At 44.9% G+C, this 144,179-nt stretch overlaps 2 protein-coding genes across 2 annotated transcripts; both read right to left on the bottom strand.

Annotated features, from left to right (window-relative positions):
• Positions 1-2,410: 2,410 nt before the first annotated feature.
• On the bottom strand, positions 2,411-51,026 carry LOC310772699 (NLR family CARD domain-containing protein 3-like; the record flags this gene model as incomplete). The annotated part of the gene is made up of 6 exons (XM_083632573.1): positions 49,432-51,026; positions 49,147-49,320; positions 34,720-34,872; positions 34,475-34,524; positions 28,370-28,513; positions 2,411-2,463 (listed from the first exon to the last, which is right to left on the bottom strand). Exons 1-6 carry the CDS (start codon positions 50,934-50,936, stop codon positions 2,411-2,413), a joined length of 2,079 nt encoding a protein of 692 aa, XP_083488699.1. The 5' UTR covers positions 50,937-51,026.
• Positions 51,027-56,009: 4,983 nt separating this feature from the next.
• LOC310772693 (uncharacterized protein) lies at positions 56,010-138,945 on the bottom strand (the record flags this gene model as incomplete). The annotated part of the gene is made up of 10 exons (XM_083632559.1): positions 138,934-138,945; positions 130,645-130,748; positions 127,102-127,215; positions 109,417-109,580; positions 109,127-109,238; positions 97,652-97,815; positions 97,355-97,466; positions 63,139-63,252; positions 60,620-60,733; positions 56,010-56,127 (listed from the first exon to the last, which is right to left on the bottom strand). Exons 2-10 carry the CDS (start codon positions 130,743-130,745, stop codon positions 56,010-56,012), a joined length of 1,113 nt encoding a protein of 370 aa, XP_083488685.1. The 5' UTR covers positions 130,746-130,748; positions 138,934-138,945.
• Between the last annotated feature and the right edge of the window lie 5,234 nt (positions 138,946-144,179).

Raw genomic sequence — 144,179 nt, 5'->3', positions numbered from 1 at the left:
TGATTTATGAATATTTGTATTGCACCTTGTATTAATTGGGCTTCATATAAAAACAGATGTTACTGAATTACCTGTGTTTTGTTTTGGCAATCCCTCATCCAGGCTTTGGGGACAGAGAAACGCTGATCAAATTGTATCTTGCCCTGACAGATTCCTCTTTGTTGACATTTTCTTTGATACTTGTAATTTTCACTTTGCTACTTTCAAACCTACATTGCAAGGAAGGACTGAGACATGCCTTATGGATTCAAATGTGTTTATTAGTGTGTCTAAAGTTGGATTTCAAATGTAGGAACACTTAAAATATGAGGAAAACAGACAATCTCATGTTGATGAAAATGCAGTGTATGAACAGTACAATGATTTGATATATCAGCTGGTTAGTAATGGTGTGTATAGTGTACATTTCACCTGCTGTTTGTACTTGGCCTATTTTCCCCAATCTGCCCTTGTTGCTGCTCCACCCTCTGCCCATCTAAGGAGAGCCGATAGCACCTGAACACACCATGTAGTGTCTGTATGCTGTAGACAGCATTTCTGTTTGAAAATGCTTTGTCACGTTGTCACGTCGTAGTATAGCGTTATATTTTACATGTGCGCTAAACTGCGACCATATTTGTTTTTGCGGAAATATCAGACTGCTCTCTCTGCTCTCAGAGAGCCCAGCTGCTGCTGGCCTGCTGCGCGCGCCCGCGGAGCTTGGGGCTCGTCCATGTTACAGTACGACTCTCTCCCGCCTGCCTCTGGGCTGGAGACAGTGCTTGCAACTCGGACTGATAATATAAACATCATCATTCGAGCTTATCCAGGTAAGATATCAATAAAGTAATGACACATTCAGCAGGAAACTAACTATAATTAAGACATGTGCCAACTTTGACGACGTTTGGTTCAGTATTTTAAGAGCAAACTTCAATAGAAATAGGCTTGGAGTTCTGAGGAGCCGAAAGGGTACAGGGGGGGTAGGGGAGTAATTATCTTGAAATCCCATAGTCTTTGGGGGCACTGTGACGTCAGTGTGCCCCTAATCTCCCATTCATTTGAGAAAAAAAAAAAAGCAGTGTTGGACCCTTAGAGGGCGCTTATGCCAGGTATGCTGCTGAAAAATGATACAAATGGTAAAATGGCAACAGTTTGGTGTCAAATGTGGAAATTCTGACCAGAATTCTTCACACATCACCCCCAAAGTCATATATATTGGTTAAAAGCTGAAAAAAAGTGTTTTGGAGGTAAGTCCTCCTTTAAGTATATGTCACCTATTGAAACTATAAAATCTCCTGGACTTCAAAGAATCACAACAACCAGTGTAGTTACGGTACAAAAATATACAATGTTTTATTCAACAGTTAAAATACAAAAATAAATCTATCGCAGCCATTTATAAAATCACATGGGCACTTGCAGTTTCAAATATCTAGGTTAGCTTTCCTGGTCGATTTAGGCCCTCTGAGGACGTGCGTCATGAACAGATCTAACACAGCACAGCACACAGATTCCCAGCAACAGGAATTAACATTGCACACTCCACTGCAAAGACAGACATTTCATCTGAATACCACTGCACACCAATATATTACGGCAGACACACTGCATAAGAATATTATTTCACCCTGTTATATTATGGCAGGCAACTGCAAAAGACCACTTCAAACAGCACAGCAAACGGGACACAACGTTTAACAGGGGGGGTGATCTTAGGACGGGCAATCCCATAGATATTGAGTTGCAGTGTCACGTGACCTACAATGAGCGCGAGCTACATTAGTAGTGTTAAGCATAAGGAGAAAATAAAACGAACAACAAAAAGAGAAAAGGATTTAAAATGTCCGTCCCAACTCACATTAGACGTTCACCCTGTTCCTTCGGTGAGTTGGGATAATATAAGTGGTAAGAGTACTTATCAGAGCATAGTAGGCAGGCTGGGTATAGCCCCCAACAATGGATCCCAGCTCAGCAGGCTGGAGCGACGGCGGGCAGACGAGCAGGCCCGGGCGCGATGGCGGCGGGGGTCGAGGCGGCGAACGTCCACACGGCCACAGGTAACAGGCGGGCGGAGAACAACAAGCAGGCAGCGGGCAGACGAGCAGGCCCGGGCGCGATGGTGGCGGGGGTCGAGGCGGAGAACGTCCACACGGCCACAGGTAACAGGCGGGCGGAGAACAACAAGCAGGCAGCGGGCAGACGGAGGACAGCAAGCAGGCAGGGTTCCGGCACTCTGGCGGGGGACCGTCGGCGACACCAGCGTAGATCAGAGTCACTTTAAAAACACAGAGCAGGAACACTCAGCAACAAGTTGCGCCCATGACACGCCACACACTCACTGAGGTATAGGTCAGACCGTCCCTTTGTGGCGGGATTAGCGAGCGTTGTGTGTGGGTGTCTGGTCGTCCTGTCGAACAGCCCAGCAGTCTCAGCACAGCAGTAGATCGGCGTCGATCTGGTCCGGCCGGCTCCTCACGTTCACTTAAGAGACACAGAAGCAGGAATACTCAATGACATAGTCGCGTCCAAGACACGCCACACACTCACTGAGTGAGAATAGGTCAGACCGTCCCTTTGTGGCGGGCTTAGCGAGCGTTGTGTGTGGGTTTCGTCCCGATGCGGCCAGCTCCTCCAGTCTGCTCTCCCCGTCGTCTCCCTCCTCCTGGGTTTTGTCTTGTCCCGTGGACGGTCGGCGTCCTCCTTATAAGGGCAGGCTGATCACTCGCTTCCCGGGGCAGAGGGCGGATCACCTGAGAATCAAGTCAGTGAGAGAATACAGTGCCCCCCTGGACAATAATATACACCACACACCAAAAAATGTTTCTGGCTGCAGGAGCCCAATCTCAAAGTCATAAGCCACAGTTCCACTCGCGACATATACTTACACAGTATACAGTATACTTACACTTAAGTGTACTTATACTTTAGTATACTTGGCTGTGACCGGTGAAGTGACAGTAGATAGAACAAGACCAACCACAGCATGGCAGATGGTGAGACGAGCCAGCCTAGGCCCAGGTTGGAAGCAGAGGGGAGCTAGCTGCTCCACCCTCTGCCCATCTAAGGCAGGGGCGGTTCTAGGCCTTTTTTGGGTGGGCTTTAGCCCACCCAAAAATAGTCTCAGCCCACCCAAAAAAAAAAAAAAAAAAAAAAAAAAAATTTTTTTTTTTTTCTCTCTCTCCAAATCCATGGTGGTCATCATTAGTAGCAGTTTCTGTTAAAATTATCTTTATTTATTATTTATTTTTGCTTTAAAACAATTTTTTAATTTTCTGCTTAACTCATTGAGTGCCAGCCACTTTTGGAGAACAGACGCTCCAAGTTTCAGAGTTTCAGAGCGTTTTCAGTGATTTCTCGAGGCCCACAGAATATTGTGTGATATTACTATGTAAACACCGAACACGCACTCTATTGTATCATCAGCAAAAAAAAGTTTATTGATACCATTTTCCGTTCTTTAGTTATGAGCCGGAGAAGATAGGTTGTTTTCAGCAAAAACAGGCGTTTCAAATTAGAAGCTGAGATATTCAGCCTTTTGTGAAATGAAGCATTTCAAGCACATTCACTGACTCTGAAGCGAATATTTTCTGACCTGAAACATCTGAACAGCACCCACACACCCCTCAACTCCAAACTCCTCCTCTGTGGGAGTGTCTCTGGTGGCTCTGCTCGCTCTGCTGGCTGCTGCGTGTGTCAGGCGAGTCTCTGCTGCCTGCTATGGGAGGCTCTGCTGCCTTACGGATCCACGTTCGGATGGCGGCCGCTCGTCAGGGGAGTCTGGATCGGGCTCGCGTTCGTCTGCGTTTCTGGGGTTTCGGTTGTGAGCTGGGATGAAGCTGCGTCCGATTATAGGCTTTCTGCTGCGCGTTTCAAAGTGCGCTGCACCCAGTCTATTTTCGGAGCGCTCAGCCTTGTGCGCCGGCTCCCAGCGCGACACTGAAAAGCCAAACCATTCTCATGAGAATGGTTTGGCTTTGGTTTTATTTTCTGGCGGCTAATCGTGTGGAGAAACTATGCAGCAGAGACAGAGGGGCTCATTTGTGGGAGCGGATTGACTGCTGTTCGCAGCTAACGTTGGCTCCAGGCAGCCAGAGCAATCTGTGCCGCTCTGGCTCATGCATCGGTTTCTCTTTCATCACGGGGCTTTTTCTGCTTTTTTTCCTCAACTTTCTCTAATCTGGAGAGCACTGTCGCCACCTAATGGGTCCATAAAATAGGTTATACACCTTCAATAGCTACAATATTTTTACAGGAGATGCACGAGGCTTTGATCCACGTCCCACCGTCAAAAAACGCAATTGACGACTTTAGTCGTCTTTGGCACTCTACGTTACTATTCGAATTGACGACTATACTCGTCCTTGGCACTCAATGAGTTAAAGTTCATGAAAAAAAGTGGCATTCTTGTTTTTCCCCACAATAATTTCATAATACCATTTGTAATGCCACCGTTGTAGTGCTGTTGTTCAAAATTAAAGTACATTTTCTCAGATTTATTGGTGTCTTTCTAGTCACACAATTTAATAGTCAGTGTTTCCCATACACTGATCTATTTGTGGTGGTACACCCTATATAGATTTTGACCCCCACAAATACTGCCACATATTAATTTCAACTAGTTGACTGCAAACTCCTGCTTTAGTGCTTACAGTATATTATTATCTTGTCGGAATTTTATTCCAGCCAATAAGTTAGGAAGTTCCCTTTTGATTTAATTTTACTTTTGTTTTGCCTACAAAGCAAAATGTTACTTTACTTGAAACTCCCCTGAAGTGATTTTGGTATTATGTATGCAAGCATAATTCTACCATAAGTAACCTGTATGCAGAATATATATAGTATATATAGGGAAACAATTATTTTTTCATTGCTGTAAAACCACAGAACGGTAAAGAAGATATTGATGTGTGTAGTTCTTCATAGATCTAGTCTCTTCATTTTGATCTCAAAGTGCACCAGCTTGATCCATTTTTACTTGAAACTGTACAAAATTTTCTTCCGGGGGGGCATGCCCCCGGACCCCCCTAGGGGTTCAGCGGTCCATGACCTTTGGGTGGGCTGAGCCCACCCAAAGGTCTGATGCTAAAACCGCCCCTGATCTAAGGAGAGCCGATAGCACCTGAACACACCATGTAGTGTCTGTATGCTGTAGACAGCATTTCTGTTTGAACATAGAGAGCCAAAGTGGAACGTCACTTCCTGCTTCAGCACTGTACCAGGGATTTTCATCCGCCATCCCATAGACATTTCTTAAAATGCTTATAAAAATAGTTTTACTTGTTCAAACCAAACTGTATTTTTTGTGGTCTGAGTGAAATGTTCTGTGGTCTCTCCCGATTCTAAATATAGCTGAAGCGTTGGGTTTGACCAAGTAAAACTATTTTTATAAGCATTTTACGAAATGTCTATGGGAAAATAAATTGTGGAAGAAAATCTCTGGTACCGTGCTGAAGCAGGAAGTGATGCATGTTATTAACACATTCACTGCCAACAGTTTATCCAATCAGTAGGTAGCTTCTGCCAAGGGTTTTTTTGAGGATTCTGGCTCATCTTTCAAGAGCCTAGTCCTAGCCTTTCTGCTAGGACTTTGTGAACACAAAATATCTCAAAAGAACTAATAGAATGTGTGCTTTCTCTGTCTAAAAGAGTTAGTTTTTATCATGTTCTGTTATGTAGGCATTAGCAGTTGAATACAGCATGGTTTCAGAGTCTGAGAAGGAAAAGCTGAGAAAAATGGATTTTTAGACACACCACCTCACGTGCCTGTGATTATGGGTGCCCTTGGGCAAGTGTGTATACTGTATTGTGTTTGTGTGTGTGTGTGTGTGTGTGTGTGTGTGTGTGTGTGTGTGTCTGCGCACTGCAGAGCTGAGCGAAGGAGACAGAGGGAAAGAGAGAGAGAAAGAGAGAGAGAGAGAGAGAGAAAGAAAGAGAGAGAGAAAGAAAGAGAGAGAGAGAGAGAGAGAGAGAGAGAGAGACTAAACTACCATAATAGTTTAGTCCAATATAACAGCACCTCCACCCCCCTCTCCTGCAAACTCCTCCTCTCCGTGGGTGTATGTCTCTGGGGCTCTGCAGGCAGAGTGTATGACAGGTGAGTCTCTGCCGCCTGGATGGCGTTTCTGGGGTTTTGGTTGCGAGCTGGGATGTGAGCTGGGATGTGAGCTGGGATGAAGCTGCGTGCGATTCTGGGCTTTTGGGCTTTCTGCTGCGTGTGTTGCACCCAGACTCTATTTTAGGAATCCCCCACGTTGTGCGCCAGCTCCAGCGCGAAAGCGTTTTCGCCAAACCATTCTCATGAGAATGGTTTCCTCACACTTTTTTCTGCTGTTTTTGCTCGGCTTTCTCTAGTCTGGAGAGCACTGTCGCCACTTAGTGGGTCGGTGGAATGGGTTGTACACGTTCGGTGGCTCCCATATTTTTATAGGAGACGTAGGGGGCTTTGATCTACGTCCCACCGTCAATTTTTTTTTTTTTTTTTTTTGACGAGTTAACTCGTCCACGGCAGTCAACCGTTGGTTTCTGCTTGATGAGTTAACTCGTCCACGGCAGTGAACGTGTTAAGTGCTACACAGATTCTAAGGATTTTGTTCATTTTGTCGGCCAGGTTGATGGGAACAGTCTGTGAGATGATTTTGAACACCTTCAGTCGTCTGATGACTCCCTCAACATGTATACGCACATAGAGAGCTCCAGGGATGACGTATTTTTGTAGGCTGAATGCGGAAGTCCCAAACTTCCTGGTTCTTCACTGTTTCTGTCTATGGGATTTTTGAATGGGTTTTTGGCGCGATGCTTCAAATAATGTCTGTGGGCAACGCAAGTTTAATCAAACGCGAACCAAGGTTCAGCGGGATAATCTTCACACATGAGGACCACTTTCATGAGTTTTGTAGCGTAAATGCGAGCCCTAGAAGTAAAATGCTCGAGCTAAGCTAATCCAGAACTACATACTGTCGCATAGGCTTTCACGTCACGTCAGCACTCAACCTGGACTGTTGTTGATGTGTGCACTGATTACCTCGGGCTGAACGGGGCTGAACCAGGTGAGGGAAAGATAATTTCCGTGTTCGCCCTTTGAAGTGGTGACGTTATTGACGTATATATCCTCATCGACTCAAAAGTGTAGTCTCATTTAGCCGTTTGCTAGCTAGCCGTCCTTTTAACGGCACGTAAAAGCTTCAAAACTCGTAAAAGTGGTCCTCGTGTGTGAAGATGATATTACTAAACACTGGTTCGCGTTTGATTAAGCCAGCGTTGCTCAGAGAGATTATTAGAAGCATCGCGCCAAAAACCCATTCAAAACTCCCATAGGCGAAAACTGTGAAGAACCAGGGCTGTTAGCATCGATGATTTCCGGACTCGTTACTGGAGCTCTCTATTGGCTATCCTTCTAGTGCTTGTGACATCCTCGTCAGACAGCTGGCCTCCTTTCCGAGTTAAAGCTGCTATTGCCAGGCTTACCTTTCTCTCATACAGCAGATCTCGGATAGTGAAGCCCCTGTCTGCCATAACTTCATCTCGAGGCCTAAGGTAATCCAGGAAGCCAGAGTCTTCGGTCATGAACTTGTCACTGCATCTGCCTCCATATGCAGGAGAGAAACATAACAAGTCCACATGGAGCAATGGCAACCAAGTACTTCAGAGTATTGTTGGATTTGTAGTGGCTGTATGACTCTCCTCTGGAATCTTTCTGCAGAGTAGTTTCAGCACAGTCGATGATACAGGTGGTGTTGGGGTACTTCTCCTTAAAACACTGAGGCATTGTGGCCCGGATTGTCTCCCTTGGCAGCCAGGGAATGTAGATCCGCATGTGTTCTTCCATAGTGTCAATCCAGTAGGAAAGGATTTTACTCACTACTCCCTGCGTACAAAAGGTGCTGTAATGTTTAGTTATTTTAGTTCAGTTATTGTGTACTTTATCATTTTAATAGCAAAGCCCCCATGGCGAACTCTACTGGCGCAACCCGGTACTGCAGCTTCTGTATAATTATATAAAGGCTTCATCTGCGTGCCTTGTTTTATGTGAAGCCACGGACTTCCAGAGGTGCGCGATTGAAGGCTCGCTGTTTCACCTTGATTGACTTGCCTTTGTGTGCGTTCATGAAAGGAAATGTAAGTGATTTCACATTGTGTTCATTGTTGTTTTTGACTGGAGCCATTCTTTCTGTTTTGTAGATATCCTGAGTTAGTAGTTTTCCACCGTCATGGCACCTTAATTGAATAATTGACAGTTGGCCATGTGCTCCATCCATTGAAGTCGTGAATATAATTCTGATACAGTTTTGTTTGGTTATGATGTCATGATTGTAATGTTTGTTTGTAGTGATGTTTATTAGCCTACTACTGAATAGAGAAGACTCATGTAATAGTTATAATAATATATAATAATATAGGCTATAATTCACCACCTACAGTATTGTGTTACTATGGTAACCAGTAGCCTAATTTCTCTCCATGCATGTAGGTTTGGTTTGAACCCTTAAGTGGGAAATATGTTTGTTAGTTTCTGGATACTCATTTTATAATGCAGTTTATTTTTGTTGTTTATTTCAGACCACACACACACACCCCCAAATATCCCCATGCCATCAACACCCTACCTACAGCCTGCTAATAAACCCAGTTACATCCATCAACGCTTCATTATTCCAGTTCTAACCGAAACTCCGAGGGGGATGCAATAAACCGGAACCAGCCCTAGCCTAAGTTTACCTTGACCCATTTGACACCCTGTGACACAGCAAAGCGCACAGCTAGCTCACCTTGCAACAGATTCAGATTCAGCTTCAGCTTCATCAGTGTGAGCAAGATTTGATCTGCAACAGGGATTTTAAAGCTGGCCGTGTAGAACTGCTGTAAATATGCCACATGATCAAAAAACACACTCCGAGGAAGGCCAGTGTACAACACTGAGCAGCTGTCATTCTTAAGGATGGTGTGGGCAACTGGATCGGCACTGTCATGTGCTTGTTTGTTGCAGGTTGGCTGGTTAAGTGGTAGCTGTGACGAGTAGCTGTGATCAGTGAGTGCTGGAACCTCCCACTGTGTTGCAGCATCTTTATGTGTTGGTAGAGTTGCACACAGATCCAATTCTGTATCGGCATCATTGTCTTCAGCATCATTGTCCTCTGTGAGACAATAAGTTAAAAAAAATGATACTGGTCATGTTGGGGTACACAGGAAGATAAGACAATTTAAATATCCTTTTATCAATTAGACATTTCATGAGCATCAGTGGCTTGTCAGATGTCAGAACAGCAGTGATGGGGATAATAATGGCATGGGAAGGGACCAAAATTAATGTTAAAGTCCCTGGAAACCAAAAATAATTAATCAAAATTTAGCATTTTGAGTTCATCACACCACCGCAGGAACCTATGTTAATAAGCCACCAGCCACATTTGAATGATGATGAACGACGTTGCAAAGTATATACATTTAGGTTTGACAGTCAAGAGAAAAGTCATGAGAATCCATTCTAATTTCTCACCCTACATCTGCTGCGGATGGTGTGGGCGTGTCCCCAATACTCAAGCCGAGAGGAGGAGGGGAGGGGGCGAGGGGGTGGTGGGGGCCAGAGAGGATGAGGGGAGGGGGCGAGGGGGTGGTGGGGGCCAGAGAGGAGGAGGGGAGGGGGCGAGGAGGTGGTGGGGGCCAGAGAGGAGGAGGGGAGGGGGCGAGGGGGTGGTGGGGGCCAGAGAGGAGGAGGGGAGGGGGCGAGGGGGTGGTGGGGGCCAGAGAGGAGGAGGGGAGGGGGCGAGGGGGTGGTGGGGGCCAGAGAGGAGGAGGGGAGGGGGCGAGGGGGTGGTGGGGGCCAGAGAGGAGGAGGGGAGGGGGTGAGGGGGTGGTGGGGGCCAGAGAGGAGGAGGGGAGGGGGCGAGGGGGTGGTGGGGGCCAGAGAGGAGGAGGGGAGGGGGCGAGGGGATGGTGGGGGCCAGAGAGGAGGGGGCGAGGGGGTGGTGGGGGCCAGAGAGGAGGAGGGGAGGGGCGAGGGGGTGGTGGGGGCCAGAGAGGAGGAGGGGAGGGGGCGAGGGGGTGGTGGGGGCCAGAGAGGAGGAGGGGAGGGGGTGGTGGGGGCCAGAGAGGAGGAGGGGAGGGGGCGAGGGGGTGATGGGGGCCAGAGAGTAACTATGACTTGCAAGTAATGGATGGTGGAGCGGCTAAGTGCTTATTTTCATCAGAATCTTTCAGTTGATGATACAAGCGTGAAAACTGGCATGAGCAGTCTCCATGGGTCACTTGACAAGAAAATTGCCCGAGCCAATTGAAATTTCAAGATTGCGGGCATTTTTTTAAGATGGCCAACACCTTAGTGGAGCAGTTAAGTGATATAATGGTTTATTTGGTGGTAGAAGCATGAGAATTGGCATGAGCAGTCTCTGTGGGTCACTTGACAAGAAGCCACCCACAGCCACTTGAAATTTCAAGATGACAGCCATTTTCCAAGATGGCCGCCACCTTAATGGAGCAGTTAGGCCTAAGTAATCATTTAGTTGGTGATACAAACATGAAAATTGCCATGAGCCATCTCAAAGGGTCACTTCACAAGAAAATTCTCCCAGGACATTTGACATTTCAAGATAGAGGCCATTTTCCGGGATGCTACCACCCGCCATGTGGATCTTTAAATGATACATTTTCTCATAGAAATGTATTGGGTTCCTCGAAAGGCTCTGTCAAGAGAGGTTGTTTGACTGTGTTTTGTCTGACTCCTCGCCCACGACCTGTCCAGTTTGGTAAAACCTGTCAGGAGTTGTCTCCCACTGGCATAGCTCTCAGGGTTCACTGAGGTACACAAGCTCCCTTACCACGACAAGGTAACAGTCACAAGGGAGTTTTTTTTGTTATTGTTGTTTTTTTGTTGTTGTTGTTGTTGTTGTTTTTTTGTTTTGTTTTTACTAACAGCCATTAAATTTGTCAAATAAATACTAAGGGGTGGGGGAACAAAAATATATAACTGGATTTGTGCCGTCACTTGTGGTCTTTATGTCCGTGATGTAGATGACAAGTTCTGAAAAAATAGAGGGATGCCAGTTATGGCTAGCTGAGCTTTTAAGGCTCTGCTCATGCTTGAGGGCATTGAGATGGTCTCGCTCTCTGTTGTACAGTCCAACGAGACAGGCAGGATGGTATTTAAATTCCTGTGCAACAACATCACCAGCAATAAGCTTTGCAAGGAGCTTCATGTCACTTAGATTCCTGGCACATTCATTAACCCTTTCATTAAGTTGAATTGTCATTGCTTCTCTTAAGGGGGCCATTGCACTCTCATCTTCACAGATAAAGCACAAAGCTTTCGAGGGCTGGGGTCTTCTTCGCCTCTTGACATTGATATCTTTGGTATCGTCGGTGTCTTCAGCAGCAGTAGAAGATGCTCTCTTTTGGGCCCTTTCGAGCTTTGTGTTGTTGAACATAAGTTTACAGCTTAAATGATATTTTGCTCTGTTTCTTGTCAATGTACTTTCTATACCATCACCTTCATCTAATCGGATTGGACTAAGTAAGATAGGCAGAGCATTAATCTTGTGAAATAATGGAACATTTCTTGCAATGGTACCATAACCAGTTTGATCGTGCTCTATATTGACGAAACTCGGCTGAGTGAGCTTTTCCTTGGTTTCCTGCTGACAAATGAAACATCTGTCCCAGTTGGTTTTCTCAACTGATATGATGGCTTCTGCCATGTCTGCAGCAATTGCATAGAGGCCGAGGGTTTATCCTTTTACCACATTTAAGCACTTTGATGTATGGGATACAACTAAGTTCATGCCTTAGCCCTACACTTAGTCCGATCGTTCATCCAATGTCATTTATATCCCGTGCGATCTGTACACCATCCGGTTAACTAAAACCCCATTACCTTGGCTCGGCTCTCCCGCGCTGGCACAACCTGTCAATTCAGGTGCGGCTATCTAACTGTTTTGAGGTAAATTAGACAGCATTTGGGATACTAACTTTCAATTAGCTGACATTGAACCCCATTCTGAGTTTAACAGCAGTGATATATCACCAGTGTGCCCTGGTAGTGCAGATATTCACTCTTGTCTAATCTATCTATCTATCTATGATCAACACAACTGTATTTTGATGCGTTAAAAATTGTATTTAGCATAATCTAAATCATATAAAATAAAATTACACCAATTCGTCCTTGAAAAAATCCCAATACATTTCTATGAGATAATTGATCTTTTGAGGATCCAGGGGGCGGCCATCTTGAAAATTGAAATTTCAAGTGGCTGAGAGTGTTTTCTTGTCAAGCAACCTTTAGAGACTGCTCATACCAATTTGCATGCTTGTGTCACTAACTAAACAATCATATTGCTTAACTGCTCCATTTAGATGGTGGTAATCTTGAAAAATGGCCGCCATCTTGAAATTTCAAGTGGCTGTGGGCGGTTTCTTGTAAAATTACCCTTTGAGATGGCTCATGGCAATTTTCATGCTTGTATCACCAACTAAATGATTACTTAGGCCTAACTGCTCCACTAAGGTGGTGGCCCTCTTGAAAAATAGCCGCCATCTTGAAATTTCAAGTGGCTGTGGGTGGCTTCTTGTCAAGTGACCCACAGAGACTGCTCATGCCAATTTTCATGCTTGTATCACCAAATAAACCATTATATCACTTAACTGCTCCAATAAGGTGTCGGCCATCTTGAAAAATGCCCGCCATCTTGAAATTTCAATTGGCTCGGGCAATTTTCTTGTCAAGTGACCCATGGAGACTGCTCATGCCAATTTTCACGCTTGTATCACAAATTTAAAGATTATAGCACTTAGCCGCTCCACTAAATGGGTGTTGTCCAACCTTACTTGTTTGAGCCACCAGAGCCCACATGTAATCCAGATGAAGAGGACAGAGCCTCGTTCCTCTCAACCTGCGACTGGGCTGTCACATTTGTGCTACTTGTGCAGTAGTCACAGGCCCCAATTGTGTGTTGCTTAATTTTACACAGCAGAGTGAGACAAAGAGGAGGAGGAGCGGAGCGCACAGATGCTCACACACACACACACACACACACACACACACACACACACACACACACACACACACACACACACACACACACACACACACACACACACCATGATGTCTTAGTCTGCCACTCCACATCTCTCTCTCTCTCTCTCGACATGTCTGGATTTTGATAGGCTACGGTAGCGTACGCGTGTGTGAGGGGAGCGTACCTATGTAACCCGGGTTCTATGTTCCCCGGGTTCTATGTTCCCCGCTCCTGCTAAAAAGGGTTCTATGTTCCCCACTCCCAAAAAAGGGTCCTATGTTCCCCAGGTCCTATGTTCCCCGCTGGTATGCGTAAAGTCGGCGAGTGCAAACCGCAATATTTCGAGGTTGTGAGACTTCATTGACAGACTGCATGAGGGAAAGCTCAAGTCTATTCACCTTATTCTTTGCCCACACATGGACGCTTCCGCATTACGTCATTTCGTTATAGTATTTCCGTTTTGACTTGCCAAAAACCCTGCAGGCAAGATGGCCGCCCACACTCCCCTCCTAAACAGGCATAATTACTCCGCCATAAACTAACATATCTTGGCCAATACGTATGTAACATACAAAATAAAACAACCCGTAATATCTTAATTTTATGTAGAATGCAGAGGACATGTAACTGTTTAGTTAAACTTGCATTCCAGGAATATTGAGCTCTAAAGATGACGTTACTTTTTCATCCTGAAACCCACATAGGCCAGGCCGAAATAACGCATCCGAGATATAAAACATTATGAATAGCCACGTTATAAACAACAAACTAACGCTGGTGATCCGTATGGAAACTGTTACTCGAAATGGTTGAAAGTTATATCAATTTGGTCATTCAGTGGCATTTTACTGCCATATAACATAACTAACTAGCGGCTAATATTAGCCACAGTAAACAACTAGCGCTGAACCGGAAGAACAAATATGTTTGCGTTGAACGCGGAAGAGAGAAAAAGTGGGCGTGGTGAATAAGGTGAATAGGCTCATCCAGTCTATGTGATGCCAACAATCTTTGCTACCTGCTGTTCTGCACCAAATGTCCTCGAGTGCCCACCGCCCGGGTGGGGTCGTCAAAAGGGCCTTTCTGTGTGGAGTTTCTCTGGGGGTTTCCTTCATATACCCCTCACCAAAACATGCAATATCCTGGTCACTGAAGTGGTGCCTCCTCTGGTCGTTCGGGGTGCCTATTCGGAGGGAGGGGAACTCGTTGGAATAGCGTGATCCTCCCACGTGCTATGTCCTACCGGTGAAGCTTCCCCTGTCAGGTGAAAAGAAGTGGCTGGCTACACTGCTCATGTCTCAGAGGAAGCATGGAGCGAGTTTCAGCTCTCCCCAGATTGGCAGAGGGTGGAGCAGCAACCAGGATAAATAAATAAAAAATTAGCACTAATGGGGGATAAAACATTTGACAAAAAAAAGAAGAAAAAAAATAGACTGTTTATTATTATATTTGTGATAGTGGTGTTCTGTTCAAATAAAGTGACAATATTGTCTCTTTGTTTGGATCAACATTTGGTGTCATTGAGGGTTAACTGTGACTAAGATACCACTTGGGAAGGTTTATCAAGTTGAAATATCATCTAAAGGTACAGACCTTTTCAAAATACAAAACTAGGATTTGCCACCGTGGGTGGTACCAATTAGTGAAAATTCTGGCCCGGGCCCATCTTCTACTTTAAGACCCACAATCAGCCTTCATGGTGGGATAATATGGGAAGATTATACATTTCCTCAATTGTTACAGTCCTGTGAGTATTTCAGGTTTTGTTATTTGTGTCAGTGATGTTCCTACATGTCACAATGCTCAAATAAAGACTATAGTTTAGGTGAAAATTGTGGGGCAATGAATGTTGATACTTTGAAGACCTCTACATTTATTAGACAGACTCACAACTGGGCTTAAATGAAAGCTATGAGTCTACACTTAAAAAATAGACCAAACATGCCTTCATAAACCATGAGTAAAGGTCCTGACAATGAGCCTAAAGTAGGATATGCACCAGTGCCTAGATACCAATTTATTGTAGGGGGTGGTTAACTTCATGTGCTGATAACACATGAAGCTAGCACTTAGCAAAAGTTATCATACCAAAATATCATCTATGGACATGTACCTTTTCAAAAAATTTGACTGGAATTTGCCACCTTGAGTGATACCAATAAGTGAAATTTTGGGCTTGGCCCATGGATTATATATACGGCTCCCTATCTGCATTCAAGGTGTGTACGGCAAGCTGCAGGTACCACCTGCTACATTATAATCATATAGAAAAATCTCTGGGAATTATGTTTTCCATCCCGAGAGGCTATTAGCCTACCGGAGTGTCTCCTGGCCAATCCAGGAGGCTTGGCCAGCTATTTGGACCGCTTGTTGCTGGGTTAAATAAAACTATTATACTTCCTAGCTATACAGTCATAGCTCAGTTACAAGAACACAGTTAATTGATGTTACTTTCCAGTTATAGGGACATAGCCCTTGAGTTATACAGTCTTCTGTCTTATTGGAAAAAAGGAAGATGTATTGATATGTGGTTCTATATGATGCCTATGGAGGGCGCTCTAGACTGTGTACTTAAGAATGTGTTCCAGGAAGTAAAGTTGCTTTGAATGAATCGTCTGGTGTGTGCAGTCACTTCAAAACACCGATAATAACTAACATTTCATCAACATTTCATTTTCACATGTTTGAAAAGGGGATTGATGCTCTACTACTAATGACTGCCATGAATTTTGCATTTTCTTTCTTTCTTTTTTTCTCTCTCAAAAAATGCAACTGCCCCCTCAGTTTCAATGGACATGACACTTCTGACCTTAACTATTGTATCAGTGAAATTACTGAGTTTTGTTAAAACAGGTAACATTTGTGTTGTATCAACTGTAAATGCTATTTTAGGGCAAAACACTACACTTTACCAAAATGAGGAAAGGAAACTATTTCCACACAATTGTATGCATTTGAATATGTAACATGGCCTCATGAAGCCAGAACATACATGAAGACTATTTTTATGGTAGTGTTTTAATTGATCACACCAGTGTGTAGTTGATGCTGTGTAACACATCAACATATCATAGCTGTGTGTTTTGTTTTGGTGGAAATAATCTGTTTAGAGAAGAGAGAACATGGTTTTGAGTGTTGTGTCACTTTATAAGAGATTTGTGGAGTTTTGACAAACTTTTCAGTTTAGAGTTTTGACAAACTGAGCCACAGTTATTGGAAATGTGTTTAAACGTTTGGAGAAAAACTGTAAAGACACAACACATGTAGACATTTTCAACACTTTTAATTCCTCAATGTAGCAGTAAAATAAATTGAAACTGAGTGAACAAAGTAGTAATTTTAAATTCAAAAAATATATGATAAAGAACGTAGAATACAGTAAAAATAATTTCCATGTATTTACATCCAATGAATAAAACAACAGTTTGTACATAAGAAAGACATGAGTTTATGGTGCCTCAGCATCCTGTCTGTGCTCTGACTCAGACCAGAGATTCTGCTCAACATCACAGCAGCAACAACAAGCCTCCTCCATGGCCTCTCTCTCTCTCTCTCTCTCTCTCTCTCTCTCTCTCTCTCTCTCTCTCTCTCTCTCTCTCTCTCTCTCTCTCTCTCTCTCTCTCTCTCTCTCTCTCTCTCTCTCTCTCTCTCTCTCTCTCTCTCTCTCTCTCTCTCTCTCTCTCTCTCTCTCTCTCTCTGTGTGTGTGTGTGTCTCTCTCAAATTCAAATTTTTAAAATTCAAATAGCTTTATTGCCATGAATGGCATAACAACAATATTGCCAAAGCATCAAGAAACAATCACATTCAACATTACCATCACTCCTCATGAATAATACAATAATACAGTAAAAATAATACATACAATGCAATAATAATAATAATAATCATAATACAGATTAATTATAAAACAGATTGATACACATCAGTGTGTGTAGGTCACTCACTGTCCCTCAGGTTGAGACATATTGGACAGACAGATGAGCCCTGTCTCCTTCTCTTAGGACTACTTTTAATTTGGAGCTCATTCAGTTCTTTGAAGTCTGGAATTACAGAGTTGAATTTATTGAAGTAAATATTCCTTGTTTCTTCAAAGGTTTTACATTGTAGGAGGAAGTGCATCTCTGTTGACCTCACCTGTCAAACACGCGTGATTTCTAACCCCACATAGGATAAGCAATAACCACGCCCTGTGGCGCCGGGATTGGCCAGGAGCAACACTGGAGGGCACGCAGCCCAGCGATTTCATGAACCAACTGAATAGCTCTTGAGAACGGACAGCGATTTCGAGAGCGGACATTGAAATGAATTATGGTCTCCTACCTTCCTTAGCATAGTAATAATAATAATAAGCATAATAATTGTAATCTACACAATGTACACAATCTACAAAAACATGCAATAATATAAATGGTGTTGTGTTCACGTTCATAGCTCATATAATATAATGTATAATATCGTTAATTTCAAGCTCAATTCTTACCCAGAGAAAAGGTACAGCACTGAAAATGTAACAAGCAATAGCTTTTTAAACATCTTTATTTTAAAAGATGAAAAACCCCAGGTGCTTTAGTCCCAAACTTCAATGCTCCTGGCCAATCCCGGCGCCACAGGGCGTGGTTATTGCTTATCCTATGTGGGGTTAGAAATCACGCGTCAAACACTGACCACATGTTCTCTCTATCACTCTGTGTGTCTCTATCTCTCTGTCTGTCTATCTGTCTATCTATCTATAGGTTAGCATAAGGTGCAGCCAGTGACATGTGAAGGGAGTTTTTAGACACACACACACAAACCTGCATGTGTGCGTTCACGTTCGCCACTGGAGTCAATGCAGGGAGCTGAGAATTGAGGCTTTGTGTTCAGATTAGTTTGTGTCAGAATTCTAGAGGCAGCTGTTCACTTCTGTCATGTGATCTAAACATATGGACGAGCTTTTCTATGTCTTGACTTGTGTGTGTGTGTGTGTGTGTGTGTGTGTGTGTGTGTGTGTGTGTGTGTGTGTGTGTGTGTGTGTGTGTGTGTGTGTGTGTGTGTGATCCTGTACAGAGTGAAGCATCATCTCAGCAGCTGTGTTTGGTCTCAGTGTTTCTCTCTCTCTCCTCTATCTGACAGTTTCTCTCTCTCTCCTCTATCTGACAGTTTCTCTCTCCCTCCTCTATCTGACAGTTTCTCTCTCCCTCCTCTATCTGACAGTTTCTCTCTCCCTCCTCTATCTGACAGTTTCTCTCTCCCTCCTCTATCTGACAGTTTCTCTCTCCCTCCTCTATCTGACAGTTTATCTCTCTCTCCTCTATACAGTTTCTCTCTCCCTCCACTATCTGACAGTTTCTCTCTCTCTCCTCTATCTGACAGTTTATCTCTCTCTCCTCTATCTGACAGTTTCTCTCTCTCTCCTCTATCTGACAGTTTCTCTCTCCCTCCTCTATCTGACAGTTTATCTCTCCCTCCTCTATCTGACAGTTTCTCTCTCTCTCCTCTATCTGACAGTTTCTCTCTCTCTCCTATATCTGACAGTTTCTCTCCCTCCTCTATCTGACAGTTTCTCTCTCCCTCCTCTATCTGACAGTTTATCTCTCCCTCCTCTATCTGACAGTTTATCTCTCTCTCCTCTATCTGACAGTTTATCTCTCCCTCCTCTATCTGACAGTTTCTCTCTCCCTCCTCTATCTGACAGTTTCTCTCTCTCTCCTCTATCTGACAGTTTCTCTCTCCCTCCTCTATCTGAAAGTTTCTCTCTCTCTCCTCTATCTGACAGTTTCTCTCTCCCTCCTCTATCTGACAGTTTCTCTCTCTCTCCTCTATCTGACAGTTTCTCTCTCCCTCCTCTATCTGACAGTTTCTCTCTCTCTCCTCTATCTGACAGTTTCTCTCTCTCTCCTCTATCTGACAGTTTCTCTCTCCCTCCTCTATCTGACAGTTTCTCTCTCCCTCCTCTATCTGACAGTTTCTCTCTCTCTCCTCTATCTGACAGTTTCTCTCTCTCTCCTCTATCTGACAGTTTCTCTCTCCCTCCTCTATCTGACAGTTTCTCTCTCCCTCCTCTATCTGACAGTTTATCTCTCCCTCCTCTATCTGTCAGTTTCTCTCTCTCTCCTCTATCTGACAGTTTATCTCTCCCTCCTCTATCTGACAGTTTATCTCTCTCTCCTCTATCTGACAGTTTCTCTCTCTCTCCTCTATCTGACAGTTTCTCTCTCTCTCCTCTATCTGACAGTTTCTCTCTCCCTCCTCTATCTGACAGTTTCTCTCTCTCTCCTCTATCTGACAGTTTCTCTCTCCCTCCTCTATCTGACAGTTTCTCTCTCTCTCCTCTATCTGACAGTTTCTCTCTCTCCTCTATCTGACAGTTTCTCTCTCCCTCCTCTATCTGACAGTTTATCTCCTCTATCTGACAGTTTCTCTCTCCCTCCTCTATCTGACAGTTTCTCTCTCCCTCCTCTATCTGACAGTTTCTCTCTCTCTTCTCTATCTGACAGTTTCTCTCTCCCTCCTCTATCTGACAGTTTCTCTCTCTCTCCTCTATCTAACAGTTTCTCTCTCTCTCCTCTATCTGACAGTTTCTCTCTCTCTCCTCTATCTTTTTTTTTTTTTGATCAAATTTTTATTTTATTTCCATACTAGGACACATTCAGTTAGACAAGACAAGATCACCAGTTGTTACATCCATTATGCATGATCCACCACAGGAGCATGAGTCATTTCAACACAAGCATACAAAGAATGCAACACTCCTTCTCCTGCCCAACAAAGGTGGTCCTGTCCAGTCCACCAGTCCCAAAGGTTCCCCTCCTCCCTACCCCGGATGGTACAGTACATGACATACATACACACACACAAAAAGAAAAATCTATAAAAACAAAATGGGTACATTCATGTGAATGAGCGCATGCACATACACACACACACACACACACGATGTACATACACACAAGCACATACACACAACCATACAAAAAATAAAGAAATACATATTTTTTTTCCTTCTCTTTTCTCTTCCTCTTCCCCTTTTTTTCCTTACTACAAGAAAAATGAATGGACCTAATCATAAAACTTGGGTGTACATCAGTATACAATCACAAAAGATGAAATTTTATAATCTTTGAGTTATATATGAAGATTTTACTTTTTCTAGTGCTTTTGACAAAATGTCTATAGTGCTTCCCTTCGCACCATTTGTTCGTGCTATAGAGAGTTCCAAAGAAATAATATCTAATAAGGAAAGAATCCAATGTGAAATCTGAAGTTTGTGAGGAGGCTTCCACCTTAGTATTAATATCTTTTTGGCAGCTGTCAGCCCTAAAAGTAAAAGTGTTCTCTGAGACTTAGAAGGATTAATTAAAGAGTCGTCATTTAAAAGTAAAACATTAGGTAGCATAGGAATACAAATTTCAGTTACATCAGATAACACATGTGCAACTCTAGACCAGAAATGTTTCACATCTGGACAGTCCCACATCATATGTAAATAAGTTCCTAATTCGTTCTTATTACATAGTGTGCAAATTGGTGTGGGACAAAGCTGGAATTGGAAGCGTTTCCTGGGAGTCAAATAAAATCTATGTATAAATTTGAAATGAATGATTTGGTGATTAAAGTTCCGGGATGAAAGGGTTACATTTTCCCAGACTCTCTTCCAATTAATCGACTCCTGACGGTTCTTTAAATCTACATTCCAGACTTTGGTCACACTCATTGGAGGACATGTCAGTTCTTGTAACTTCTTGTACATGAAAGATACAAAGCCCTTACACATAGAATTAGAAATTATAAAATTGAGTAATGGATCATGCATTGGAAGGGCATTGTTACAGGGAATTCCAAGAGTTTGAATAATGGACCTCAGTTGTAAGTAAAAATAAAAGGAAGTGGATGGTAAATTATATGTTTTTCTAAGATCCTCAAATGATCTTAGACCTTCTTTATTGATAACTTGGGAAAGGTTATGGATGCCACCTTTAGACCATGTGGGAAAGATCAATGGTTTGCCACCTGAGCAAAGTAACTTATTTCGGAAGATTGGTGTGTGTATATGCCATTTCACATCCCAGTTTCCCAGTTTCTCTCTCTCTCCTCTATCTGACAGTTTCTCTCTCTCTCCTCTATCTGACAGTTTCTCTCTCTCTCCTCTATCTGACAGTTTCTCTCTCCCTCCTCTATCTGACAGTTTCTCTCTCCCTCCTCTATCTGACAGTTTCTCTCTCCCTCCTCTATCTGACAGTTTCTCTCTCCCTCCTCTATCTGACAGTTTCTCTCTCTCTCCTCTATCTGACAGTTTCTCTCTCTCTCCTCTATCTGACAGTTTCTCTCTCACTCCTCTATCTGACAGTTTCTCTCTCCCTCCTCTATCTGACAGTTTCTCTCTCTCTCCTCTATCTGACAGTTTATCTCTCTCTCCTCTATCTGACAGTGTCTCTCTCTCTCCTCTATCTCAGTGTTTCCCATCCGGGGGTAGGACCCCTAGGGGTACGCGAGCACATTGCAGGGGGTCCGCAAAAAGTTTTCAGGTAAAAAAAAAAAAAAAAAATGCTACATGTTACCCCCCCATGTTGCCCCGGCGGCTCCCCGGAAGGTGTTAACTGTGACACCTCTACTCTGTGAAAAACAAAAGAAGTCGTTCACGCTGGCTGCAGGTCAAATAATAGCTATCAATATGCGTAAGTGGCTCAAACGCCCGGCTGATCCGGGTTTCGGTGAGGAACCCTTTCACTGTGAGTGAAAGCAGCAGCAGCCTCCCTGCAAGATTGCAGGAAGATCTGGTGGACATGTCCTCTGATCGTGGGCTGAAGATGGCACATGCTGAAAAGTCATTGACAGAGTTTTGGTGTGATGTTGAAAAGGAATATCCTGAGCTGGGGAAATGTGCACTGAATGAACTTTTGCCTTTTGGATCTACTTATATGTGTGAGGTGACCTTCTCAGCTCTGACCCACATCAAAAACAAGCAGAGGAACAGACTGAATGTGGAGAACAGTCTGGTAACAGCTGTTGCCACACTGCCCCCAGAACTATCAAAGCTTATGAAAGACAAACAAGCTCAGGTGTCTCATTAAAGCTGCCAAATAACTGAATCATAAGAGTTTTGTCATTCAAGCTGTACTTCCATGCTCTCTAGTAGCTCCGTTTTAAATTGTATTTTAATCGGATTTTAGCTCTACTTTATATCCTTGTTTTTAGCCACTTATTGAGTTTTATTCTTGGCTTCCTACCGGACTAATCATCCTCGCAATCGGACGTGCGGATTTGCAGATTTGACGATTTCCAACCATCTAACCACCTCTGCTACGACACCAAACCTCCGCAGTGGGCCCAGTCTTGGGCCCGCGCCGGTACGTTTTTAACCCTCTGAAGCCTCCCTTCCATGCAATAAATACCACTACTCCTGATCACCGCACTGGGCTCCTTCCGAGCCCTTGTGTGTAAGTGGCTTTCTGTGGTAGCTACTTGATATAAAGCTGTCTACCACCCTACCAGCGGCTAATTACATACATCATCAACAACATTAGTCCTGTGTACTGGCAGCTACTTCTCTCTCCACAGCATGCCTCCACTGGACTCACCTGAAGCAGCGTTATCCAGTGTAAGAAGAGAACTCCAGACCATCGAGTCCCTTCTCCATGACGTCCTCCAGCGGCAAATCTTCCTTTCCTCCCGGCTGGCAGATCTACAAAAGGTCGCGATTTCCTCCAGCCATGGTCACCCGGCAGCTGATTCCGCTCCTGATCCATCCTGGGCATCGGTCACCAGAAGAGGGTCAAGGCTATCTCTACCTCGGTTCTCTCCGGGCGACGAAGCCGGCCCCGTCCTGCTATTCAACTCCTTCAGCCCACTCGAAGATCAAATATTCCCAACAACTGCTAACTCGCCGTCGGCCCAGCAGCAGCAGTCCACCCTGCCCCGGCTTCACTCCAAGGCATCAAGGAAGCGCCGTAACGTTGTCTCTTCACCAGCATCCCCAGTATCTCATGGAAAACGTCCCTGGTTCTCTCCCCCCTTGCCTGCTCGAAACTCTAGCCCCAGCATCCAGTCATCACACCCCCGGTCTAACAGTTCACTGCCTCCCCGGTCTGTACCTCCCAATTCCCCCAGTCCCCCCAATGCTACTAAGCCTAGCCTGGCTAATGCTAGTAGCCTAGCCGACAGAGCTAGCTTAGCTAACACGGCTGGGCTAGCTACCAGCTGTAACGTAGCACCTGAACCCCTCAGCATCTTTCCGCCCCCCAAATTTATTCTTATTGGCGATTCCACCATCAGACACGTTGCCATCAATAAATGCATCACCTACTCATTCTCTGGAGCTAAAGTTCTTGACCTAGTCGAATATATTCCATCCATCATTGAACGCTATCCATCTGCCAATACCGTGATTGTCCACGTGGGCATTAACGACACCAGATGTCGGCAATCAATAAAACTCCAGGCCGACTACGAAACATTAGCCGTGACGATCGAGAGCCTCGGAAAATTGTGCATCCTCTCAGGTATCATTCCCCCCCTCCAACGTCAGAGCTATGAAACTTTCAGTCGCGTCTATGGCAGCAATCACTGGCTAAGCAATTACTGCTTGGCTTGCGGATTTGATTTTATCGATCATTTCGATACGTTCTGGAAACGGCCCCATCTGTACAAACATGACGGTCTTCATCCAAATAAAAAGGGAACCACTGCCCTAGCCTTAAATATTTCTCGCCGTCTACCAAATTCTAGTCACGCATGACAGCCAACTTCTCTGGTCCCCACTGTCCACCTCTCGCCTCCCCCTCCCCACCTGGGCACTTCCGGTCATCAAATCGGATCACCCTCCTGTACATCATTGCTCAGCGGCTCCCCCAAGCGGTCGGGAAGACGTACTACCACAACATCTGCCCATAATCAAAGCCACTCTCCCCGTTTTATCCCAGTGTTCACTACTTACAGAGGGGACTCCCACACTCGTCCCCACACTAGGTCTAACATTAATAACAATACCATCTTGGTCACCCCAGGTCACCAGTCTACCCACACCAACCTCATCACCATCACCCCTAATAACCCCCACTCAATTACATCTGTCCCTTCCCCCCACCCATCCTTCACCTTTGGACTATGGAACTGTCAATCCGCTGGAAATAAAACAGAATTCATCCATTCCCTTACCTCTCTGTTAGATATTCAGGTGCTGGCCCTCACTGAAACCTGGATTCCCCCTGAAAACACTGTCACCCCTGCTGCACTCTCAGTTGACTCTGCCTTCTCACATACACCTCGGTCGACTGGCCGTGGAGGAGACACAGGTCTACTCATTTCACAAGACTGGAAATTCACCAAACTGACCCCACTGAACAATATTTGCTCCTTTGAATTTCATGTCATTTCAGTCTCCTTTCCAACCTGCCTATATATTATTGTAATGTATCGCCCACCTGGGCGTCAATTGAAGGAATTTATTGACGACCTAGACATTCTACTTTCTGCCATCCCCGACAACGACACCCCTCTGCTTGTCATGGGTGACATGAATATTCATATAGACAAACCCTATGCCACCGACTTCCTTTCTCTTCTGTCCTCATTCAATCTCACCCTGACCCCCACTCCTCCCACACACATAGCTGGTAACACTCTGGACCTCATCCTAACACGGAACTGCGCCAGCAGCGAATTAACTGTCACGCCACTACATCTGTCAGATCACTTTTTTATTAAATTCAACATCTCCCTACCGGCACGCCCACCCCCCTCACCCCAGCTGGTATCTGTCCGACGGGGCCTCCGCTCACTCACTCCGTCCCAGCTTTCCAGTGCCGTCACTGCCATCATACCCCCTCACAATGTCTTCTGCTCACTCCCACTCAATGACGCCATAGCCACACTCTGTTCCTCACTTGCCTCTTCCTTTAACAATCTCTGCCCTGCAACCTCCAAACAAGCTCGCAACAACCCCCCCAGTCCATGGCTCACGGAGGCCATCCGTGCCCAAAGGGCGGGGCTTCGAGCAGCCGAGAGACGCTGGCAAAAAAGCAAAGACCCCTCAGACCTCAGTAATTACCACTCTCTCCTTTCATCTTTTTCCTCCAGCATAGTCACAGCCAAGACCATCTTCTACCAGAACAAGATCCATAGCACCACGGACAGTCGAAAAATGTTCTCTGTCTTCAACTCACTCCTGAACCCCCCTCCCCCCCCGCCTACCTCCTCGATTACCTCTGACATGTTCGCCTCCTTTTTCACCAATAAAATCACAGCCATTAGCAGCCAATTCTCAGAACCTACTCAAACTCACCCATCTCTGCCAATCACCAGCCCCACACTCTCTTCATTCTCCCCCCTTACCGAAGAAGACTTATCCAAACTCATATCAAACTCCCGCCCCACGACCTGCCCACTCGACCCCATACCTTCCACCCTCCTACAGTCCATCTCCCCCACCATTACTCCTTCTGTCACCCATATTATCAATTCCTCACTCACAACTGGTGTTTTCCCTTCTGCTTTCAAGCTAGCTCACGTCATCCCCTTGCTAAAAAAACCCACCCTCAACCCCGACCTAGTCGACAACTACAGACCTATTTCACTCCTGCCCTTCCTGTCCAAACTTCTCGAACGCGCTGTCTTCAATCAACTCTCCACTTTCCTTTCCGTCAACAACCTACACGACATACACCAATCTGGATTCAAAACAGGACACTCCACCGAAACAGCTCTACTATCAGTAACTGAATCACTTAGACTGGCGCGAGCTGCAGGTCGCTCCTCAGTTCTCCTACTACTCGACCTGTCAGCCGCTTTCGACACCGTTAACCACCAAATCCTCATCTCATCACTCACCACACTTGGAATCTCCGGAACTGCACTCAAATGGCTTTCATCATATCTCTCAGGGCGCACATTTCGAGTATCCTGGAGAGGAGAACTTTCCAAGATGCACAACCTCGCTACAGGCGTGCCCCAAGGCTCAGTCCTAGGCCCCATCCTCTTCTCAATTTACATCACTTTACTCGGTTCCATCATTCACGCCCACGGTTTTTCATATCACTGCTACGCTGACGATACACAACTGTTTCTGTCCTTCCATCCCAACGACCCCACAGTTTCATCTCGCATCTCTTCCTGTCTGTCAGATATCTCATCTTGGATGAAAGCTCGTCACCTTCAACTCAATCTCTCCAAAACTGAGTTCCTGATCATCCCAGCCAACACCCCCATACCACACCAGATTAATATCAACCTCGGTTCATCACAACTCATCCCAGCTCAGTCCGCCCGTAACCTTGGAGTCATTCACGACAATCTTCTATCCTTCAAAACACACGTCGCTGCCATAGCCCGGTCATGCAGATTCACTCTATACAACATCAAGAAAATCAGACCCTATCTAACCGTACACACAGCACAGCTTCTAGTCCAGGCCCTCATTCTATCTCGCATTGATTACTGTAATTCCTTACTGGCTGGCCTTCCTGCATCCACATTCAAACCTCTCCAAATGATTCAGAACGCAGCAGCACGTATCATCTTCAACCAGCCAAACAGAACCCACGTCACACCCCTCCTCATCTCCCTCCACTGGCTCCCAGTGGCCGCCAGAATCCAGTTCAAGGCCCTAACCCTTGCATACAAAACCCTGACAAATACAGCCCCAACCTACCTAAACTCCCTCATCCAACCCTATGCCCCGTTCCGTCCACTACGTTCCGCTACTGAAAGATTCCTTTCACTTCCACCACCCAATTCACTCACCAGGCTCTTCTCCTCTGTTGTTCCCCGGTGGTGGAATGAACTACCTAACCCTGTCCGTACCGCTGACTCCCTTACTACATTCAAAAAAAGACTAAAGACTCACTTATTTCAGGTCCACTTCCGTACTGACGCACTTGCACAAATTCATCTCACTGGCACTTTTTCAATGCACTGATTGCACGTCCAATAGCACTTTATATTTTACTATGTTTTAGATTATTCTGGTACTGTGCATACTGTATATTGCTTGTATTGTTTCTTTTTTATCTTTGTTGTACGTCGCTTTGGATAAAAGCGTCTGCCAAGTGAAATAAAGTAAAGTAAAGTAAAGTAAATGATTTTAGTTTAATATTCAGTTGTCTTCATTCTTGGCAGTGTTTTGCTGTGAGGTTGAAAGGGAATATCCTGAACTGGGAAATGTGCACTGGACTTTTGCCTTTTGGATCTAATATGTGTGCTATTTTTGTGTGCTATTTTGGTGTGATGTGCACTGATTTGAACTTTTGCTTTTTGGATCTACTTATCTTATGTGTGATATTTTGCCTGGTAACAGCTGTCCCCGTCAAAGCTTATGAAAGACAAACTAGCTCAGGTGTCTTTTTAAAGGTGCCAAGTGACTAAATAAAAATAGTTGAAACTGTTACTGTGTGAGTCTGAATATATCTATCTCTATATAGGCTATATATAATATTTTGTTCATTCTCAATAAGTGTATAGCTATTTGTATTAAAGGGGAGTCATTCAAAACGATTTTAATTTTATATTGTTTTAATTTAATAATCAGTTGTGTTGGATAGTAAAAGTTGAATGAGATTAATGGAACAAATTTGGGAGAATCATCAACACGCTGTCAGGGGGTACACTTGGCATGGCAAAACAGCTCAAGGGGTACACGGCACAAAAAAGGTTGGGAACCACTGCTCTATCTGACAGTTTCTCTCTCTCTCTATCTGACAGTTTCTCTCTCTCTCCTCTATCTGACAGTTTCTCTCTCCTCTATCTGACAGTTTCTCTCTCCTCTATCTGACAGTTTCTCTATCCCTCCTCTATCTGACAGTTTCTCTCTCTCTCCTCTATCTGACAGTTTCTCTCTCCCTCCTCTATCTGACAGTTTCTCTCTCCCTCCTCTATCTGACAATTTCTCTCTCTCTCCTCTATCTGACAGTTTCTCTCTCCTCTATCTGACAGTTTCTCTCTCCCTCCTCTATCTGACAGTTTCTCTCTCTCCTCTATCTGACAGTTTCTCTCTCCCTCTATCTGACAGTTTCTCTCTCCTCTATCTAACACAGAGACACTGAGTGACCGTACTCATACAGACAGAACCCAGGGTAGAGTTTTTCAGTGAAGGTTGAGTAGAAGGTGTGGAGGTGAGTCAGTGTGTCAGAGGAAACTGTGTAGAAGGACAGAGAGCCAGCAGGCCAGTCAAGATACACTGCGACTCTGTTAGAGCGAGAGGAGGGGAGAGGTATGTCTGTGTAGCTGTTATTGTGACAGGCAGTGTAATGATCATCAGAGAAGTACAGACTCCAGGACTTTTCATTCCCTCCAAGCCTGCTGTCACCACCCTCTCCTCTCCTGCTGATTCCTCTGTAAGTCACTCCTATATAAACCCTTCCTTTCCTCTCCACCTCCCAATAACAGCAACCAGTGAGACCATCTCTACACAGCAGCTGAGACGAGTAGGTAAATCTCTCTGGGTGATCAGGATATGGCTGCTTCTCTTCCACCATCGTCACCTTTCTGTTGTCTTCAGACAGGAGGAGGCGTCTGCCTGCTGTGTTTGTGTCCAGTGTGAGTTCACAGGCATCTGATGAGACAACAAGACTCAATACAGCAGCAGATTCTCATCTAAAACACCTGGGCTGTGTTTCCCAATAACAATCATTCTTAGTGGTTATGAAGATATTTTACAAGTGATTTTAAGAAATGGTTGATTGTAGGTTTTTACCACATTCATGTTCACATAAATAAACCTTTTGTCAAAACCTTAAAAACAGACCAAATAAAGTGTTGTGCTGCAGGAAACTCTGACAGGTTCCATTTAAAAACTAAAGACAATGAGACACAGAGAAACACAACAGATGAACATTGTTTGATGTGAAACACAATATTGAGCCAGCATGGGACACACACACACACACACACACACACACACACACACACACACACACACACACACACACACACACACACACACACACACACAGCGCGCGCGGGGTTCACAGCTGATTAGGAGATGCACAGCAGGTGCGCAGGGAGCCGAGAGAGACGCCGCACGCGACACGAGACAACGGAGCTGCAGCCACACGAGCACGAGCCACGACAGAGGAAAGACGCCAGCGTGGGAGGAGCTTACTGCCATCTGCAGACTCACACGAGCTGACTGAGAGAGAGAGAGAGAGAGAGAGAGAGGAGAGAGAGAGAGAGAGAGGAGGGAGAGAGAGAGAGAGAGAGAGAGAGAGGAGGGAGAGAGAGAGGGACGTAGAGAAAGAGAGAGAGGGGGGAGGGAAAGAGAGGGAGAGAAAGAGGTAGATAGAGAAAGAAATAGAGGGAGAGAGAGAGAGACAGAGAGAATAAGAGAGAGGGAAACAAAGAGTGAGGGGAGAAAGAGAGAGAGAGAGAGAGAGGGGGGGGGGAGAGAGGGAGAGAAAAAGAGAGGAAGGCAGAGAGGGAAACAAAGAGAGTGAGGGGAGAAAGAGAGCGGGAAAGAACGAGGGAGAGAGAGAGAGAGAGAGAGAGGGAAACAAAGAGTGAGGGGAGAAGGAGAGAGAGAGAGAAAAAGAGACATGGTGGGAGAGTGGAGGAGTGGCTTCACCTCCTTCAGTGAAGTCTAACCTCGCGTCACCAGGCTCTTCTCGGCGAGAAAGAGCCTGGCTCCCGCCCACAATTGATTTTGTCACCCTACTGGTTCCCGCCTAGAGCCCGCCCTAGACCGGATGGCAGCGTTTCTAGCTCGTCAACTTTCACGTTAACTTGACAATTTGACCCAAGTATCAGAATCCTCTTTCACCGTTTTGACCGGTGTGTCAGGCGGTGGTGGCGGAGATGCCATATTGCATAAACGTTTTGTTTTATGTAACGCTAGCTTTGTTTTGATCAGACTCTAGTTTAGGTAACATCACCGCGTCAAGCTAACGGCAACAAAGACGTTGTTAGGCGCATTGCCATCCGGTGTTAATTCTGGGTCCGGGGTTTACGCCCCCATGACAAAAAGCGGGGTGGAAGGTGCCCAGACTAAGTGAAGTCTAGATTCATGTTGATTCATCAGTGTGTGTGTGGCTCCATGAGGAGGTGATACAGGTCCACATAACGAGCCACAGTAGAGCTAACTCCAAAACCTGGCATCAGGACAACAGACTGGAGCTGAAGGGAAGAGGCTAACTCCAAAACCTGGCATCAGAACAACAGACTGGAGCTGAAGGGAAGAGGCTAACTCCAAAACCTGGCATCAGGACAACAGACTGGAGCTGAAGAGAAGAGGCTAACTCCAAAACCTGGCATCAGGACAACAGACTGGAGCTGAAGGGAAGAGGCTAACTCTAAAACCTGGCATCAGGACAACAGACTGGAGCCGAAGGGAAGAGGCTAACTCCAAAACCTGGCATCAGGACAACAGACTGGAGCTGAAGAGAAGAGGCTAACTCCAAAACCTGGCATCAGGACAACAGACTGGAGCTGAAGGGAAGAGGCTAACTCCAAAACCTGGCATCAGGACAACAGACTGGAGCTGAAGAGAAGAGGCTAACTCCAAAACCTGGCATCAGGACAACAGACTGGAGCTGAAGAGAAGAGGCTAACTCTAAAACCTGGCATCAGGACAACAGACTGGAGCTGAAGGGAAGAGGCTAACTCTAAAACCTGGCATCAGGACAACAGACTGGAGCTGAAGGGAAGAGCCCTTAAAGTGGAACTGAACCTGTTCGTCACGTGCATAATGAGTCCGTTTCAGACTGAAAACATAGTTTGTCTAAGATGACAGGTTGAGAGGCGGGTCATAGTATCATGTCGATGATTTTATTTGACAATTCTGGGGACTGGATTGGGCTTTGGCCAATCATGGCGTGTTCCACCCCCAAATCGAGTGGGATTCAGCGTGTTGTCGTGCTACGCGAGTGGGATCCGCGGAGTACCAGGCAGCCAGCTGCTTCGTGCGGAGGGAGCGGACAATCCAATGAATGGGTGCTGCCCGCCCGCCTGGAATCTCCGAGGGCAGACCCCTGACAACCACGCTCTTAAACGGTCTCAAGCGCGCGCCTTTTAACGCTATTTCTGTAAATACGATATCCCTGGAATGCGCGTTTTAACGAGCCAGTTACATTTCTTTGCATTCTTAGAGATTATAGTTTTTGTTTGTTGTTCATGTTTCTAACAATTGGTCAAGTTAGTAGTTAGTTTATGGGATAGGAATTATGCCAGATGACAGGCACTAGGCACCATTTTCTACATCATTTGGAAGAGAAAATTATCCAGAAATGAAGATTTGATTGACAGCTGCATGTCGTGATATGATTGGTTGAAATGGGGTAGAAATTTGATAGTACTAGGTGATGTCAGCAAACTGTAAATTAATGTTATCAATGAAATCTGTGAAAAAGTGTGAAAAACGAAAGAAATTAGATTGTTGTGATATGTTTTGCATACATTATTAAATAGGTGCACTGCATACCCAGGTATTTGAACTAAAAGAAAAGAAAAGTCATTATTGGGTTCAGCTCGACTTTAATGACTGTTGATTCTTTCATTTGGCTTTTTGCTTTATTTGCATCCTGTTGGTTTGATTTAGGTTGCAATGCATTTATATAATGAATTTAATTTGGCTCCTCCCTAAATCAGTGTTACATTTAGCTGGTTATTCTACCCTACTCCATATGAACTCCATACACTGAGAAAGCAAGACATTAAAGTCTGTTCTGTAATGCACTTCTTTGCCACTTGGAGGCGCCAGGAGGCAGCAAGACAGCCTGCTGTTGGAGACAAAACAGTCACTACTCTTGGCTGCAGTGGACACTGGACATTAAACTCTTATGGACGCTGGACTCTTTTAATTAGGCACGTTTTTAACTTGTATTTTAGTAGTTGTGGAGCATGGAGGCCAGCAGAATTAGATTTATTCTAGGGGCTACTTATGATGTGCTGCCATCTCCCCAGAACTTAAATCAGTGGTTGGGCGAGGATGGTGCCTGCCCGTTGTGTTCTAGTGTATGTACACTGAGGCATATACTGTCAGGGTGTAAGGTCAGTCTCTCCCAGGGGCGATACACCTGGCGTCACAACCAGGTGTTGAAATGTTTGGCAGCTGCAGTTGAGGAAAAGCGGCTAGAAGTAAATTCTCTAGTTGCTAGCAAAGAGACTAGACAGATCAAATTTGTACGTGAGGGAGAAAAGATTAGACCAATTAAGGTCAGGCACAAGTTAGGGCAGCTAAGTGTAGGTGGAGCCTGGGAAATGAGGGTTGACTTGAATGAACAGCTAGTCATCCCAGCATATATAGTTAGCACCCGGCTACGTCCGGACTTGTTACTGTGGTCTGAGGTAGAGAAGAGAGTTTATTTTATCGAACTCACAGTCCCGTGGGAAGATCGAGTTGAGGAGGCTTATGAGCGCAAGAAAGCTAGGTATGCTGAAATGGCAGCAGAGGCAGAGCAGCGAGGTTGGAGGGCTCGAGTGCGGCCTGTAGAGGTGGGCTGCCGTGGTTTTGTGGCAAAGTCTGTTATTGCCTTACTAACTGAGTTGGGCATTCGGGGACGGAGCCTGAAACTTGCGGTTAGCAACATGTCTCGGGCAGCAGAACGAGCAAGTGAATGGCTGTGGATAAGGAGGAAACATGCTAGCTGGGGAGCTCGCTAAGGTCAGATTGATTGTTTGTTGTTGGTCATGATTAACGGTCCGCATCAACAGGGCTGAATCATTGACAGTGGTGGTGTAGTTAGGGATTGTTTGTTGTTGGTCATGATTGACGGTCCGCATCAACAGGGCTGAATCATTGACAGTGGTGGTGTAGTCAGGAATGTCATACCGAACCGACCTGGATAGCTAGGCTTAGATAGTGAGGTAATATGCAGTTGTGCGGTGGTAGCATGGAGGGGGGTGTTTCCAGGACGCTGGATTACACCGTTAAGCCTTCTTGAGGTGTCGTGGGCCTAACTTAACGAAACGTCGGTGAAGGAAGGTGCCCACTTGAAAACCCCAATGACATGCTTCATACTGCTGTTGGCTAGGGTAGGTAACTGGTGATTTGTGTCTCGTTTATTAGTTTGTTAGCCTGTTAGCTTGTTTTATTCTGGATTGGGCTTCTAAATGTGTTTTTCCTCGGGTTTTGGCACAAGGGATAGTAACATCTTGTCCTGTGTATTAATTAATAATTAGTAATAAATCCCTTTGTTTTTTAACTTGTACTGTTGTTTGGGCCAGCACCACTCCCCTGTAGAAAACTAGTGTATTTTATTCTTAAAGTCACACTCCACACCGTTGAGACACATTTTAATTACCTTTATTTGTGTTCACATTTAGACAAAAAAAATCCTTGAACACAAACAATGGGAGATTTCAGAATGACAAATGTATTTGAAATTACAACCTCAATTCAGAAAAAGTTGGGACGCTGTGTAGAACTTAAATAAAAACAGAATGTGATAATTTGCAAATCATTTTCCACCTATATTCAATTGAATACAGTAGAAATATATTGAATGTTTTACCTGATCAACTTCCAGTCCAGCCTGGCTCAATATTGTGTTTCACATCATACAATGTTCATATTCTGAATTTGATGCCAGCAACACCTTTCACAAAAGTTGGAACAGAGGCAACAAAAGACTGGGAAAGTCGAGGAATGCTCAAAAACACCTGTTTGGAACATTCCACAGGTAAACAGGTTACTAGAGAGGCAAAGTGACAGCCTACTTCCTGCTTCAGCGCTGTACCAGAGATTTTTATCCACCATTTATTTTCCCATAGACATTTCGTAAAATGCTTTTAAAAATAGTTTAACTTCATCAAACCAAACGGTTCAGCTATATTTAGAATCGGGAGAGACCATAGAACATTTAACTCTGACCAGAACTTTAAAAAACTACACAGAAAAAATATTTTCTTTAAATCCGCATTTTATTTTTACGTTTTGGTCCAAGTGAAATGTTATGTGGTCTCTCCTGTTTGTAAATATATCTGAACCGTTTGGTTTGACAAAGTCAAACTATTTTTATAAGCATTTTATGAAATGTCTATGGGAAAATAAATGGCAGATGAAAATCTCTGGTACAGTGCTGAAGCAGGAAGTAGGAGGTCAGGTCAGAATCTGGAGAAATCTCTGCACATAAGGGGCAAGGCTGAAACCAACATTGAATGCCCGTGGCCTTTGATCCCTCAGGCGACACTGAAACACTAAAAACCAACATCATTCTGTCATGGATATTCCCACATGGTCTCTGGAACACTTGGGAAAAGCAGTCAGTTAACACAGTTCCTCGCTGCATCTTAATGTAAGTTAAGACTCTACCATGCAAAGTGAAGCCATATATCAACCACATCCAGAAACGTGCACAAGCTCATCTGAGATGGACTGGTCAGACCACAGCACACTTTGCCTCACTCATTTCACCTCCTTTTCAAATATGTTGATTAAAGGCATGATGTCAGCCATCATCACCCTGATTCACAGTAGGATCAGAATGAATGGACGTCACAGACTGTGCCATAGATGGACTTTCTATCTCAGTAGTTGAATGTGTTGCTTTGTTTTCATGAATCAAACTAAATACACACTTACATTTCCTCAGACCTCCTGGTTTCAGCCACTGCACTCCACCATGGTCCACACTGGAGGAATAAACAAAGTCAGATCAGCAGATCCTCTTTGATGATGGAAACAACATGGAGATTTATCAATAACCTTCATTATGAAGGATTTCCTCTCATATCCTCCATTGAACTGTATTCCTGCATGAGCTTTGCAGTGTGACAGAGAACATGTGTGTGACTCTCAGCCTTCTAGCAGACGTTGCCTCTCCATACCTGAGTCTCCACTGTCCAGCAGAAAGCAGATTCTCTCCTGAGGCTCCTGGATGATTGTAGCTCAGGTCCAGCTCTCTCAGATGGGAGGGGTTGGAGCTCAGAGCTGAGGCCAGAGAAGCACAGCCTTCCTCTGTGAGCAGACAGCCTGACAGCCTGCACGCACGCACACACACACACACACACAGTTGCATTTATAGTTTATATTGTTTTCCTCGTCTTTGCTGTCATGACGATTGACGTCAACATTTCATCACTTCCTCCACTGTAGTTTTACTTTGATTCAGTTACTGAAAACAGGGGCGTTGCTTTCCAATACACACACACACACACACACACACACACACACACACACACACACACGCACGCACGCATGCAAGCACGCACACACACACACACACACACACACACGCACGTGCGCACACACACACACACACACACACACACACACACACACTCACTCCAACAAATAGTTGTGAGACACACACACACACACTCCAACAGATAGTTGTGAGACACACACGCACACACGCACACGCCAACAAATAGTGGTGACACACACACACACACACACACACACACACACACACACACACACACACACACACACACACACACTCCAACAGATAGTTGTGACACACACACACACACACACACACACACATACACACACACACACACACACACACACACACACACTCCAACAGATAGTTGTGACTTGTGACTGAACAATTTTCATCTTGACATTTCCGTTATTTGATGCTTTTTGAACGTTGCTCGCTGTTTACTTGCTATAGCCCCGGTTCACCACTAGATGGCTCTACTGTACTGTTCATGACCCGGACCTCTTGCTGAGTTTCTGTCTCTGCACTGCAGTCCACTCATTGCTGTGCTGCTGGTTTCTGCTGCGTTTGTGCATTAAGGTCATATTTAGAAGGAGGAGTATGGGCTGATTTATGTGCCACCTCAAATTGAATTGCTCAACTTGAATTCGAAATTTTCAAGTTTGAATTTGAATTGCTCTTTTTGAATTAGAAATTTTTCATTTTGAAATTGAATTGCTCTATTTGAATTCGAATTTTTTCATTTTGAAATTGAATTGCTCTATTTGAATTTGAATTGCTCTATTTGAATTCGAATTTTTTCATTTTGAAATTGAATTGCTGTATTTTATTTTGAATTTTTTATTTTTTTATGTGAGTTGAAAAACTGAATCTGAATAGCATAATTTTAAACTGAATTTATTTGCTTTGAAATTATTCAGTTTCCACATTCCTATTTCAAAATTCAATTCAAAATTTTCAGAATCTTGTGTTCAAAAATTTCAACATGTGTGTGCGCCATCCGGGTCCTCAAGGAGGAAGAGGAGGAAGGAGGAAGAGCAATCGAGCGCTGATTGACCTAACTCCTTTTTGGCCCGAGGCACCACACACCCACTCCCGCTAGAACTATTTGGTCTTGTTGTATTCAGGTTCGCTACAATCATAGAAGACCACTTTGAGTTGAACAGGGATGTTTATACAGTATATATCATTGGCAGTACATGACAGCGAATCTCGTGAACCCGGAACTGATCCTCGGCAGTGGGCGTGTTTGTCACACGCCAGTTCTCTTCAAGCTAACTGAAGCTAGGTCAGACTGCTAGCAAGCTAGCTAACAGGCTACATCCACTTCTGTTGTCCTTGCTCCAGTCGGGCCTGTGAGGTGAAGAGTCGTCGTTCCACATTCACGTTACGTTGAGGTAGGCTAAATTAACACGAAACTACAATAAAAGTTTAACCAAAGATTTATCTGATATTGATATTATCGCTATTATAATGTACTAAGCATATAGTGGGCAATTGCAGAATTATGGCCAGATATTAGCTAGTGAAACAATATTAACGTGATTGTGAATCAATGTATAACCACCCCATTATGTCACTTTTTCACGTCATTCCCTGAAGCATACATTGTATTTTTTTTTTACCCCTACAGCAGCGTTTATCTTGGGTGAGTGTGGCATTGTGGCGTGCTGCAAGGTCTTGTGGATCTCCTTCAAGTGGACTGGTCTTCTGTCTCTCGTCTAGCAGCTGCAGATGTCATCATCATTATCCACGTTATTGATGATTATTTATAAAAAAAAATCTCATTGTGTAAATATTTTGTGAACGCACCAATAGTTAGAGAAGGAAACCTCTCTTTGCATTTTATTTTGTTTTGTGTTTTAATAAAAGTACTTGTGATATCTCACGTGGCTTTGATTTATCATTGCAAATTTAGCTCGCTGAAATGCGAGTGCATTAACGTTAATATTTCTAGCTAGGTCAAACACACCTTAACGTTATGAGTGTGGCCGTTTTTGATTAACATTAAGTCCACGATCAAGTCTAGCATTTCGGTATATTCCTACCTCTTAACATCTAGCTAGCTAGGTTGGATCTGGAATATGATATCAAGGCTTGATACATTTTATTGTACTCATACAGCAGTGTGGAGCTTATCTAGCTAGGTTGCATCTGGAATATGATATCAAGCCAGTAATGTCAGGTCTCAGTCGCATTCACGCTAACCTCTTAACGTCTAGCTATAGCTAGGTTACATCTGGATTATGTATAATATTGTAACGGATCGTGTATCCGCCAAGGAACGGAGAGTTGTAGTTGGTACAGGTTCTTTATTCACAGGCTCATTCAGCTCCTAGCACCTAGCTTCTCAGCTAGCTCCACACACGACACCCGCTCTAGCTCGCTCACAGAACTAGACTGACATCCGGCACGCGGCCGCTGGTCCCATATACCCCCTTTCCCCTAGGAACACACCCACACACATTAGTTCCTAGGTAACACGGCAACACCCACAATACTAGCGATTACCTGATTCGCTACATACTCCCCGCCCAACAATAGGTCAACGCCCACGTTGACACCCACAACCCACACATATTCCCCTGTACCAAAACACAACATTTTTCCATCACCAACACTTTTTGTATTCCCCCAATTTGTCTCTTCTCATTTCACCACTTCTTAATTTTCGTTCCACCATCATTATTTGCATCTCTTTCCATTCCTTTCCTCTTTTCCCATTCCTTTAAATTCAACCCACATTTCAGTTCACGTTCCCATTCCAATAGCCCTTTTCTTTAACACCACTTAATTTTGCATTCACTCCCACCATCATTTAGTTACTTCCCATTAGCACCCTTTTCACCAACATTTTCAATTAACACAAGCCCCAACATTTACATTCCCTCTTTTCTCTTTACACACATTTCAATTCACCAATAACCCCCACATTTACCTTATTTCGTTTTCCCTCGTTTCTTTACATTCATCTTCAATTTAACTCAACCCCATCATTTACCTTATTCACATTATCACGTTTCACTTCGACCACCATTTCCATCCCCCCTTTCAAAGCTTCTGTCCCACCTGAAGCACTCTAATCCCGCTCAACCCCCAGTGGGATTAGTCCTCTGCAGTGTATCTCAGCACGGTCCCTTTTCTGTGCTCTACAGCCCTCACACTCCCTGCAGTATCTCTGCACGTCCTCCTTTTGTTTGCCCAAGTAGTAATGTTCACGAACACAGCGGAGTGTCTCTTCAACCCCCCAATGATCGGGACCGTTTCCGAGGACCCTGTGGGCCCACAGTAGCACCAACTCCCGTAGGCAGCCGGGTACCACCCACCCATTTTTCCCGTTCACCTTTCTCTCCAAACGCCCATCTTCATCCAGACGCAGGTCGGCAAACATGTTCCACAGTCCCTTCGTGGCACCAGAACATGTGTGAATCTCCTCCACAGGGGGCCGGCGTCCGGCCGCTACCCACGCATACACCGGACCGATATCCACGTCCTCCGCCTGTCGGCGTCTCCACTCACGCCCGTCGACCAGGACCTCCCAGATGGCCATGACGTTCTCCGTCAGGTCCACAGCTTGCACTTGCTCGTTTTCCCGTCCCGCTCCCCCAGGGGGCGGTGCGTTCAGGACAGCAGGGCGAACACCACCGGCGCCGATCTCCACCTCGGCTTTCTGCAGTGCAGCCGTGGGGGGTGTGTAGCGGCTTGGTTGGGCCGGCTCCTCCGGCGTTGGCCCCTCTCGCTCACCCGGGGACACGAGTGCCGCTCCCCCGACTGTAACAGCTCTGCAGATGACGTCTCTCTCTTCCCTCAGGCTGTTCAAAACGATCCCCGCTCTCCTGATGGTCTCGTCGCTGATGATGATGTCGCCCTCTACCGGCTGGTATGCAGAGCAGCTAGCCTTCTCCGGCGTTTGTTGCTCAGGCTGTTCCTCTGCCTGTTGCTCCGGCTGCTCCCCCGGCTGTGTGTCTCTTCCAGCGTTCACACTCTCAGTGCAGTCTCTGGCTAAATGCTGAGGCGAATGGCACGTCCAACAAAGTCTCACCTGTCCACCGCCTGCACGTCTCTCCTCTCCCGCTGTTCTCCAGTCCCCGACAGCTTCTTGACACTCTCTGGCTATGTGTCCCAACGCACCACATGCCCAGCAGGCTCCCCGCTGTCCCCAGTACCTTTGCTCCGCATACCCGGTCCGTCTCCCGGGACCGCTTCGGCACCACCTCGCCACGTGGCCCGGTTCTCCACAGGTCCAACACTCTCTTTGCGGCTCCTCCGTCCGCTTCTCTCCGTGCTGCGCGACCTCCCGTAGCAGCTCCATAAGCCCCTCTGCCCAGGCCGGCGTCGCCTCCAACAGCCGTCTGATCTCCTGCATCAAGCGGGCCTCCACGCCGGCAAGCACCACGCTGAGCTCCTTTTCTCCCCCGTCCACCGACAGGCGTTCTTCTATCCGCACCATCACACGTGGCGCCCCTAGCAGCTAGCACCCGCAGCTAGCCTGCTACCGCTAGGTCGCTCGAGCCGTCTGATCTCCAACTTTTCCTCCGCCGTTCCTCCTCACTCTCTCCCCTCTCGACCGAATCAGAGGCGCTACCGCTTCACTTGCTGACACCAATGTAACGGATCGTGTATCCGCCAAGGAACGGAGAGTTGTAGTTGGTACAGGTTCTTTATTCACAGGCTCATTCAGCTCCTAGCAGCTAGCTCCACACACGACACCCGCTCTAGCTCGCTCACAGAACTAGACTGACATCCGGCACGCGGCCGCTGGTCCCATATACCCCCTTTCCCCTAGGAACACACCCACACACATTAGTTCCTAGGTAGCACGGCAACACCACAATACTAGCGATTACCTGATTCGCTACATAATACAGTATAATACTATGCTCACTAGGTCATGACATTCACATTAACGCCTCCAAAAATCTACTGTAGCTAGCTAACGTTAAATAGGTTTATCTGTAACCACGCTGAAATGTGAGGGCATTAACGTTAATATTTCAATTAGGTCAAACACACCTTACCGTTATGACTGCAGCCGTTTTTGATTAACATTAGCGTTAAGTCCATGATCAAATCTAGCATTTCGGTATATTAAGTGTGTGTGTGTGAAAAGGATGTTAGCATGCTAGCATTATTAGCACAGAATGTATACAGTCCATGGTACAACGTTAGCAGTGACCACCGAAAAAGTGGAAACCACCTTTCTTTGAGGTACGGTTAATACAACCAACTGCATCGCAAGAAAACATATTTACTGTATAATATTGACAAAAATACCTCAACACCACAAACGTGACCACCATGTCAGACAATTAGCCTATTGTTAGCCACAGTAGCCTACCCTTCCTTAACTCATTCTCTGCCAGGGTCATTTCGGTCTGTGTGCTCCCAGTGCCAGGATTTTGAGCATATTTCCTGATCTTCCAGGACCCACAGAATATTCTGTGCTAGGAATAAAATTACACAACATATCTCACAATAAAGCAGAGACTCTCTTCTTACCCCTTGTAAAAAACTGAAACTCGACCATGTTTCCTTGTTTAGTTACAAGCAGTGGAAGTTAGCTTGTTTTCACGAAAAATGCCCTCCTTGGGACATAAATGGGAGAAAAATAGGTTTTTAGTGAAGGGCACCGTTTCAAGCAGAACTCTCTTTTGAGCCTTTTATTTTTTGCCTCAGTGACACATCACAGTATTTGTTTTCCCAAATAAATAAATAAAAAATAAAAAATAAGAGAATGTATTTGAGGGAGCTGTGTCGGTCTTAGCTTGATAAAAGCATAAACAAATGGAACGAACCCTTATGTGGTCACACTCACACACTCTCTCTCTCTCTCTCTCACACTCTCACTCACACACACACACACACACACACACACACACACACACACACACAGGAATAACGAGTGCTGTAACGTTACCTGCTGTCACGTTACCTCTCATAACTAACGTTAGCACAGAAGATCACACAATAGCTACGTTAGTGCTGTAAACTTTGAAATGTTTATGTGACACATGTTTCGCCTTGGTTGCTGGGGACGGGTGTGTGACGCGGTTTGATGCGTTTGACGTATCCATGTGATTCCCCCTCCCTTGAGTGTGACAGAGAGCTCCCCTTGAGAGGGAGATCTGGCAAGAGGAAACGTGAAGCGAGTCATGCCGGCGGTGTGATATATCGTTAGGTTTCAATAATCACACAGGAGGTTCTCAGAACACGTCTTTACTGTTCAACACACAGAGCAGGACAGGCTATATAGTTTCATGTGTTAGGCTAGCAGGAACACATCCGGGTTACAGAATCACAACTGCATTTATATTTATCACCGCAAGGCGGCATCAAAACCACTCTATTACATTCCTCCCCTTTTAGATTTATAGCCATTTATTTCCATAACCAATAGCCTAAATAAAATAAGTGTAGTTTGGTCTCAACAAAATAAACACATTTTTTTTTCTCTCTGCCTCTGAAATGAATTTCTTTGAATAATTTGAACATTCTTTTTTTTCTTTTCTTTTTTTTACAGATACTTGACAGTGCAGATGTTCATATAGCTACTGACGATACTTAATATTTTTTTTTTATAGATTCAGTCTCTGTGGGCACATCCGGTGCCTTTCTGGGTACCGGCGTTTTACCGGAGTGCTTTTACTGGCTGTGGGTGTTTTAGGCGTTTGCGGCCTCTCGACAGACAGTTCAGGTGGTTCAATGAGAACCGGGGGTGATGTCAGGCTCACTGGTGTACTGGGTGGAACATGTGGAACAACACAGTCCATAGCTGCTGATGGCACATTCTCGGCCACGGGTGGAAAAAGCCTAGCTGGGGGTCTCCCAACAGTCTCTCGCCATGGCAACATGTGGTCGACATGCACTGTGCGCTGTCTCAGTCCATCTTGAATCATGTAAGTGACATTTCCCAGTCTCTGAAGAACAGTTGCCTGAAACCATTTCTCCACTCCCCCCCTGAAATTTCGGATGCGGACTGTCTCTCCTTCCAGGAAAGAACGAACGGGGGAGACTCCATGGTCATGATGGTGTTTCTGTGCGGCTTGTTTCTCTTCAACCCGACTGGCAAGGTCAGGCTTTAGCAAACTGAAACGGGTTCGGATCTGGCGTTTCAAGAACAACTCAGCTGGCGTCCGACCAGTCACAGTGTGGGGTGTACTGCGATACATCAGAAGGAAATTTGCCAGACGGTGAGTGAGTGGTAAAGGAGTCTTACCATCCGCTTCCAGCACATTTTTCATCAGAGCCCGTTTTAGGATTTGCACTGATCTCTCTGCTGCCCCATTTGATGCGGGGTGGTATGACGGTACAGCAGTGTGTTTGATTCCATTCCTCTCCAGGAACTGAGTGAACTCCTTAGACACCAGCTGAGGACCATTATCTGATACCAGCTCCTCTGGTAATCCATACGATCCAAACAGGCCCCGCAGCACTTCAATGGTGTTGTGAGAGGTGATAGAGGACATGGGGAACACTTCTAACCATTTTGAATGGCTATCGATCAGCACTAGAAAATATTGCTTATCCTTTTCAGCAAAATCAATATGTATTCTTTGCCACACTCTTTCAGGCCATTTCCAAGGGTGTAGTGGTGCCACACCTGGCATTTTCTGTACAGCTTGGCAGACCGGGCAACCTTGCACCAGCTCTTGTATTGCACCATCACAGCCTGGCCACCAGAGGTAGCTGCGGGCGAGCGCCTTCATACGACAGATACCTGGATGCTCATGATGAAGATCTTCCAGCAATCTCTGTCGATAAGCTGGGGGTATGATGACTCGCTGTCCCCAGAGAAGGCAGCCTTGTTCTGCTGACAACTCATGTCTGCGTATAAAGTATGGCTTCAGCGCTTCGTTCTGCACATAGCCAGGCCATCCATTCATAGTGTAGCTCCAAACCTTGCTTAGTAATGGATCTTTCAAAGTAGCTTTCTCAATGTCTTTTGCACACACACACTGGTAGATCCTCCACATGTGAGAAGTAAAAAATACTCCCCTCTTCTGCTGTGTTGTCCGCCGAGACTCGGGGGAGGCGTGACAAAGCATCAGCGTTTGCATGATCAGCACCCTTCTTGTATTCAATCTCATAAGTGTAAGCCATGAGAATGAGGGCCCAGCGTTGCATTCTTTGTGCTGCTAGTGTTGGAATTGCTGATTTTGGTCCCAGTATGGCTAGCAGTGGCTTGTGATCCGTGAGGAGTGTGAACTTTCTCCCGTACAGATACTTGTGGAATTTCTTGACTCCGAAGATGATGGCAAGTGCCTCTTTTTCAATTTGGGCATACTTCTTTTCAGCGTCTGTTAGTGTCCTAGACGCAAAAGCCACTGGGTGTTCCTCTCCATTCTCCATGACATGAGAAATGACCGCACCCACGCCATAGGGTGATGCGTCGCACGCAATCTTCAATGGCAGGCGTGTGTCATAGTGTGTCAACACCTTATTCTGTAGCAGTAGCTGCTTTGCATCTTCAAATGCCTTTTGACATTCAGTTGTCCAAACCCATGTTGTGTCATTCATTTCTCAGCAGGTTGTGCAGAGGTTGGAGAAGGGTGGATGGGTTTTCCAGGAAACGACTGTAGTAGCTTAGAAGGCCTAAAAACGACTTCAGTTCCGTGACGTTTGTTGGCTCAGGGGCTTTTGTTATGGCTTCCACTTTTTCATCGGTAGGGTGGAGGCCCTCCTTGTCGATGCGGTGTCCCAAATACTGCACACTGTCCTGGAGAAACTTGCATTTTGATAGCTTCACTCTGACGCCATGTTTCTCAAGGCGTGTGAGCACCTCCTCCAGCCTTTTGAAGTGCTCCTCCTCAGAGGATGCAGTGATGAGGATATCATCCAGGAAACATGTCACACGGTCCAGCCCTTGAAGAATCTGATCCATAACAGACTGGAAAATAGCAGGAGCACTCGAAACCCCATAGCTGAGTCTGTGATATTGGTACAGTCCCTTGTGAGTGTTTATAGTCAAATACTTCTTTGACTTTTCATCCAGCTGCAGCTGCTGGTAGGCATGAGAGAGGTCAAGTTTGCTGAACGATGTTCCTCCTGCTAAGGTAGCAAACAAATCTTCAGCATTTGGCAATGGGTATGTCTCCTCTTCTACACACTGATTTACACTGACTTTGTAGTCACCGCATATCCTGAGTGTTTTGTCGGCTTTTGGCACAGTCACTATAGGAGATGCCCATTCGCTTTTCTCAATCTTTGAGATCACTTTTGCCTTCTCCAGCCTATCCAGCTCCTTCTCTACAGCTTCCTTGAGTGCATAAGGAACTGGTCGAGCTTTGCAGAAGATTGGTGTGGTATCTTTTTTTGTGATGATTTTGGCTGTATAGCCCTTTATGCAGCCTTGTTCCTCCGAGAACACTGCCTGGTGGCGCTGTAGCACCTGTTTGACTCCTGGGTCCCACTGTGCCTGTGTTAGCACTCTGTGTACTGTGAAAATCTGTTTCCAGTTTAGCTGTAGCTTCTTCAGCCAGTTTCGGCCAACCAGAGCAGGTCTGTCTCCCTCAACAATGACCAATGGCAAAGTGATTTGCTGTGCCTCATACTGCACTGGAATCATTACGTACCCTCGAACGGGAATCCTTTGGCCTGAATATGATTTTAGCTTTAGCTTGGAAGCTGATTTCAAAGGGAAATGGGTGAGGTTTGACTGGTAATAATCATCAGATACCACTGACACTGCTGACCCTGTATTCAGTAGCATTGTTGTGCTTTTGTCTCCCAGTGTCACATCAACTGTATATCCTTTATCACAGTTGGAGGTAGAGTACACTGTATATATTCCAAAAAGCTCAGCTTCATCCTCGTCATCATCTCTTCTGGGCTCATTTCCCTCTTTCTCCACATACTGTGTTTGAGATGTGACTTTACCTTTTCTGCAAGCACGAGCAATGTGCCCAATTTTGGAGCAAACGTGACACTTTTCATTTTTAAAACGACAGTCCCGTGCTGAGTGTCTTCCGTTACATCTGTAACATGGTTGCTGCCCCCCAGTGTCTCTTTTAAAACCTCTCGGGCTTCTCGCTTTGTTATTATTTTCCTGTCTGTATTGCCCTTTCCTCCCCTTGTCAGAAAAAGCTTGAGAACTTGACAGGGCATTTACCTGTTGAGATCCGCTGTGTCCTGAAAACTCCATTGTATTTCTGGACGCAAGCTCCATTGACACGGCGATCTCACATGCCCTCGGAAAAGTCAGATCCTTCTCCGACAGTAGCCTGCGCTGCACGGCATCCGAACGCAGCCCACTCACAAAGCGATCCCTCAGGGCTTCATCCAAGTACTGTCCAAAGGTGCACGTAGCTGACAGCTGCCTCAAAGCCACCACATAATCAGAAACAGTCTCTCCTTCTTTTTGGTTACGTTTCTGAAAACGGAAGCGTTCAGCTATCACTATCGGTGCGGGCTTGTAATGCGCACTCAACGCTCTCGTTAGCACATCATACTGCAACGTACTTGGCATATGCGGAGACACCAAGTTCTTCAGCAGCTTGTAAGTGTCCGCCCCAATCACAGAAAGAAAAACACATACTTTCTTGTCATCGTCGACTTCATTCGCCAACATCCACTGCTCAAGACGCTCCAAATATGAATCAAAATCCTCCTTTGACTCCATATATTCATCCACGCGACCCACTTGCCACGCCATGTTAGCTCATCCGATGCTAACTGTTAGCTTGACACGTCCCTGGTTCCTTCACAAAACGCTGTGTTTTGTCTTCTTACGACCAGTGAACTGTCTTTTATTGCCGGCGGCCTTTGTCACGCTGTGGAATTCTTTTTAAATCCTCGTCGCCATTTGTGATATATCGTTAGGTTTCAATAATCACACAGGAGGTTCTCAGAACACGTCTTTACTGTTCAACACACAGAGCAGGACAGGCTATATAGTTTCATGTGTTAGGCTAGCAGGAACACATCCGGGTTACAGAATCACAACTGCATTTATATTTATCACCGCAAGGCGGCATCAAAACCACTCTATTACAGGCGGCATAAGTTATAAACAATGCGTGACAATTATACTCGAATGTTGTGTGTGTGATCATTTCATCTCAAACGCGATACAAAAAATAGGCTACTTTTTACCATCGTCATTGCTCTCTCCAAGTGGCACGGCACCCATTTCTCCTCCTCCGATTCATCTGTGTCACAGAACACTGTGAAGGGGAGCCTTCGTCGCCATGGCGCTCCGTCGTGGAGCAATAACAAAAACGCTGGCGTCTTCCTCGCCATCGTCGCCAGCCGAGAACTCTGGATCTGACTCTGTTTCGACCACAGGCTCCACCCATAAATACTAAACTAGCGGGTTCCTTTTATCAATTTGACCTGAAACAATGTCACAGGCTGGGAAAGTGTCTGATGTAATGTAAACAGACAAAACATGAAAGTACGTCCGAGTACGTCCTTGGCACAGAACGCCATTGTAAAAAGTACGTCCGAGTACGTCTTTGGCAGAGAATGAGTTAAAAATCTCCAAATAGACATCGGCCATCTGGTACAGATTGATGTCACGACCAGCTGTGCCCAGAACACTTTGTTTCAAATCCCTCGGACCCGTACTGTAATTATCAACGTTGGTGGTTCGGGTCAGCAGTCCACATAACTTGCGGTGCAGCCTGGAAGTCGCTGATGATGTCACGGAGTTGGGGGAGGATCAGTTCCGGGTTCACGAGATTCGCTGTCATGTACTGTTCAATGATATATACTGTATAAACATCCTTGTTCAACTCAAAGTGGTCTTCTATGATTGTAGCGAACCTGAATACAACAAGACCAAATAGTTCTAGCGGGAGTGGGTGTGTGGTGCCTCGGGCCAAAAATCAGTTAGGTCAATCAGCGCTCGATTGCTCTTCCTCCTTCCTCCTCTTCCTCCTTGAGGACCCGGATGGCGCACACACATGTTGACATTTTTGAACACAAGATTCTGAAAATTTTGAATTGAATTTTGAAATAGGAATGTGGAAACTGAATAATTTCAAAGCAAATAAATTCAGTTTAAAATTATGCTATTCAGATTCAGTTTTTCAACTCACATTAAAAAATAAAAAATTCAAAATAAAAAACAGCAATTCAATTTCAAAATGAAAAAATTCGAATTCAAATAGAGCAATTCAATTTCAAAATGAAAAAATTCAAATTCAAAAAGAGCAATTCAAATTCAAAATTCAAAATTTCGAATTCAAGTTGAGCAATTCGAATTCTATTTGAGGTGGCACATAAATCAGCCCATAGAGGAGAAGCAGCTTTCACTGCTTTGTTTTGTTATTCTTATTCAAAGATCATATAAGGCTACAGAGCAAAAACAAAACAAAGAGAGACTGAAAAACTATTTAACTCCTGCTTGTTTGTTTGATTTATTTTTACCTCCACTAAGGGAATTGGACGGGGTTTTGTTTTCACCCTGTCCGTCTGTTTGTCTGTTAGCAGGATAACTCCAAAAGGTGCGCCCTGTTCACATTCACACACACACACACACACACACACACACACACACACACACACACACACACACACACACACACACAGACACACACACACACACACACACTCACACACACATTCACACCTGGAAGCTGACCAGTACAACCTCCAAATTCAGAGAGTTGGTGGAATTCTGAGCTCTACTGAGGAACATCTAGTGTTTTTACTTTTATTCTAGCAATAAAGACGTGTTTTAAATACAAGTTTACTGATATATTTAAACTTATATTCAGGATAAACATTAACCCTTTAAAACATTTGACAGAATGGTGATTTTACATACACTTATACTGTGATAAAATTATATATGATCATATGAAAAGTGTATAACATATCACCCAGCAATAATCATTTATTGATTGTTTATTATTGAGTGTTGTGAGCTTTTGCACAGGTTTTGTGAAAGAGAGATCCCAACTCTCAATGAAAACTCACTACAGTGGAATCCACTTATAGTGATCACGGTTATAGTGATCAACTGATTATATTGATCATAAAGCTTGGTCCTGAATCATTCCTATACACATGCTGTTTAAATGGTTTACTTATAGTGATCAATACTCTGCTTACAGTGATCATTTTGCGCCTTGTCACAACCGAGAACAATGGGAAAAAAAATTTAAAACAGTAATTTTATTTTTTGCTTACAAACTGCCAGAAATAGCAGCAATATGGTGCATGTGTTAGAGCGGTCCGTAAAATCAACGCGCATTCACTTGTTCTCAATGTCACAATACGTCCTTTTATTTGGACAGCAAAACATCACAGTTATCCAACTTAAAACATAAGGATCTCGTAGGCTATAAACAAATGCGGTTGAAAATTGTTTGCCCTTCCACTCTAGTGAGCAGCACCTGTCCGCTTGCTCTAATCAGTGTGCACAGGTTGCATCCACCCCCTAATAGGTGACGCTCCTATTCAGCATCAAATCATCATACTCATCACAATACTAGCAACAATCAACCAAACAACAAAACCTCAGCACGAGACAGTGCAAACATGATTGGCATAATAAACAGAAAATGCATGATGTCTCAACACAACATGAATTATGAATCAATAAGAGAAATATGCAAAATGGCGTCAACAGCATGTCTGTCTGTATATGGAGAGATTGTGGTGTGTGTCTGTCTGTTTGTCAGTCTGTCTGTCTATGTGTAACCGCTTGAAAGAGCTGGAGGCCTAAGTATCTACATAATAAAGTGATCATTTTGGGCCTTGTCACACCTGAGAACAATGGGGAAAAAGTTTAAAACTAAGGTAATTTTATTTTTTTGCTTACAAACTGCCAAAAATGAGCCAACAACTTACAGCAGTCATACCTGGTGCATATATATGTCTGTATATGGAGAGATTGCAGTGTCTGTCTGTCTGTCTGTCTGTCTGTCTGCCTGCCTGCCTGTCTGTCTGCCTGCCTGCCTGCCTGTTTGTCTGTCTGTCTGTCTGTCTGTCTGTCTGTCTATGTGAAACCACTTGAAACAGCTGGAGGCTTACTGTATGGATTTTTAAAGTCAATAACATTCACACGTATTTTCACTGACATTAATGTGCATATAGCCTAATGCAGATTTTAATGTGTCTGTTGAACAGTTATCCTGACCTGAGAGTTTCCAGTCTGCAGTGTGGACTCTTCAGTCCAGCAGAGAGAAGCTTCACACCTGGATCATGCAAGTCGTTGTTACTCAGGTCCAGCTCTTTCAGACTAGAGGACTGGGAGCTGAGAACTGAGGCCAGAGCTTCACAGCTTCTCTCTGACAGCTGACAGCCACTCAGCCTGAAGAGGAATTAGTGATGAAGACACAAAATAACATTAAAATATTTATTTTTCTATCCTGTTTTAAAGATCACATCATATAGTGAATCTATCAGTTTGCTATGCACTTACACAGATTTATTTGCGGCTTTGACAACTGGCAGCAGCCTCAGAAGAGCCTCCTCTGAAGCAGAGTATTTCTTCAGGTCAAACACCTCCAGGTCTTTTTCTGATGACAGTAAGATGAAGACCAGAGCCGACCACTGAGCAGGGGAAAGTTTCTTTCTGGAGAGACTTCCTGATCTCAGGTACTGTTGGATCTCCTCCACTAGAGAATGGTCATTCAGCTCATTCAGGCAGTGGAACAGATTGATGCTTCTCTCTGCAGAAGGAATGTCCCTGATCTTCTCCTTGATGTACTGCACTGTTTCCTGATTGGTCTGTGAGCTACGTGCTGTCTGTGTCAGCAGGCCTTGCAGGAGTCTCTGATTCGTCTGCAGTGAAAGACCCAGGAGGAAGCGGAGGAACAAGTCCAGGTGTCCATTTGGGCTCTGTAAGGCCTTGTCCACAGCACTCTGGCAGAGGGTAATTACCTGAGATTTGTCTCTGGAGGTTGATTGTGGTTCTGACAGCAGATTGACGCCAGAGTCGATGAATGAGACCATGACATAAAGCGCAGCCAGAAACTCCTGAATGCTCAGATGGACAAAGCAGAAGACCTGGTCCTGGTACAACCCACACTCCTCTTTAAAGATCTGTGTGAACACTCCGGAGTACACTGAAGCTGCTGTGATATCAATGCCACACTCTGTCAGGTCGGCTTCATAGAAGATCAGGTTGCCTTTCTCCAGCTGCTCAAAAGCCAGTTTTCCCAGAGAGAGAATCATCTCCCTGCTCTCTGTCGTCCAGTGTGGAGCTGCCTCAGTTCCCCCATGATACTTGACGTTCTGTAGTTTGGACTGAACAACCAGGAAGTGGATGTACATCTCAGTCAGGGTCTTGGGCAGGTCTTCTCTCTTACTGGTTTCCAACAAAGACTCCAGAACATTAGCAGAGATCCAGCAGAAGACTGGGATGTGGCACATGATGTGGAGGCTTCGTGAATTCTTGATGTGGGAGATGATTCTGCTGGCTTGCTTCTCATCTCTGAATCTTTTATTGAAGTACTCTTCCTTCTGTGGGTCAGTGAACCCTCTCACCTCTGTCACCATGTCAACGCACTCAGCAGGGATCTGATTGGCTGCTGCAGGTCGTGTCGTCATCCATAGGCGAGCTTTGGGGAGCAGTTTCCCCCTGATGAGGTTTGTCAGCAGCACCTCCACTGAGGCTGACTCTGTAACATCAGTCAGGATCTCGTAGTTCTTGAAGTCTAGACAAAGTCGACACTCATCCAGGCCGTCAAAGATGAACACAACCTGGTACTTGTCAAACCTGCAAATTCTTGCTTTTTTGGTCTCAGGGAAGAAGCGATGAAGAAGTTCCACCAAGCTGTACTTTTTCCCTTTCAGCAGATTCAGCTCTCGGAAAGTGAATGGAAATGTGAACTGTATATCCTGGTTGGCTTTGTCTTCAGCCCAGTCCAGAGTGAACTTTTGTGTTAAGACTGTTTTCCCAATGCCAGCCACTCCCTTTGTCATCAATGTTCTGGTTGGTTTGTCTCTTCCAGGTAAGGGTTTAAAGATGTCTTCACATTTGATTGGTGTTTCTGGTCTCGCTGGTTTCCTGGAAGCTGCTTCAATCTGTCTGACCTCATGTTCATCATTGACCGCTCCACTCCCTCCCTCTGTGAGGTAATGCTCTGTGTACATCTGATTCAGAGGAGTTGGGTTTCCTGCTTTAGCAATCCCTTCAAACACACGCTGAAACCTCTCCTTCAGATTACATTTGAGTTGGCAGATAGGAGAAAGAGTTTCTGAAAGAACAAATGACAAATAACATCAAAGAGTGAACATTTCCTGGTAAATGTATATCTTCAAAAAATGAATAAAAACAGCTCGCACACTGCAGGGCTCCGTTGACAGTGATTTATTAGCAGCAAAAGATTAAAGTCAAGTGACATGTCGAGCATCAAGCTCTTCATCAGACTGATGAGGAGCTTGCGTCTATGGCAGAGAATGAGTTAATGTTGAACTGATTTGGTCTCGTTTGACAAATATTTAGATGTATATATTTAAATCAACCTGCTCTCACTCCCAGTACATCAAGATGTGCTGATTTGTCACGGCCCCTTGGTGTCGTTATTGTGAATGAGAAAGAGTACCTTCACATCATAATATGCAGAAGAAGAACCACCGGACCGTCTGGAGGTCACCTCATGACCACCCCCAGTGGTCTTGAATGTAATAACAGTCTGAGGGTCAAAGTCACGCTATAGGGAGAAGTGCTGGGAGAGAGGAACCTGTAAGTGTTTCCAGCTTGTAACTTTCTCATCATGAGAGACCTGTTTCAAATCCTGAGCTGAACTATAACTCCAAGCAAGTTGTTTTTGTTGCCTAAACTTAAGGTTGTTTTACTTCCCTAAACCCAACCAAGTTGTTGTGCTTGCCTAAATTTACCCTGGATTCGAGCCGTGGCTCCCGTTAAATGTTGCCGGGCCACAGTAGCCACAGTAGCCACAGTAGCCAGTAGCCACAGTAGCCGGTAGCTGTGTCCAGTGGCAGCCAGTCGCGGCCGACCTCCTCGACCAAATAACCAGGAAGAGAGTCAGGGCTTGACTCTCTTCCTGGTTATTTTGCTGAGCAGGGCGATAAAGAAACAAGGAGAGCTGGTATCTGTGCTGGAGGAACGTACGCACCCAAATATGACGTTAAAGGTAATATTTCACCTCGGCAATAATGACATTGAAGGGCGCGTGTGACAAATCAACGTATTTTGACCAGTGTTTGGAATAACGCCGTTTAAAAGTTAGGTAACGCCGTTATTTTTTCAGTAACGGGGTAATCTAACTAATTACTGTTTCCGTCGTTACAACGGCGTTATCGTTACTGAACGCTAAATGCGGTGCGTTACTATGAAATGATTGAGTAAACTACCCGTAGCCTACACTAGTGTTGTCAAGTGAGGAGACCGGGTGGGTTAACATAACGAGATAAACGATTATGATTGGCTAAGGCAGAGTCATGTGTTTCATGGTAGCCAATCGGAGCCAGTATTACACACGAGCCAGGAGTCAGGACACGGGCGACACACACACACACACACACACACACACACACACACACACAGACACACCAAACAGATTCGAGGAAGCAGCAGAAATGGCGAGTCTGGAGTAGAGAGCTGCTCTCTCTATCTCCCTTCGGGAGCTGTCTACAGCTACTAACGTCACGTGAGGGTCTGTGTGTGGCTGGGGGAGTGTCTGTGCACTCCTCCTCTTTGTCTGACTGTGCTCCGCTGTGTAAAATCAAGCGAGTACGCTAATACAACATTATTTAATTGAATTATTGAAACGGCCCGACCCCGGACCTATTAATTGAAAATAAATAAAAAACAAGCCCGGCCTCGGCCCGTTTTGGTCGGCCCGAGGGGCCCGTGAGGGTACACTCAGGTTTGCAGCAATCCATGAAAATTTGGCATTTTCAAGGTGGAGATAACGCAAATAGTTACTTTCCCTGGTAACTAGTTACTTTTATTATAGAGTAATTCAGTTACTTTTTGGAACAAGTAGTGAGTAACTATAACTAATTACTTTTTTAAAGTAACGTTCCCAACACTGATTTTGACGCACTGGTAATGAGAACCTGTTGATTTAAATCTATCTCTCATTTTCCACCATGTCCCATCTCCATCATGTTAAAGCTGTTGAAAGCCTCTTACTGCGCTGCAGAGAGTCAGCCAGCTCCTCCTGCTTCATGCTCCTCAGGAAGAGCAGTGTGATGTTTAGAAAATCCTCTCTGCTGCTCCTCCTCTGCTCTTCCTCCTCACCGTCCACCTCCTCCTCATCCTCCCTCTGACTCTCTGAGCATTCTGGCTCATCTGGACTCAGAACCCTCTGGAACCTTCTCAGCTCCTTCTTCACAAAGGTGATGATGTTCCCCTCAAGCAGCTGGAACAGAATCATATGAATTAAACATTATTAAACGAACATCATATCCATTATAGACTGAAAGCCTGCTGGGCTAAAGAGTGCAGCATGGAGACATCTTGGTTTTGTATTCGACTCGTTGATGAAGTTAAATGTGTTTTTGTTCATTTCCACACCATAAATATGGAGTCCAGGTCTGGTTGAGGCTCCTGGGCAGACTGACCACTGGGAACCTCTGACCTCTCCTGGTAAACTCTGGGGGGACAAAACATCATATAGTAGGTCATACCATCATATCATGTCTCTCTCTCTAACACACACGCACACACACACACACACACACACACACACACACACACACACACACACACACACAAACACACACACACACACACACACACACACACACACACACACACACACACACACACACACACGTGACAATGATGTCATAGGCACTTTCGGACTGGAGGAACTTCTTCATTGTTCTAAAAACAGTTGGAGGAACTCCGCCCTTTTGATTGTGTCACACAGAAAGAACTGGGAACGATGGTAATTCTTAGAAAGCCATTTTAAGGGGCTTTTTTTGCTCCTACTTCAGGGTAGGGAGGCTACTTTCCCAGCACCAGAGGAACCATTAGGTAGGAAGGTAGGTAGGTAGGTAGGTAGGTACAGTCAAGTCCAATATTCACCTCATTATCTCCTAGATTTACCAACTCATGAAGCTGTGGTCACTTTACAGAGATTCCTGCTGCCTTCAGGTGCTCCTCCCATCGTTTGACAGGTAAGTACGTCATGTATTCAAATACTTTTTAGACATACTGTACATAACAAAATGGACTCTGAAGAAACCATGTGGTAAAAAGCTACTTTGAGTCAGATGACAACAAACACATCTGCTTTCACCAGTTTTGAGTTTGTACCTTTTATCAGTAGAGTGGTGTCCATGTTTGAAGTCAAAAGGATGATCCATAGACCAGTCACTCCCCATGGACACACAGCTTTGGACAGAGGAGTCTGCTCTGTCCTGCTGGATCCTGATAGAAACACAGGATGGACAAAGCAGAGCTGATGTAGGAACAAGGTTAGACAGACAGACATGTAGACATGTAGACAGACAGACAGGCAGGCAGGCATACTGGACAGCTCTCAGTGTGACACAGTAACAGACTGGTTATACTGGACAGCTCTCAGTGTGTCACAGTAACAGACTGGTTATACTGGACAGCTCTCAGTGTGTCACAGTAACAGACTGGTTATACTGGACAGCTCTCAGTGTGACATAGTAACAGACTGGTTATACTGGACAGCTCTCAGTGTGACACAGTAACAGACTGGTTATACTGGACAGCTCTCAGTGTGTCACAGTAACAGACTGGTTATACTGGACAGCTCTCAGTGTGACACAGTAACAGACTGGTTATACTGGACAGCTCTCACTGTGTCACAGTAACATACTGGTTATACTGGACAGCTCTCAGTGTGTGAAGAAGAGTCATGCTGAAAAAGAACATGTTCAGCAGACCTTCTCTGCATGAGTCATAGAGTGCATTTACATGCACACCAATAAACTGTTTATTAGCGGATTTCTGAGTTACCTGATTATTCAAGTGGTCATGTAAACAGCATAAACCAATAAGCTTTATCCGTTTATGGTCATAAACGGGTTATGAATAAACCGATAAACACACCTAGGTTTCTGGCCAATAATCGGTCTTCTCTCTGCATGTATACAGCATAACCAGCTTTCTTTCGGGTTTATACATCTGCGCATGTACACGTTGCGGGAGAGAGAGGCAGCTGGAGACGCGCGCTTCTCACTCACTCACTCACTGGCCCCTTTCTGCTTCTTCTCCCCGGCCATGGCGCACCACAGCCGGCTTGATGAGATGAAGGTGAGCAGCACGGAGCTCCTGCAACAGGCGTTTCCCGACCTGCTGCCTCCCCGTTGCTGCACTGCTATGTTGTAATGTGGATACAGGAGATGACGAATATTTGTCTCGAATTGCGAATAGAACGACGCATTAATAAAACGCATTGGACTCAGTGTGCAAGCCGTGATCTGTGTGTGACGGGTTTTTTCAGATGACGGATTAAAAAGATTTATACGAACAAAACGTACTCAGCTGTTCAAAACACAAGTTATCCGCCACTAAATACCTTAATTATCTCAGTTTTCTGGCAGCTATTTAAATTCAGTTGGGTCAAGATCTGTACCGTTCATGTTATTTGACGTGCTTCAGTCGCCTGCCTGTCTCTGTGCGCTATGCTTGGTAAAGTTGGAAATACAGATTCACACTTCCAAAGTGACGCCTCCCGACAACAAGATACAAACTCATTTTCACCTAAACCATCCTCCGAGCCGGACAAGAAGTAGGCCTAATGAAAATGTGATTTTGCATTTTGCAACTTCTTTTGTTGTTTTATTGCAGAATTACCGCTGCCTTCTGGAGAGAAATCCGACTAATTGACTGAATCATGTAAACCCGGATTTTTCATTCATTCCCGGTTTATTCATAACCCGATAACGGCCATAAACGGATAAAGCTTATCGGTTTATGCTGTTTACATGACCATTTGAATAATCAGGTAACTCCAGAAATCCACTAATAAACTGTTCATTGTCTGCATGTAAACGCACTCAGTGTTAAAACATGAGACAGTAAGATTGTAACAATGTAACAACTTACTTCTCTTCAGAAGAATGGTGTCCATCTTTAAAATTAAACAATCCCTGCTTTGAGCAGTCACTCTTCAGAGACACACAGCTGGGTTGAGGAGAGTCGGGTCTCTTCTTCTGGATCCTGAGTGCAATAAACCCCCCAAGGCAGATTAGACATACTAATGCAATAAACCCCCAAAGGCAGATTAGACATACTAGTGCAATAAACCCCCCAAGGCAGATTAGACATACTAGTGCAATAAACCCCCCAAGGCAGATTAGACATACTAGTGCAACAAACCCCCCAAGGCAGATTAGACATACTAGTGCAACAAACCCCCCAAGGCAGATTAGACACACTAGTGCAATAAACCCCCCAAGGCAGATTAGACATACTAGTGCAATAAACCCCCCAAGGCAGATTAGACATACTAGTGCAACAAACCCCCCAAGGCATATTAGACATACTAGTGCAACAAACCCCCCAAGGCAGATTAGACACACTAGTGCAATAAACCCCCCAAGGCAGATTAGACATACTAGTGCAACAAACCCCCCAAGGCAGATTAGACACACTGGTGCAACAAACCCCCCAAGGCAGATTAGACATACTAGTGCAATAAACCCCCCAAAGCAGATTAGACATACTGGTGCAACAAACCCCCCAAGGCAGATTAGACATACTAGTGCAATAAACCCCCCAAGGCAGATTAGACACTAGTGCAATAAACCCCCCAAGGCAGATTAGACATACTAGTGCAATAACCTCCCCAACGCAGATTAGACATACTAGTGCAATAAACCCCCCAAGGCAGATTAGACATACTAGTGCAATAAACCCCCCAAGGCAGATTAGACATAGTAGTGCAATAACCCCCCCAACGCAGATTAGACATACTAGTGCAATAACCCCCCCAACGCAGATTAGACATACTAGTGCAATAAACCCCCAAGGCAGATTAGACATACTAGTGCAACAAACCCACCCACAGCAGATTAGACATACTGTACTAGTGCAATAAACCCCCCAAGGCAGATTAGACATACTAGTGTAATAACCCCCCCAACGCAGATTAGACATACTAGTGCAATAAACCCCCCAAGGCAGATTAGACGTACTAGGCAGAAAAGACGCACTTATTTAAGCAGGCGTTTGAGCAGTCTTAGGCCGTTCATCACGTCACTGTCCTCTTGCACTTGGTTTCATGTTTGTATATTGTTTTTAAGTTTTTATTCTATTTTCCTGTCATGCTATGCTTGGTTATTATTATGCCTTAGTGCCATATAGGCCTAAATGTTTTGACTGCTATATTTTGTACAGCACTCTGTGCATTCGTGCTGGGAGGGGTGCTTTAGAAATAAACTTTTACTTACTTACTTACTTACTAGTGCAATAAACCCCCCAACACAGATTAGACATACTAGTCCAATAAACCCCCCAAGGCAGATTAGACATACTAGTGCAACAACCCCCCCACAGCAGATTAGACATACTAGTGCAATAAACCCCCCAAGGCAGATTAGACATACTAGTGTAATAACCCCTCCGACGCAGATTAGACATACTAGTGCAATAAACCCCCCAAGGCAGATTAGACATACTAGTGCAACAACCCCCCCACAGCAGATTAGACATACTAGTGCAATAAACCCCCCAAGGCAGAATAGACATACTAGTGTAATAACCCCTCCAACGCAGATTAGACATACTAGTGCAATAAACCCCCCAAGGCATATTAGACATACTAGTGCAATAAACCCCCCAAAGCAGATTAGACATACTAGTGCAATAACCCCCCCAACGCAGATTAGACATACTAGTGCAACAAACCCCCCCAACGCACATTAGACATACTAGTGCAATAAACCCCCCCAAGGTAGATTAGACATACTATGCAACAAGCTACTTAGCAGCCAACGCCCAGTTCAGGTCATATCACAGTGCACGCAACAACATAATTTATAGTTCAAGTCTTCATACACACAGAGGGGCGAGTGGAGGACAGATGACTTTACTCTGACCAAAATCCAACTGAAAAAAGCTGTCATATAGAACAGGCCTATAGTATCTTGGAACTGTCTGCCAAGTAATATTTGTTCCATCAAAGGAAAGGCATGTTTTAAAAGGATACTCAGATATCTCTCTCTCTCTCTCTCTCTCTCTCTCTCTCACACACACACACACAGACGCACACACACACACACACACACACACACACACACACACACACACACACACACACACACACACACACACACACACACACACACACACACACACACACACACACATAGTCCTGGGAAAGGGAATGTTACCATTTTACAATTTTGCCTCAGAAATTGTAAAATGGCAACGTTTTTGTCAATGGGAGTTTATACAGGGATTCCAGAGATTTTAGGTTTAGGGTGAGGGTCTGGGGAGAGGTTAGGTTTAGGGTTAGGGTCTGGGGGAGGTTAGGTTTAGGCATGGGGGGTGGGAGAGGTTAGGTTTAGGGTTAGGGTCTGGGGGAGGTTAGGTTTAGGCGTGGGGGGTGGGAGAGGATAGGTTTAGGGTTAGGGTCTGGGAGAGGTTAGCTCCTCCCCCCAGACCCTAATGGGGGAGCAGTTGACTAATGGGGGAGCAGTTGCCATGAGCGTCAAAGATGACTTCCATGGGTTTACATTGTGTTTAGTCGGAAAGCCCAAGTCATTTCATGGGTCGCTCAAGGGTACCGTGTTAGTAACAAGCGACGCACAAGGGACGTCACTGGCGCCGGAACAAGGGGGACATGGGGACATTTTGTCCCCCTTAAAATTTGGTCCCCCTAAAAAAAAAAAAAAAAAAATTTAATCTGAGGGGGCAACTGCCCCTGACGCTTAGAGCCCACTTTACACTGTTTACACAGCCTGTGATGCTTGTTAAAGCCGTGATCGCTGTGGGATTATTACACCTGAGACGGACAGACCCAGGGATCAAGTTACAGAGAGCCCACTTTACACTGTTTACACAGCCTGTGACACTTGTTAAAGCCGTGATCATTGTGGGATTATTAACACCTGAGAGACAGACAGACCTGGACTCTGTACTGCACTCACTGTCATTAGCTGCTGCTATAATCGTATACGGTTATTGTTATTTTATTTTTGTGTTGAGATGACAAGTTTTGCACTGTGTTTCGAAGTGATAATAATAATAATAATAATAAATTCAGTGTTTCTGCCTGTGTTGCTGTCTGTTGTAGTGTAATTATAAAATGACCTAAAGGGAGAGAGCAGGTCACCAAGTGAGTGAGAAAAGGAAAAATACTGAATAATTACATCACTACAGTATAATCCTAATGTTAATTTAAAATGAGATATTCATCTAAATATGGCTAAAAATCATCCAAACGTCCATAAAAACGTAAATTTTTCGTCGGCGCCCTTATGGGCGCCGAAAGAAAACATTAAAAAAAAAATAAAAAAAAAAATAAAATAATAATTGTCCCCCTTATTGCAAACTCATTCCGGCGCCACTGAGGGACGTGACAAAGCCTCAATATGCTACGCGCTCGGAGTGAGAATGGGTTGTGTGAGCACATGAGAGCTGAGAGGTTTGGATGGACTTGGGTCAACAGCAGCAGTGCAGAATGATCAGCAGATAGCTGACACATTACAGACACAAGTAGGCCTACAAGTAAAAGTACTAGTGCAGGAAATGACTAAAGTAAGAGTAAAAAAGTAGCCTATTTAAAAGCTCTCAAGAGGCGTTTTCTGGACCTCTCTCTCTATGGCTCTGTTCACTAGACTCTGTTCATGTGGAATAGCTCTCTCTATATGGCTCTGGTCACTAGACTGTGTTCATGTGGAATAGCCTCTCTCTCTATGCTCTGGCCACTAGACTCTGTTCATGTGGAATAGCCTCTCTCTCTCTCTCTCTCGCTCTCTCTCTCTCTCTCTCTCTCTCTCTCTATGGCTCTGGCCCCTAGAATCTGTTGATGTGGAATAGCCTCTCTCTCTCTTGCTCTCTCTCTATGGCTCTGTTCACTAGACTCCATTCATGTGGAATAGCCTCGCTCTCACTACTGCATAGACTCTATCGGCACAGCAGTAGAAGTCACGTAAATGTAGTCGGCGCATTAGCTGTTTGAGCAACTTTCATTGTAGTGAATAAGCCCCCATCTTGCCACACTGTTTCCAGTTTGTTTTATAGCTCCTTATACAACAGTTAGTTCTGACTGAGCAATTTCATTGGACAAGAGGGATCCTGGCCGTGCTGATATTTTAGTATAACATCACGGGCGCTTCACTGTGTTCATATCACTCCACTTCAAAGCTGTGTTCAAACAGCGCTCACACCCAGGGACAGCAATATAGATTCAACCCCATTTAATCCCACCAGGCACAATAGTGACCGTGAAACTATTTCAGTTATAAGACTCTAAAGATGTTACTGAATGATGTATCAATGCATTTCCAGCAAGTATTGAAATAATAAAGGGTCTCAATGAAATATGTGCAGTGTCACATGGTTAGTGTAAATTGTCACATGACCATGATGCTTGGCTGCATCAAAGCTCCAAACAAAAGGTTATTAGGTATGTGAACAAAAGAGACGATTACTCTCGTGAGATTGCAGCAAACCTTCTCTGCATGAGTCAGTTAAAACAACTTACTTCTCTTCAGAAGAATGGTGTCCATCTTTAAAATTAAACCATCCACCCTTTGATTGGTGGCTCTTCAGAGACACACAGCTGGGTTGAGGAGAGTCTGGTCTCTCCTGTTGGATCCTGAACACAACAAACCCCCATAGGGCACAGCAGACATATCATTTAATAACATGGAACCATCCTAAAACAAAGATAATTCAGAGATATCTGCAGAAGCATCCTGTGAGCACATGAGAGCTGAGAGGTTTGGATGGACTTGGGTCAACAGCAGCAGTGCAGAATGATCAGCAGATAGCTGGCACATTACAAACACAAGTAGGCCTACAAGTAAAAGTACTAGTGCAGGAAATTACTCAAGTAAGAGTAAAAAGTAGCCTATTTAAAAGCTCTCAAGAGGCGTTTTCTGGACCTCTCTCTCTATGGCTCTGGCCACTAGACTCTGTTCATGTGGAATAGCCTCTCTCTCTCTCTCTCTCTCTCTCTATGGCTCTGTTCAATAGACTTTGTTCATGTGGAATAGCATCTCTCTCTCTGGCTCTGGCAACAAGACTGTGTTCTTGTGGAATAGCCTCTCTCTCTATGGCTCTGTTCACTAGACTTTGTTCATGTGGAATAGCATCTCTCTCTCTGGCTCTGGCAACAAGACTGTGTTCTTGTGGAATAGCCTCTCTCTCTATGGCGCTGTTCACTAGACTCTGTTCATGTGGAATAGCCTCTCTCTCTATGGCGCTGTTCACTAGACTCTGTTCATGTGGAATAGCCTCTCTCTATGGCTCTGGCCACTAGACTCTGTTCATGTGGAATAGCCTCTCTCTCTATATGGCTCTGGCCACTAGACTCTGTTCATGTGGAATAGCCACTCTCTCTATGGCGCTGTTCACTAGACTCTGTTCATGTGGAATAGCCTCTCTCTCTATGGCTCTGGCCACTAGACTCTGTTCATGTGGAATAGCCTCTCTCTCTATGCTCTGGCCACTAGACTCTGTTCATGTGGAATAGCCTCTCTCTATGCTCTGGCCACTAGACTCTGTTCATGTGGAATAGCCACTCTCTCTATGCTCTGGCCACTAGACTCTGTTCATGTGGAATAGCCTCTCTCTCTATGGCTCTGGCCACTAGACTCTGTTCATGTGGAATAGCCTCTCTCTCTATGGCTCTGGCCACTAGACTCTGTTCATGTGGAATAGCCTCTCTCTCTATGGCTCTGGCAACAAGACTGTGTTCATGTGGAATAGCCTCTCTCTCTATGGCGCTGTTCACTAGACTCTGTTCATGTGGAATAGCATCTCTCGCTATGGCTCTGGCCACTAGACTCTGTTCATGTGGAATAACATATCTATGCTCTGGTCACTAGACTCTTTTCATGTGGAATAGCCTCTCTCTCTATGGCTCTGTTCACTAGACTCTGTTCATGTGGAATAGCCTCTCTCTCTATGGCTCTGTTCACTAGACTCTGTTCATGTGGAATAGGCTGTCTTTATGCTCTGGCCACTAGACTCTGTTCATGTGGAATAGACTCTTTCGTTGATTTACAATATTACTGTCTGCGTAGAGTAACTTGTTACTTATTACACTACTTTTGCATTACTTTAACCAAAATAACTGCAGTAACAGAATGACATTGCTGCCCCAGAACCATCCTGAAAAATAATTTAAACCGTCTTGAAGTCAGTGTAAATCATCCAAAATTCTAAAGTTATCCTTTTAATTTGTTATTGTCATTTATAGTGGTTATTTGCATAAAAACACACCATTTGATTAGGAAATGATTGTATCTTTATTTAAATATGTGATTTGATTAAAAAATGTAACTCAATTTGTAACTTGTGTTACTTGACAAAGTAACTGGTATAATATTACTGAAATCCTATTGTTAATAAGTTATATTACTCAGTTACTGCTAAAAGTAATATATAACATGTAATATATTACTTCTATATATTACTATCGGCATAGCAGTAGAAGTCATATAAACTTATTTGGCACATGCGCTGGTTGAGCAACTTTCATTGGAATGAATGGGCCCCCATCTTGCCACACTGTTTCCAGTTTGTTTTATACCTCCTTATACAACAGTTAGTTCTGACTGAGCAATTTCATTGGACAAGAAGGATCCTGGCCGTACTGATATTTTAGTATAACATCACGGGTGCTTCACTGTGTTCATATCACTCCGCTTCAAAGCTGTGTTCAAACAGCGCTCACACTCAGGGACAGCAATATGGATTCAACCCCATTTAATCCCACCAGGCACAATAGTGACCATGAAACTATTTCAGTTATAAGACTCTAAAGATGTTACTGAATGATGTATCAATGCATTTCCAGCAAGTATTGAAATAATAAAGGGTCTCAATGAAATATGTGTAGTGTCACATGGTTAGTGTAAATTGTCACATGACCATGATGCTTGGCTGCATCAAAGCACCAAACAAAAGGTTATTAAGTATGTGAACATAAAGAGACGATTACTCTCGTGAGATTGCAGCAAACCTTCTCTGCATGAGTCAGTTAAAACAACTTACTTCTCTTCAGAAGAATGGTGTCCATCTTTAAAATTAAACCATCCACCCTTTGATTGGTGGCTCTTCAGAGACACACAGCTGGGTTGAGGAGAGTCTGGTCTCTCCTGTTGGATCCTGAACACAACAAACCCCCATAGGGCACAGCAGACATATATCATTTAATAACATGGAACCATCATAAAACAGAGAGAATTCAGAGATATCTGCAGAAGTATCCTGTGAGCACATAAGAGCTGAGAGGTTTGGATGGACTTGGGTCAACAGCAGCAGTGCAGAATGATCAGCAGATAGCTGGCACATTACAAACACAAGTAGGCCTACAAGTAAAAGTACTAGTGCAGGAAATTACTCAAGTAAGAGTAAAAAGTAGCCTATTTAAAAGCTCTCAAGAGGCGTTTTCTGGACCTCTCTCTCTATGCTCTGTTCACTAGACTCTGTTCATGTGGAATAGCCTCTCTCTCTATGGCTCTGTTCACTAGACTCTGTTCATGTGGAATAGCCTCTCTCTCTATGGCTCTGTTCACTAGACTCTGTTCATGTGGAATAGCCTCTCTCTCTATGGCTCTGGCCACTAGACTCTGTTCATGTGGAATAGCCACTCTCTCTATGCTCTGGCCACTAGACTCTGTTCATGTGGAATAGCCACTCTCTCTATGGCTCTGGCCACTAGACTCTGTTCATGTGGAATAGCCACTCTCTCTATATGGCTCTGGCCACTAGACTCTGTTCATGTGGAATAGCCTCTCTCTCTATGGCTCTGGCCCAAGACTCTGTTCATGTGGAATAGCCACTCTCTCTATGCTCTGGCCACTAGACTCTGTTCATGTGGAATAGCCTCTCTCTCTATGGCTCTGTTCACTAGACTCTGTTCATGTGGAATAGCCTCTCTCTCGATGCTCTCGCCACTAGACTCTGTTCATGTGGAATAGCATCTCTCGCTATGGCTCTGGCCACTAGACTCTGTTCATGTGGAATAGCATCTCTCGCTATGGCTCTGGCCACTAGACTCTGTTCATGTGGAATAGCCTCTCTCTCTATGGCTCTGTTCACTAGACTCTGTTCATGTGGAATAGCCTCTCTCTCTATGGCTCTGTTCACTAGACTCTGTTCATGTGGAATAGCCTCTCTCTCTATGGCTCTGTTCACTAGACTCTGTTCATGTGGAATAGCCTCTCTCTCGATGCCCTGGCCACTAGACTCTGTTCATGTGGAATAGCATCTCTCACTATGGCTCTGGCCACTAGACTCTGTTCATGTGGAATAGCATCTCTCGCTATGGCTCTGGCCACTAGACTCTGTTCATGTGGAATAGCATCTCTATGCTCTGGCCACTAGACTCTGTTCATGTGGAATAGCCTCTCTCTCTATGGCTCTGTTCACTAGACTCTGTTCATGTGGAATAGCCTCTCTCTCTATGGCTCTGGCCACTAGACTCTGTTCATGTGGAATAAGCTCTCTCTCTCTCTCTCTCTCTCTCTCCCTCTCTCTCTCTCTCTCTCTCTATGAGAGATCTGGAGACTGAAATAGTGGAGCTGCAACTTTCTGCAGGGTCCACAGGAAATCGAGGTTGTTTTGATATTCTCAATACTAAAAAAGCCATACTGGCAGACTTGTTGGGCACTAAAGCGCAGGGGGCGCTGGTTCGGTCCAGATTTCAGAGCGCTGCTCTGATGGATTCTCCATCAAAGTACTTTTTCAGTCTGGAGAAAAAAAATGGACAAAGTAGGTTCATTCATGCTATGCGCTCGGCCACAGGACAGCTGTTGACTGAGGCCAATGAGATCCGGCAGAGAGCTGTGGACTTTTATTCTCACATGTTTGAAAGTGAGTATGATGAGAACGAAGAGGTTTTTGACTCCTTCTGCAGTGGGCTGCCCAGAGTCTCAGAAGAGACCAACAAAGAGCTGGAGGCTCCTCTAACTGCAGAGGAAGTGGATGTGTCTTTGCAGAGCATGCAGGGGGGAAAGGCCCCTGGGATCGATGGACTCCCACCAGAGTTTTATAGAGCTTTCTGGACTGAGTGAAAGGGCGATGTCTTGGACGTCTTCAATGAAAGCTTGAAAGACTCGTTTCTGCCTCAGAGCTGCAGGAGAGCAGTTCTGACTCTGTTGCCAAAAAAAGGTGATCTTCAGGAAATAAAAAACTGGCGCCCAGTATCTCTGCTGTGTTCGGATTACAAACTGTTGTCCTGGCCAATAGACTGAGAAAGGTGATGGACCAGGTCGTCCACAGAACTCAAACGTACTGTGTGCCCGGCAGGTCAATTGTTGACAATGTGTCAATCATTCGCGACCTTTTGGAAGTCTCTGGCTCATTAGGGATAAATGCTGGTCTGGTTTCTTTGGACCAAGAGAAGGCGTTTGACTGGGTTGGGCACCGTTACCTGTGGAAGGTCTTAGAGAGGTTCGGCCTCAGCCCTGGTTTCATCGCCAAGATTATGGTTTTGTATGAGGACATTGAGAGTGTGCTGAAAATTAATGGTGGATTGTGTAGACCTTTTAAAACAACTCGGGGTATAAGACAGGGCTGTTCGATGTCTGGCATGCTCTACGCACTTTCTATTGAACCAATGTTGCATAATGTTCGTTCATGTATTGATGGGTTGTTTTTACCTGATTTTAACATACGCTTTAATTTGTCTGCATATGCAGATGATATTATTGTCATTGTTAAGAGTCAGGAAGATGTAAATAGGTTAGACAGCATTGTTGAAACTTTTGGTAGAATCTCAGCTGCAAAAGTAAATTGGGCAAAGAGTGAAGCCTTGGCAGTTGGGAGTTGGTCTGTTGGTCTCCCTCAGCTGCCAGGAGGCTTAAGGTGGAAGAGGGGAGGTCTAAAATACATGGGGGTGTATCTAGGAGATGATCAGACAGAAGAACTGGGAGGGAGTGGTGGAGAAGGTGGAGGGGAGGTTGGCCAAGTGGCGGTGGCTGTTACCTCATAATAGAGGAAGAGTCTTGATCATAAATAACTTGGTGGCATCAACCCTTTGGCACAAATTAAAATGTGTGGAGCCCCCTGCTGGACTATTACCGAAATTACAGTCCATCATGGTTAATTTCTTCTGGGATAATATGCATTGGGTTCCACAGAGTGTACTCTACCTGCCAAAAGAGGAGGGAGGGCAGGGGTTGATTCACTTGGGGAGCAGAACAGCGGCTTTCAGGTTGCAATTTATTCAGCGCTATATTACAGGGAGTGATGATGTGGTCTGGAAACCGGTTATGAGCACCATTTTAACACGTTCACTGCCAATGACGTGTTTTTACGTCAAACTAAATCCAATGTTTTTTTGACGGTGGGACGTTGATCTAACCCTTTTACGTCTCCTATACCAGAATTGGAGGTATTGAATGTGTATAATCTATTTTACCGACCCACTGAGTGGCGACATGTCTCTCCACAGTAGGAGAGGCGAGCCAAAACTGGAGGGAAAAGCGCGAGGAAGCCGTTCTCATACAGTAAAATGGATGGCGAAAACGCTTTCACTTTCGCGCTGATGCACAGCGGTGGCAACGGTGTGGGGTTCCAAGAATAGATTGGATGCACACTTTGAAACACGCACCATAAATAAGCCCAGAATCGCAAGAGCTTCATCAGAGCTCTCAACCGGACCGCCAAGAAACCAGCGAAACCCATCCAGCGAGCCCCATGCAGACTGCCAGGCAGCAGCAGCAAAGCAGCAACTCGTTTGTCACAGACCCGCTGCACAGCCAAGGAAGGCGGAGGAGAACGCCCACGGAGGGAGGAGTTGGAAGCAGAGGGGGGTTTCCTGCTGTTATGGAGGAAATTACTGTTCAAAACTATTGTTTAGATGTCTGACGCCAAAAATGAATGGTTAAAGTGACTGTTCTATCGAATTTCACAAAAAGCCGTTTATCTCAGAATAATTTTTCTGACGCTGAAACCATGCTGTATTCAACTGCTAATGCTTACATAACTACTAACTCTACAAACTAACTCTTTTAGACAGAGAAAGCACACATTATATTAGCTGTTTTGAGATATTGTGTGTTCACAAAATCTTAGCAGAAAAGAATCCTCGGGTCTTGAAAGATGAGCCAGAATCCTCAAAAAAACCCTCTGGCACCTACCTACAGTAAAAAAAAAATGGCTGGCAGTGAATGTGTTAAGGGGAATAGAAGGTTTGAAATTGGATGTGTCTTTGTTCTTATTGGATTGTAAATGTGTACGTTTGTGTGATTTAACTCCTTTCTATCAGGGAGTATTTAAAACATGGACTATTTTTAAATGGAGCACATTGGAACCCACAGCATCATTGTTTTGGCTCCTGCAGGAGCCTCTAGTATGGGGCCCGACTGGACATTCAGAACGAAAGCAGACTTGGTCTCACCCAGCGTTTAGTTTCAGCCGGGATAGTAAAGCTGAAACATGTAGTGGATGCAGCAGGCCCAGGTCTTCAGAACACAGAGGCTCTGTCCTCTCTGATGGGTCTGAGGTCGGGTCGGCAGACCAGGAACTTGTTGAACGCATGGACTGAAAGACTGAGTAATCAGGAGTGGGAAATGTTACAGGACTATCTAAATGGAACGGACAGTCCTAATGATGGGGATCCGTTTCCTGAACTGGATCCTCAAATAGACCAAACTGGACTGATGGGACCTTTGTTGGCTTAAAAAAACGTTGAATCTACAGACCTGTACATGTTGAATGGGAAGGCAATGTATAAATACTGTGTGCAAGCTTTAAACAAAAATATGCTGAGTGGGAGAACAGACACTGTGTGGAGAGAGAGACTGAATGTGCAGGATGACTGTAAACCAGTGTGGAGGGTGTTTTATAAAGCACCATTAAACAAGAGGTCAGGTGACCTGCAGTGGCGAATATTGAAGGGAGCAGTGGCAGTTAATAGTTTTGTCTCCAAGTTAAATCCAACAGTGTCTAACAACTGTCCTTTTTGTCAAGAACCAGAGTCTGTTTTTCATTGCTTTTTGGAGTGTAAAAGACTTGAAGTACTGTTTGGAATTGTAGAATATGTGTTTGTCAAATGTGGGGAGAGTTGGAGTGAAACTGCTTTTATTTTTGGTGCTGGTTATAAAAGAACAAATGCAATGAAGTGGGAGCTGTTGAACTTTGTAGTGGGACAGGCTAAACTGTCAATTTACAAAAGCCGGAAAAATCAAATGTTGCAGGTGGAGAGTTGCTGCCATTGTTTAAAGCTTTGGTACGAGCTCGAATCACAGTGGATTTTAGGTTTTATTCACTCATGAATGATTTTGCTGTTTTTTTGTCTCGTTGGTGCTTCACTGATGCTTTGTGTTCGTCTGTTGACGGGCAGCTCTGTTTTAACCCTGTGTTTCTGTGAGAATCTCAATACTGTCTATGTGTCAATATGTTTAATTGCATGATTTAGTCAGGTACTTTATGCTAAAAATGTCCTTTATTCATGGAAAATAAAGGTGCTTAAAAATCAAAAAATCTCTCTCTCTCTCTCTCTCTCTATGGCTCTGGCCACTAGACTCTGTTCATGTGGAATAAGCTCTCTCTCTCTCTCTCTCTCTCTCTCTCTCGTCTCTCTCTCTCCCTCTCTCTCTCTCTCTCTCTCTCTATGGCTCTGGCCACTAGACTCTGTCCATGTGGAATAATCTCTCTCTCTCTCTCTCTCTCTCTCTCTCTCTCTCTCTCTCTCTATGGCTCTGGCCAATAGACTCTGTTCATGTGGAATAGCATCACTCTCTGGCTCTGGCCTAGACTCTGTTCAGGTGGAATAAGCTCTCTCTCTCTCTCTCTCTCTCTCTCTCCCTCTCTCTCTCTCTCTCTCTTTCTCTCCTGGGAGGTGGGTGCGTGCAAGTGTGCGGAGTTCCTTTCTCGGCTTCTGGCCTTTTTCCTCACTTTTTCCCTTTCTCGTTTGTTTCCCCCTTTTTTCTCTTCGGTGCTGGACTGCGGTGAAGCCAGCCTACTCTCGCTGTTGCCTCGTCAAGCCAGCCGCTCCTACATTTCAAGGGCGCCCTTATTGCAGACCTTACGGTAAATACACCGCGTGTTGACCAACTTCAGGGTTTCAAAATAAAATGTCAGGTTTTTGAAAGGCAATAACAGAGATGTGTCGAATTGTCGATGATTTTACCAGCCAGCCAGTGTATTCTACACTGATTTTGAGTCATTAGGTCACATGACCTGGAAGGTATTCAGCCGAAAATGCTTATTTTTCGATAAAGAAAATAATATGAAATATATGGAGTATTAAACTCCAATAAAAATAGGTGTGTCCTAACCAGGCTGTGCAGTAATGCCATTCTACATTGATTTTGAGTCATTAGGTCATATGACCTGGGAGTTATTGAGCCGAAAATGCTAATTTTTCCATAAAAAAATCCATATAAAATATAGGAAGTATTAAACTCCAATAAAAATAGCTGTGTCCTAACCAGGCAGTGTAGTTATGTCATTCTACATTGACTTTGAGTCATTAGGTCATATGACCTGGGAGTTATTGAGCCGAAAAGCCACATTTTTCCATAAAAAAATGAATTATGAAATTTGGGGAGTATTAAACTCCAATAAAAAAAGGTGTGTCCTAACCAGGCAGTCTAGTAATATGATTCTACATTGATTTTGAGTCATTCGGTCACATGACCTGGGAGTTATTGAGCCGAAAAGGCGAATTTTTCAGAAAATGCATGTTTCCATGAAGAAATTAATCATGAAATTTGGGGAGTATTAAACTCCAATAAAAAAAGGTGTGTCCTAACAAGGCAGTCTAGTAATATGATTCTACATTGATTTTGAGTCATTCGGTCACATGACCTGGGAGTTATTGAGCCGAAAAGCCACATTTTTCCATAAAAAAATGAATTATGAAATTTGGGGAGTATTAAACTCCAATAAAAAAAGGTGTGTCCTAACAAGGCAGTCTAGTAATATGATTCTACATTGATTTTGAGTCATTCGGCCACATGACCTGGGAGTTATTGAGCCGAAAAGGTGAATTTTTCAGAAAATGCATGTTTCCATAAAGAAATTAATCATGAAATATGGGGAGTATTAAACTCCAATAAAAAAAGGTGTGTCCTAACCAGGCAGTCTAGTAATGTCATTCTACATTGACTTTGAGTCATTAGGTCATATGACCTGGGAGTTATTGAGCCAAAAAGGCTCACTTTTCTGAAAATGCATATTTTTCCATAAAAAATATAATATGAGGAGTATTAACTCATTGATGGCCAAAGACGTCTTTGACGTGTTATCAGGAATAGCCCTCCCAGCCAATGACGTGTTTGACGTGTATGGTATCAGGTCCATGGCCTCAAAGACAAGCCGACAACACGTGAACAAACACATACCGCAGCTGTTGTTTTGAAATTGAGCAGGAGGAAAAACAGAAAACGGATAAACGCTTCCTTGTGCAGAGAGGAGAAACGCCATTGAAACGCCCCTTGGCGCGCTGCACGAGCTGGTCGCCTTCCTGTGTGCCAGCCCGAAAGAGACGAGACGGAGTCACACGCAGCGGGTCGGTCATGGAGGGGCGAAGCAGAAGGAGTCCAGTGAGAGGGAATGATAAATCCAACGGGAGAAAGTAATCCAGAGATGTGTTTGATCATCGGAGGAATGAGGAAATGATCGATCAGTTTGACGGGTAATCCAGAGGGTGGTGAGGACGTGTTGAATAGCCGAGGGGAAAACGGGAACGATCAAACAGCAGGGAGGATAGGACAGGGAGACATGGACGAGGACGGGTGGACCAGAACAAAACAAAATAAACACACGAACAGCTAACACTAACTAAGGCGGGCAGAAGCGGCAGTCACAGCAGCAGACGCCAGCAGTACTCAGACCCGGAAACAACATAACGAAGATAAAAGGGGGATCGTGTGTGTGTGATTGTGTCCTTTACAAAAATTGCCTTTTCTCCTGTTTCTCTTCTCAGAGAGACCTTTTTGGTGAAAACAGGGTGTATATAAATGGCTATAAGTAGAGTACAGAACATGCTAAAAGCTCACTTTTTTTTTCCTGGTGAACCCAGAGACGTACATCTTCATTTTGAGGTATTGCAAATCACTTTGGTGCTAATAGATAATTTACTGTGGGTCTTGAAAGATGACCAACAATTATGAAAATCTTTGGCCTGTGCTAAATATTGGCAGTCCTAAACTGGCCATGAATGAGTTAACTATTTTCTTAGAAGGGAAGGCAGAAGATTCTAGGGCTGATATCTCCAAAACCCATACAACTATTGACAGGGAAAGAAATTAACATCACACCAGCTCATTTTATACAATTAGCTAGTTAAAGTGCTACTATACATTTTCAGTTAGCATACACTTTAATAGATTTAATAGATGCATGGACACATTTCACTGGTGACTTCTAGCCTACATTTTATAATTCATCTTGACCATCTTGAAACAGCTCACAACGCTAGGATAAGGCCTCGCTGTCACAGGCTATGTGGTAATCAAAACATACAGAAGTGCGTATGCCCTGCTTTACTGTCATAACAATCAACTTCTTTAATAATAACTGCATTCATAGTTATACAGATCATCTCTCAGTCACAGGTCAAAATAACCTCATGTCTCATCACATTGCCCTTTCATGGCTTTTCAGCTCAATAACTCCCAGGTCATGTGACCGAATGACTCAAAGTCAATGTAGAATGACATAACTACACTATCCAGTCAGCTAGGCGTGAGAAGAGAGACCTGCATGTAGTATTCTTGGACCTGGCTAATGCTTTCGGGTCAGTGCCGCATAGTCTGTTATGGGAGGCCTTTGATTTCTTTAGAGTGCCAGGTAGTATAAAGAGCTTAGTTAAAGCCTACTTCTTAGATATTCAACTCTGCTTTACCACAGCAGAGTACACTACAGCTTGGCAGCAGCTGGAGATAGGCATTATGGCAGGGTGTACAATTTCCCCATTAGCTTTTACCATGGCAATGGAGATCATTATTAGGGCTTCAAAATGGGTAGTGGGTGGAGAAAGGCTGCAGGGAGGGCTGCGGCTCCCTCCAATTAGGGCATACATGGATGACATGACGACTATGACGTCAACCGCTCCATGTACTAGCAGATTGTTGGATAAGTTAAATAGTAATCTGCAGTGGGCTAGAATGAAAGTGAAGCCAAGTAAGTCCAGGAGTATTTCAATCATTAAAGGGAGGGTAGTAGGTAAGAAGTTTGTTATAAATGATGAGGTAGTGCCTACAGTGTTAGATAAACCAGTCAAGAGTTTGGGAAGATGGTATGATGCAAGTCTCAGTGATAAGGGACAGTTTGAGGAGGTGAGGCAGGAAATGATTCAAGGTATTTCAAGTATAGACAAGTCAGGGCTCCCAGGAAAGTTAAAGTTGTGGTGTTTGCAGTTTGGATTGTTGCCTCGGTTGATGTGGCCACTGACAGTGTATGAGGTTCCCCTTTCAAAGGTAGAAAAGCTAGAAAGGATGATTAACTCATTCATTAGAAAATGGCTCGGAGTCCCACGCTGCCTAAGCAGTGTAGCCTTATATGGGAAAGGCATATTGGAATTGCCATTATCTAGCCTGACAGAGGAGTTCAAGTGTGCTAAGGTTAGACTGGAAATGACTCTGACTCAGTCAAAGGATCCAGTGGTTAGGAGTGTAGCGCCCACAGTTAAAACAGGGAGGAAGTGGAACCCAAAGGAGGCAGTACAGCAAGCACAATCAGCTCTTAGACACAGGGATATCATAGGTCAGGTGCAGCATGGGCGTGGAGGCTTAGGGTTGTGCATAGGGAAACCTGTGTGGAACAAGGCATCAGTATAGAAAAGAGGAAGATGGTAGTTGAAGAAGTACATAGGCAAGAGGAGGCAGTAAGATGTACTAAGGCAGTGTCGCAGGCAAAGCAAGGGCAGTGGGTGAACTGGGAGAGTGTAGAGAAGAGAAAGTTGAAGTGGAGAGAGTTGTGGAGCATGGAGGCCAGCAGAATTAGATTTATTCTAGGGGCTACTTATGATGTGCTCCCATCTCCCCAGAACTTAAATCAGTGGTTGGGCGAGGATGGTGCCTGCCCGTTGTGTTCTAGTGTATGTACATTGAGGCATATACTGTCAGGGTGTAAGGTCAGTGTCTCCCAGGGGCGATACACCTGGCGTCACAACCAGGTGTTGAAATGTTTGGCAGCTGCAGTTGAGGAAAAGCGGCTAGAAGTAAATTCTCTAGTTGCTAGCAAAGAGACTAGACAGATCAAATTTGTATGTGAGGGAGAAAAGATTAGACCAATTAAGGTCAGGCACAAGTTAGGGCAGCTAAGTGTAGGTGGAGCCTGGGAAATGAGGGTTGACTTGAATGAACAGCTAGTCATCCCAGCATATATAGTTAGCACCCGGCTACGTCCGGACTTGTTACTGTGGTCTGAGGTAGAGAAGAGAGTTTATTTTATCGAACTCACAGTCCCGTGGGAAGATCGAGTTGAGGAGGCTTATGAGCGCAAGAAAGCTAGGTATGCTGAAATGGCAGCAGAGGCAGAGCAGCGAGGTTGGAGGGCTCGAGTGCGGCCTGTAGAGGTGGGCTGCCGTGGTTTTGTGGCAAAGTCCGTTATTGCCTTACTAACTGAGTTGGGCATTCGGGGACGGAGCCTGAAACTTGCGGTTAGCAACATGTCTCAGGCAGCAGAACGAGCAAGTGAATGGCTGTGGATAAGGAGGAAACATGCTAGCTGGGGAGCTCGCTAAGGTCAGATTGATTGTTTGTTGTTGGTCATGATTAACGGTCCGCATCAACAGGGCTGAATCATTGACAGTGGTGGTGTAGTTAGGGATTGTTTGTTGTTGGTCATGATTAACGGTCCGCATCAACAGGGCTGAATCATTGACAGTGGTGGTGTAGTCAGGAATGTCATACCGAACGGACCTGGATAGCTAGGCTTAGATAGTGAGGTAATATGCAGTTGTGCGGTGGTAGCATGGAGGGGGGTGTTTCCAGGACGCTGGATTACACCGTTAAGCCTTCTTGAGGTGTCGTGGGCCTAACTTAACGAAACGTCGGTGAAGGAAGGTGCCCACTTGAAAACCCCAATGACATGCTTCATACTGCTGTTGGCTAGGGTAGGTAACTGGTGATTTGTGTCTTGTTTATTAGTTTGTTAGCCTGTTAGCTTGTTTTATTCTGGATTGGGCTTCTAAATGTGTTTTTCCTCGGATTTTGGCACAAGGGATAGTAACATCTTGTCCTGTGTATTAATTAATATGCCTGGTTAGGACACAGCTATTTTTATTGGATATTGGCTCAATAACTCCCAGGTCATATGAGCTAATGACTCAAAGTCAATGTAGAATGACATTACTAGACTGCCTGGTTAGGACACACCTTTTTTTATTGGAGTTTAATACTCCCCAAATTTCATAATTCATTTTTTTATGGAAAAATGTGGCTTTTCGGGTCAATAACTCCCAGGTCATATGACCTAATGACTCAAAGTCAATGTAGAATGACATTACTACTAGAGCTGCAACTATCGATTCTTTTAGTAATCGAGTATTCTACCGAATAATCCATCGATTAATCGAGTAATCGGATAAGAACCCTTTTTTGTGTTTTCAAAGGCTTATCGTAACTATACACCAAAAAATAAGATAAATCTCTTCAAATAAACAACTACATTAGTTTCTTTCTTAGAAAAAACAACATTTTTATTTTTAAATTGCATAGAACTGGCAGTGTCATCTTTTCAACCTGACGTTTGAGTTCTTCCAGTGTACAGCAACCGTTAAATAATATGAATGAATGGCTTACTAGCTAGTTTACATCGTTCATTTACCTTACAGCTGCATGAGGCAACTTCACACATTGCTGCTTCCAAATGGCAGCGGGAGATAACTGAAACATTTGAACTTTAAGACCCAGAAATCCTGTAATGTGATGTCAGTAAACTGTGCACAAGCACGCTGGTCGCTGTATGATAGCTTCACAACAAAGGAAAATGGAAGAGTACACACATTAGTGGTTTATATTGGAACACTTTCAAACTTGCATGCAAAAAGGGGGAAACCACAACCAAGTTAAATTGTAGAAAACTGTATTTATTAACTCAAGGTAATTGCACATATTTACTGCTTTAGTTTTAACATGAACCCAACCAGTGCTTTTTTTTCTTTTTTCTGTCATTATTGAGCGAGGTGACGTAATCTGGGCCTTGCCTTGCTAAGCAGTGCCTAAAAAATAAAATAAATAAAAATAAATGTCTCTACACATACTGGTGTGTATTAAACTAGTGTCTTCTTCAGCTCAAGTCCAAGTCAAGTCCCAAGACTTTGAGGGCTGATTTTTTTATATATAAAATATTGAAAAAAAAAAAATCCAAGTCCCTCACAACACTCTCTCTCCTTCACTGCCTACTTCCTTTAGCCCTTCACCACTTCACTTCCTCTCTCCTTCACTGCATACTTCCTTTAACCCTTCACCACTTCACTTCCTCTCTCCTTCACTGCCTACTTCCTTTAACCCTTCACCACTTCACTTCCTCTCTCCTTCACTGCCTACTTCCTTTAACCCGTCACCACTTCACTTCCTCTCTCCTTCACTGCCTACATAACCTCTTCAATCCACTCTGCAATATGTGGACCCGTGTGTCTCTCTTCAAGGGGCATGGTTGTAAGGCAGTGGGACTCCATTTCCCAATCCTCTCTCAGAAAGTGACACGTCACCCCTATATAGGCCTCTGTCGCTACACTTGTCCAAATGTCAGTAGTGAGTGCCATCATGTTTGGCGTCTTAAGCCTCTCGATCAACTTGCCTTTGACCTCCTCATACTTTTTCTCCATCTTATTCGTGAAGAAGGTCCTTGAGGGAAGTGTGTAGTTCGGGTTGAAACTCGAAATCATCTTTCTGAATCCTTTATCTTCCACCATGGACAGAGGGCGCATGTCTGTCACAATCATATTCAAAATGCTATTGCTGAACTCAGCTGCTTGTTCACTTGAACATGATGGACCCGTCCTTATAAAGCTGTCCATTGTACGCTGTGATCCGCTGAAAAAGAGGTGAAATAATAATTAATATTGATATTTATTAGGTAAGTTCATAACAAAACTGGAGAATGCGCATTTACACACCCTAGACCTGTTGCCTATTATTGACACAAATATCAGAATAGCAAGATAACAGGTCAGGTGGTGTAATAATTGGAGCCTAAAATGCACCAATTAAATAGTTGTTTGCAATCATCATGAGAAGAGTCGACCGGTCTAGGGTGTGTAAATGTACATTCTCCGCATACACACTCTTTCTCTCACACACACACACACACACACACACACACACACACACACACACACACACACACACACACACACACACTCTCTCACACACCAACAGGCTAGTGTGATCTCACTCACACACACACACACACACACACACACACAACGCTGTTAAATTAGCCGCTAACGTTAGGTTAACGTTTTAGGTTAGGTTGAGCTTTGTATTTGTATTTCAGAAAACGGCAAGCCACATCAAAAAAATGCAGCGTGAATGCAGTTACTAATAGTCATATTGGCAACGTGGCAAGCCAGCAGCACAACTACTACTAGTCTTAATATCAAGTAGCAATCATTAGCATACATTTACATTAGCGTTGTGTATAGTTAACGTTACGTTACCTTGCTCCGCTCGACGTAGATGCTGATGCGCTGGTGGATGCGTAGACTGGATGTTTACGGTTCAGGTGCTGAAGCATTGACGACGTACTGTTGTGATATGCAAGGATCGTCTTACAGTACTTGCACACCACTGAGTTCGTGTCCTTTTTCAGCGTGAAATGATCCCACACTTTAGACAGTTTCGGTCGCTTTTTCGGCCCTGGTTCTTCCCTTCCCGGCTCCTCCTGTCTGCTTTCTCCATCGCCTCGTTCCATTTTGCGGGATCCGCTCGCTAGTTGCTATAGCTGCTCTCTGGTCTGTCTGTGTCCTCACGTGTTTACACAGGAAGAGCGCTGTGCCACACCAGTAAGCGTCCGTGAGAAACAGTCTCTCTAAATGCCGTGTCGAGGCGAATCATTTTGGCCTCGATCAATTTAATTATTCGAGTTATTCGAGGTACTCGAGGAATCGCGACAGCTCTAATTACTACACTGCCTGGTTAGGACACACCTTTTTTTATTGGAGTTTAATACTCCCCAAATTTCATAATTCATTTTTTTATGGAAAAATGTGGCTTTTCGGCTCAATAACTCCCAGGTCATATGACCTAATGACTCAAAGTCAATGTAGAATGACATAACTACACTGCCTGGTTAGGACACAGCTATTTTTATTGGAGTTTAATACTTCCTATATTTTATATGGATTTTTTTATGGAAAAATTAGCATTTTCGGCTCAATAACTCCCAGGTCATATGAGCTAATGACTCAAAGTCAATGTAGAATGACATTACTAGACTGCCTGGTTAGGACACACCTTTTTTTATTGGAGTTTAATACTCCCCAAATTTCATGATTAATTTCTTTATGGAAACATGCATTTTCTGAAAAATTCGCCTTTTCGGCTCAATAACTCCCAGGTCATGTGACCGAATGACTCAAAATCAATGTAGAATCATATTACTACACTGCCTGGTTAGGACACACCTTTTTTATTGGAGTTTAATACTCCCCAAATTTCATAATTCATTTTTTTTATCGAAAAATTTGGCTTTTCAGCTCAATAACTCCCAGGTCATGTGACCGAATGACTCAAAATCAATGTAGAATCATATTACTAGACTGCCTGGTTAGGACACACCTTTTTTTATTGGAGTTTAATACTCCCCATATTTCATGATTAATTTCTTTATGGAAACATGCATTTTCTGAAAAATTCACCTTTTCGGCTCAATAACTCCCAGGTCATGTGACCGAATGACTCAAAATCAATGTAGAATCATATTACTAGACTGCCTGGTTAGGACACACCTTTTTTATTGGAGTTTAATACTCCCCAAATTTCATAATTCATTTTTTTATGGAAAAATGTGGCTTTTCGGCTCAATAACTCCCAGGTCATATGACCTAATGACTCAAAGTCAATGTAGAATGACATTACTACACTGCCTGGTTAGGACACACCTTTTTTTATTGGAGTTTAATACTCCCCAAATTTCATAATTCATTTTTTTATGGAAAAATGTGGCTTTTCGGCTCAATAACTCCCAGGTCATATGACCTAATGACTCAAAGTCAATGTAGAATGACATAACTACACTGCCTGGTTAGGACACAGCTATTTTTATTGGAGTTTAATACTTCCTATATTTTATATGGATTTTTTTATGGAAAAATTAGCATTTTCGGCTCAATAACTCCCAGGTCATATGACCTAATGACTCAAAGTCAATGTAGAATGACATTACTAGACTGCCTGGTTAGGACACACCTTTTTTTATTGGAGTTTAATACTCCCCAAATTTCATGATTAATTTCTTTATGGAAACATGCATTTTCTGAAAAATTCGCCTTTTCGGCTCAATAACTCCCAGGTCATGTGACCGAATGACTCAAAATCAATGTAGAATCATATTACTAGACTGCCTGGTTAGGACACACCTTTTTTTATTGGAGTTTAATACTCCCCAAATTTCATAATTCATTTTTTTATGGAAGAATGTGGCTTTTCGGCTCAATAACTCCCAGGTCATATGACCGAATGACTCAAAGTCAATGTAGAATGACATTACTACACTGCCTGGTTAGGACACACCTTTTTTTATTGGAGTTTAATACTCCCCAAATTTCATAATTCATTTTTTTATCGAAAAATTTGGCTTTTCAGCTCAATAACTCCCAGGTCATGTGACCGAATGACTCAAAATCAATGTAGAATCATATTACTAGACTGCCTGGTTAGGACACACCTTTTTTTATTGGAGTTTAATACTCCCCATATTTCATGATTAATTTCTTTATGGAAACATGCATTTTCTGAAAAATTCACCTTTTCGGCTCAATAACTCCCAGGTCATGTAACCGAATGACTCAAAATCAATGTAGAATCATATTACTAGACTGCCTGGTTAGGACACACCTTTTTTTATTGGAGTTTAATACTCCCCAAATTTCATAATTCATTTTTTTATGGAACAATGTGGCTTTTCGGCTCAATAACTCCCAGGTCATATGACCTAATGACTCAAAGTCAATGTAGAATGACATTACTACACTGCCTGGTTAGGACACACCTTTTTTTATTGGAGTTTAATACTCCCCAAATTTCATAATTCATTTTTTTATGGAAAAATGTGGCTTTTCGGCTCAATAACTCCCAGGTCATATGACCTAATGACTCAAAGTCAATGTAGAATGACATAACTACACTGCCTGGTTAGGACACAGCTATTTTTATTGGAGTTTAATACTCCCCAAATTTCATGATTAATTTCTTTATGGAAACATGCATTTTCTGAAAAATTCGCCTTTTCGGCTCAATAACTCCCAGGTCATGTGACCGAATGACTCAAAATCAATGTAGAATCATATTACTAGACTGCCTGGTTAGGACACACCTTTTTTTATTGGAGTTTAATACTCCCCAAATTTCATAATTCATTTTTTTATGGAAGAATGTGGCTTTTCGGCTCAATAACTCCCAGGTCATATGACCGAATGACTCAAAGTCAATGTAGAATGACATTACTACACTGCCTGGTTAGGACACACCTTTTTTTATTGGAGTTTAATACTCCCCAAATTTCATAATTCATTTTTTTATGGAAAAATGTGGCTTTTCGGCTCAATAACTCCCAGGTCATATGACCTAATGACTCAAAGTCAATGTAGAATGACATAACTACACTGCCTGGTTAGGACACAGCTATTTTTATTGGAGTTTAATACTTCCTATATTTTATATGGATTTTTTTATGGAAAAATTAGCATTTTCGGCTCAATAACTCCCAGGTCATATGACCTAATGACTCAAAATCAATGTAGAATGGCATTACTGCACAGCCTGGTTAGGACACACCTATTTTTATTGGAGTTTAATACTCCATATATTTCATATTATTTTCTTTATCGAAAAATAAGCATTTTCGGCTGAATACCTTCCAGGTCATGTGACCTAATGACTCAAAATCAGTGTAGAATACACTGGCTGGCTGGTAAAATCATCGACAATTCGACACATCTCTGTTATTGCCTTTCAAAAACCTGACATTTTATTTTGAAACCCTGAAGTTGGTCAACGCGCGGTGTATTTACCGTAAGGTCTGCAATAAGGGCGCCCTTGAAATGTAGGAGCGGCTGGCTTGACGAGGCAACAGCGAGAGTAGGCTGGCTTCACCGCAGTGGTGCTGGGGTCTTTAGTGTTTTAAGTGGTCTAAGCGGTCTCGTTGGGGGGTTTTTCTCAACCCTGGTCTGGGGGACCCGGTGTGTGGCGCTTTGCCCGCCGGGCAGCATGGCCTCTCAGTCGGGTGGGGCGGAGGAAGAGGTCTCGCTGCGTCACGCCGGGTTCACACACACGCCTAGAGCGACGCTTAAAGCAACGCCTAAGCAACGCCTAAAATTTAGGCGTCCTTGTTAACAGACGAGAGCGTTCACACATACCGCTGCCACGCTGTGCTGAAGCCACGCTCGCGCTGTGCCTATGCTGCGCTGCATTTATCGTTTAGGCGTCTGTTCTATTTTTCAGCTCTAGGCGCGCTGAACTGTCAAGCTGGCTGTTGTTTCTGGTGGACTTGGGCCATATTTTCTACCGAGTTTGCCCAAAAGGGAGGGTGGAGCATAGTAGGAGAGGAGAGCTGTCCTTCATGTGTTCCTCTATTAACGTCTTTTCTGTCAGATGTATATATACCCCCCCTGTCTCAATGCAAGTTTCACTCATGGTGTTGATGACTCATAGTCACATGATTACCCGAGGGAAAATAACAATTACAGCGGGCCAGGAAATAGACAGACATCCTCACTTGCACATTACAATAAAAAAGAGGACTCACCCATGCTATAAATCAGATCTGAAAAGTGTAAAAAAACCGCTGCTCATGTGTTCAGCGTAGCGCAGAGCGTGGCGTCCTGTGTGAACGAAAATAGGCGCCAGGCGTGCATGAAGCAATGCCTATATGCGTAGGCATAGGCATAGGCATAGGCGTAGGCATAGGCGTAGGCGTGTGTGTGAACCGGCCGTCACGGGATACGGTGTGTGCCTGACAGCGGGATCACGGTGGAGGACGTTTTGCAAGCCGTCAGCCAACAGGTAGGGAGCGAACAGCTCGGATACGCTTCCCGAATGAACAAGGCAGTGGTGGTGTTTTTGAAGAAAGAAAGTTTGGTAAACAAAGTGATGATTAGTGGCATTTGGGTGAAGGGTGTGCTGGTACCGGTAGCTCCGCTGTCAGCGCCAGCTACACGTGTAGTAGTGTCAAACGTGCCTCCGTTTATCAAAAATGATGTGTTAGTGAAAGAGCTGTCTCGTTTTGGGAAGTTTGCTAGTGGGTTCAGGATGATTTCACTCGGGTGTAAGGAGCCAGGTTTGAAACATGTCCTGTCCTTTCGCAGACAGGTGTTTATGTATTTGAAAAGCACCGAACAGGTTTTGAATGTGAATTTCAGCGTTAAGCACGGGGAGGGCTCGTATAGTGTTTATGCGAGTACGGATACTTTGCGTTGTTTTGAGTGCGGGGACATTGGGCATAAGAGGTTTGCATGCCCACATAAACAGGCAGAGAGGGAGGCCATTAGGCCAAGAGAGCAGCCTGCAGTGGAGGCTAGCAAGGGGAGTGCTGTTTTGGTAACGTTACAGAGTGGGGCTGGAGAGGAGCTACCCAGCGGGTTGGGTGTGGGGGGGGAGAGGGGGGCCAGGAGAGCCAGGTGGATGCTCCTATAGAGAAGGAGGGCACAGATTTGGTGGGTTTTGTGGCTCCTAGAGAGAGGGATGAGGGGACTGCTGTGACGGCAGGGCCGGAGTTAGGGGGGGAAGGCCGGGGCCCAGTCCCCGGGCCCTCTGGGGCTGTGATGGAGGTTACTGAGATAATTGGAGGGGGGAAGGAGGTGGCTGGTGGTGAGAAAGGCGGCCCAGGGCTAAATGTAAGGAGCAGCTCTGGGGGTGGTAAAAAGAACCAGAAAGGAGATAAGCAGCCAGAAACTCAGAAGGGTGCGAGCCAGGTGAGTGTGGTGAGTGTGGGTGGACAGGAGGGGGAGGTGCATATGGAGATGGAGAAGGGTGGGGAGGAGGAGGAGGAGGGGGAGGTGAGTGAACAGGAATCATCTGACACTGGGGGTGAGGAGGATGTTCGGGGGGGGGGGGATAGGAGTTTGTATACAGTTGGGGAAATTGAGAATTTCCTGAGCCGTACAAAGTACAAAAAAAATGTTAAATTGTCAAAAAAATTCCCAGATGCTGGAAAGTTTCTGAAGTCAGCTAGTCACGTGAGCAAGACATGTACTTTGGCAGTCCTGACACCTAAGAAGAGGGCCAGGCTTAGCAAATGGGTTACTGCAGTGAATAATGGTTCCGATCTTTTACAGATGTAAATGGACAGAGTTTATAGCACACTTTTTGGGTTCCTTCCTGGCTGGTTTCTTCTCTGTTGTCTTTTTCTCTTTTCCTTTATGGAGGTGCTGCGGGTTGGCTCACTTAACATCAACGGTGCCAGAGGCGGGGTTAAGAGGGGCCTGCTTGCTGATTACATTAAACATAAACATTTACATGTCATCTTCTTACAGGAGACACACAGCGATGTGAACAATGAAAGGGATTGGGAGCTTTGGTGGCGTGGGGGTTTGGTGTTGAGCCATGGGACAAATTTTAGTGCTGGAGTGGCTGTGCTTTTTGCTCCAGGCTTGGGGGTCAATATTCTTTCCAAGAAGGAGGTCCATAATGGTAGGCTACTGCTGGTGAGGGCGAGTATTAATAACAAGGAGTTTGTTTTTATCAACATGTATGCTCCCAACTTGGACAGGGAGAGAATAGCCATTTTCTCTCAGCTAGGGCAGGAGCTTGCAGGCCTTAATCCTGAGGCAGTGCTAGTTTTAGGAGGGGATTGGAATTGCACACTGGATTTCACCATAGATAGGAGTGGGGTGGAGCCCCATTTCCCTTCTGCTAACAAGCTGAGAGAGATAGTGCAATCCAGCGATTTGGTTGACACTTGGAGGATCAAGCATCCTGGGAGGAAGCAGTTCACATGGGTTAAAGCTGGGAGAGACACAGAGGCCATTTACACCTGGCATTAACATGCGTTTTCTGCCATCAGATTGCAATCCGATTGTATTTTATCACTTGAAAGTACAGGTGTAAACACCCCCAAAACGCATTGAAGAAGGATTGCAATCTGATCGGCCAAACCACCTCCGGAGGTGGTCAGGGACGCATTATGACAACATTTAACACAAGTGTAAATGCAATGCGTCCTCTCAAAACGCATTCAGCAACTACCGGAAATACATAATCTTCGGAAGTCGGTGACGGCGCGCACACCTGTCCTGAACGCAATTCCCTGGCAGCACCGCACCGGTGTGTGCCCTCATCTCGGAGGTTTTGCCACGGCTGTAACCACCTGTGTTGCGTTCAGGTAACATCCTAAATTACAATATTATACAATTGAGAGCATAATTTCTCTTTTATATCAACACTTCTCCTTTGGAAAAGGAGTGGAAAATGAAAGGAAAATGAGGGAGAAAGGGTTCGAACCCTTTCCCCCTCATTTTCCTTTCATATAAAAGATAAATTATGCTCTCAATTGTATAACATTGTAATTTAGGATGTTACCTGAACGCAACACAGGTGGTTACAGCCAATGACATGCACGGAAAACGTATGTAGGCTATGTGTGTGTGTCACGGACCCAGTGTCTCCCAGCTCCATGGGAGAAGAACCTACAGAGAAAACTGCTATATCGACACGTCTGAAAAACTACCTCATGAGAGCGCAAAAGCTTTTTGCAATATTTGGGAGGTTTTTCGAAATTTACGTGTTTGCATTACCCGATTTTTATTGCGATATTTAGTAATGGAAACACGGCTTACAGACAGGCCAAGGACAAGAACAAGAAAAGTGGCAGGGGCAGAGCAACGTGTCCTTTTTATAAAGAAATAGATGCAGTGCTGCGTGATCGGCCATCGTTTTGTCCAGGTGAAGGGGACATTCACTGCGCATTTGAGCTTAACAATAACCTCTATTTCCCTGTGCATGTATGCAAACATGCATGCACACGTTCAGGGAGCGCGCGCGTGATGACGTTCGAGCTGGAGAGCAATCGGATTGCAATCTGTTCACCCAAAACGCATGTTAGTGCCAGGTGTAAATGGAATCAGGCTGAAGTGATAAAATACAATCTGATTGCAATCTGATGGCAGAAAACGCATGTTAATGCCAGGTGTAAATGGCCTCAGAGTCAGTGCAGCTCGACTTGACCGACTTTATATTCTACGCCACCAAAGTAATGGGCTATGTAAAGCAGAGATCTGCCCCGTTAGTTTTTCAGATCACCATCTAATTACTGCGCATCTGGCTATTTCGGCCGGGTCACGCAGGTCTGCCTATTGGAAGTTTAATGTAAAGCTATTGAAAGACACAGCTTTTTGTTCTAGCTTCCAGGAGTTTTGGAACAGGTGGAGGCAGGAGAAAGGGGGGTTTGAGTCTCTGAGTCAGTGGTGGGATGCTGGTAAGGCTCATGTAAGGAACTTTTGCCAGCAGTATACTGCTATGTCCTCGGCAGAGTCCAGGAGGGCGCTCGTAAGACTAGAGCACAGTATCAGAGAGGTGGAGGTTGAGTTAGTGGGCAGTAATGCTGGCGAGCTACAGGAGAACTTGTCGGAGCTGCGCAGAGATTTGGGTGTCTTCCTCCTTGACAGGGCCAAAGGTGCGCTCGTGAGAGCTAGGGTCACCATGCTGCGGGAGATGGACGCCCCCAGCTCTTTTTTCTTTGGGCTGGAGAAAAAGATAAGCGAGGAGAAGCAAATGCGCTGTCTGCGCCTGCCTAATGGTCATGTGACATGTGTGGTTGGGGAAATGCGAGATGAGGCTGTGCGTTTCTATTCTGAGTTGTATGGTGCTGATGTATGTGACTCTGTATGTACTGATGTGTTGTCAGAGGACCTCCCTCAATTCTCACCTTCAGAAAGGACTGATTTAGATGCTCCGCTTAGCTTTGCTGAACTGACTAAGGCAGTTGCCCAAATGGCTCCGGGCCGCGCCCCGGGTGCTGATGGCTTGCCTGTGGATTTTTACAAGGCCTTCTGGGACATTATCGGCCAGGACTTTTACAGCGCGGTGTGTGAATGCGTTCAGGCTGGGGAGCTGCCGCTGAGCTGCCAACGTGCAGTTCTGGCTCTCCTGCCCAAGAAGGGGGACTTGTGCACGCTAAAAAACTGGAGGCCCGTGGCACTGCTTACCGCGGACTATAAGGTGGTTGCCAAATGCCTCGCTAACAGACTGAACTTGTGCATTGCGTCTGTGGTACACCAGGACCAATCGTACGGTGTCCCTGGGCGCTCGATGTCAGACAATCTGTGTCTAATAAGGGACATGCTGGATTTATCTCATCATTGCAACCTGGACTTTGGGCTTATCTCCCTAGACCAGGAGAAAGCCTTTGACAGAGTTGACCATGGGTATCTGTTTAAAGTGCTGCAGAGTTTTGGTTTTGGGTCACACTTTTGTGCAATGGTAAAAATGTTGTATAATAATGTTTAATGTCTTGTCAAGGTGGGTGGGGGCCTCAGCAGGCCGGTGCAGGTAGGTAGGGGTATTCGCCAGGGCTGCCCACTTTCAGGCCAGCTCTATACTTTGGCCATAGGGCCTCTGCTCTGTCTGTTAAGGAGAAGGCTGCAGGGAGTCTGTGCACCTCAGCTAGGATTTAGCCTACCGGTCTGTCTCTCAGCCTATGCTGACGACCTGACCGTGCTGGTCAGGGATGGGCGGGACACTAGCGCAGTGGAGGGCTGTCTCCATATTTATCAGAGGGCTTCTTCTGCCAGGGTTAACTGGGGTAAGAGTGAGACTCTGCAGTGTGGGCGGTGGGAGGGGGGGGGTGCCTCCACCACTAACTGGGGGCCTGCAGTGGAGTCACACAGGTGTGAAACTGTTGGGGGTGTACCTGGGCTCGGAGGGGTATGTAGCACAGAACTGGGAGGGGAGGCTACAGGCTATTGATGCCAGACTTGCTAAATGGAAGTGGTTATTGCCTTTTATGTCCTACAGGGGTAGGGTGCTGGTTATCAATAACTTGGTAGCGTCCTCCCTGTGGCATAAGCTGGCTGTGCTCAATCCCCCTGGAGGCCTACTGGCCGAAATCCAGAAGAAGCTTGTGGATTTTTTCTGGTCGGGCCATCACTGGTTGAGGGCCGCTGTTCTCTACCTGCCTGTCCAGGAGGGGGGACAAGGGCTGATACATCTGGAGAGCAGAGTGGCAGCTTTTCGGCTCCAGGCGGCACAAAGACTGCTGTACCATGCTGGTGTCTGTTGGGGAGAACCGGCGCGTGCGTTGCTGCGGAAGGCTGGTGGTCTACGTCTGGACCGCCAGTTATTCCTGATGGAGCATGACGGTCTGAACACAGTGGGGCTCTCAGGATTCTACACTTCTGTTTTGAGAGCCTGGAGACTGCTAAGGCCTACACGAGGGGGAGGTGTAGTGCCGGGGCCATGGCTGTGGGAGGAGCCCATTTTCCACAACCCTTTGCTGCCACTGGGGTCTACATGCTCTGCCACGCTGAGACACCGCTTCATGGCCGGGGGAATCACCAAGCTGGGCCACCTGTGGTCTCCGGGGGGAGGGGGGTGGAAATCCCCCCATGAGCTGGCACAGCAGGCAGGGGTGACCTCCCTGAGACTGGTAGAGGGCTTCTTGAGGGAGGTCCTGAGGAACTTGCCGGACAATGTGCGGGACTGCTTCAATGTGCCACAGGGGGACGGGACTCCAGCGTTTCCGGAACTGGAGATAGCTGCTGAGGATGGGGGTTGGCAGGATGCTGCAGGGAGGCTGCTGTGCTTCTCCACTCCGAGCCTGGGGAGGTTCAGACAGGCAGGCAGCAAGGCTCTGTATGCAGCCTGTGTTAAGGTGAAGAACCGGGGGGCTTTACAGGATGTCAGGGAGCATCAGTGGGAGGAGGTGATAGAGGACCAGAGCCCTGTAAAGTTTAGGTGGAGAGTGCTCTACAAGCTTCCTCTCCCTAAAAGGTCTGGCGATTTACAGTGGAGGGTGCTTCATGGCGCCCTGGCGACCAATAGGTTTATAGCCCGGTTTACTCCAGGGGTCGGCAGTGAATATCCTTTCTGTAATGCCAATGAAACTGTAATACATGTTTTTCATGAATGCCGCCGTTTGGTACATGTTTTTACTGTTTTGAATGGTTTGTGTGTGAAGCTGGGTGAGGTTTTCAGTGTCGAAGTTTTCATTTTGGGGCCTGTGTATTCACTCAGAAGGAAACAGGTGTGCACTTTGATGAACTTCCTGTTTGGGCAGGCTAAGCTAGCCATTTGGCTAACAAGGCTAACATGCAGGAACAAGGTGAGAGGTGCTGGGCCCACTGATCCTGTGGCTATGGTCAGGGGGATGGTCACAGCTCGTCTCAGGATTGAGTACATGTACTATGAAATGAATAATGATGTGGAGGCTTTCATCAGTGTTTGGGGGCTGAGGGGGGCAGTCTGCACTGTGGGGGAGGAGGGGCTGGTCATTTGTATTTGAGTGTGAGTAGCCGGTGTGGTTTTGTTAACCTGGCTTTCTGTGCATCTGTGGGGTTTTGTTGGCATGTTTTTTTTTTATCCCTGCTCTGTGTGTGTGTGTGTGTGTGTGTGTGTGTGTGTGTGTGTGTGTGTGTGTGTGTGTGCGCGCGCGCGCGTGCGTGTGGCGAGGCATTTTGAGTTTGTTTAGGTTTTGGCTTTGTTAGGTCGCTCTGTTTTTTTAAAGATAAGTTGACTGTTCATTAAAGGAACATCAAAAGTCTCTCTATGCTCTGGCCACTAGACTCTGTTCATGTGGAATATCCTCTCTCTCTATGGCTCTGGCCACTAGACTCTGTTCATGTGGAATAGTCTCAGATTCAACCCCATTTAATCCCACCAGGCACAATAGTGACCATGAAACTATTTCAGTTATAAGACTCTAAAGATGTTACTGAATGATGTATCTATGCATTTCCAGCAAATATTGAAATAATAAAGGGTCTCAATGTGCAGTGTCACATGGTTAGTGTAAATTGTTATATGACCAGAGCTGTTTACTTCCTGGTTGCACCAGGAGAAGGGCTTGGTTGCATCAAAGCTACCAAACAAAGGGTTATTAAAGTATGTTAACATAAAGATAGGACAAGGGTTTTTGGCACACATCCTCTTGAAGGTGTCTAGTGTTGATATATGCATTTGCAATTACTCAACTTTGTTCAGTGTGGTCATAGAATGAGTAAACATGTTGACGGCAACAATAGTGACCGGTGCCTCTAGGTATACACATACATTAGGGATGGGTCATGCTTTTCAAATGTACGTCAGCCATGTCAAGAGTGGTTTTTCAGAGGAGAACAAGGTACAGATGGCGCCAGCCTTCACCAACGCAGTGCGGCTCTACTGCCAACCTCATGGGCACTACAGCACCTGGGACATGACATGTGGCATACTGTCACAGATACTGTCTAAACTGGTGATGGAGGGCCTCCTCCCCAAATGGAGGGAGCTCATCTCCCTTGACTCAAAGGCAAGAAGCACGAGAGGCAGAGAAACTGGATGCTGATCAGTGACATGGTGTACAGCCTATTGCAGCACCAGGGCCAAACACAGTACAAGGCTCTGGTGCAGCAGTGTGAGGTGGGATGTCCCATGCTGCAGGCCTCCATATTAACAGACATGGACCAGATCATCACCAAGGAGCATGTCAGCAACAAGATGTGAGCGGTGGTCCTCCCCAAGGCAGAGAAGCTGCTGAAGATGAGCATCCAGCCCTACATAAGCTCCATCCTAGATGCCCTGATGGAGCCAACCATCCGTGACTTCCCTTAGGTCTGCAACATTTTCTTCAGAGAGCTGGACATGAGCAAGAACACCCTCAACAAAGGGAAATGACCGCAGCACGGTGAGGAAGCGTTTCTTCCACGGGTTCTCCTGCAGATCTTCATCCCCTACATGCTGAGCAGCTCAGCCCCTGCTGCACCTCCCAGCTTCTCCCATTTCCTCCTGGTGGAGAACATTTTCAAGGAGGTGGTGCTGCTCCGTCATGGACATCATGATGAATGTGAAGGAGGTAATGCTTCAGTGCGAGTCAGAATCTGTACGGGGACAGCATCGTCCTCACCAGCAGCGACTCCAACCTGCACCTTCTGGGTGCAAAGCCATCCATCGACTTTGCCGGGAAGTACAGGGCCCAGGAGGAGGTGCACAGAGTCGGGGATGATGGCGAGGGCGAGGAGTCCCAGAGGAGGATTCAAGATTCAAGATTCAAGATTCAAGATTTTTATTGTCACTCCATGGTACAAGTATCACGTGTGAAATTCTTGTGCTGTGGACTCCGTTTACAACATAGTACAAATATAACAGGGCATATGAGTGCAAAAACATCAAGAGACACAACAAGCAATAAGGCAGTATAGTGATAAGACAAGTCAGAGACAGTGGCATATTCACCTATTCACATAGGTGCACATGTCATGTGCATACTTTAGACGTGCTTAAACATTTTAAATTCGGCGTATTTGACATACAGGTGCAAATAGCGTATTCCTTATTAAACATACAATTAAACTCTGCGTTTTAAATTCGGCGTATTTGACATACAGGTGCAAATAGCATATTCCTTATTAAACATACAATTAAACATTAGACATACGTAATGGTAGCAGCTACAGTACGGTACAGTCCGGCTACTTCACTATTTGTGTATGTTTCGTGGCCTGCGGGAAGAAACTGTTCCTCAAGCGATTTGTGCGTGCTTTTGGAACCCTGTATCTTCTCCCTGAGGGTAACAGGGAGAACAGGCTGTTGTGGGGATGGTTTGTGTCTTTGATGAAGCAGGTGGTGTCCATGATCCAGGTGGAGGGCTCTCCAGTACTTCCTGGTGAGTCGTGGAGGAAGGGGAGGATGAGAACAGCCAAGTGCACGAGCCAAGCCAGAGTGAAAACAGAACCGCAGTCCCAAAACATCAGTCCCATCAGTGGGTGAATGTGCACACTAGAAGCACACTAGAAGCACACTAGAAGCACACTAGAAGCACACTAGAGGAAGTAGATGACACCAAGCAGGGAGAGGAAAGTCAGCGGCGGAGGGGGAACTCCCACCCACCAACCCGGAGGCACCAGCAGCTTCAGAGCTGTTACCGCCCTCGTCACAGAAATGGAGCAGGGCCCCACGTTGCCACCACAGAGCCCCCCAGAGGTCACGTCGGACTTCCCCCCACTGCTGCACGATGACAGCGGCTTGCCACTGGTGAAGAGGTGGTGGAGCAAGAACAGGAGTGGCGGTGCCCTCCAGCATCGAGGCTCAGCCCTCTAGCACAGAGGCTTCACCCTCCAAGACAGTCTCCCCCCTCCAATGTTTAATAGCACAGGGCACCAAGGGGGTTAGGCAAAGGTCAGTGACACGTTGGAGTTGGGGTGATGCACTGGATGTGAGGGGGTTGGGCTTAAGCACTGCTAGCCACTTGGCTGGGGTTAGGGTTTGGAGATGGTGTGGCTGGTTGGTGAGTGTGGCTGGATGTTGGAGGCTCCAGGGGAAGGGCCTGCACCCCTTTCCCCACTAGATGGCAGATTGAATCCACCTGAATCTGTGCCTTTCTTTCACTCAGCAACAACCTTGTGTCTGCTCAGTCTACCTGCTCTACTTAAAGGAGAACTAACCTCCAAAACACTTTTTTTCAGCTTTTAACCAATATATATGACTTTGGGGGTGATGTGTGAAGAATTCTGGTCAGAATTTCCACATTTGACACCAAACTGTTGCCATTTTACCATTTGTATCATTTTTCAGCAGCATATCTGGCATAAGCGCCCTCTTAGGGTCAAAGACTGCTTTTTTTTTCTTTTCTCAAATGAATGGGATATTTGACACGTCGTGACGTCACGGTGACCCAAAGACTATGGGATTTCAAGATAATTACTCCCCTACCCCCCCTGTACCCTTTCAGCTCCTCAGAACTCCAAGCCTATTCTTATTGAAGTTTGCTCTTAAAATACTGAACCAAACGTTGTCAAAGTTGGCACATGTCTTAATTATAGTTAGTTTCCCGCTGAATGTGTCACTACTTTATTAATATCTTACCTGAATAAGCTCGAATGATGATGTATATATTATCAGTCCGAGTTGCAAGCAGCTGTCTCCAGCCCAGGCATGCGGGAGAGAGTCGTACTGTAAACCTCATGCACTAGCTCCAAGCTCCGCGGGCGCGCGCAGCAGAGCAGAGCTCTCTGTGCTCTGAGAGTAGAGAGAGCAGTCTGATATTTCCGCAAACAAATATGGTCGCAGTTTAGCGCACATGTAAAATATAACGCTATACTACGACGTGACAACGTGACAAAGCTTCTCTAAACACATCGGCTACTATCATTTCCCTGCATCCCTCCTACTGAGATTATATCGGTAATGATTTTGGACAGACTGAATGCGGGGAGGAGGAGGAGGAAAGATCTGCAGCTGTGCCCTGAGTAGAGACACTCGCCTCGCTCCGACTACTGTGCCTGTCTGTGAAAAGCGTCCTGTCCAGTCGCACCTTCGCAAACAGATGCGGAATTCCCTCAATCCTGTACCCAATCTCAGACTGTATTCTCTAAATCGCACACCAGCTATTTCTGTCTGTTTGTTTGTTGCTCCGTGAGGTTACAAGCGCCCCATGCATGCAGCAGGCTGTTTCGCAAGCCGGGGTCTGGCAGGAGGGAGGAGGCGCAGGCAGCCTGCACTGCGCTGAGAGGAAAAAACTTTTGCACAACTTTTAACAAGAATCACGAAAAGTTCCCAAACTAAAATGAAAAAGGGACTATATGGCAACTTGGACGAGGGAATGACGTAGAGAAATCTCGCATTGTGTTACCCCAGAACGGGGGGTTTGTCGTATTGTGCAGTGTGCTGCTGTAACGAGCCCATGCCACTTTGCTCTCGTAACGTAGTTTAACACTGCCATAGAGTTACATGCAGAAAAATAATTAAATTTCTAGTTCGCCACTGAATTACCAAATTGATATAACTTTCAACCATTTTGAGCAAAGCTCTTTCCAAACAGGCCACCAGCGTTGGCTAGTTGTTGATATTTATACAGATATGGGCCCTCTCAAATAAATTATTTTTGAGGCAATAGGCAAACTGTAATGGCGTCGATTTCCGAAAAAAAATCTGGACTTCAACACAGCCAAAGAGTCCAGTATAGACAAGAGCATATGTCATTTCTTGGTTTTTTCCATAGGTATTTTCAAATCACTGTTCTAATACATATCTAGGGGGTTAGTCCCCCTTTAAGAACATTAACAAGTGCAAACCTTTAAAGTGTAACTTACCCCCAAAACACTTTTTTTCAGCTTTTAACACATTGACTGCCAGCCTTTTTTCAATGCTGTAGGTAAGTTCTGCCAGTTTTTTTTTTGAGGATTCTAGGCTCATTTTACAAGTGCCGAGGATTCTTTTCTGTTAGGACTTCGTGAACACCAATCATCTAAAAATAACTAATAGAATGTGTGCTTTCTCTGTCTAAAAGAGTTAGTTTGTAGAGTTAGTAGTTATGTAAGCATTAGCAATTGAATACAGCATGGTTTCAGCGTCAGAAAAAATATTCCGAGATAAACGGCTTTTTGTGAAATTCGATAGAACAGTCACTTTAACCATTCATTTTTGGCATCAGTAAGACCTAAACAATAGTTTTGAACAGTAATTTCCTCCATAACAGCAGGAAACTCCCCTCTGCTCAACTCCTCCCTCCGTGGGCGTTCTTTTTGGCTGCAGCGCCGTGTCACAAGCACTTTCCTACTTGTGCAAATGCACTTTCTCATACTCTCGACCTCTCAAATAAATTTCTGAATAGAAATTAAATTACTCTAAATTAGAGCGAAAAAGAAACAAAAAAGAATGGGTTGAAAATCCCATTCTAAAAGCCTTTTATGGCCGTTTCCAATTTGGTGCTATTTTCCAAGGCAAAATGACCTGCTGCTTGTCACGAGTCTCACTGCCCCGCTGCCGCTGTGCCTGCCTGTGCCTGGCTCCCCGAGGAAGCCCGGCTGGACTCGCCCGCCTCCCGGAGCCCTGGCCGAGAGCTCCGATGAAGCCCCTGCGACTCTGGTCATATTTACGCTGCGTGCCTCAAAGTGTGCTCCATCCGCAATCCACCATGCAAGTTTGACATCCCGCACCGCCAGCAATCAGCGCGAAAACGAAAGTGTTTTCGCCCCATCCATTTTGATGATAATGGCTTCCATGCTGCTGTCTTGGCTTGCTTGGCTCTCAATAGTCTGAGCACCGTCTCCACTCAGTGGGTCAGCGGAATGGATTGCACACGCTCGATTTTTGACGACTCAACTCGTCGTTGGCAGTGAACAGCTGGATTGTGTTTGACGACTCAACTCGTTGTTGGCAGTCAACGTGTTAACCAATATATATGACTTTGGGGGTGGTGTGTGAAGAATTCTGGTAAAAATTTCCACATTTGAGACCAAACGGTTGCCATTGTACCATTTGTATCATTTTCAGCCGCATAACTGGCATAAGTGCCCTCTATGGGTTGAACACTGCTTTTTTTTGCCCTCAAATGAATGGGAGATTTGATACGTCACGATGAACCAAAGACTATGGGATTTCAAGATAGTTACTCCCCTACTCCCCCTGTACCCTTTCCCGGCTCCTCACAACTCCAAGCCTATTCCCTTGATGCCACAAGCATTTTCCTACCAATATGGTGCTACAATACACACAGCTCATTGGCTGTTTGTGTCACTTGACCTGTTATTCACCTGTTAATTGATTACAATCGCCTGTTATTTCCTACCAACTCCTATGTAACACAATACTATCAATAAACGCCACTATAATCATAAAAGGAAGGAAATGGCATTGTGTTGCTGTAAATCATTCCCAACCTTTTTCATACTAAGGAGCCCGAATTTAGTTCACATTGTGGCATATGAGGAGATTTGGTCTCTCAGATGCAAATCAGATTTATTTTTTTTGTATGTAGCCTAGATATGATTTTGTCCAGAATTCCATATATATTAGGTTGAGAGACAACAGAGAATGCTGGAATCCTCTCAAGGACCACTGGTGGTCTTCTGTGCCCCACATTGAGAGCTACTCAACCACTTGATTGTGCAGAGAGAGAGAGGAGGAGGGAGGGAGGGGTTATTGTGTGTTTGCAGCAGCTCCGAGCCCGCACCAAAGTGAGCCTCCCCTCACACAGCAACTTTCATCCCCGCCGTCATTTCCGCAAACAAATCTCATCGCAGTTTAGCACACATGTAAAATATAACGCTATACTACGACGTGACAACGTGACAAAGCTGCTCTAAACACATCGGCTAATATAATATATTTCCCTGCATCTCATACTGAGATTAGATCGGTATTAAGTTTGGACAGACTGGAATGGATTGAGCCGAGGAGGAGGAGGGAGCTCTGCAGCTCTGCCCTGCGCTGCACTCGAGAGGAAAAATCAGAGGTGCAGCAGTACAACTTTTAACAAGAATCATGAAAAGCCCCCAAACGAAAAATTAAAAATGGATTTCATGGCGCGGTATATGGCAAGTTGGACGAGGGAATGACGTGGAGAAATCTCGCATTGTGATTACTTGAGCGTGAGAGCGGGGCGTTTGTCCTGACTATTGTGCTGTGCTGCGGTCTCGCGTCACTAATCTCTTTTAACGATAGTTACAGAGCCCCACATACACACAAATGGGAGCCAATAAAGTGAATTTCTAGTTCGCCACTGAATGACAAAATTGATATAACTTTCAACCATTTTGAGCAACGCTGTTTCCATACAGGCCACCAGCGTTAGTTGTTGATATTTATAAAGATTTTGGAGCTCTCATAACTTTGTCTTGTGATGTTTTGGGGAAACTGTCATGGCGTCGATTTCCGAAAAAAAATCCTGAGCTGAGCACAGCCAAAGAGTATTAGTGAGACAAGAGGATACGTCATTTCTTGGTTTTTCCCATAGGTTTTTTCAAATCAAGCAGCATGCCGTTTTGTTACATATCTGGGTGGTAAGCTCACCTTTAAGCACACGAGCACCACCCACATCCCCTAGCCTAGACACTCCTCCTACCCACTCTCTAGCCTAGACACTCCTCCTACCCACTCTCTAGCCTAGACACTCCTCCTACCCACCCTCTAGCCTAGACACTCCTCCTACCCACCCTCTAGCCTAGACACTCCTCCTACCCACCCTCTAGCCTAGACACTCCTCCTACCCACCCTCTAGCCTAGACACTCCTCCTACCCACCCTCTAGCCTAGACACTCCTCCTACCCACTCTCTAGCCTAGACACTCCTCCTACCCACCCTCTAGCCTAGACACTCCTCCTACCCACTCTCTAGCCTAGACACTCCTCCTACCCACCCTCTAGCCTAGACACTCCTCCTACCCACCCTCTAGCCTAGACACTCCTCCTACCCACCCTCTAGCCTAGACACTCCCCCTACCCACCCTCTAGCCTAGACACTCCCCCTACCCACCCTCTAGCCTAGACACTCCTCCTACCCACCCTCTAGCCTAGACACTCCTCCTACCCACCCTCTAGCCTAGACACTCCCCCTACCCACCCTCTAGCCTAGACACTCCCCCTACCCACTCTCTAGCCTAGACACTCCCCCTACCCACCCTCTAGCCTAGACACTCCTCCTACCCACTCTCTAGCCTAGACACTCCTCCTACCCACCCTCTAGCCTAGACACTCCTCCTACCCACCCTCTAGCCTAGACACTCCTCCTACCCACCCTCTAGCCTAGACACTCCTACCCACCCTCTAGCCTAGACACTCCTCCTACCCACCCTCTAGCCTAGACACTCCTCCTACCCACCCTCTAGCCTAGACACTCCTCCTACCCACCCTCTAGCCTAGACACTCCTCCTACCCACCCTCTAGCCTAGACACTCCCCCTACCCACCCTCTAGCCTAGACACTCCCCCTACCCACTCTCTAGCCTAGACACTCCCCCTACCCACCCTCTAGCCTAGACACTCCCCCTACCCACCCTCTAGCCTAGACACCCCCCCTACCCACCCTCTAGCCTAGACACTCCTCCTACCCACCCTCTAGCCTAGACACTCCCCCTACCCACCCTCTAGCCTAGACACTCCCCCTACCCACCCTCTAGCCTAGACACTCCCCCTACCCACCCTCTAGCCTAGACACTCCCCCTACCCACCCTCTAGCCTAGACACTCCTCCTACCCACCCTCTAGCCTAGACACTCCCCCTACCCACCCTCTAGCCTAGACACTCCCCCTACCCACCCTTTAGCCTAGACACTCCCCCTACCCACCCTCTAGCCTAGACACTCCTCCTACCCACCCTCTAGCCTAGACACTCCCCCTACCCACCCTCTAGCCTAGACACTCCCCCTACCCACCCTCTAGCCTAGACACTCCCCCTACCCACCCTCTAGCCTAGACACTCCTCCTACCCACCCTCTAGCCTAGACACTCCTCCTACCCACCCTCTAGCCTAGACACTCCCCCTACCCACCCTCTAGCATAGACACTCCTCCTACCCACCCTCTAGCCTAGACACTCCTCCTACCTACCCACACTCTAGCCTAGACACTCCCCCTACCCACCCTCTAGCCTACACACACCCCCTACCCACCCTCTAGCCTAGACACTGCTCCTACCCACCCTCTAGCCTAGACACTCCCCCTACCCACCCTCTAGCATAGACACTCCTCCTACCCACCCTCTAGCCTAGACACTCCTCCTACCTACCCACACTCTAGCCTAGACACTCCTCCTACCCACCCTCTAGCCTAGACACTCCCCCTACCCACCCCTTCGATCCCAACTCTACCACCTTCCTATCCCTAGCCCCTACCCCCACACCCCCTTGCCCGCACATCCTAAAAAATATCGAAATGGAAAGTAACTTGTACTTTGAGTAATTGTTTTACTTTTACTTGTGTAGGTTTCTCAAATAGTAATTTTATGAGTCATTTTTATGGGCGTAATTGTATTTTTACTTGAGTATAGATTTTCAGTTCTCTATGTTAATAAAAGTATAGTTTGTTTCTAAGATGATGTAGAAAAGTTATTTTTCTCTTGCCAGTGCCTTTCCTTCATATCCTACGAGCTTTGGTTTCATTTTGTTTAACATTTAATTCTAGAAGCATTTAATGATATTCAACCAGGTAGGCTTACAGTATAACCACAAATCATCTTACCTTGTGTCTGAAGGTCCAGGTTTGTTACTGAAGTCAGTGTCTTTGGACCAGCCAGGCATAGACAGGCAGTTGGGTACTGGAGGCTCTGCTCTCTGGCGGGTGGGGGGTGATGCTGTTGACAAATGTAAAAGTAGATTTGAAATGTAGAAACATTGGGCACCACTGCCTACGGGGGTCGTGGAGGTACTGCCGGGGGTCTGCCAATTTTTATCAAAATAATTTATGTGGACATTTTAGAAATGCATTTTAGACAAACAATAATAATATTGAGACTTACAGTCTAACTAGTCATCTTACCTTGTGTCTGAAGGTCCAGGTTCTTTCTTTTTTTCCTTCTTGCTTTTTCCGCTTTTCTTCCAGGTTCATTACTGAAGTTTGGATTACTGTGTTTAGACCAGTCAGTCTTCATAGACAGGCAGCTGGGTACTGGAGACTCTGCTCTCTGCCTGTGCAGCTGACCTCTGCAAACACAAATGTTTGATACATCATCATTAGCTCTAGTAAAGACAGACAACGTCTTGCAACATTGCATTGCACATTGTCAGTCTTTCTGATATCTGGAGTTTTTGATAACATGGTCTGTTGATACGTGTCCAGGACACCAGGTTTTGTGTCAGTGGTATCCACGGCAACAAATGAGGAAAGAAGGCCCCTCCCATTCAGCTCTTTGACACAGTACTGCACATTCCAAACTCAATGCAGTCCCACTGAGCACGCTCAGTCAACGTCGGGGCCGGGTAGCTTTAGAACTGAATGCCCTTCTGGGATAAATTAAGTCATCTGAATCCAAAACAACCTGCTCTCACCCTGTAAGGTAGGACCATAACACCATTTCTGGAACAGAGGTTAACGTCAATGGCTTGTAAGGGTGTATTCACACCTCTAGGTCATTTGCTTTGTTCCGAATCAGGGGCTTAATTGATACAATTGTTGCATTTATGCCTTGGTTCGTTTGTGTTCACACAGCCACAAATCAAACAATCCAAATAGTATTGCCAAACCTCATGGATTGGCCAGCAGTCAATAAGATTTTTTTAAATCCAATGATTTTCCAAGTCCTGCAACACCATTCCAAAATAGTTTATGCTATCCACTAACTCCTGATAAAATCTGTTTCTGGAATGTGATTTTGTAAAATCAGATTGGAATTCATATGAGATTATGTTTTCCTAAACCTTCAATCTGTTCCAAAATTATTCATTAATGTACTCAAGGCCGTAGCGGCAATATACATTGAGAACGACAAATCCTACCCCAATATTTAAGCCTGATAAAATGTGTCCCCCCCAATAAATTGATGTAAAAAATAAGAAAACAGAGATTTACTGCGCAATACAGCTGTTCGTGGCAATACCACGGAGCCAGCGTTCCTAGGCAGGCCCGGACTGGCCATCTGGCAGTTCTGGCAAATGCCAGAAGGGCCGGTGTGCGTATGGGCCGGACTGGACCGCAGAAAGACAAATAAATATATATAGTAGGCTAATCAATTTCACCGGCCCAGCACTGCACTGGGCCGGCCTATTTTTATAGAGGGGTTGTTCCCCTACTGGCAAGTGATTATAGCATGGTGTGAGAGACGGACCTCCCCTCTGCTCTGCTCAAAGTGGCCTGTTCCATCTCAAACACCGCAGAAGTTCAAACAATGTCCTTGCACAATATCTACAGGTAAAATGGACATAAAACAAAGGTCTTAACGCCTTTATATTCATAAAGCCTTTATGTTGATGGCCATCACAAAGGAGATACTTTATTTTTTATTGGACTGCATCATTGAGAACAGCGCACTGATGTGACTGTCTGCTTCTGATCTGGTAGGCAGAGCCAGATTAACACCCCCAGGGGCCCCGGAGCACTGAAGCTCCCAGGGGCCCCCCTACCCATCGTCCGGCAACACAGTCTCACAGAAAATTGTATAATACCAACGTTTTGGACCAACGTTGCTATTTTACAATTTCGGCTTGAAAATTGTAAAATAGTAACGTTCTGAGATTTTAGGGTTAGGATTAGAGTATTTATCAGAGGGCTTCTTCTGCCAGGGTTAACTGGGGTAAGAGTGAGACTCTGCAGTGTGGGCGGTGGGAGGGGGGGGTGCCTCCACCACTAACTGGGGGCCTGCAGTGGAGTCACACAGGTGTGAAACTGTTGGGGGTGTACCTGGGCTCGGAGGGGTATGTAGCACAGAACTGGGAGGGGAGGCTACAGGCTATCGATGCCAGACTTGCTAAATGGAAGTGGTTATTGCCTTTTATGTCCTACAGGGGTAGGGTGCTGGTTATCAATAACTTGGTAGCGTCCTCCCTGTGGCATAAGCTGGCTGTGCTCAATCGCCCTGGAGGCCTACTGGCCGAAATCCAGAAGAAGCTTGTGGATTTTTTCTGGTCGGGCCATCACTGGTTGAGGGCCGCTGTTCTCTACCTGCCTGTCCAGGAGGGGGGACAAGGGCTGATACATCTGGAGAGCAGAGTGGCAGCTTTTCGGCTCCAGGCGGCACAAAGACTGCTGTACCATGCTGGTGTCTGTTGGGGAGAACCGGCGCGTGCGTTGCTGCGGAAGGCTGGTGGTCTAGGTCTGGACCGCCAGTTATTCCTGATGGAGCATGACGGTCTGAACACAGCGGGGCTCTCAGGATTCTACACTTCTGTTTTGAGAGCCTGGAGACTGCTAAGGCCTACACGAGGGGGAGGTGTAGTGCCGGGGCCATGGCTGTGGGAGGAGCCCATTTTCCACAACCCTTTGCTGCCACTGGGGTCTACATGCTCTGCCACGCTGAGACACCGCTTCATGGCCGGGGGAATAACCAAGCTGGGCCACCTGTGGTCTCCGGGGGGAGGGGGGTGGAAATCCCCCCATGAGCTGGCACAGCAGGCAGGGGTGACCTCCCTGAGACTGGTAGAGGGCTTCTTGAGGGAGGTCCTGAGGAACTTGCCGGACAATGTGCGGGACTGCTTCAATGTGCCACAGGGGGACGGGACTCCAGCGTTTCCGGAACTGGAGATAGCTGCTGAGGATGGGGGTTGGCAGGATGCTGCAGGGAGGCTGCTGTGCTTCTCCACTCCGAGCCTGGGGAGGTTCAGACAGGCAGGCAGCAAGGCTCTGTATGCAGCCTGTGTTAAGGTGAAGAACCGGGGGGCTTTACAGGATGTCAGGGAGCATCAGTGGGAGGAGGTGATAGAGGACCAGAGCCCTGTAAAGTTTAGGTGGAGAGTGCTCTACAAGCTTCCTCTCCCTAAAAGGTCTGGCGATTTACAGTGGAGGGTGCTTCATGGCGCCCTGGCGACCAATAGGTTTATAGCCCGGTTTACTCCAGGGGTCGGCAGTGAATGTCCTTTCTGTAATGCCAATGAAACTGTAATACATGTTTTTCATGAATGCCGCCGTTTGGTACATGTTTTTACTGTTTTGAATGGTTTGTGTGTGAAGCTGGGTGAGGTTTTCAGTGTCGAAGTTTTCATTTTGGGGCCTGTGTATTCACTCAGAAGGAAACAGGTGTGCACTTTGATGAACTTCCTGTTTGGGCAGGCTAAGCTAGCCATTTGGCTAACACGCAGGAACAAGGTGAGAGGTGCTGGGCCCACTGATCCTGTGGCTATGGTCAGGGGGATGGTCACAGCTCGTCTCAGGATTGAGTACATGTACTATAAAATGAATAATGATGTGGAGGCTTTCATCAGTGTTTGGGGGCTGAGGGGGGCAGTCTGCACTGTGGGGGAGGAGGGGCTGGTCATTTGTATTTGAGTGTGAGTAGCCGGTGTGGTTTTGTTAACCTGGCTTTCTGTGCATCTGTGGGGTTTTGTTGGCATGTTTTTTTTTATCCCTGCTCTGTGTGTGTGTGTGTGTGTGTGTGTGTGTGTGTGTGTGTGTGTGTGTGTGTGTGTGTGTGTGTGTGTGTGTGTGTGTGTGTGTGTGTGTGTGTGTGTGTGTGCGTGCGTGTGCGTGCGTGTGGCGAGGCATTTTGAGTTTGTTTAGGTGTTGGCTTTGTTAGGTCGCTCTGTTTTTTTAAAGATAAGTTGACTGTTCATTAAAGGAACATCAAAAGTCTCTCTATGCTCTGGCCACTAGACTCTGTTCATGTGGAATATCCTCTCTCTCTATGGCTCTGGCCACTAGACTCTGTTCATGTGGAATAGTCTCAGATTCAACCCCATTTAATCCCACCAGGCACAATAGTGACCATGAAACTATTTCAGTTATAAGACTCTAAAGATGTTACTGAATGATGTATCTATGCATTTCCAGCAAATATTGAAATAATAAAGGGTCTCAATGTGCAGTGTCACATGGTTAGTGTAAATTGTTATATGACCAGAGCTGTTTACTTCCTGGTTGCACCAGGAGAAGGGCTTGGTTGCATCAAAGCTACCAAACAAAGGGTTATTAAAGTATGTTAACATAAAGATAGGACAAGGGTTTTTGGCACACATCCTCTTGAAGGTGTCTAGTGTTGATATATGCATTTGCAATTACTCAACTTTGTTCAGTGTGGTCATAGAATGAGTAAACATGTTGACGGCAACAATAGTGACCGGTGCCTCTAGGTATACACATACATTAGGGATGGGTCATGCTTTTCAAATGTACGTCAGCCATGTCAAGAGTGGTTTTTCAGAGGAGAACAAGGTACAGATGGCGCCAGCCTTCACCAACGCAGTGCGGCTCTACTGCCAACCTCATGGGCACTACAGCACCTGGGACATGACATGTGGCATACTGTCACAGATACTGTCTAAACTGGTGATGGAGGGCCTCCTCCCCAAATGGAGGGAGCTCATCTCCCTTGACTCAAAGGCAAGAAGCACGAGAGGCAGAGAAACTGGATGCTGATCAGTGACATGGTGTACAGCCTATTGCAGCACCAGGGCCAAACACAGTACAAGGCTCTGGTGCAGCAGTGTGAGGTGGGATGTCCCATGCTGCAGGCCTCCATATTAACACATTGACTGCCAGCCGTTTTTTTCTTGCTGTAGATAGCTTCTGCCAGGTTTTTTTTTGAGGATTCTAGGCTCATTTTACAAGAGCCGAGGTTTCTCTTCTGTTACGACTTCGTGAACACCAATCATCTAAAAAGAACTAATAGAATGTGTGCTTTCTCTGTCTAAAAGAGTTAGTTTGTAGAGTTAGTAGTTATGTAAGCATTAGCAGTTGAATACAGCATGGTTTCAGCATCAGAAAAAATATTTAGAGATAAACGGCTTTTTGTGAAATTCGATAGAACAGTCACTTTAACCATTCATTTTTGGCATCAGTAAGACCTAAACAATAGTTTTGAACAGTAATTTCCTCCATAACAGCAGTAAACTTCCCTCTGCTCAACTCCTCCCTCCTGTGGGCGTTCTTTTTGGCTGCAGCGCCATGTCACAAGCACTTTCCTACCTTTGCAAATGCACTTTCTCATACTCTCGACCTCTCAAATAAATTTCTGAATAGAAATTAAATTACTCTAAATTATAGCGAAAAAGAAACAAAAAAGAATGGGTTGAAAATCCCATTCTAAAAGCCTTTTAGAATGGGATTTGTTTCCAATTTGGTGTCGGACTAGGGGGCAGTCCCCGCTTGTCACCAGTCTCATTGCTTTGCTGCGGGTGTGAGCCTGTCTGTGCGGCCGCTCTTTGAGGAAGTCTGGTTAGACTCGCTCGCTTCTTGGAGTTTTGGTTGAGGGCTTTGATGAAGCTTTTGCGATTCTGGTCATATTTATGCTGCGTGTTTCAAAGTGTGTCCCACCCGCAATCCACTATGCAAATCTGCAATCCCGCACCGCCAGCAATCAGCGCGAAAACGAAAGCGCCTTCGCCAATCCACCTTCATGAGAATGGCTTCAGTCACACTGCTTTTTGCTTGCCTTCCTCCTTCCTTGTCACCACTTAGTGGGTCGGTGGAATGGGTTGTACACGTTGTACACGTCCAATACCTATATAAGAGATGTAAAAGGGTTCGATGCACATCCCACCGTCAAAAAAAAAAAATCGATTTTCGAGTCAACTCGTCGCTGGCAGTGAACAGCTGGATTGTGTTTGACGACTACACTCGTCGCTGGCAGTCAAGGTGTTAACAGACATGGGCCAGATCATCACCAAGGAGCATGTCAGCAACAAGATGTGAGCAGTGGTCCTCCCCAAGGCAGAGAAGCTGCTGAAGATGAGCATCCAGCCCTACATAAGCTCCATCCTAGATGCCCTGATGGAGCCAACCATCCGTGACTTCCCTTAGGTCTGCAACATTTTCTTCAGAGAGCTGGACATGAGCAAGAACACCCTCAACAAAGGGAAATGACCGCAGCACGGTGAGGAAGCGTTTCTTCCACGGGGTTCTCCTGCAGATCTTCATCCCCTACATGCTGAGCAGCTCAGCCCCTGCTGCACCTCCCAGCTTCTCCCATTTCCTCCTGGTGGAGAACATTTTCAAGGAGGTGGTGCTGCTCCGTCATGGACATCATGATGAATGTGAAGGAGGTAATGCTTCAGTGCGAGTCAGAATCTGTACGGGGACAGCATTGTCCTCACCAGCAGCGACTCCAACCTGCACCTTCTGCGTGCAAAGCCATCCATCGACTTTGCCGGGAAGTACAGGGCCCAGGAGGAGGTGCACAGAGTCGGGGATGATGGCGAGGGCGAGGAGTCCCAGAGGAGGATTCAAGATTCAAGATTCAAGATTCAAGATTTTTATTGTCACTCCATGGTACAAGTATCACGTGTGAAATTCTTGTGCTGTGGACTCCGTTTACAACATAGTACAAATATAACAGGGCATATGAGTGCAAAAACATCAAGAGACACAACAAGCAATAAGGCAGTATAGTGATAAGACAAGTCAGAGACAGTGGCATATTCACCTATTCACATAGGTGCACATGTCATGTGCATACTTTAGACATGCTTAAACATTTTAAATTCGGCGTATTTGACATACAGGTGCAAATAGCGTATTCCTTATTAAACATACAATTAAACTCTGCGTTTTAAATTCGGCGTATTTGACATACAGGTGCAAATAGCATATTCCTTATTAAACATACAATTAAACATTAGACATACGTAATGGTAGCAGCTACAGTACGGTACAGTCCGGCTACTTCACTATTTGTGTATGTTAAGGAGTCTCGTGGCCTGCGGGAAGAAACTGTTCCTCAAGCGATTTGTGCGTGCTTTTGGAACCCTGTATCTTCTCCCTGAGGGTAACAGGGAGAACAGGCTGTTGTGGGGATGGTTTGTGTCTTTGATGAAGCAGGTGGTGTCCATGATCCAGGTGGAGGGCTCTCCAGTACTTCCTGGTGAGTCGTGGAGGAAGGGGAGGATGAGAACAGCCAAGTGCACGAGCCAAGCCAGAGTGAAAACAGAACCGCAGTCCCAAAACATCAGTCCCATCAGTGGGTGAATGTGCACACTAGAAGCACACTAGAAGCACACTAGAAGCACACTAGAAGCACACTAGAGGAAGTAGATGACACCAAGCAGGGAGAGGAAAGTCAGCGGCGGAGGGGGAACTCCCACCCACCAACCCGGAGGCACCAGCAGCTTCAGAGCTGTTACCGCCCTCGTCACAGAAATGGAGCAGGGCCCCACGTTGCCACCACAGAGCCCCCCAGAGGTCACGTCGGACTTCCCCCCACTGCTGCACGATGACAGCGGCTTGCCACTGGTGAAGAGGTGGTGGAGCAAGAACAGGAGTGGCGGTGCCCTCCAGCATCGAGGCTCAGCCCTCTAGCACAGAGGCTTCACCCTCCAAGACAGTCTCCCCCCTCCAATGTTTAATAGCACAGGGCACCAAGGGGGTTAGGCAAAGGTCAGTGACACGTTGGAGTTGGGGTGATGCACTGGATGTGAGGGGGTTGGGCTTAAGCACTGCTAGCCACTTGGCTGGGGTTAGGGTTTGGAGATGGTGTGGCTGGTTGGTGAGTGTGGCTGGATGTTGGAGGCTCCAGGGGAAGGGCCTGCACCCCTTTCCCCACTAGATGGCAGATTGAATCCACCTGAATCTGTGCCTTTCTTTCACTCAGCAACAACCTTGTGTCTGCTCAGTCTACCTGCTCTACTTAAGAACATTAACAAGTGCAAACCTTTAAAGTGTAACTTACCCCCAAAACACTTTTTTTCAGCTTTTAACCAATATATATGACTTTGGGGGTGGTGTGTGAAGAATTCTGGTCAAAATTTCCACATTTGAGACCAAACGGTTGCCATTGTACCATTTGTATCATTTTCAGCCGCATAACTGGCATAAGTGCCCTCTATGGGTTGAACACTGCTTTTTTTTGCCCTCAAATGAATGGGAGATTTGATACGTCACGATGAACCAAAGACTATGGGATTTCAAGATAGTTACTCCCCTACTCCCCCTGTACCCTTTCCCGGCTCCTCACAACTCCAAGCCTATTCCCTTGATGCCACAAGCATTTTCCTACCAATATGGTGCTACAATACACACAGCTCATTGGCTGTTTGTGTCACTTGACCTGTTATTCACCTGTTAATTGATTACAATCGCCTGTTATTTCCTACCAACTCCTATGTAACACAATACTATCAATAAACGCCACTATAATCATAAAAGGAAGGAAATGGCATTGTGTTGCTGTAAATCATTCCCAACCTTTTTGATACTAAGGAGCCCAAATTTAGTTCACATTGTGGCATATGATGAGATTTGGTCTCTCAGATGCAAATCAGATTTTTTTTTTTTGTATGTAGCCTAGATATGATTTTGTCCACAATTCCATATATATTAGGTTGAGAGACAACAGAGAATGCTGGAATCCTCTCAAGGACCACTGGTGGTCTTCTGTGCCCCACATTGAGAGCTACTCAACCACTTGATTGTGCAGAGAGAGAGAGGAGGAGGGAGGGAGGGGTTATTGTGTGTTTGCAGCAGCTCCGAGCCCGCACCAAAGTGAGCCTCCCCTCACACAGCAACTTTCATCCCCGCCGTCATTTCCGCAAACAAATCTCATCGCAGTTTAGCACACATGTAAAATATAACGCTATACTACGACGTGACAACGTGACAAAGCTGCTCTAAACACATCGGCTAATATAATATATTTCCCTGCATCTCATACTGAGATTAGATCGGTATTAAGTTTGGACAGACTGGAATGGATTGAGCCGAGGAGGAGGAGGGAGCTCTGCAGCTCTGCCCTGCGCTGCACTCGAGAGGAAAAATCAGAGGTGCAGCAGTACAACTTTTAACAAGAATCATGAAAAGCCCCCAAACGAAAAATTAAAAATGGATTTCATGGCGCGGTATATGGCAAGTTGGACGAGGGAATGACGTGGAGAAATCTCGCATTGTGATTACTTGAGCGTGAGAGCGGGGCGTTTGTCCTGACTATTGTGCTGTGCTGCGGTCTCGCGTCACTAGTCTCTTTTAACGATAGTTACAGAGCCCCACATACACACAAATGGGAGCCAATAAAGTGAATTTCTAGTTCGCCACTGAATGACAAAATTGATATAACTTTCAACCATTTTGAGCAACGCTGTTTCCATACAGGCCACCAGCGTTAGTTGTTGATATTTATAAAGATTTTGGAGCTCTCATAACTTTGTCTTGTGATGTTTTGGGGAAACTGTCATGGCGTCGATTTCCGAAAAAAAATCCTGAGCTGAGCACAGCCAAAGAGTATTAGTGAGACAAGAGGATACGTCATTTCTTGGTTTTTCCCATAGGTTTTTTCAAATCAAGCAGCATGCCGTTTTGTTACATATCTGGGTGGTAAGCCCACCTTTAAGCACACGAGCACCACCCACATCCCCTAGCCTAGACACTCCTCCTACCCACTCTCTAGCCTAGACACTCCTCCTACCCACTCTCTAGCCTAGACACTCCTACCCACCCTCTAGCCTAGACACTCCCCCTACCCACCCTCTAGCCTAGACACTCCTCCTACCCACCCTCTAGCCTAGACACTCCTCCTACCCACTCTCTAGCCTAGACACTCCTCCTACCCACTCTCTAGCCTAGACACTCCTCCTACCCACCCTCTAGCCTAGACACTCCTCCTACCCACCCTCTAGCCTAGACACTCCTCCTACCCACCCTCTAGCCTAGACACTCCTCCTACCCACCCTCTAGCCTAGACACTCCTCCTACCCACCCTCTAGCCTAGACACTCCTCCTACCCACCCTCTAGCCTAGACACTCCTCCTACCCACTCTCTAGCCTAGACACTCCTACCCACCCTCTAGCCTAGACACTCCCCCTACCCACCCTCTAGCCTAGACACTCCCCCTACCCACCCTCTAGCCTAGACACTCCCCCTACCCACCCTCTAGCCTAGACACTCCCGCTACCCACCCTCTAGCCTAGACACTCCTCCTACCCACCCTCTAGCCTAGACACTCCTCCTACCCACCCTCTAGCCTAGACACTCCTCCTACCCACCCTCTAGCCTAGACACTTCCCCTACCCACCCTCTAGCCTAGACACTCCCCCTACCCACCCTCTAGCCTAGACACTCCCCCTACCCACCCTCTAGCCTAGACACTCCCCCTACCCACCCTCTAGCCTAGACACTCCTCCTACCCACCCTCTAGCCTAGACACTCCCCCTACCCACCCTCTAGCCTAGACACTCCCCCTACCCACCCTCTAGCCTAGACACTCCCCCTACCCACCCTCTAGCCTAGACACTCCCCCTACCCACCCTCTAGCCTAGACACTCCTCCTACCCACCCTCTAGCCTAGACACTCCCCCTACCCACCCTCTAGCCTAGACACTCCCCCTACCCACCCTCTAGCCTAGACACTCCCCCTACCCACCCTCTAGCCTAGACACTCCTCCTACCCACCCTCTAGCCTAGACACTCCTCCTACCCACCCTCTAGCCTAGACACTCCCCCTACCCACCCTCTAGCATAGACACTCCTCCTACCCACCCTCTAGCCTAGACACTCCTCCTACCTACCCACACTCTAGCCTAGACACTCCCCCTACCCACCCTCTAGCCTACACACACCCCCTACCCACCCTCTAGCCTAGACACTCCTCCTACCCACCCTCTAGCCTAGACACTCCCCCTACCCACCCTCTAGCCTAGACACTCCTCCTACCCACCCTCTAGCCTAGACACTCCTCCTACCTACCCACACTCTAGCCTAGACACTCCTCCTACCCACCCTCTAGCCTAGACACTCCCCCTACCCACCCTCTAGCATAGACACTCCTCCTACCCACCCTCTAGCCTAGACACTCCTCCTACCTACCCACACTCTAGCCTAGACACTCCTCCTACCCACCCTCTAGCCTAGACACTCCTCCTACCTACCCACACTCTAGCCTAGACACTCCTCCTACCCACCCTCTAGCCTACACACTCCTCCTACCTACCCACACTCTAGCCTAGACACTCCTCCTACCCACCCTCTAGCCTAGACACTCCCCCTACCCACCCCTTCGATCCCAACTCTCTACCGCCTTCCTATCCCTAGCCCCCACCCCCACACCCCCTTGCCCGCACATCCTAAAAAATATCAAAATGGAAAGTAACTTGTACTTTGAGTAATTGTTTTACTTTTACTTGTGTAGGTTTCTCAAATAGTAATTTTATGAGTCATTTTTATGGGCGTAATTGTATTTTTACTTGAGTATAGATTTTCAGTTCTCTATGTTAATAAAAGTATAGTTTGTTTCTAAGATGATGTAGAAAAGTTATTTTTCTCTTGCCAGTGCCTTTCCTTCATATCCTACGAGCTTTGGTTTCATTTTGTTTAACATTTAATTCTAGAAGCATTTAATGATATTCAACCAGGTAGGCTTACAGTATAACCACAAATCATCTTACCTTGTGTCTGAAGGTCCAGGTTTGTTACTGAAGTCAGTGTCTTTGGACCAGCCAGGCATAGACAGGCAGTTGGGTACTGGAGGCTCTGCTCTCTGGCGGGTGGGGGGTGATGCTGTTGACAAATGTAAAAGTAGATTTGAAATGTAGAAACATTGGGCACCACTGCCTACGTGGAGGTACTGCAGGGGGTCTGCCAATTTTTATCAAAATAATTTATGTGGACATTTTAGAAATGCATTTTAGACAAACAATAATAATATTGAGACTTACAGTCTAACTAGTCATCTTACCTTGTGTCTGAAGGTCCAGGTTCTTTCTTTTTTTCCTTCTTGCTTTTTCCGCTTTTCTTCCAGGTTCATTACTGAAGTTTGGATTACTGTGTTTAGACCAGTCAGTCTTCATAGACAGGCAGCTGGGTACTGGAGACTCTGCTCTCTGCCTGTGCAGCTGACCTCTGCAAACACAAATGTTTGATACATCATCATTAGCTCTAGTAAAGACAGACAACGTCTTGCAACATTGCATTGCACATTGTCAGTCTTTCTGATATCTGGAGTTTTTGATAACATGGTCTGTTGATACGTGTCCAGGACACCAGGTTTTGTGTCAGTGGTATCCACGGCAACAAATGAGGAAAGAAGGCTCCTCCCATTCAGCTCTTTGACACAGTACTGCACATTCCAAACTCAATGCAGTCCCACTGAGCACGCTCAGTCAACGTCGGGGCCGGGTAGCTTTAGAACTGAATGCCCTTCTGGGATAAATTAAGTCATCTGAATCCAAAACAACCTGCTCTCACCCTGTAAGGTAGGACCATAACACCATTTCTGGAACAGAGGTTAACGTCAATGGCTTGTAAGGGTGTATTCACACCTCTAGGTCATTTGCTTTGTTCCGAATCAGGGGCTTAATTGATACAATTGTTGCATTTATGCCTTGGTTCGTTTGTGTTCACACAGCCACAAATCAAACAATCCAAATAGTATTGCCAAACCTCATGGATTGGCCAGCAGTCAATAAGATTTTTTTAAATCCAATGATTTTCCAAGTCCTGCAACACCATTCCAAAATAGTTTATGCTATCCACTAACTCCTGATAAAATCTGTTTCTGGAATGTGATTTTGTAAAATCAGATTGGAATTCATATGAGATTATGTTTTCCTAAACCTTCAATCTGTTCCAAAATTATTCATTAATGTACTCAAGGCCATAGCGGCAATATACATTGAGAACGACAAATCCTACCCCAATATGTAAGCCTGATAAAATGTGTCCCCCCCAATAAATTGATGTAAAAAATAAGAAAACAGAGATTTACTGCGCAATACAGCTGTTCGTGGCAATACCACGGAGCCAGCATTCCTAGGCAGGCCCGGACTGGCCATCTGGCAGTTCTGGCAAATGCCAGAAGGGCCGGTGTGCGTATGGGCCGGACTGGACCGCAGAAAGACAAATAAATATATATAGTAGGCTAATCAATTTCACCGGCCCAGCGCTGCACTGGGCCGGCCTATTTTTATAGAGGGGTTGTTCCCCTACTGGCAAGTGATTATAGCATGGTGTGAGAGACGGACCTCCCCTCTGCTCTGCTCAAAGTGGCCTGTTCCATCTCAAACACCGCAGAAGTTCAAACAATGTCCTTGCACAATATCTACAGGTAAAATGGACATAAAACAAAGGTCTTAACGCCTTTATATTCATAAAGCCTTTATGTTGATGGCCATCACAAAGGAGATACTTTATTTTTTATTGGACTGCATCATTGAGAACAGCGCACTGATGTGACTGTCTGCTTCTGATCTGGTAGGCAGAGCCAGATTAACACCCCCAGGGGCCCCGGAGCACTGAAGCTCCCAGGGGCCCCCCTATCGTCCGGCAACACAGTCTCACAGAAAATTGTATAATACCAACGTTTTGGACCAACGTTGCTATTTTACAATTTCGGCTTGAAAATTGTAAAATAGTAACGTTCTGAGATTTTAGGGTTAGGATTAGAGTAGGGGGAGGGGTTAGAAACAGAAAATCTCCGTAAACCACGCCCAAACCACGCCCACCGCTGTAGACACATACGTTACCATTTTACAATTTCTTAGCCGAAATTGTAAAATAGCAACGTTTGTCCACAAACGTTGCTATTTTACAATTTTTTTGGAGATCGGGTTGCGTCCGGATGTTTGGATGTTTTTTCACCATATTTAGAGGAATAACTCATTTTAAATTAACATTAGTATTATACTGTTATGTTATTATTCCGTTTCTGAGATTCAGTTTCTCACTCAATCATAGGCGATTCCAGGCTTTGCAAAGATGTAGCACCAGCAGGATAAATATAGTAGTCTGAGTGGGGGGTTTCGGTTTTGGACAAAGAAATTGTGTACATTTTAAAGTAAAATGCATGAATCTGATGCACTCTGAGAGCAAAAGGAAGAGGCTAATCTTCACATTAATATCCTCTTCACTGTGCTGTGGCTTTACAATGATGAAAAAATAATTGACATTACATTTCCAATACAAAACAGCAGAGGGTGCCGCAGCACCACAAGCACCCCCACTTCCCGTGCCCCTGGTCACCACTTGCCCAAAGGCATCCAATGAGACTAAATCATCAGACTTAATCTTCTTGGAAACACATTTTATTTTGTCCTGATTGGTCTTAGATTTGTGTCATAGTTCTGTGGAGCCCAACATGAGCCCGACAAAAAAAAACAAAAACAATTTTTTTTTTTTTTTTTTTTTTTTGGAGGGCCCCTTCACTCTGAGGGCCCCGGGGCACCTGCCCCGGTTGCCCTATGGTTAATCCGGCCTTGCTGGTAGGACATGCAATTGATATTTAATATATACATGGCTTTGTTAAGACTGCGTTGCTTAATGTGCTGTGTGTTTTGGCTGGGGTGCCATGCTCATGTCTGCGTGTGCTGGTGTGAATGTGTCTGTGACTGCATCATTGGCTGTGTAGGCTACGCATTGTGTCAAGTGCTGTATCAAACTTGGACTGTTGCTAGCTAGACTTACATCACTGTAAAATGGAGCTAATGGCTATGACAAAATCTAATCAAATGGGGGTCTGTTGCCCGGATGTGGACTAAATTAGGGGGCTTACTCCTTAACACGTTCATTGCCGTGGACGAGATATCTCGTCAAAAAAAATCCAACGGTTGACTGCCATGGACGAGATATCTCGTCAAGCTGTTTTTTCAGTGGTTTCCACTAGCTAGGGCCCTTGGGCAATAGGTGAATGTGGATCCGACCTCTCCCGCTGCCCCGGAAGTACTCTAACAAAGATTTGTATATAAGGAAGGCGGCATCCTTTCTTCCGGGTGGGTTTTAGTAGGTTGGTGAGATTTGAGAGACATAGCATTACATAGCGATTTATAGATAGAGAAATTCAGCAATATAGTCAGATTTAGAGCGAGTTGGTTAGCGTAGTTGATTTAGTTTGTTAGTTGTTAGTACAGTAGTAGTGTTTAGTATAGTCTTTATAGTAGATTTAGTTTAGATAGTTAGTTAGCGCGTAGTTACAGTTAGTGTTCATTGAAGTTAGCTTAGCTCATTTAGCGTTAGCGTTAGCGTCAGTTCATTTTAGTATTTAGCGTTTATTCTAGTTCAGTTTGATCGAGTTGGTAGCCGGTAGATTAGCCTTATTTCAGTTCAGTTTGATCTAGTCGTAGCAGTAGTTGTTTTATTTCAGTTTAGTTTAGTTAGTATTTTCAGTTTTTAGTTTAGTTGGGAGTGGGTGCGTGTTTGTGCCATGCCGGCCAAACGCAAGCGGTCTTCGGCCAAACGCAAGCGATCGGCGGATCAGCGATCATTGCTCGATTTCTTTTCCGTCCGAAATGAGCTTGTGCCGGAGACCGATTCCGAGGTCTCGGATGAAGAACGGGGTGAGCCCCTGCATGTCGCGGCTGCGGCTGCTGGGCTGACTGAGTCCGAGTCGAGTGACCTCACGTCTTCCCCAGACGCGGAGGATTCTGAAGAAGAATGGGCCCCGTCCAGGAGCGAAGCTCCACAGAGCAGTGGTAAGACGATGTTTGAGATGACTTGTGTAACTTTTGTAAATGTAATTACTATGACTGTACAAAAGCCAGCAGTCAGTCAATTCATTTTACTGAATTTCAGACTCTGAAGATGAGCCTGTAGCCAGCTGTAGCGCTACAGCATCTGGTGCCACAGCCTCTGGTGCCAGGAAAATGGGTAAGATCACACTTCAGAATCAGGTTTATTTTCACATCACAGGTTCCAGCCAGAATTCCAGAAATTCTAGAACTCCAGAATTCAGTACCACACATATAAAAAACACTATTTTATGGTAATTATGTATTTCTATAATTTGCAGATGGAGCTGGAAGTGGGAAACGTCCTCAGCCTGCAGGTCCTCCTGAGTGGTGTGATGTTGACTGGGAGCCAACCCACATCCCCTTCACAGCAGAACCGGGTCCTCATAGTGGTGGTGCTGCTCAACCAGTGGACTTCTTCCAGCTCTTCCTGAACGATGAGCTGCTCCAGGATATTGTAGAACAAACTAACCTGTATGCCCACCAGTGCATCAGTCAGGTCAGTGAGGGTCTGCCACATTCAAGGCTTGCGAAGTGGAAGGACACTACAGTGGCAGAAATCAAGAGCTTCTTGGGACTATATTTCCTCACTGGGATCGTCAAGAAGCCTGAACTGTCCATGTACTGGTCCACAAATGAACTGATTGCTACCCCCCACTTCAACAGAACCATGTCTCGCAACCGCTTTCAACTCCTAACACGATTCCTCCATTTCAGTGACAATGATGATGTTGACGATGCAGACAGGTTGTTCAAGGTCCGGCCAGTTTTGAACGACCTGTTAGAAAAGTTCAGAGCCATGTTCACACCAAGTCAAAACATCAGTATTGATGAGGGGATGCTCCTGTGGCGTGGGCGGTTGGCCTTCAAGGTGTACAACCCACAGAAAGGTGCGCCAAAGGGCCTAAATGAGGAATTCGATATGAGACCTTTTCTATAGAAGGTGATTTAATCCTATAATCTGTTATTAGGATATCCCTATTGTGATGCTCTTTCATTCTCTACTGTTCTCTCTCCCCTCTAGTGGTGATCTCATATACATAAGTGGTTGTTCTATGTATTTTTTTAAAAACTTTTTGCTATTTATTTTAAGTAATAGACTAGGTCCCCATTTCTGCTAATGCAGTATGTTGTGGTTAATGGAGTCGCCTCCAGGATGTATGTGCATTTACACTTATATTTGGATTTGTTAAACTCTAATTGACTACTATAATGTAGAGCCCACAAACTACTTCCTTTTCTTGGGGGACATGTATAATTATATTTGTCCTATTTTGTCTATACTGTGTATATATATATATATATATATATATATATATATTGTTAGAATCTGTATATTTATGTCTATAATAACCTATTTGTGTGTACAACTTTTTAATTTTTTGAATTATCTTTCTAATTACTAATTGATGAACACCTGGTGATGCCATGTATTTAAGACGGCGTCTCTCTGCCACTTCAGAAAGCGTCTGAGGAAGGGCCAGTGTGGCCCGAAACGTCACGCTGTGTTGCAAATAAAAAACCTAAACGGGAGCTCCTCGGTGTGCAGATTGTTTCTTTTTCACTGTAAGTACTCTATTGATCCAGCACCCAGGCCCAGTGTGGCCTATTTTTGGATGTGCGTGTCCCTACCTTTTTTGCACTGTTTGTCTACTTGGACACAGCACTCCATTTTGTGACTCCCAGCCGGAGGACCTTACTTCCTCGTCTATTTGAGCCGCGCTGTTCATGATGGCCTCAGCAAGGACTTTTGAATTTACAGAAGAGGATTATAATCGCATCATGGTGCCAGATTCTCTATTTAATGAAACCACTGCGGACATTTCCAGTGGCGAATCAACCTTGTCTTTGAAAAAACTTCAAGAGAAGGAAACACGCCTCTTCCTCCATGCAGTCACATTGAGTGACTATCTGAGGCAAAAGACAATTCCAAGGGGTCTGAGAATCAACAAAATCCCCATGCTGAGCAAAGATGATGTGACCTTCTGTGATCGCTGGTGCGAAATCCTCAACAAATGTTCCTTTGATCTGATGATCCACACAATCCAGGATGTCTCTACAAAACTCGCCAAGGTAAAAGAAGACATCCTTACACAGAAGCGGCTCCTTGCGGACAACCTCCGCGATAAGAATACACTTCCACTTATTTTAACTGAATGTGAGAAACACCAGAAAGAACTTGAGAATGAGATCACAGCCTACAAAAAGAAGAAATTCGAACGGGATCTTGAGGACTACCGGAGGGGCGCTGTTTACAGATGGCGTTTGCCACCAGACGACAAAACGAGCACCACCGGGGCTACAGGAGGAACGCGGTCACGTGATCAACAGGAGAGGCGGACATACCGAAACAAACGGGACAACACCTACAGACGCTATTCTCCAGCTACCCACAGTGTTTCCAGGTGGGACTCCGACTGTACTAGCTTCTCTGACGGCTCCCTTTTTTTAGAGGAGCGCCCCCGTCCACCAAGAGGAAATGCAGGCGGGGCAAGAAGCACACGAGAACCATACCTCATCCGGAACAGGAAGACCTAAACGTCTTCAACCTTTCGAGTAAGCCAATTTCAGACATTTGCCTCTCAGCCCTCAGTAAAGGCCTATCTTTTGTGCCAACTACATATTGCGATGAATTTAAAACAGCCATTGACTTACAGAAATTTTTCCGCAGTTTAAGGCTTAAAGAATTCTTCACAGGCCAGAGGGCACCAGCTAACCTTCCCTCTAATCCCCCAACCCCACAGGAGGCTCTCCCCACGACTACTGGAGACACTGGGACTGTATCTACACACAAACCTGCGACCAACGTTTCTGCTGCATCGACCACCACTACAAAAGCTTCTACTTTCTTCAGAGGTAAATCTACCTTCATACCCCCCAAATACAGAAACTCCTCACTCGACACCTATTGTAGGTTGATTGAAAGGGATTTCTCCATCATCTGTAATAAAAAGAGGGAATACAAAGTGACAAACAACCTATCTAAGGAACAACGTGATGCACTTAAAACCCTGAGTGGAGACAATACCTTGATTGTCCAGAATGCAGATAAGGGGGGCGCCATTGTCATCCTTAACAGACACTCCTATGACCAGGAGGTGAGAAGACAATTGGCCAACACTACCTTCTACAGAAAACTGGACGGTAACCCTACCAATGACATGAAGAAACGGATTCACAATAAACTTGACATTTTATTAGAACAAGCTGTCATCACTAAACCGGAACACGCTTTCATGACTGTTAATTTCCCCATTACCCCGGTATTCTACACTTTACCCAAAATCCACAAGTCTTTTACAGACACACCTCTAGGTCGCCCCATTATTGCAGCTATTGGTTCATTGACAGAGAAAATCTCAGCTTTTGTTGATTACTTTTTACAACCTCTAGTGACTACCCTACCCTCTTACACGAAGGATTCCATGGATTTTATTAAACTCATTAAATCCATCAACCATATAGAAGAGTCACAAATCTTGGTCACAATGGATATTGAGTCATTATATACTAATGTGCCTTTTGATGGGGGCCTCCGATCCGCTGAACATTTCCTGGACACAATAAATGAACTTAACCCTGACACTGTATCTCTGCTGGACCTTATAAAAGAAATACTCACCTCTAATTTTTTTCTTTATGGCAATGATTTCTTCCTCCAGGTGTCAGGAGTGGCCATGGGCTCAAAAATGTCACCAAGCTTTGCCTCCCTATATGTGGGACTCTTCGAAAAAGAACTGTTCAACCAAGAAGACCTCCCCTACCTCCAAAACATCTCTCATTGGAAAAGGTACCTCGATGATGTGTTCTTCATATGGACAGGAGCTGTGTCCGAACTGCAGGACTTTCACCGGTTCATTAATTCTAGAAATAAACATTTACAGTTCACAATGTCCTTTGATTTAACTAAGATGAATTTCCTGGATATGTGGGTTATAAAAGAAAACAACTGCCTTAAAACTGACTTATACCGTAAACCTACCGATATAAACTCTCTCCTCCATGGCTCTTCATATCATCCCACACCACTCAAAAAAAGCTTGCCCATTTCTCAATGTAACCGGATTAGAAGAATTTGCAGCTCTAATGTGGACTTCCAAACTCAAATCAAAGATCTTGAGACCAGATTCAGAAAAAGGGAGTATCAAGAGAGTTGGATCAAAAATGCAACTACACGATTTTCCAATGTGTCCCAGACTCAGTGCCTGGAGTCCACCAGACCAAAAGTAAAAGAAAACCGAGTGGTCTGTGCCATTCAATTTTCCCCTGTCTCCAGAGAGATTGAGAAAGCCATAAAAAAACATTGGCACATGATTGAGAGTGATCCGGCACTCAAGGCGTGCTTTTCTAGACCGCCTTTGGTGGTCTACAAAAGGCCCCCAAATTTACGGAATATGTTGGTGAGGGCAGACCTCCCACCTACTCCACCTGCCCATTTCCTCAGCTCGATCCCCTCTGGCAACTATCCTTGTGGCCGGTGTCAACAGTGTAATTTTACCTATAAAACCAACTGTTTTCACCATCCCCACAGTGGTAAAAAATATAAAATCAAAAGTGTTATCTCATGTTCCACTGTCAATGTTATTTATATGCTGCGTTGTCCATGTGGACTTTCATATATAGGTAAGTCATTGAGACCACTCAAAACTCGTATCTCTGAACACCGCAGCACATTCAGAAATAATGTTACATCTAGCCCGGTGGCTGTCCACTTTACCTCTGCTAAACATTCTGTATCCACTCTCAAATATATTGGCTCTCAAATTGCCACGCAGAGGGGGTGACATCAACAACTTACTACTTCAAAGAGAATTATTCTGGATTTATACATTGGGCACCATGGCGCCAAAGGGCCTAAATGAGGAATTTGATATGAGACCTTTTCTATAGAAGGTGATTTAATCCTATAATCTGTTATTAGGATATCCCTATTGTGATGCTCTTTCGTTCTCTACTGTTCTCTCTCCCCTCTAGTGGTGATCTCATATACATAAGTGGTTGTTCTATGTATTTTTTTTAAAACTTTTTGCTATTTATTTTAAGTAATAGACTAGGTCCCCATTTCTGCTAATGCAGTATGTTGTGGTTAATGGAGTCGCCTCCAGGATGTATGTGCATTTACACTTATATTTGGATTTGTTAAACTCTAATTGACTACTATAATGTAGAGCCCACAAACTACTTCCTTTTCTTGGGGGACATGTATAATTATATTTGTCCTATTTTGTCTACTGTGTGTATATATATATATATATATACTGTTAGAATCTGTATATTTATGTCTATAATAACCTATTTGTGTGTACAACTTTTAAATTTTTTGAATTATCTTTCTAATTACTAATTGATGAACACATGGTGATGCCATGTATTTAAGACGGCGTCTCTCTGCCACTTCAGAAAGCGTCTGAGGAAGGGCCAGTGTGGCCCGAAACGTCACGCTGTGTTGCAAATAAAAAACCTAAACGGGAGCTCCTCGGTGTGCGGATTGTTTCTTTTTCACTGTAAGTACTCTATTGATCCAGCACCCAGGCCCAGTGTGGCCTATTTTTGGATGTGCGTGTCCCTACCTTTTTTGTACAACCCACAGAAACCCATAAAGTATGGGATAAAGTCCTACATACTCTGTGACTCCCAGACAGGTTACTGCTACAGTATGACGCCGTACTGTGGTGAGCGGTCCTCCCTAGGCGAGACAGTGGAGTTCCTCCTCGGGGACTTGGCAGGGCAGGGTTACCACTTATACATGGACAACTACTATAACTCTGTTTCAATGTGTGCACGGCTGCTGAAGTGTCAGACCCATGTCTGTGGCACTCTGAGGAGGAACAGGGGCGAGCCACCTGCTACCATGGTTACCAACCACACCGTGAAGATGGGGGAAACGGTCATGCGCCACAATGGTGGCACCATGGTTCTGGCCTGGCGCGACAAACGAATCGTGAAAATGGTTTCCACTATGCACGACGACACGATGGAGACAGTGCAGGTCAGGCAGAAAGGCAGCAGAGAGAGGGTCCCACACGCAAAACCCAAGTGCGTTGTAGACTACAACAAGTACATGAATGGGGTCGACAGATTGGACCAGAACATCGCGTACTATCCCTTTGCCAGGAAGACATCCAGGTGGCCGTTCAAATTTGTCATGTACATGTTTCAGATGTCTTTTTATAACGCCTTTGTTCTGTACAAAGCTAAACACCCTCAGAGAAAGTGTAAAACTTTGATGGATTTCATCCTGAGTGTTGTCTGTGCATGGACCAGACCTGTGGTGGGGGAGGAGGTGGCGGGGAGGAGGTGGGGGGTGGCGGGGAGGAGGTGGGGGCTGGCGGGGAGGAGGTGGGGGTGGGGTGAGGGAGGAGGTGGCGGGGTGGGGGGGGGGGGGGGGCAGTGACCAACCTGCAACCATGCCCCGGGCACCATACCTGGACCCTCAAAGCAGGCTGGAGGTCAACCTAGCGGGCCATGTAATGGTCATCATACCACCCACACCCAAAAAAGATGCCCCAACGAAGAGGTGTAGGGTTTGTGCAAGGAATGATGTTAGAAGCGAGACACGCTACTGTTGTATCAAATGTGAGGTCCCATTACACAGGGCTCACTGCTATGAGGTGTACCACTCGATGCTCAGGGCCACTGGCGCTGAGTAGGCATGGGTCGTAAAAAAAAAAAACCTGCCAGGGAGGTTTTGTTTTTGATGCTCTTTGTTTGATTGTTTGCTAGCTAGCAGGAATACATAAAAAGTACCTGCCGATTTTCATGTAACATTGTGGATGGGTGTAACATGGGCCAAGGAAGTACCCATTACATTTTGGAGCAGTTCTGGATTCGGTGTACGAGCCCAAACCGGTTTGATCACGAACCGAAAAAACCTATAAAAAAAAAAAAAACCTATAAAAAAAAAAAAGCTGAGTGACCTGTGGTCTGCTCTTGTTTTGTATTTATTTTGACATTTATTTATTTTATTATTGTATTATTCCTCTATTATTGAAAACAACTATTGTTCAGATGTCTGATGTCTCACTGGTGCCAAAAATAAATGGTTAAAGTGACTGTTCTGCCTGTTTGATTGAATTTCACAAAACTCCATTTATCTCAGCTTTGCTTCTCAGACGCTGAAACCATGCTGTATTCAACGGCTAATATCTACATAACTACTAACTCTACAAACTAACTCTTTTAGACAGAGAAAGCACACATTCTATTAGTTCTTTTGAGATATTGTGTGTTCACAAAATCATAGCAGAAAATAATCCTCGGCTCTTGTAAGATGAGCCAGAATCCTCAAAAAAAACCTTGGCAGAAGCTACCTACAGTATTGAAAAAACGGCTGGCAGTGAATGTGTTAATATGAAAAAGCTTGATAATCACTGTCCTAGGGAAGCTATCTCTCTCTCCATCCCTGTCTGCCGCATGGAGCACCAGAGAAAGTGTCTCTGGGCAAGTGCTGCTGCTGTCTAAGTCGCAAATCTCATACAAAGCTGGTTGAAGTCAGTGTTCCTTTAAGCAAGCAGCATTCTACCATAAAGTGACATGTATGAAGAATATATATAGGGAGAAAATAGTTTTTCATCATTGTACAGCCACAGCACATAAGAGGATATTAATGTGGTGGTGGGTGTAGTTTTTCATAGAGCTAGCCTGTTCATTTTGCTCTCAAATATACCAAAATGATGCATTTTACTTTAAAATGTAGAAAAATTTTCTCCTGGGGGGGGGGGGGGGGGTCTGATTAGGGGCAGTTCATTCATTCATACTGTGGGCTGCTGTGCTTTTCTTGATGGCTATTGTTCTATCCTTATTGATATGTAAGCTGCTACCTTGTGTTGATTTGTTAGTCGCTGACTAGCTATTTCAGATGTGCTCATCATCAGGGCCGGATTAACACAGTGTGATGCCCCAAGGTGACCCAGACTTGAAGTGCCCCCCCCCCCCCACCCCACACACACACACACACACACATACAAAGTGAAATTTACTATGGCAATAAATACCACCGATTTACATGACTGCATTGCTAAAGTAGAGCCTCAACACACACATACCAGACACAAGACACAATGTAGATGATGGGGACTATACATCATCACACATGAATACAATTGGGCTAATTTAATTTACAAGACTCTCAGCTTTCCAGTCACACTCAATTTCTGCAATTCCAATATTGTTTAGGGGTCCTATATGCAGAAATATTCAGAATAGGCAAAAATAACACATTTATAATGCATGTATTTTTTTGGAAGAATAAAATGGATTAGCATAAAGTGGGCATGTCTGTACAGGGAGACTACGGTACCAATAGAACCCATTATTATTCAGATATCTTGAGGTGACAGGTCAAGGGACCCCTTTGAATATGGCCATGCCCGTGTTTCCCTTTCCAAAATTGTGTCTAAGTTTGGAGCGGCATTTACCCCCCTTGCTGACAAGCTAGCATGTCTTGGTTGGTATCAATGGATGCCTTAGATCTTCTAGTTTCATATGATATCAGTAGCTTCACTCTAGCTTTAAAAATGAGCCCGCTACAAGGAGAGGTGACAGGGGCAGGGAGGGAGAGGTGACATGGAGGTGAGTGAGAAAAGGTGAATAATGACATCACAACAGTCTAATCTTAATGTTAATATTCCTCTAATCTGGCAAATTTAATTTCCAACCGTCCTCCCCAATGTTGAATTGGTGGCTACGGCCTTGAATGTACTTTGGATACAACACACAACAAATACGCATCTATAGTTCATGTTCTATTAACATTCGCCCTTTTGGGTCCTACTTTCTGGAGGTATCCCTACACGCCAGCGTCAGACTGAAGTTTTTTTCATCCTTGGTATCACCAACTATCGACAGGCCCCATTGCAGACCTACCCCCTTTATGTCCGCAAATGGGGTACAACCCTTATGCGTGTCCGCTGCTTGTTTCCCAAAAATTATTCAGGAGCTACAGCACGAGAAGACTGAAAGCAACTATGAGCGACGTCCAGCGCAACGATGAGGCCGGCGAAGGTCCCTCTGGCAGCAGCACCAGGCAGAAGTGATTCAACCGTCGCTTCGGCCCGGCTCTCCGCACCTGTGCGGACTGTAACTCAATCTAAATCAGTCCCGAAGATCTGCACCACAAGTGCTTTGTCTGCTTAGGTCCCGGGGTTGGCGCTGAGCTCGCCTGCCCGTTTTGCAGGGACCTGCTGCGGGCAAACCTGGTAACGAGGGCGGAGTATTTCTATCCTGCGGAAGAAAACACCTCCGGTCGGGCAGCTACCCGGCAGCACTGCCCCTCCCTCAAGCAGCTTCGGTGAAGACGCCGTGGGAGTGGACAAAGCCGTTCCCCTCCTTCCTCGGTAGGAAGCCTGGGCTCGGGAGACCTATCAGCCGATGAGGAGGCTATGTTGCTGGAGCCTTCCTCCACTTCGGCGCCATCCTCTCCCCTTCCTGTTCCTGCTCCAGCTTCCCCTCCTGCTCCGCCTGCCGCTGAAGCCATTCCAAGGGGAATGCGTTTCAACCAGGGGTGTAGGCTTGGTCCCCTTTAGTGAAGACCCTGCATGTTAGATCGCCGCTCTGGTGGATATCCAGTATAGGTCACAAGGCCCGCCTCCCCATGTTAGTGGATGGGGAAATCACAACCGAAACAATCACAGTACACGTCAGATAATTTTTTCCAAAGGTGGTTTGTATCATTTTAGATAGTTATTATCATGCTATGCCTGTGCAAGTGGTCATTTTTCTGATCAGTTTGTTTTTAAGTAGTTATTTGACATATAAAAGGGGATGATTGACAGCTGTGGCAGTCAGTCTCAAGCCGTCGTTGGCTGGACAGGCTCTTCATATTATAGATCTAGCGTTAGTTTTACATAGACAAGACACAGCTACTGCTTGGTAAAATGGCTTGATCTATTATCTACTAGACATATTGATGGACCACAATAAAAAGGACATTGTTTTGAGAAAGGTACGCGAGGAAGTAACGTTATTTGGGGACTGAAGTAGGTTCAGAAAATATTTGTTTTATTAGTTACTCCAGCTACGTTATCGATCCAGGCTAGCATTAGCCACTTGTGCTAGCCGGCTATTTTGCATTATTTGTCGGCTATAACTTAACAACCGATAACGATAGCTGGAATAACACAATATATATTTTCAGAACTTACCAGGTTGTCCAACTGCCAGGAAATGTGTTTTATAACATTAACTCCCGTCCCGGGTATAAACTATACTACACAACCACCAGCCATTAGCTAATCGCTAACGGGTTAGCGTTAGCAATACAAACAGACACTGGAGGTTTTATTTTTGGTATTAGGGACTGTTCGTTATTTAGGAGAGGGGGGGTATGGTGCAGAAAGGGGGAGTGGTATCAAATTTGTTTTTGAGTACTCGGGAGGGACTTGTGTTTTTTATTTTGGCATTAGGGAGGGTTATATACGATGGCCCTGAAGTGCAAATCACAACCGCAAATCAGAAAACACAACAACAAATAAGAAAACACAACGACAAATAAGAAAACACAACAACATATTACTAAACACAACGACAAATAAGAAAACACAACGACAAATCAGAAAACACAATGACATATTACTAAACACAACGACATAAGAAAACACAACGACAAATCAGAAAACACAACAACATTAACCAAACCACAACCACATTAACCAACCACAACCACATTAACCAAACCACAACCACATTAACCAAACCACAACCACATTAACCAAACCACAACCACATTAACCAAACCACAACCACATTAACCAAACCGGAAAAGGTAGGTACTCTCACGTGACATGAATCGTCGCTGATTGGATGAAGGAACTGGTGAGCCCGTGCCTCTGTCTCTGTGCCTCCCTCTCCCAACCTCTCCTATAGGCTACATGTTCGTCCACTAAAATTATTGATTCTCTGCATAGCAACATCTTGACCAGCTGTCATCATGTCCATGTATGGATTTCCCCCTCTGGCGTGTTTTAGAAAAAGTAAAATAAAAGAAGCGAGTAGAAAACTGCGCCTCAGCTGACGATCCACGCCAGACAGGTGCCTTTCGTATGTGCGTTTCAGAAGAGGGACTGAGTCAAGACGTGAAAAAAGTAATCTGGAGCACACGGCCAAAGTTTAGGCAATTTAATATGTACAAGTGCAGAGAGCGGAGCACGGTGCACGTTACAGGGCAGCAGCCCAGCCGAGCAAATACCTGCACTCATTAGTGGAGGGTGGACGGGCGGGTGCCGTTCGCACGCCATTAGTTATAGTCCAGGCAAAGTAGCATTTTACGACAGACTAATTGTAAAATAATTTTTTGCAGCTTAGATCATTTCTATGAGGTGTCCAGAACAATATACTAAATGTCCTAAGAAATCCTAGTTGAGGAAATATGTTTAATTCTCATCAATCCAAGATGTGTGCCAGTAAGGCCAGACAACAATACACCCCAATGGGGCTATTTCTTTCCTTTACTCCTATCAAAATAAAACTTTATACAATGAAAGTATCCATGAAAAGTAACATTTTTTGTATTACAAGTTTCTTTGAAAATGAATCTGAATATGCAATGAGCTATACACTAATCGAATATAGGCTACCCAAAATATACCCGCATAGGAGTAAAGGAAAAAATGAAGCCTATCACAATCAAACCTCACACAGTGAAAGTATACATGAAAAGGAACTTTTTTGTTTTACAAGTTTCTTGGAAAAATCTATTTTAAATATGCAAATGAGCTCAACACTAGGCCTAATTGACTTGTCCAATAAGCCATAAAGTCACAAGTAAAACAGGGGCCAAATAACTAACACATTCATGTCTATTCAGTAAGTTAACCTATGCATAAATAAGATAAATTTGAAGTCACTTGCCACACTTACCTGGGTCACTTGCCACAAAAATACTTATATTGACCTTAAGAATTGATTGCACAATCTTGCCTCCAGTTGCTTTCTAAATTATTATTTTTTATTTGCGAACAAGCCTAACCTACTATTTAGTACTATTTAGGTACTATTTAGTATTTACGCACGTAGTGTTGGGTAAGCAAACGTTAACGTTATACAGTGATTTATACAGTGATTAACAGTGTCATTCGTTTCTTCAAGGGGTAGCCACCGTCCAGTACCAGTGATGGGACACACAACAGAGGATCAAATGATTTGTGAAGATCAAAGCTATAACATTCTGTTCTCCTGAGATTATAATGATAATCTACATGCTAATGATCAGTTGTTTCAACATAGGATGTTGCAATAACACACAAGCCAAATGCTGACATGAGAGATTTGCTTTGAACAAGTTGTAGCTAGTATATTGCCAGTGACCGGAGAATATTGTTATATTTGCTTGTTTTAAAGCTTTTGTCAATAAACATTGTCAACAAAGATAGCCTCGTGTGTATATTAGCTATCATGTATAAAGATTCTTGATGTCGAGTGAACATGAACTACGAACCGAAGATTGGACCAGAGGACATGACGACGGAGAAACAACCGACCAGCAATCAACGAATGCTTTATATTTATTGAAATGAAATACGGTGATATCTGGTGGTACTCTCTTAAGCTAGGCTAACTGGCTCATATTGTGTCATATTATTGTAACGTCTGAATCAGCGTTTCATAACTTTATAATAGCCTAACGTTACTGTATAGCCTGGATGACGTTAGCTAATGCTACCCAGCATAGGCGATTCTAGGCTTTCCAAACAGGGGTTGCACCACCAAGAAGGTAATAGGACTCCGACTGGGGGGTACCTAGGGGGGCTGTGCTCCCCCTGGACAAAGACATTTTGTAAATTATAAAGTAAAATGCATTAATCTGGTGCACTCTGAGAGCAAAATGAAGAGGCTAGTAGATAGGATATAACTTGTCGCAGAACATCAATTTTGGTTTATTTGGTAAAAGTGGAACTGTAGCCTATTCCTTCTGGTTTTCTTCATTGTTCATGATTTTGTGGAAAGTATTCACTAAAGAGTCTATAGTGAATGCTGCTATTAACTTGTGTTTACTTTTGCTACTAAACCAACATCAGGACATCCAAGCAAGTTCTGACAGAGAGCAATGCCATGATTGGACCCATTGGACAAAAAACATTTGCATATCCCCCAGCATGCATTGTTCCTTCCAAACTTTTGACCACAAAGGAAAGTAACCACATTAAATAAGTGGTGAGTGGAAATATTCATTAACCTATTCTTAGTTAAACATGCAGTTTTGGAACATTCAATAAAGACAATATGGCTCTATGGCTCTGGCCACTAGACTCTGTTCATGTGGAATAGGCTCTTTCTCTCTGGCTCTGGCCACTAGACTCTGTTCATGTGGAATAGGCGGGGCCAAAAAACCCCACTACTGCATAGAATCTATCGGCACAGCAGTATAAGTCATATAAACTTATTCGGCGCATGCGCTGGGTGAGCAACTTTCATTGGAATGAATGGGCCCCCATCTTGCCACACTGTTTCCAGTTTGTTTTATACCTCCTCATACAACAGTTAGTTCCGACTGAGCAATTTCATTGGACAAGAGCGATCCTGGCCGTGCTGATATTTTAGTATAACATCACGGACGCTTCACTGTATGCATATCACTCCGCTTCAAAGCTGTGTTCAAACAGCGTTCACACCCAGGGACAGCGATATGGATTTAACCCCATTTAATCCCACCAGGCACAATAGTGACCGTGAAACTATTTCAGTTATAAGGCTCTAAAGATGTTACTGAATGATGTATCAATGCATTTCCAGCAATGAAATAATAAAGGGTCTCAATGAAATAATGTGCAGTGTCACATGGTTAGTGTAAATTGTCACATGACCATGATGCTTGGCTGCATCAAAGCTCCAAATAAAAGGTTATTAAGTATGTGAACATAAAGAGACGATTACTCTCGTGATATTGCAGCAAACCTTCTCTGCATGAGTCAGTTAAAACAACTTACTTCTCTTCAGAAGAATGGTGTCCATCTTTAAAATCAATATATCCATCCTTTGATTGGTGGCTCTTCAGATACACACAGCTGGGTTGAGGAGAGTCTGGTCTCTCCTGTTGGATCCTGAACACAACAAACCCCCATAGGGCACAGCAGACATATATCATTTAATAACATGGAACCATCCTAAAACAGAGAGAATTCAGAGATATCTGCAGAAGCATCCTGTGAGCACATGAGAGCTGAGAGGTTTGGATGGACTTTGGTCAACAGCAGCAGTGCAGAATGATCAGCAGATAGCTGGCACATTATAAACACAAGTAGGCCTACAAGTAAAAGTACTAGTGCAGGAAATGACTAAAGTAAGAGGAAAAAAGTAGCCTATTTAGAGGCAAGAGGCGTTTTTTCTGGACCTCTCTCTCTCTATGGTCTATGGCTCTGTTCACTAGTCTCTGTTCATGTGGAATAGCCTATCTCTCTATGGCTCTTTTCACTAGACTCTGTTCATGTGGAATAGCCTATCTCTCTATGGCTCTGTTCACTAGACTCTGTTCATGTGGAATAGGCTCTCTCTGTTCACTAGACTCTTCGATGCAGTCCTGCATGTTACAAACGACCTGCAGTCCTATTTAAAACTGGTCTCTTCCATTCCTCTGTCCAGTTTTAAACATGCTTTATCTGAAGTTCTTACTGCAAGCTGCTCCTGCAGTAATGTCTAGTTTACTTTGCCCTTTTTGACCTGTTATTCTAGTTTTTTGGCCATATATTTTTACGTTTTTGATCTTGTGTTATTTATTACCCCTGGATGTGGTATTTTATGATGTATTTGGTTGTCCCTGCTTTTTGAAATGTTTCAGCTTTATAGCCCTGTTTTTATGTTTCCTTTTATTTACTGTAATTTATGTTGATTGTAACCTGGCTTGTAATTGCTGCCTTCTTGGCCAGATCACATTCGCAAAAGAGATCTTGTATCTCAAATGTCTTATCTGGTTAAATAAAGGTTAAAAAAAAAAAAAAAAAAAAAAAAAAAAATGCAGTCCCACTGAGCGCGCTCAGTCAACGTCCGGGCCAGGTAGGCTTTAGAACTGAATTCTCTTCTGGGATAAATAAAGTAATCTGAATCTGAAACGATTAGATTTTTTTAATCTAATTATTTTTCCAAGTCCTGCAACACCATTCCAAAAGAGTTTATGCTATCCACTTCCTTGCGATAAAATCTGTTTCTGGAATGTGATTTTGTAAAATCAGATTGGAATTCATGAGATTATGTTTTTCAAAACCTTCAATCTGTTCCAAAATTATTCATTAAAGTGCTTTGATACAAAACACAACAAATAGGAACACATCTATAGTTTGGCTTATTATGTTCTACTTTGAGCACCTGCATCATTTGACATGTTGATTGATTGATTGATTTTTATTTTGGATAAAGAATGACAAAATCCAAGAGATGACATGAAAAAGTGTAAACACTGAGTTCCATCATGGTCCCTGGTCTTATAAAAACATGACATACAGTAGGGCTGTCACTTTTTATTCGAAATTCGAATTCAACTTCGAATGTGGGGGAGGAGGACATGTTTGAATGACCTGTTCGATTTTTTTTTATTTTTTTTTTTATTAACCAAAATTAACCAACTGCTGCTTGCTGGTAATGTTAATCCCATGTCAGAAAAAGTCTCCAGATTTGTCGCGTTAGTCTCTTCTGAGAAAGATTGTCTCCAGGGTCTGAAAAGTTGTCTCGAGTTGGATGCAGCCAAGTTTGTGAGGCAGTGTTGTGACTGTGAGCGTCCAAGCTAACACGTCGGGCCTATTGCCCGGTGGCCTGGCCTGCAATTTTTTTTTTTTTTAATTAACCAATTCGAATTCGAACGATTTGCGGGCAATTAAAGTTCATTCGAAATTTATTTTGGGAAAAAGTGACAGCCCTAACATACAGTAACAAACAACATCAAATAAACAATACAGAACAATCAAGGATAAGAAGAACAAGAGATATAAACCAACATACCATAACACCGGCTCACACATTTCTCCAGTTTACTCAATAAGATTGATTTCAGAAGGTTTTTAAAAACCATTCAGAGAATTTGCAGACTTAATTTGATTAGGGATCTTGTTCCAGCCCCCCCCCCCCCCCCCCCCCCCCCCTCACTATTCACCTTTATCATTTGCACATATCAGGACACTTCTGCATGACGTCATTTTGTAATCGTTCTTCCATTTTAGACCCGGAAGTAGATTACGCCTCGCTTAATCATTTTTAGACTTGCCAAAAAGCTGTTTTCAAGCAGAAAAACTAACTGTTATAAAGTTTTAAGAGAACGTAACATTCCAAATATGTGACCAGTTTGTCAGAATGACGCCTATTTGGAAATTTTAACGAGTAGCGACGAGGGCTGGCTGTGTGACCGGTCGGACTAGCTAGTATCTGTCAACGCCTACAGTAGGCTACTGGCAGTGAGAAAACACTGTCTACGTGCTTTTGTAACTAACGTTAAATGCCGACCGGCTGCTCGCAGCAGTAACGCTATGAACATGTAACTGTTTCCGCCCACAATTGTCAAAAGTAACAACGCGAGCGTGCAGAACTCAACACGAGAGAGGAGAAAGACAGAGAGGGAGGGAGAGCAGCAGCAACACACGTGACGCGCACACAGTGGCTGCTTGTGTGCTCGCTGGTACTAAATACACGGGTAACGGTTGAGAAGGTCAGGGGTGCCATAATCCGACCTGGCAACAATATACACAGGATACGTCCGCCCCACTCTGGAGTATGCCTGTCTGGCGTGGCATGGGAGTCAGACCAGATAGAGCGTGTTCATAAACGTGCCTGCAGAATCATAATTGGCAGAGCATATTCCAGCTATCACGACGCACTCCAAACCCTGTCACTACCTACCCTCCAAGACAGACGAAACTCACTATGCAGGGACTTTGCCTTGGGTCTTCTGGATTCCCCCTTCAGAGCCTGGCTGCCACCTACCAGAGCCCAAACATCAAACTGCCAAACCAGAAACAGCACCCAACTCAACATGCCCAAAACAAGAACAAAAAGATATGAAAAATCACCCATCCCATTCCTCACATCTCTCCTGAATGCCAAATAATATAGAATGAACAGCCCTACACATCACTGCCATAGACTGTTGATAAAACACAGAAGACTCACAAATGTATTATTATTTTATTCTAAATTGTGGTTTTTATATTTTTATGTGGTACTCCATTGATTTTATCCATTGTAAATATTCTCGTACTTCAGGTACATAAACTGCCAAGAGAATATTCAATAAAGAAAACTTGAAACTTGAGAAAGAAACATTCTTTACCTCGCCCCCAGCTGCCTGTTCAGTGCCCTCGGTGCAGTCTTTGTGCGCGGGATGTAAGATCGCGCGAGTATGAGTATGTATTTGCGCGTGTGAAACAATATAATACGCTCATGCTTATGTTTGATTGAGCTCTCGACTTCTGACATAAATGTAATCCCATGTATCCAGTCCAGGGCCTCCTCAGGCTATTATGAAGTTTAGAGGGTAACAGTTGTCTTACTTTGTGTCTGAGAGTCCATGTTCATGACTGAAGGCTGCCTGAAACAGAAGACAGCTATCAGAAGGCTCTGCTCCACCCTCTTCCTCCACATGAACACTCATCTTCTGAGAGGAGAAACACACACACACACACACACACACACACACACACACACACACACACACACACACACACACACTCATGAGTATGGGGCTGAACAATTTGGGGAAACTATCTAATCGTGATTTTTCGGACAGATTGCGATTTGATTTACAATATAATGTTTTAAAGTCGAGCTTCAGTTCAATATTCACTGTGTAATAGATCATTAAAACATGTGATGGTAGGACTGAGCAATGTTTTATTCCTTCTTTCTAAAAGTCCATCTGTTCTCCTACACTTCTTTTTTCAAATATATTTTTTTAATGTGTCAAAGCATGTTGCCCCGGGTGCTGTGAGAGTGTTCTCTCACCTAGACAGACATACCCAAAATAAATCAGGATAGCTCCTCAACCATAAGGCCTAGATGGCTGGTCTTCTTTGAAAGGTCAGAAGCTCTGGAATATGACTCCAGTGTGAGTAAACCTGCATCTATTACCATTCCAGTGTAAATAGAGATGCAATAAAGGAGAAAAATAATGTGTTCATCCTCACCTAGTGAATAATCTAATTTTAAGAGGCAACATCACCATTATAACCAATATGCCACAGCTAATTATGCTGCTGAATGTTTCATAACAAAATTCACAATTTCAAAACTTTATTGATATCCCGAAGGAAACTTGGTTTGCAGGGCCAATAACAAGCATCATCATAACACAGTAACTCCAGTATTGATCAGCTCAAGCATCATCATAACACAGAAACTCCAGTAGTGATCAGCTCAAGCATCATCATAACACAGTAACTCCAGTATTGATCAGCTCAAGCATCATCATAACACAGTAACTCCAGTAGTGATCAGTAGCCTGTACTACGTAGCTAGTTTAATGCCTTATCCGAGTAAGTTTGAGTTTGAACCTGGTTTAGCCGTACTAAGCAAGTTAACTTCTAATCACCATGGCAACTCATGCTGCAAAGCTAACCTGGTCCCGACCAGGTTAGCTTCAGAGGATAAGATCAAAATCCATGACAGACCCATATAATCGGCTCTCTGGAGTCACTCACCATTCATATAAGATCGCCATATGAAAAATAGATTGCAGTCAACTGAGAATAGAACAAGAAAAACATTCGTGGCTCTGTAGGTTACATAATTAAATTAAGCCTACTTACCACTTTATGTCTTAACAGCTCAACGATGCGTGGAGAAATATGATCACTATTAATCACCGCAGCGCATATCATAAACGAGTGAGGGTGATATTCTCCTACATGCCAGAAAAGCCTATACATATAATAGATATGAGATAGATATGGGATAAATATGGGATAGCCCCAATACTAAATATGCAGGCTACTCTTGCATGTTTCAGCTAACTGTGTCCTGTAGGCTGTATGCCAATATATGAGCAAAAATAGGCTAGTTTTTATCAATGAAAAGTATGCCCGCATCGTCTCAATTCAGTTCAGCAGTTTTCTCTTTTATATTAGGATATCATTATTATAGCCTATATATGAATTATTCGATCAGTGCAACCACACACACATAATGAGTGATAGAGATCATTATTCATTGAGCATGCTTTCTAAATCTATGGTCTAAATAGGCTTACAGATTGTGGAAATTTATAGACTGAGATTACACATTTAATGTACATTTACACTCGCACATAGCTGCTGTAGGAGACAGAAATCGCTGATCAAAGTAAATCAAATGACTGATGTGAATACAAGCGGCAGCTTTAGACAGTCCTTCCGCAGACTATATCCAACGCGGATTTTCATTCTGCCATAGGCTACATTAAATATCCGCAAAAATCTCTGATCCCACTGCGCTTTCATTGAATGAGGAAATGGGTGTGGGCGTGGATCAACTCAGCTGTTCATAATGTGATTGGCTAGTGCACCTCTTTCACGTGGACGCGCGCCTGTGCACGAGCGAAAAACGTCCGCGTGCACAGGCAGATCCCAGATAAACCCAGCTTCAGTTATCGAGTAGAAAACCAGCGTCGTAGTATCGTTAAACTAGATAGCTTTGATCCTGTTCAGTCAAACCAGATCAAAGTGACAGATCGCGGGTCTGTTAAGACAGCTTCGTAGTACAGGGTACAGCTCAAGCGTCACCATAACACAGTATAGTAGTGATCAGCTCAAGCATCATCATAACACAGTAACTCCAGTAGTGATCAGGGGCCTGTACTACGAATGTTGGATAAGAAGATCCAGGATCTGTCCCTTGATCTGGTTTGACGCTCGATTGTAGTTAACTTGTACTACGAACGTTGATTGCCACTCGTTAACGCGAACCAGGTTTTTCTAATCTAGCTGGAAGCTCGTGCACATGAAAATGCCCGTGCACTGGAGCTCGTGCCCGCAAAAGAGGCGTGGTTTTTAACAACTGCCAATCACAGTGCAATATGGACTGCTCCAACTCTGACAGCGCCAGACACGTCTATTTCCTCATTGAATGAAACCGCAAATACAAATCTGCGTTGGATATTATTACTGTTCCCGAATGACTGTCTAAAGTGACCACTTTTATCCACACCAGTAATTTCTTTGAAGAGCGGTTTCGTAGGCTATCTACAGCTCTCTATCTACAGTCTTTTGTGGAAGCAATGTGTAATCTATCTCAGTCCAAAATCCGTATGTATAGACCATTTAGGCTCAATGAATAATAATGATCTCATGATGTGTTTAGTCGCACTGTGCGACTAAACACATCATGAGATCATTATTATTTGATTGAATAATTCCTATAGGCTAATCAATAAAAAAAAGAATGATAATAAAATAAAAAAATGCTTCTGAACTGAATCGACACGGTACGTGCGCGCATAGATTTCATTTATAAAAAATAGTCTATTTTGTGGTCACATATATTATAAGCTAGGCTATTGTCAGCAGAGTCGCATATCTCCATATTTCATATAATGATGCTGGAAATATGAAGTTCAATCACATCATACAGGCCAAAAGCAACACAGTTGCAGCTGCAAAATGCAGGAGTAGCCTAGATATGAATCATCTTAATATGATTAAGATGATTAATCATCATGATGATGATATGTGCAGGTGATCCCATATTAAATTGCTTAGATGTAGTAGGCTATTCTAGCATGTAGGCTATGACCATTTCAATTCCAACCCAACGTCAGTCTCAGCTGCGTTGCGCACACGGCACTGTGCGCTTTGGAGACGTTTATGTAACCTTTTTATGCCGGTTTAGTGATATTTCTCCACTCACTATTCAGCTGCAATCGATCAGCGGGGTCAAACAATGTATCTAGGCTACTTGAGAGCATTAAAATGAATATATAAAAACATATTCCAAAGTGGTAAGTAGGGCTTAATTAAATTATTCGTCCTTGATTAATTCAACATTACAATTTGTGATCCTTCCTAGATGGGAAACTCATCCAGAAAGGGGTTGGCCATTTTTCCAAACTGCTGATTCGATTGGTTCGTGGGTGGTGTATTTAAGGTCTAATCTTATCCTTGCAACTTAACCTGCTGCGGACCAGGTTAAGTGTGAAGCATAAGTTGCTATGGAAATATATGTCGGTAAGAAGTTAACTTGCTTTGTAGTACGGCTAAACCAGGGTTAAACCTGAAGTTACCTCGCTAAACCACTAATCTTGCTTTGTAGTACAGGCCTCAGCTCAAGCGTCATCATAACACAGTAACTCCAGTAGTGATCAGCTCAAGCATCATCATAACACAGTAACTCCAGTAGTGATCAGCTCAAGCATCATCATAACACAGTAACTCCAGTAGTGATCAGCTCAAGCATCATCATAACACAGTAACTCCAGTAGTGATCAGCTCAAGCATCATCATAACACAGTAGCTCCAGTAGTGATCAGCTCAAGCATCATCATAACACAGTAGCTCCAGTAGTGATCAGCTCAAGCATCATCATAACACAGTAACTCCAGTAGTGATCAGCTCAAGCATCATCATAACACAGTAGCTCCAGTAGTGATCAGCTCAAGCATTATCATAACACAATAACTCCAGTAGTGATCAGCTCAAGCATCATCATACAGTAACTCCAGTAGTGATTAGCTCAAGCGTCATCATAACACAGTAACTCCAGTAGTGATCAGCTCAAGCATCATCATAACACAGTAACTCCAGTAGTGATCAGCTCAAGCATCATCATAACACAGTAACTCCAGTAGTGATCAGCTCAAGCATTATCATAACACAGTAACTCCAGTAGTGATCAGCTCAAGCATCATCATAACACAGTAACTCCAGTAGTGATCAGCTCAAGCATCATCATAACACAGTAACTCCAGTAGTGATCAGCTCAAGCATTATCATAACACAATAACTCCAGTAGTGATCAGCTCAAGCATCATCATACAGTAACTCCAGTAGTGATTAGCTCAAGCGTCATCATAACACAGTAACTCCAGTAGTGATCAGCTCAAGCATCATCATAACACAGTGCAACGGTGCAATATCTGACTCATAGCCTTGTTTATAATCCAGTGTGGTTTACATACTAGACTGTACATAGGTATACAATTAGATTTTATTTTTATTCCTTCTTATATACATATTTATAGCTCTACATCACACTCATATCATGTAAATAGCAGCTAACTTGCTTTATATATGATCGCTGTCCTTGTTTGTTAATTTTAGCTTGTATGCACACCTTTTCTTTTTTTCCTTTGTACGTACATTGAGAGCAACGTATTCCCTGTATGTCCACATACATAAAGCTGATTCTGAATTACAAAAACAGTGTCACATTCATGTATTCTATGAATAGACATCTTCCATTACAGTTTTCTTTTTAATTTTTTATATTTTTTTCTTCTTTCCTCTTCCTCTTCCTTCTCCTTTTTTTTTTTATTTTGGGGGGGGGGGGGGTCGTTTTTGGGGGGGGCGCTGATCAGGGACAGCTGGTGCAATGGGGTTAATCTTAAGTGAATAAGTGAATAAGTTAAGTTAATCAGTTAAGTTTAAGTGTTACGTGCGTTGCTTCATTGTGCATACATTAGGCTACTCTATCTGCCTTTACACTTTAGGTTTTGTGTTTACAGATTAGGCTATTTGTTAAGGGCCTCCATGAAATTTGTGTGGATATGCTCTATGCTGTACATGTTTGTTTTTGTGTGGACTCTGTCACTCTGGATTATTATACTCGCAACTATGACAAGAAGGCCACGAGAGAAGCCTGTTGATTTGTGATAGAAAATATAGGCCTACCTACCCATATACCCATTTGTTTAATAGTTTATAACAGAAAAGTTATCTCTTTATCTTATGCCCTATCCTTTAGCTTTATTTCACTTCAAACTTGAAGTATGAATCTAAATGCTTTATTGAAACAATGTTTTAATAAACAAATTTACCACGAGATGGAGGGGGTTGTTGGCTGATTTACCACTGGTACAGGGTTGTGGCACGAGGCGAAGCCGAGTGCTATAAACCCTGTACCAGTGGTAAATCAGCCAACAACCCCCGACCTTGAGTGGTAAATTTGTTTTCTACAACAGCTACCAAATAATATAAAAAATACACAATTGTAACATCCAATTCATTTATTTACAATCATTACTGGTTTCAGAATACATTTATCCTTCCGCCACAGAATATAGTTCCATACACAAGATCAATGATTGCACTAAACATTTAGTTGCCTTTGAGCCAAAAAACAACTAACCTATTCCTTAACGGGATTCACAGTTATTGATACATTGCCTGTAAAAGTACAGTTATTTAAACAGTTTTCTAAAGCAGCCCGTTTTGGTGGTGGTGTGTTGATATCTGGTGACGGCAGAGGGCGTTTGTTTGTTTGACAGTCCCAGGTTCGGGGTCCGGGCGCTAGTCCGACCTCCCGTTAGTCCGACATCCCGCTAGTCCGAACTCGTGACAACTCAAGCTCAACCAGTTCTCTCTCCCCAATTTCACCATGTCGTTCTTTGTTCACTTCACCTTCATCTTCATCTAACCACTGCTCAAAACTCAATCCACCCAGTAAATCAAACGTTACTACGAAATCGGACATTTTCTTGTGTTAGAGATCGGCCATTTCCTTGTTGAAGATTTGCAGACTGCAGGCTAACAGTGGGCGGAGTCAGCACAGGGAACGGAGTCAGCATCAGCGAGCGGAGTGATACTGCGGTTGGAGCCGAACTCTGGGTTGTTGGCGTATTTACCACTGTTGCTAGCCAATCATAATCCAGTATTCACTCATGCTGTTGTAGAAGTTATGATTGACTACGACTGGCCCCGCCCTCAGGCACGAGGTGGACATGACTCAACTCGTGGCGTCCTTTATCTTCCTGCATGGAAGGTGGCGGTGTAGCATGACTTTGTTGAGTGTGAGATGTGAGTGCAGCTTAACTAGTTCAAGCATGCACGATGCACTCACTGCCAGGGTTGGGAGGGTTACTTTAAAAATGTAATCTGATACAATTACTAATTACCTGTTAAAAATTGTAATCAGTAACGTGATCCAAGTATCACAATATCAAAGTAATGTAACTGATTACTTTCCGTTGCTTTTGGATTACTTCTGAACACATTTCCTGCATTTGACTAATGGAATCTGGGGGCATGCTCCTCAGGATGACAAAAAAAACGTATGTGTTGGTTACAGCAGGCATTCATCCAATCTAGTGTTGCCTGTTTCTCAACAATAATAAAACAATAACAATATTTCCATTACACTGCACTGATATTATCTGTTTGCTAGTTATTTATTTATTGTGGGTGCACTGGTCCTTTTTAAGAGCCAACTAAGTGTGTTTTTTCAAGTGTGTTTTTCCCCCTCTCCAGGGTTTTATGTTTTATTTATTTGCACCATAGATATCAGAATCAGAAAGACTTTAATGATCCCCGGGGGAAAATTGGGACAAGTTACAGTTGCTCGCACTCAGGCATGAAATATCCACATAACACAACATAGCATAACACAGTATCACACAGTATCTCCCTAAACGTAAAAACAGTCAATACAAAAAAAAATGCAATAAAATAACTATCAAACAACATCAAATAACATATCAAACATAAAGTAGACAATAGGAAGAAGAGTCAATATGTACACAGCTGTCAGCCACTTGGGTAAAGATACAATATGAAGTCTTGGACTATTTTCAATAATGAAGACTACTTAACAGCCAACGCCCAGTCTCGTCATATCACAGTGCACGCCCCCTTTCTTTGAGGATGTATAACCCATTCATTGTTAGGCTCGCCCCCTTTCTCTGATGCTGTCTCCTCACCCATTCACAGTTTACCACACATGTGGCAATAACCAATCAGCCCAAGGTATTCCTCTCCAGCTGATCCCAATCACCTAATCAGCGTAGTATATCAGGGTCCATGTTTACTCTGTTTGCTATGTGCTGTGTATGTGTCATTCTCAGTTGCTGATCATCATCGCTGAAGCAGTTGTTTTCGCCCCACCTCCTCCCCTGACCATCACCATCGGTCATGACTCCTGATCGAAGAATTCCCTATGGGGGATTTCCTATCCTATTCTTCACTGACGACGCCCTCTCATCATCTCAGGAGAGCGTCATCATATCATGGAGTCATACGCCAAAATTAATATGTTGTATCATTAAAGCTTGTTATACTTTCTACTAGTCTCTCATTATTGAAATACAATAAATAGAATATACAATAAACGTAATCCTGCTAGTAATCCCCATTTTCACTAAATGTAACTGTAATCTCGATTACATCTTTTTTCTGCAACTGTAAGGGATTACAGTTAACTTTGTATCCTGATTACAGTAACCAGATTAGATGTAATCAGTTACTTCCCAAGCCTGCTCACATTTCCTGCTTCTCAGTCTAGTCTGTCATCCATTTTGTGCTCTGCTTAAGAAACTCAGAAAAGGCCTCCTCTCTATAGACTACAGTTAAATTACTTTGATCTTTATTTATTATAGGATTTGATCACTTATTTTAAGGGTAAGGTCTTAGAGAATGTGAATGTCAACGCTATATGGCCAACTCTTAGTAGCCTTTTAGGAAGCTTTGTGAATAGGCCATGGCCCTTATGTAGCCTAAATCAGTACTTTTTTCATGCATTTGTTTTATTTAGTGGGAAGCTGATGTAGGCTACTGTTGTGTTAATGCTGACTCTTGTTCCCTGTACAGTGCAGGGTCATAGTCTGTTACAGTCAAATGTTTAATAATAATGATTTATGTTGTAATATATTAAACACTCACCCTGCGCAGCTCCTGTTGCTCCTGCCTCCTGCTCTGCTCTGCTCTGCTCTCTCACTCAACAGCACTTTCACTTTCAGGTTTGCTCCTCCCCTCAGTGTTGTCAGATCTTGTGACTATAACAAGCAGGAATTTGACATTTAACTATTTAAAAAGCGCTGCAGTAAAACAACATGAGAATGATCACAGAGCTAAGCTATCTGGGGACATGAATATGATGGAGTTGTTGATCACAATTTGATTTGATCTTTTTATGGACATTTAAAAAAACTGCCTCTGTAGAACTGAAGGGATATTGTTGTGATGTTTAGTAGACTATCTAATTATTAAATATGCTTTAGTGAAAGAAAAATAAATAATGATACATGTAGGCTATGTATTTCAACAAAGGAAATAAAGAAAAAAATAGAACTGTAAGGTGCTGCAGCGGTGACTGCGGCTGCGAGTAGCGTAATAGATGACGTAGCCGTGCGTGCTGCGTGATAAGGAAGTGCCTCTCTTAGCGCGGGCTCTTTTCATTCACAAATCTCATTCACAACCAAGCTGGTCGCGGATTGCCTTGCAGCATGAAGCGCGAGATTGCAGCGTTGCAGTTTTATCAACGGTATGTGTGTTGGCTCGGGTGTGTGTGTGTGCGGAGGTTGATTGTATTTTTATTATAATGTTATGTGTTTCTGCTGTAAAGGTACGGGGGGACGCTGTGAAGTTCTGCTGCGTTGCGGGGGGCGCTGCGTGTGAAATGCAGGCTCGGAAACCGGTATGTGTTTCTGTTGTATCTGTTCGTCATCACTGGATAATATATATTGTATGTCTTGAGGTGTGGGGCGGATTATTGATGTTGTTTTCTTGTGATGTTTTAAGTTGGAGATTGCCTGACTGGAGCCCTGTGTCACTGTTTATTTTGCCACCACTCGTTTGAGCGCTTTCGTTCTATTGATTATGTTTGTAAACTGACTCGCCATATAAAAGGCTGCACTGTTGCAGAAATATATTATACGAATAAACTGCCTGTTGAGGAATCTGTTTCCGGGCGTCCGCATCTGTGGAGGGGGGGGAATTCACCTGCGACAACGTTACATTTGGCGCTGTGAGCAGTTTCTTTTTATGGCGAGTGGGTAATTTAACTGCGGTGGTGGTTCGGAAACAGTGGCATAGGTGAAGACAGCGCATCGGCCGGATCAGCGTGGGAGGATGCCTTCTAATGAGGAATTGGAGCTGGAGGTTCGGGCATTGAGGGAGAGGTTGGCACGTGAAAATGCACAAATGGACGCTTTGCGCGTGAAGAATGAACAGTTAACTGCGCAAGCGCAGCTGCACGGGACAATAAAGCCAGGTGAATCAGATGGTTCACTGGCTGCTGGATTCTCTGCTGCATCATCCGCCCTCTCTGCACAGCTCCAACCTTCTGTCGAGATTGTGTATTTACCTAAGGAGAGAAAAGCTGTCATGTTTTCTGGTCAGGCGGGTTCATTAACTTTTTATGATTGGGTTGATGAGCTTGAGAATGCTGTTTGTTATCACAAGTATAGGGGTAAAGAAAAGGCTGCCTATATTTATGATCATTTGGAGGGGGAGGCCCAGCAGGAGATAAAGCACTCAGTGGATGAAGTCAGGAGAAATTCGGAGTCAATGTTAAAAGTGCTTGAGGAGGCTTATGGCACCCCACCTTCCTTGGTAAAAGCCCAAAAGCGTTTTTTTGACAGGAAGCAGAGGGACGGGGAGGGGCTGAGAGAGTACTCTCACGCTTTACTGTCTTTGGCTGCAGAAGTGAGCCGCTGCAAGGGTGGTGGTGGGCTATGTGGGGAGGAGTCGATCAAACACCAGTTTGCTGAGAATGTAAGAGATGTTACACTGCGTAGGGAGTTAAAAAAACTGTTAAGGCAGGATCTTGGTATTAATTTAAAGAAACTGTGTGGTGAGGCTATATTGTTGGCTGATGATGATGTGAGGGGGAGAACTGCATATGCCTGTGAGGCGGCTGCGGAGTGTTCTGCTGTGGACGCTTCCGCTCAGCCGGACCCTATATTGCTGGAGCTGAGGGAGGCTATGAGGAGACAGAATGATAAAATGGAGGCTTTAGCTAAGGAAGTAGCTCATATCCAATTTCAGATGGGGGGGCGGACTCGGGCCGGGAGGCAGGAGCCTAGGTATGACCCAGAAGGTAGGCCCATCTGTTTCAGATGCCAAGGCGTGGGGCACATAGCCAGGATGTGCAGAGAGACACCAGGGCGAGCAGGTGGGGCCAGTGGTAGGGGAGCTGGTGCTACTAATTCATCTATAGGGGAGACGGCACGTGGGCAGCAGGGAAACTTTATCCCTCTGTAGTGGGGAGCCAAGCTACGGATGGGGGGCAAGTAGGCTCAGAGGAGACAAATGGTGATCAGGCGGAGATAGCTGAAGCACTAGTGGGTCCTGTTCCAGTGATACATACTGTGGTGGGTGGGGTCCCAGTGGCCTGTCTGTGGGATACAGGCTCTAATGTGTCCGTTCTGACAGAAAGTTTTTTTCAACTACATTTTTCAAACATGGGTTCTGATGCTTTGAAAGCGTGTGGGTGGCTCAGTTTGAAGGGGGCTAACGGGACACCTTTGCCATATGTGGGGTATTTGCGGCTGGATGTACAAATTGCAGGGGTGGTGTACCCCCAGTGTGGGCTGCTGATTGTAAAAGACTCCCTTGATGAAGCAACACAGGAAAAGAGAAAAATGGTGCCTGGTATAATTGGGATGAATATAATAAAGCAATGCAAAGATTGTTCATCATGTCCATCTGGGTTTTCATGCAATCCACCTTCCTCAGCCACTATTGAGGGTTTTGTTAAAGTGCTGTCCTCATCACCTGTGGTGGTACCTGCTGGGTCTATGTGCCTTGTTTTAGCTTCAGGGTTTCAGAGTCATCACCCCACAGGTCAGGCAGTGGTGGTGGAGGCTTTAGGAGTGGATGAAGGGTTGCTGCCTGGTAGCCTGGTGGTGTCCACCTCTTATGTGTGGATGCAGGGGGGGGAATTAATGGTCCCTGTTGTTAATGTTGGCCATACAGATGTGTGTTTAGATCCACGCACTCGCCTAGCACGTATTACTGTAGCAGATGTGATGGCCGGGGGGGTAAGTTCAGTGGCCTTCCAGGAGGTGGGGCCGCAGGAGGTGGAGGTGTCGGTGAACATGCAGGAGGCCACAGTTAGAGAGCCATCGGCAGGCGCACCCGGGTTTCCTTTTGATTTTCATTCCCCCCTGTTGGATGAGCAGCAGGCAGCCCAAGTCAGGGCATTGCTGGATGAAAACGCAGATGTGTTTGCCAGGGATGACCGTGACTTGGGCTGTACTGAGCTTATACAGCATGAGATTCCGGTGTTAGATAACTCCCCAGTAAAGCAACGTTATCGTAGGCTTCCTCCAAGCCAGTATGAGGAGGTGAAGGCACACATAATGCAGCTGCTGCAGCAGGGGGTTATCAGGGAGAGTTCCAGCCCTTACTCTTCGCCTTTGGTGATCGTGCGAAAGAAGGATGGGGCCCTGAGGATGTGCGTTGATTATCGCCAGCTCAACGCCAAGACCCGAAAGGACGCGTACCCCCTGCCACGGATCGAGGAGTCGCTGGATGCGTTGGGGGGCGCCAAGTGGTTTTCAACGCTCGACTTGGCCAGCGGCTACAACCAGGTGGTGGTAGCAGAGGGTGACCGCCAGAAGACTGCGTTCTGCACACCGTTTGGCCTCTTCGAGTTCAATCGCATGCCTTTCGGTTTGTGTAACGCACCAGGGACCTTTCAGCGCCTCATGGAGCGGATATTTGGGGATGAGCACTTCCAGTCGCTGCTTTTGTACCTGGATGACGTGGTGGTGTTCTCCACATCTTTTGAGCAACATCTCTCCCGTCTGCGGATGGTGCTGTCGCGGTTCCGTCACCATGGATTGAAGGTGAAGTGGAGCAAGTGTGCGCTATTTCAGCGTGAGGTGTCATACCTGGGACATGTCATCTCCCCAGAGGGGGTGGCGACCGACCCGGAGAAGGTACGGGCAGTGGCGGAGTGGAGGCGTCCCGAAAACTTTGCAGCTCTCTCTTCTTTCCTGGGCTTCGGGAGCTATTACAGGAGGTTTGTGGAGAACTTCTCTCGTATCGCGGCACCCCTCCATGCCCTCTCAGCCCTGGGTCCCCGCAAGGGCTGCGGTTCACGGTCCGGAGGGATCCCTTTTTGCCAGCTGTGGAGCCCGGAGTGTGACAGTGCGTTTCGGACACTGAAGGGGCGGCTCACCTCAGCCCCTGTGTTGGCATATGCAGATTTCACAAAGCCTTTCTACCTGGAGATCGACGCTAGCCACCAGGGGCTGGGAGCGGTGCTGTCACAGGACGGAGAGGGGGGCCGGAGGCCAGTGGCTTATGCAAGTCGGGGGCTGCGGCGCTCGGAGAGGAATATGAACAACTATAGCGCCATGAAGTTGGAGCTGTTGGCCTTGAAGTGGGCAGTAACCGATAAGTTTCGTGAGTATCTACTGGGGCGGAAGTTCACTGCATTCACAGACAATAATCCCCTCAGCCACCTAGCAACAGCTAGATTGGGAGCAGTGGAGCAGAGATGGGTGTCAGAGTTAGCCCAATTTGACTTTGACCTGCGATACCGGCCCGGGAAGCAGAATGCCAATGCTGATGGACTTTCAAGGCAGTATGGGCAGGCTGGGAGTCCGGGGCTTTGGCAGACCGTCGAGCAGGTGAAGACTTCTCTGTCAGCTGGGGTGGAAGGTAACCGTGCTGCTACAGTGAATGCCATCGGGGTGTCGTCAAGTTTCCCCGTATATTCTACTGACTTTCTGGCCTCGCAGCAGCGAGCTGATTCTGTGATCGGGGCGTTCCGGCAGTATTGGGAGAGGGGACGGAAACCCACTCGGCCGGAGCGTGCGCAGGAGAGCAGGGAGGCAGTGGAGCTCCTTCGGCAGTGGGATGCCATTTCTGAGGAGGCAGGGGTGCTGTATCGGGAGCTCCGGGATTCAAGACAGGGGCGCCTGAGGCAGCTGCTTCTGCCCCGCAGTTTGTGTACAGAGGTCCTGGGGCACATGCATGATGGTCATGGCCATCAGGGGGTAGAAAGAACATTCCAACTGGTACGAGCCAGATGCTATTGGCCGGGGATGCACTCGGAGATTGAGGGGTACTGTCGGCGGTGCAACCGGTGTATTGTGGCCAAAGCCCCACTACCAAAGGTGGTGACGGAGTGGGGGAGTCTGCTGGCGTCTCGTCCACTGGAGGTGCTGGCCATG

The sequence above is a fragment of the Poromitra crassiceps genome, assembly GCF_964638095.1.
Source record: "Poromitra crassiceps genome assembly, chromosome: 1".
NCBI classification, from domain to species: domain Eukaryota; kingdom Metazoa; phylum Chordata; class Actinopteri; order Beryciformes; family Melamphaidae; genus Poromitra; species Poromitra crassiceps.
Note: the sequence above shows the minus strand (reverse complement) of the source record. Positions and strands in the feature narration are given on the sequence as shown.